Source organism: Scophthalmus maximus, chromosome 6 (assembly GCF_022379125.1).
Source record: "Scophthalmus maximus strain ysfricsl-2021 chromosome 6, ASM2237912v1, whole genome shotgun sequence".
NCBI classification, from domain to species: Eukaryota; Metazoa; Chordata; class Actinopteri; order Pleuronectiformes; family Scophthalmidae; genus Scophthalmus; species Scophthalmus maximus.
This window is the reverse complement of record NC_061520.1, coordinates 25,350,402-25,469,491: the sequence shown is the minus strand read 5'-3', so window position 1 is coordinate 25,469,491 and position 119,090 is coordinate 25,350,402. Positions and strand designations below refer to the sequence as shown.

Genomic DNA, 119,090 nt, shown 5'->3' with positions numbered 1-119,090 from the left:
CGCGCAGTATTTATGGCAGTGTGAAACCACATGCCCTTCTGATTCCTCCGTGTGACAGTTATCACATGACTGCCTATTAGGTGCAGTGTTTGATTCAGTTTGGCCTGTGTTAGTATGTTGTCCTCTTTGGTGCTGCTTTGACCCGTCCTCACCGTGCCCACTTCTCGCTGCACTGCATAGAGGTGTCGTCCTGTATTTACTGTATCCCAACTGTGCTGCCACTCTTTGATGATGTGTCCTTTGATTATTCCTTTTTGGCTCCGATTTGCTAATTGGGATGTTCATTATGTCCTCATATCCCAGTGCCTGTTTCGCTAACGTGTCTGCAATTTCATTGCCATCAATCCCTCTGTGAGCTGTTATCCACATAAACGTGACCACATTATTCATATGCTTTAATCTGTATAATGTTTCACAAATATCATTTACTATATCCTGCATACTGTGAGATGTAATTGACTGCAATGAAATTAATGATGAGCCGGAATCGGAGCATTTGTAAAGCTGGTATATTTTTTCACTCCACGCGATCCCTACTGTTTCCTGCCTATTACACTCCTCACACATACCACTTTCATGCTTTCCAATCAAATTAAGCCTACTATTTTATCCAGTGTGCCCAAATCTCATTCAGGAAATGATGTCCTCTTACTTTTTATTCCTACCTTTGTGTCTCATTACTTCGACCTCCTTTTGGATACTGTAGAACCATCTTCCTTTAGTTTCCCTGTTCCATCGTTCCTGCCACTTCTTTTTCATTTCTGCTTTCACTATGCTTTTAACCTCAGCCTTACTATAATTTACTACCATATTCACTTCTCTTTCTTTTGGTTGCACTTTTGGCATATTTATCTGCCAATTCATCTCCGTCGATACCTATATGAGCTGGAATCCAGATGAACTTTACTGTGACTCCTGCCTTGTTTATTCTGTACACAGTTTGGGCTATCTCCAGCATTATGTCCTGAATCTGATCCTATTACCACTTTGTTTGGTTTACAATTTTCTATCCATTCTAGGGCTAAAGGAATAGCCAACATTTCCCCTGTAAATACTGAAAGTTTATTATTAACTCTTTTATTTGACATGACATTCAAATCTGGGATAATGAATGCAATTCCAACTTTATTATTATCTGTTTTTGATGCATCAGTAAATATTTGAATAAATCCAGAATAATATTCCTCTAGGTACTTTTTAACCTGGTGTTTATCTATACTTTTTTCTTTCTTCCATTTTAACAGGTGCATGTCAACCACTAAATCCTCTGGTAACCAAGGTGGAACATTGGAGAACGGTACAGTGGGGCTCACCATTAATTCCCCTATCCCTATTTCCATAACTGCGTCTCCTATCGTCCACCCAAAGCTCTTGATCTGTCGTTTCTCCTTCTCTTGACATATCTGTTACACCTTCTGTGTATGGTTACTCCCCTTATGACCCTTTAAGTTTGCCCAGTAGTTTAACGCAATCTGATTCCTCCTGATTTCTAATGGCAGTTCATTCATCTCCACTTGCAAGGCTGATAGTGGGGTTGTTTTAATAGCTCCACAGCAGAGTCTCAAGGCCTGATATTGAATTGTATCTAACTTTTTTAATAATGTTTTTGATCCAGACTGGCAAACCATGCAGCGATACTGTATCACTGCCCTGACTAATCCAATATATACAGTTATTAAAGAAATCCTACTTGCCCCCCATTCTCTACCTCTCAGACATCTTACAATATTCACAATTCCTTTACATTTTTCAACAATTTTCTTTATATGAATTGTCCAAGTGAGATTCTTGTAAAACCATATACCTAGATATTTAAAACACTCAACTCTCTGTAAATCTTCGCCATAAAGTTTAATTTTAATCTGCTCCTGAATTCTTCTTTTTGTGAAATAAACCACTTTTGTCTTTGCCGCTGAAAACCTAAAACCCCATTCCAGGGCCCAATCCTCTACTTTCTCTATCTCCTCTTGCATTTTCCTAACCATATATTCTATATTCCTTCCCCTTTTCCACACAACTCCATCATCTGCAAATAACGCAACATCTATAGACCGATCAACCCTGCTAAACACCTCATTTATCATAATTGAAAACAGAATTAGACTAACTATACTCCCCTGGGGAGTTCCATTTTCCACTACGTATTTGCTACTAAACTCTTTCCCTATTTTAACTGTTATTAACTTATCTGTTAAAAAGTTTTCAATCCATTTATTCATTCTCCCTTTTATTCCCATTTTATAGAATTTGATCATCAATCCTTGTTTCCATAACATGCCATAACATTTTCAACATCAAAAAATATTGATATTATACTTTCTTTGTTAACTTGAGCTTTTCTAATTTCATTTTCTGAAACATAATGCTGGATCTACTGTACTTCTTCCCTTTCTAAATCTACTCTGATGATCTTTTATTAAATCCTTAGTCTCTAACTAATACCTTAATCTTTCATCTATCATTTTTTTCATAGCCTTTCCTACATGTGAAGTCAATGCAATCGGTCTGTAACTTTCTGGTAAACTCGGATCCTTACCTGGCTTACATATGGGGACAATAACTGATTCTTTCCATTGTTTTGGCCAACTTCCCTCTTCCCATATCCTATTATACAACTTTAATAATATATAATATATAATATATTTTTTACTCCACTGACTTAAATTATTTTACATACAATAATTTATTTGATCATTCCCTGGCGTTGTTTTCCCAGATTTCCTTATAGCATTATTTAGTTCTCTTATTGTAAACATTATATTTATAGTTCCTTCATCTTCCTTATCATCCTGCCTTGCTTCTATATTTTTTCTTACTGTTCTCTCCCTCTGTCTCTTTTCCTCATTATTTAAATTTTCAATACTATGTACCTTAACAAATGTCTTCACTAAAAACTCTGCTTCATCCTTATCTTCTATTACTATCTTTTCTCCATCTGTCATTATAGGATAACCATACTCTTTCCTCCTCTTTATCATCCCCCAAACTCGGTCTATTGGTGTTGTTCTTCCTAAGGAGTCACAGTACTTCCTCCAAAAACTCTTTTTAACTCTCCTTATTGTTTTCCTAACTGCTGCCTGCTTTCTTTTGTATTCAATTAAATTTAGAAAATGATGGGGGGTTTTTTCAAGATTTTAAATGCCTTATTTCGATCTTTAATTGCATTAGTGCATTCTTGTGTCCACCATGGAACTATCTCATTTCTTTTATTCCCACTTCTTTTTGGTAGTGATTCTTTTGCTGCTCGTAGGATAATACTGCTTATTTCTTCATTAAGATCATCAGCTGTCTGGTTTATACTAATATCCTTCAGTTTCCCTTCAGTTAATACTCAATTTGCTTCTACAAATTTCCATCTTCCTTCTTTCTCATTCCCATCTCCCTTTCTACTCCAATACCTATGAATATTGGATAGTGATCACTCGCTATAGGTACTTCCCTTGAGTACTTCCCAACTACATTCCCCTACCAGAGACTGTGATACCAATGTGAGATCTATTGCTGATTCTGTACCCTTCCCATAATTAACCCTTGTGCTTGACCCATCATTTAAACACACCAATTCCTTTTCATCTATTATATCTTCTAAAATTTCTCCATTGAAATCGTCTTTTTCACCCTATACTGTGCTATTCGCTTTAAAATCCCCACACCAGATAATTTTACCTCTCCACTGTTCCAATACTGAGTCTAGTTTTATCCTTTCTCTAACTTCTTGCATGGATTGTAAAAGTTAATTATTTCCATACTTTTTTTGTTTGTTCCATATTTCAATAACTATTACTTCTAATTCTTGTATTGTATCTAGCCGTCTATAGTTTATACCTTCTTTTACAAATATTGCACACCCTCCACCATTTCCATTATTTCTATCTTGGTTGGTTTGAGCCATGTCTCCTGAATGCATATGATATCTGTTTTTTTTCATCCGCTATAACCTGCTGTGTGGTTGCCTCCACAGTTACGGCATTTAACTGTATCATTTCTCCCACATTCTCCATATGCATGTTCTCCTCCACATCTTCCGCATCTCTGTTTCCCCTTACATACATTAGCAGTATGTCCATATCGCTGACATTTATAGCATCTTAGCAGACGGGGAACATACTCTCTTACATTGAAACACATGTATCCTATCATCCCTTTTCCTGGAAGCACCTCTTCCTTGAAGTGTATCAGCACCCATCAGTCGGTTTTCTCTCCGTTCTTGAAAGCCTGCATGTGTCTAATTACTGTTCCTCCTCTCAGCACTTTCTTTAGATCGTCTAGATTCTCTCCAATGGGGATTCCTGAATCAACTCCCTTAGTTCCTCTCTTCTCACCAATTATTCCTTTTCCCAGTATTTCTGTTTTACACACAAAATTCAATTTCATTACTTCATTTTTTCTGCTCAGCATTTTTGCATTTCATCAACAAGTTTCCATCACGCAGTACTTTCCCCATTTCAGTTTCCCCGATCGCCTTTTTAAATCCCGTTGTCAGAGTGATTGGACTCACTGACGTTATCTCATTACCTGCTTTAAATTTAAGAAGTATTTTAAATTCTTCCATCGTAATCCTTTTCCCGGCGTATCTCCCTTCCTCCTCCTCTTCTAATGGTCTTCTTTTGTTATCCGTTCTCCCTCCTCCGCCTTTTCAACTTGCACTCTTTTCCCATTGCGACTGCGCATCTTCGTCCTCCGACACTTCATTCATATTTTCCATTCTGATCCAGACACAAATCAGATTATGCCACAAACCACAAAATCCAACCTTCGCGCCAACGTTCTCTGTCTCGCTCTCCACTCCTCTTCCGGGGTCCGCCCCCAGAGACACCGTTCTCAACAATGTAGGTTAATGAGGGAGGCGGGGAAACGGGGGAAGGACTGTCAACAGACGAGCGTTTCCGGTGTACCTTCAAAATAAAACCAGTGTAATGCCAAAAAGTGATCGACCGCCAGAAACTGATTTCCGTCATTTTTGGCAGGTAATATGCTGTGTTTTATGGGTTGTATGACTCATTTAAAGGTAATTCAAAAGGTGAAAATTGGGCCGCATTGGGTTATAATCTAAGACAGAGCAGGTGAAATCATGCAGTTGTAAGGATAATTGCAAGCATTTCTTTATTTTATAACATTACCCATTACCACATATCGTCATGTTAAGGAGTCACAGTAAAAAGTTAATCTGGATTCCAGCTCATATAGGCGTGGACAGAAATGAACTGGCGGATAAATGTGCAAAAAAGTGCAACAAAAAAAGAAGAAGTAAATATGGTAGTAAATTATAGTGAGGTCGAAGTTAAAAGGGTAGTGAAAGCAGAAATGAAAAAAAAAGTGACAGGAGCAATGGAACAGGAAAACTAAAGTAAGATGGTTCTACAGTATCCAAAAGGAGGTGGGAGGGATGAGAGAAATAAGTAGGAATAAAAAGGAAGAGGACATCATTTCCTGAATGAGATTTGGGCATACTGGATAAAATAGTAGGCTTAATTTGATTGGAAAGCATGAAACTTGTATGTGTGAAGAGTGTAATAGGCAGGAAACAGTAGAACATTTCATTATTTATTGTTCAAAATATCAGCAGCAAAGGCAGATTTAAGTTCTCCGGCTTCCTCCCACAGTCCAAACACATGCAGAATGGGGTCAGGTTCATTGGAGACTCTAAATTGACCGTAGGTGTGAATTAGGAGTGAATGGTTGTCCGTCTCTGTATGTGGCCCTGTGATAGGCTGGCGACCTGTCCAGGGTGAACCCCGCCTCTCGCCCAATGTCAGCTGGGATTGGCACCGAACCCCCCAAAAAACGTTATTTCCGGTCCATTCTAGGCTCAATTTTGCTGCTTCGTTGACGTCGGGTCGCAGAGTTCAGACGTAGCCTTCCACTTTTCTTTTATTTCAACACCTTTCGCATATATCGCAAAAGTACATGTGTCCCTCACAGGGCTCCGTAGAAAACTATTATTGCTATTAAAAATCTATTCACAGCTGCTAGAATTTACTTACCATATGTATGAATCTCTAATGCATCTGTGTGAAGCACATTTGCACGAATCTTCAATGGTAAATGGTCTATATTTATATATTCAATTCAATTCAATTTTATTTATATAGCTCCAAATCATCACATACATTATCGCAAGGAGGCACTTGGTGACTGTGGAGGAGGAAAAAACTCTCTTTCAACAGGAAGAAATCTCAAACAGAACCAGACTCGGTTGTGGGCGGAACGACTGGTTCAGATTTCTCTCCCACTGTGATGTCACAATCGGACTCTTTTGGGGTAACCCCGCCTGCAATCTGACGAATCTCCACTTTTCCGATGAAAGGGCGTGACAATTCCTACACATTTTAAAAGTGGTTGACCAATCACAACAGACGGGGCCAGCGGACCAATCAGAGCAGGCTGGGGTTTATCGGGAGGCGAAGCTAAAGGCCTATTTAGACAGAGGGTGAAAATGGGGAGCTGCAGGAATGCGCAGTATGAGAACACTGATGCCTTTTCTGAACATTAGAGCATATAAACCTTTTCAAGTGGTTACACAAATTAACAGTATGAACCTGAATATGAGAATAATAGGTCACCTTTAAGCTCTATGAGCTCTAACTATAATCTTTATCAAAGAGGAAGGTTTTAGAGATGTGGTCTGCCTCCCTGGTTCCACAGGAGAGGAGCCTGGTGGCTGAAGGCTCTGCCCCCTGTTCTACTCCTACAGACTCTTGGAACCACAAGTAGTCCTGAGTTTACAGAGACAAGTGATCTACTCGGATGATATGAAACTATGAGCTCTGCAGAGACGCTTACACTGGAGAAATGTGATCTCAGATGGTGTGCTGAAGTAGAAGACGACGTGATGACACAGTCTTCAACCGCAGTCTTTACTTTTTGGTTTAGAGATGAAGTTTATTTGATCAATAATGATGGTTTTTGATTTAGTAAAGGCCTGTCCACTTTCAAAGTTGTGAGTTTTGTGGTTTGTCAGTTTAACAAACTGTCAGCTTAAATGAACCCAGCAACTATTCACACTCGCTATTTCACATACTCTACCACAATCCCTGGGACAAGCCAGCGGAACCAGGACATCAAATGAATCAATGTCGCATTGGCATCTGTGGCCAGCTATTTAGCCATAGAAGCCGCAATATAATTAGGTATTTTCTGGTATATATATATATATATATATATATATATATATATATATATATATATATATATATATATATATATATATATGTGGAATATATATTCAGGTATATAATTAAGTATTTGCTGCCTCTCACCATGTTAAGCTAACATATCCTATACTACACCCTAGTGGTCAGAATGTTTACATACAGACATTTAATACACACAAAATTATAACTCACCACAGCTCCTTCTATCCGACCGCATAATTGTGATAATATAATTTGTCAAAAAGAGCCAAAAAATGAATGTACATTTAATGTTTAGTCACTGGCCAATATTGGGATCTGATATTTACCACCAGTCCTGAATTACATGCTTTCATTAACATGCATAGCATAACTTTGAGACAGGTAGGAAACCTGTCTTGGTTTTTAGTTAAACTGATCGGACTGCACTTCTTGTATTCGGAAATGTTTCATTAATAGAGAAGTTCCTTCGGGGGTATGTCCAATTGTGTCTCTCTTGGAGCAGTGGAAGATATTCCCTCACCCACCGCTTCCAGAACAGATCTGAAAGATACTGAACCTGTTTCCATTTCAGTTCAAATTTGTATTAAGGAATAGTTGACTTTCTCTCTGAGACATGCCAGGAAAAAAAAGGTGAAGTATGCATGAAGAAATGGACATTTGATCTGAGTGCGGAGTGAGATGTATATTATTTTGTTTGGGGTGTTTTCTTTCATCTCCTGTACACAGAATGGACTTTGGTATATGAATGAGGACTTCTATAATTGTATAGGAATCTCCTGGACATAAAGGACCCAAAATCCTCGATTACACCATGAAACCTCCCGTTTTCTTTGTTTTATGTTCTCTTCTCTTTTGTCTGTTTAACATGATGTTAAGCATTAAGACTATGTTGTCCCTTGGTCTGTCTGTCTGTTCTGTTTACTTTTAAAAAACAATAAAAAATAAAGTCAAATAAATAAACAATCAAAACTACCAAAATAAGACATGTAAGAGGGGTTTTTTTTTCTTTTCGGTTGGAATATTTTTTTTTTTACATTTTTGGGGGGGCTGTAATATGTGATACACATTGATTGTATCACTTCAATCTAATCTGCTACAACATAACCAACAATGAATTTCTCATACAAGTAGTGTGTGTGAAAGATGGGTATCTCAATCCTCTATTAAACACATCAGTGAGACACACTCTTACTACTTGACATATTCCTTGGATTACAATGAACAGGAGCACTGTAGTTAATCCCGAGTAAACCCCACACACCCAACACCGCTGAAATTAATCCTTTTTAGAGCAACAATTTCCTAAAATTAGTGCAAATAAATAAATACAAATGAAAGCATGCATTTAGGAACAGGACACGACTCGAACCGTGAATGGATTCTGGCCAACGCTGTGTGAAATTGCTTATGTTATTAAAAAAACACCTTGTATTGATGTGAGCAGGCACTTTGACTTTCCCCAGCAATGCTGGTTCAGGTGTCACTCAAATGCTGTTGAGAATACCATCCACCCAGAGGCCTGACGTACAAACGCCGTCTCATAAATATGTTCAACAAGGTTCTATGCACAATTGCTGCAGTGTCTTTATTAGTTCACATTTCAATACACAAAAATTTCAGTTAAATCTTAACAAATGCAGTTTCAAATGTTAACTTGATAGAGGGAGAACAGAGAATCACCCTATTGAGCATGGGAACAAGTGGAAAAGAGACGTCTGTTCAAAGCACATCGGAAATTATGCTTAGTCATAAGAATACTGCCAGGCCCTAAGAGCAGAAATCCAGAATATTCAGAGACGAGGAGAGTGGAGATTTCATCAGCTCCAGGGTTCAACATGGAATGTCTTCAAGGAGAAACCCCTCAGATCAAAATGAGGAGCAAAGAGTTTGGATGATTTCCTATGTGATGTCCTTCTGTCTGGGCGGTCTGTGGATGTTCCTGACCACACATTTCACCATCCACTCAATGCCTTCATTTACTCCATCCCTGCGTGAGAACAAGAGTTGAGTTAGTTGTGTAGCCAGATTTGAAAATTTTTCTGAACAGTTCCGTTAAAAAGGGAAATAACCAAGAGATCAACGTGGCAGAGCATTAGAACAGCAAGGCGTCCAGTTATCCATTGGTGTGGAACATCAGTACGTGCAGGAAAGAGACCGGTGATGGCAGGTCCAAAGACTGAGAAGGTGCAGCTGGTCACATGAACCTCAACACCAGAACAATTGTCTACTGTTTGAGAAAGATATTACCATCCAGTTACTGGCTGAAATCTAAGGGACAAGCACCGTGCCCAACCCAGAATTTATTGTAGTAAATGTGTCCATTGACCATTCTCAGGAACACTTTCCATTGGCTTTTAGTAGCTTGTTTGAGCAAGGACAGTGACAGTGACAAGAAAAACAAATTGAACCCCTTCAAATGACGAGCATTTGTGATCTGATCTTAATCTAAATGACAAAAATGAACAAAACACAATCTGTTTGAACAAATAACACAAATCATTGCATTGTTCTTGTCCATATGGAGAACATAATTCAAACATGCACACTGAAGGTTGGAAAAAGTATCTGAACCCCCGGACTAATGCCCTCAGCAAAAGCTAATTGGAGTCAGTAGTTAGCAAAGTCGAGTCCAATGAATGAAACAAATGTGGAGGTGTGGGTTAGACCTACTTTGATATATGAAAAACACTCAAAAAATTTGTGCTTGCTATTCAAAAGAAGCATCTGCTGATGTGAACCATGCCTCCCAAAAAGGAGATCTCCGAAGAGCTACGATCAAGAGTGGTTGAGTTGCATAAAGCTAGCAAGGGTCACAGTGTCATCTCAAAGACTTACGATATCCATCAGTCCAAAGTTATACAAATTGTTTTTAAATGGAGACGATTTGTTGCTGTGGCTAGTTTCCCCAGAAATGAGCAACCAGCCACGATGACTCCAAAGGCACCGAAATCCTACGGGACTGAATCACAACGCAGCTTCCGCTGTTTCGTTTCGGTTCCTGAGATATGTAATATCTCTGAAATAGTTGTCCTGCTTACAGGCAACATAAACATCACCACACTTGCCCAGTTAACATTACACTTAAATCTGGTGGCAACATACAGCACAAAACATTAGCCTACAGTAAGCTAGTAGCCACCCCGACACGAGTCCACAAGACAACTCAATGCCTAAAGCTGAATGGTCAACAGTGTAGCTGTATTTCCTGCTAAAGGATTCCAACACCAGGACCTGCAGCAAATTTTTTTAAAAAGAATTGCGTGTAAAGCGGGACACATCAAACATAATGAAGCACCTGGCGAAGATACATTTGGAAGCAGAGAGATCGATAATTAGAAAGCCTTTATTGTCATTGTATAATTCCTCACACAACGAGATTGGGAGCGCTGCAACTGCTGGTGGTCTATGGCGTTTATTTAGTCTCAAAATTTGCACAGAACAGTATCCGCGAGCGTGCACAACTGCGGTTCCGCTAGCACAGGGCTGAGATGAGCGTGAACTCGCCCTACTCTACACGCTTGAAATTGTTCAACACCCCCAAACATCGTACGCTAGTGAAGTTGAATTTTGAGACATTACATTCATTTAGCTGACGCATTTGGTCCAAATTGACTTACAATAACCGGTTTCAGTCATATTAGAGGTAGGCAGGTGTATACTTTCTACAGTATTTGTATACTGTATAGTTAAAGCTTAACGGTTGAAATGTTAAATTTCAAGCTCCAATTTGTCTTAGCGATTAAAATAAATAAATAAGTAAATAATAATTGAAATTCTTATCATTGACTGTTGTTTTGTGATTTTTTTGCGGAAAAAACTATCATTTCTGGCACAGTTTAATTTAGCGCCAGAATCAGAAAAAAACCCTAACAATACCCCAACATTGAAGAGGCAGGGTGTCCATTGCAGGATACCACATAGAAAGCGGCTGCTCTCCCAAAAAAAACCCCATTGCTGCGTGCCTGAAGTTTGACAAACAGCACCGTGACACTCTAGAACGCTAATTGGAAAATAATTTGTGGACTGATGAAACTTAACTGGAATTTTCAGGATGAAAATACACATCTATGACAGATTAGGGAGCATCGTGATTTGGGGCCTGGGCAACCTGCCATCATCTTGGGGAAAATGAATGCCCAATTATATCATAGATTAAAATCTTACCCTGTGAGGGCCGTACAAGGCTGTACTAAACAGTCTCTCTTGCCGATCTTGGAGGCACAGTCACTGAAGGCTGTTTTAATGTCCGGTACTGACATACAGTTCTGAGAACAGAGGAGACACCAGACGTGACAATAAACAGAAAGCAAAAATCATCCATCACAATCAACCAATCAATCAATCAATGAATCAGAATCTCTTTTTAGAGCTGACAAAGTTCACTGGTCGCAGCTTCTCAGATGTGACATATTTTTCTTTGTTTGGATAAAAGAACATATCTGATGTGTTAACTCTGGTTTTTAGAAAAATATAAAGTATCAACAGGGATTAATAGAGAAAATAACTGGAAGAATGATTGCTCATGGTAAAAAAAAAAAACTTTTCCCCCAAAGGATGACTCGGGTCACTTCGATCCTAGGACAGAAGCTAATGCTACTGATGATTATTTTCATGATTGATTAATACGTGTATAAATCAGTCTCTAGAATAGATGGGAATAGTCAACGATTTGGATCACCAACCCAAAGGGGATGTGATCACACTGCTTGTCTTACCAACAGTCCGAAACCATAATGATAATCAGTTTACAATACAGAATCCACACAACTGAGAAGCTGGAACCAGAGAATGATCAATTTTCACTATATGGGTCAAACTAGTTCACAACTAGAGTTGCCACACAAAAAATGATCTTCATCTTTAACCTGAACATGATCTTATTATAAAACCATCATAAAGTACCGGAACATCCTGCTTGTTGGCCAGCACGAGCAGAGGAACACCTTCCAACGTCTCACTGCTGATCATTTTTTCTGGAGGACACAGGAAAAGTTCAATAATTCATTCAACAAATCAGCAAAGAACTTGTATCAAAAAAAATAAAGTTTTAGTGTGTCTATTACTTTCATTTCGCCATACTTGTAACACACTACACTGTAGGACAGTGCGTTACTTACCGAAGGCCTCCTTTGATTCCGACAGGCGCTCCTCATCAGTTGAATCGATCACATAGATGACTCCATGGGACTCAGCGTAGTACTACAGACAACAACAACAGAGGCAAACAGGATGTGAGAACAACATAACAGCTGGCTGACCTTCATCATACATTTTTGGTGGGAATACAGAGGTACATCAAAGTATTAATATAAATATAAAATCTGAGCATCCAAGATTAAAGAGATGAGATGAAAGGTGGAAAAATTGAAGAACCCAAAGACATAATGTGACTGGATTGTGTAATAACGTTATATGTACCTGTATACAAGTGCTAACATAAATCTGAAGCTTGATGTGGGTTTGGTCAGTTAAACACAGTATTTGAAAACATATTTACTTAAACTAAAATAATTGTGTGCGTGTCAGTATGCCGCTGCGGAGGTATTGGTTGGTTAAATTTTTTTTTAACTCACCTTGTCCCACAGAGACTGGAGCTCATCCTGACCTCCCAGATCCCAGAACATCAGACGTGCGTTGCCCACGTTGATTGTACCAACTGCGGAGGATGGGGAGACATTACTGAGGAATCAAATGGCAACTCTAAAACTAAAAGACGAGCAGCATCAGGTGATCACAGCGTAGGAGTGAAGATGTGGAATAAAAAAAAACTACTGTCTTCAGTATTAGGATTTTCTAAATAACGGATTACTGATGCAAATTGTCAATCACAGCCCTTTGCCATGGACTATAACACACCAAAGGTCAAAGACTGATTGAGGCTGCCGTTAAAAACCCCCGAATTGGAACACTGCTACTCTGATTCTTGAAGAGAGGGGAGCGGATTGTCAGTTTCGTCTCCTCGCGACAAACACGACTGAACACACACAGCGGAGCAGTTCACTTACTGTTCAGGCCGACCGTCGTCGTGATCTTTGATAAATTCATCCCCTTGTAGTTCTTGCTGAACTTCGTCTTGGTCTGTTCCAGAAAGGTCTGCAGAGAGAAAACAGTTGAACGCGTCAAGGCTGGACGTGTTTGTTCTGCACGTTCCGTATCAGGGCACAGGCTACGACAGTCATTATTAGACACGCAGACGAATGAGGTTATTTGCTGAAGCTGCACATATAATCTACTGAATTGAAACACATGGCAAAAGACTGTCAGGACCTGAATGAAAAAGATGATGGTAAGGATGGTACTAGAGCTGCAACAGTTAATCGATTCGTAAATTAATCGCCAAATATTTTGATATGGTATTTATTTTATGAAAAAAAGGTCAAGATTCTCTGATTTCATCTTCTAAAATGTGAATATGTTCTGGTTTCTTTTCCCCTCTGTGACAGAAAACTGAATATGTTTGCCGTGTGTGAACAAAACAAAACATCTTCTTGGAGTTCGACATTTTTCACCAATTTATGGACCAAACAACTGATCGATTAATCCGGAAAACAAGCGTCAGTTGCAGCCCTGGATGGTACCCAGCAGGTCCCGGGCCTGATAATCTGCAGCCCTGGATGGTACCCAGCAGGTCCCGGGCCTGATAATCTGCAGCCCTGGATGGTACCCAGTTGGTCCCGGGCCTGATAATCTGCAGCCCTGGATGGTACCCAGCCTGATAATCTGCAGCCCTGGGTGGTACCCAGCAGGTCCCGGGCTTGATAATCTGCAGCCCTGGATGGTACCCAGCAGGTCCCGGGGCTGATAATCTGCAGCCCTGGATGGTACCCAGCAGGTCCCGGGCCTGATAATCTGCAGCCCTGGATGGTACCCAGTTGGTCCCGGGCCTGATAATCTGCAGCCCTGGATGGTACCCAGCCTGATAATCTGCAGCCCTGGGTGGTACCCAGCAGGTCCCGGGCCTGATAATCTGCAGCCCTGGATGGTACCCAGCAGGTCCCGGCCCTGATAATCTGCAGCCCTGGATGGTACCCAGCAGGTCCCGGGCCTGATAATCTGCAGCCCTGGATGGTACCCAGCAGGTCCCGGGCCTGATAATCTGCAGCCCTGGATGGTACCCAGCAGGTCCCGGGCCTGATAATCTGCAGCCCTGGATGGTACCCAGTTGGTCCCGGGCCTGATAATCTGCAGCCCTGGATGGTACCCGGCCTGATAATCTGCAGCCCTGGGTGGTACCCAGCAGGTCCCGGGCCTGATAATCTGCAGCCCTGGATGGTACCCAGCAGGTCCCGGGCCTGATAATCTGCAGCCCTGGATGGTACCCAGCAGGTCCCGGCCCTGATAATCTGCAGCCCTGGATGGTACCCAGCAGGTCCCGGGCCTGATAATATGCACCTTTGTTTCTTTTCTTCTCCTCAGAACCTTTGAGATCAGAGTTGGTGAATCTTCCAAACGGATCAAGGCATCATGAACAGCCTATCAGGCGCATGACTGCTTCATCAACGTGATGACTCTTATTCTTTTTTGAAAGTCAGGTTGTGAAAGGCCACACGCCTGGCCAGAAGCTTTGGTAAGGGCAACGTGTCACTTTTAAACATTTAGATCCCTCTGAAATAACCAGGTGGACCTCTGGAGTTTCCACATCGAATCTGTACTTCTGGTGTAATCCCTGTTGACAACATCCGAACAGACACAAGTCACAGGCGAGTGGCTAATTCTAATTCAGGTCGGAATGCGACTCACCGTCTTCCCGGCGTTGTCCAGTCCCAGGATCAACACGCAGTACTCGTCCTTTTGGAACATGTACTTGTATAATCCAGATAGTAAAGTATACATCTTGGGGGGGGGGTGTAAACAAACAAGTAGTTAGCGCTGCGGGTGTTAGCTCGCGGTGTTAGCCTAGCCTGCATACGAGGCCCAGCACGGAGCGCGCGGCCTCGACGGACTCATTCTAACGCGGCCGCAGACGATGCGGGATGGAACGGAGGGAGGCCGACGGCCGCAGACACTCGAACCACGGTGACAGACGACGAATTCGCAGCTTTCTTCATTACTCCACAGACACACGCACACGCGAAGCGCCGACGCTACGTGTCACCTGACCCGGAAATGGAAGGGCCGCGAATGAGGTGCGTCTGGGAAATGAAGTGAACGGCGGCTCATTAAAGCGTTCACTGTGAAACGCGCTGTGCACTTGGAAAAACTCGATTTCCCACAATCCCTTTCGGTATCTACTTCACGGATCGTCGTAAGAAAACGCCGAGCCAAAAGGGTCCGATTTTGGGGGTTTGACAATTCACTTTTCATTTTCCCCCTATAAGAATTAAGCTATTCAAAGATAAGGAGATCCTTGCATGATCACCTCAAACCCCAAACCATTACCATAGATTTTTTTCTTTTGAAAATATCACATTAAGTGTAGTTCTAATCAACAGAAAACAGGATTTTTAAATCAATAACATCAGCATCATTGCTAAATATTATATACACAAATCCCGATATTCCAAAAACACCCCCATTAAGGACTGTGTTCAAAAATTCAAATTTCTTTACCAAAAAAAAGAATCAATTGCACAGAAAAAAATATCATATTATTATATTAATCTCAACATACTTATTTTAGCCCCCTGTGTAGTATTTTATTATTTGCTGTTTTTATTCATTGTCTTCTGTTGTTAAATTGTTGTTATTATTACCATTACTGTTGTTGTTTTTAAGTTATATGGTAACTTAATAGCTGAATTGCTTAGGTTAAAAAGTTCTTTCAAGCCATCGCACATTCCTGTAGGAGGTAGTTGACTTGGCGGGCAAGCAAGTATTTCAAAAATAAAAGCCAAGCGGATAGAATGATAACAGAAGAACACAGTTCAGTCAGAGTGATAGATAAGTAGGTTTAATGTTTAAAAATGTTCATGTTAAGTTATGTGTTGTCATCCATAATATGGTTTGTGGTAATGTATTTTTTTTGGTGTGCGCTTGTATTACACGCTATACAGCCAGTGGCCTGTACTATGAAGGGAGTTCAACTCTTTCATGAGAAAGAGGCGGGGACATCGTCAGGACCACGACATTTTAGTTCAACTTTAGAGAAGAAACGCTGACACGTGTAGGTGAATTTGCTTTAAGTGACATGTAAAAGTGACATTCTAGAAAGTGAAATGAAGATAATTTGATCAAAGAACTTAAATAAAAAAGCCTTAAAAATATAATGTGAACCTTTCATAGTTCACATTTACTAATGTTCCATTCACTAGAAGATAGAATCATTTTTTTAAACCCGTTTTCACTGTAAATAATGCTTGCCTCAGGACAAGCCGGTGATAAAAGTTCACCGGGTTTGACATTTCACAAATTGTATGCGTTGAAATGTTGAATGCTGATTCAGTGAGTGGGATACACATGAATAACATCTGTGAGACATTGTGTGTGACGGCTAGACAAGTCTAGTCTGACATATATGAAAATACAGTGTCTTTACGTTATAGAAGACGAAGAACTTCCATTGTCTAAAAACATTTTCCACAATCACCTGTCACTCCACAGGCACAACTGATGGAATCGAGTGGCGATTACTAAGTTGACTATAATAAACTTCTTTGACGGCATCATTTGCACTCCACCACTGTGGCCTGTTGCCAGGGTGTGGCACTTTGTGATGTAAGTCGTCCTCTGCACACATCTGTAGAATGTCTTTGGATCGTCTGATCTGTCATATAGTCCATCACCTCTGCGTGTACAGAAGCTGCTGACAGGATACACAACTGTGATGTTCTGGAAGCAGCTGTTATGCGGTTTTGCTGTGTTGGTGAATTGCTCCGGTGTTTGTTGTGGGCTTTGAGAAGAAGAAGCAACGGCTGTGGAGGGAGATACAGCGAGCGAGGTTTCCTGTATTGTCCAGTCTAAGAAAAAAAATACATTGCACTATAAAAAACACTGCAGGACAAGTTTTAAAGTGGCAAGCAATTGAGATACACGAATTTGTACGGAATACAGTCACCCGTCACATCTCACAAGAGGCAACGGTAAACCAACGATTTCTGCAAAAAACAGCTGCGACTTCTTCACATAGGATGAAGACTACAGGAAAATACAGTGTCATGCCAATTTGGCAGAAAAACTTCAGGATTCGGCTTCCATTATAAATACTATAAACATTGCATTGTCTCTTTGTACAAATTCGTGAATCATTAAATTGATGATTGGGGTGTCATGATCCTGGAGCTTGTGGTGAACTGTCTGAGCTTGTTGAAAGACTGTGTTTTCCTTGTGGACATTATTGTTTAGTTATGCTTTGATTTACCAATTGGCTACTTGCACAACCATGTCCGGGTTCTACTTACTCCGGGTGCTGCTCAACTGCTTCCGGTCTGGTTCGACAATGGCACCGTTTGGTTAGCTGATCGGTAACGAAGTGTCTGCTGCAGACCTTCATGTGAGAGGCGACTTATTCCCGACGTATGTTTACCAACCGACGTCTTCTTAGGTCAGGATGGGTCGGAAACAAAGTGAACATCCTGTTCTTCGGTCTCTTGTTGTCTGCCGTTTTACTGCTTGTGTTTCCTGCTTCTGTTATTGTATGTGTTTCACCTGCTGCAATTATCTCCACTCGACTTGTGTGTTTATAGTCTCTGCGCTTCCTTTTGTCTTTGTTGGATCAGCTGTTCGGTTTGTAATTTGTCATGTCTTCTACCTCTGTTTGCTCCATGTGCTCCCAGTGATGTTTTCTGGTTTTTGCTTTTTTGATCCTGGTGTTCAATCCAATCAGTTGGATTTTAATTTTATTAAATTCACCATTCATTATGCATTAGGGTTTCGCCCACCACAATCGTAACATTGGGTTTCAAAAAGAAGGCTGATTAGAAGTTCAGACCTGCTTCAAGAAAGTTGAAGTTGTTTTCAAATAGGCTAAAGAAAGAGACCTACAGAAAATGTTTCACTTTGGAAAGTGTGTTTAAAGGCATTAACTTTGATTACAATTAACCCCTGACAGTGTTTGTAAGTCATCTATACAGTACTTGGTTTGATTTTTTTTAAAGCCATCACCGCCTCTCAAAATGTGATTTACAGTATCGGAGCCTTACCTCCACTGAGTTCATGTTTTAGATGTGATGTCAATGGATATTTGCCCTGTTCACAGAACTGTCCAGAGAAGTCATCCATGTCCAGTGTCCAGACAGCAGCTCCCCCCAGCTGCCTGCTCTTCAGATATTCCACCTGTAAGACATGTTGATTGACACATGTGGACAGCAGTCCGCTCATGAGTGTTGAAACCAGTCCAATCCAGACGTGTGGATACTTGATGTCAGATAAAGATTTAGTTACAAACAAGTGTGAAAATGGGGAAAGGAAGGGAAAGACTTGGAGCAAAGGGCTGCAAGTCAGAACTAAACCTGCAACTGCTGCAGAGGACTCTTCACTTTTTTCTACATGTGCTGTGTTATTTCCCATCAAAGTATTGTTAAATGTTGCTGTGTGTGTACATATGCTTGCAAACTTGTTTCAAATCGCTCCTAAATGTACGTATAAAGAATTTTGAATGGAACAGTATAGAAGGACTTGTTAACCCAACCCAACCCAACCAGTTGAGGCACCTGAGTCTGGTTTGTTGGATGTTTCCTCCTGTTAAAAGGGAGGTTTTCTTTTTCTCTCCATTGTCACATGCTCATTGTGGGAATTATCTATAATATGTGATAGTCAAATATTTTGAGATAATCTATATTGTGATTTGGTGCTATACAAATAAAACTGCACTGAATTTAAATAAGACATCAGTATGTTTCCAAATCAGACTGATATACTGTACCTTGGCATCATAGCTCTGCTGGTTATCGAAGCCCACCCACTGATTACCTTTGACAGCGTAGGGAACTTTCTGACTGTCAATCCACTGCACTGCGGTGCCTTTCAGGAAAGAGCAGGTCTGGTAAAGAAACACCAACATACGAATGTGTGAGCAACTATAATTATTTTGTTTACTGTTGTTTATATTGTCTTAATTAAAAGAAAACCCAATATACAGTATGATGAAACAGGAGTACTTGTAATATTTGGTGTACTGTATATAGTCACAGCTGGAACTGCAGCTCATGTGACAACAGTCCTCCCGTGCACCGTTTGCAGACATCACATGAGCTAGACAGCCTCAATGGACAGAAGTGAGAAACCGGTGAAGCGTTGGGCAGTTTTCACCACCCTCTGCATTGCTTTCCGGTCTGAGACAGAGCAATTGCCATACCAAACTGTGATGCAGTTGGTAAGGATGCTCTCGGTGGTGCAGCTGTAAAAGTTCACCAGAATCTGAGGAGACAGATGGACATTCTTTAGTCTCCTCAGGAAGAAGAGGCACTGGTGAGCCTTCTTGACCAGGGTTGAGGTGTTGAGGGACCGAGAGGTCCCCAGAGATGTAGCTGACGACACGCTCAACCTCCATCCTGTTATTACAGAGGGGGGTATGTGTGCCACCATTAGTCCTCCTGCGATCCACAATGAGCTCCTTGGTCGATACTGTTGCCGACGCACCACACCGCTAGCTTCTGGACCTGCTCCTTGTAGGCAGACCAATATTTGTCGCTGATGAAGCCAACCACCGTAGTGTTGTTTGCAAACTTGATAATGGTATTAAAACATACAGGTGCAGGTGTGAAGAGGAGTAAAGGAGAGGACTGTGGAACACCGGTGTTCAGAGTTAGGATGGAGGAGGTGTGGTTGTCTAACCTAACAAACTGGGGTCTGTTGGTTCGGAAGTCCAGTATCCAATTGCAGAGGGACTTGTTGATGCCCAGGGGTCTCATCTCATCTCATCTTCAACCGCTTATTTGGGGTCGGGTTGCGGGGGCAGCAGCTTCAGTAGGGGGCCCCAAACTTCCCTTCCCGGGCCACATTAACCAGCTCTGACTGGGGGATCCCGAGGCGTTCCTAGGCCAGTGTGGAGGTATAGTCTCTCAACCTAGTCCTGGGTCTACCCCAGTACTTCTCAAATGGTGGGGCGAGGTGTCAGGGGGGCGCGAGCGGCAGGGGGGACTAGTGTCTTTATTCATGCTTGAACAATAAACAAGCCTCCAGTCACTAGGTGGCAGCAGTGCTGAAACGAATCAACAGGCTGCCTGTTCAACCCAGTAGTAGACCTACACAGAAACACGGGTGTACAGAGCTGACGGAGGAGGAGAGATGGAGAAGTTTGTGACAGGAGTGAAAAGAAAAACAGAGGAGGCGTCAGAGGGGGGGAAAAACAATGATGGTAACCGGCATAAACTGAATAAAAGCAGGAAATACGATGAAGCCTATACAGCCCTTGGGTTTACCGTGAATACGGTTATACGATACGATCACAAAATCGATCATCGACCTTCGGCCTAGGGTGCTCTGGTACCATGTACACTTATGAGCATCCTTATGTTCGAACATGGTGTTCGTTATAGACAAACCATGGCTAGCACAGAAGTCTAATAACAACAACCACTTGGGTTCCGATCAGGGAGGCCGGTCTTCCCAATCACGCCTCTCCAGGTGTCTCCATCATTGCCCACCTGGGCATTGAAGTCTCCCGGCAGAGCAACGGAATCCCTACTGGGGTCCTATGCAGGACTCCATTCAGGGTCTCCAAGAAGGCCGAATACTCTGAACTGCTGTTTGGTGCATATGCACAAACAACAGTCAGAGTTTTCCCCCCCCCACCACCCGAAGGCGCAGTGAGGCGATCCCTTTGGCCACCGGTGTACACTCCAACACAGCGGCGCTCAGCCGGGGGTTTGTGAGTGAACCTTCAGATCGACCACTTTTTCTAATTTCTCCCACTGACAGTAGACAGCCTCAGCAACACGTCGCCTCTCGCACTGCTTCTTTTAATTAGTGACCCCGCTGCTGTGACACCAAATAACGCTGTTTTCCGGGCGTCCACCTTCCTACAGGGGTGTCCACCTCCCTACAGGCGAGTCTATGTCAGTGTCTGAGAACTGAGGTTATTTTTTTCTCACCTGTCGGAACGAAAGAACAATTGGATGCCAGGGTCATTAATATACGAATCAGCATTCATGAGGTGATTTGCATAGACTATTTATGGTTAAAATGGGCGTATACAGGGCGGGATATGAAGCAGATTCACGTATGTACACTTGTAGGTGGTCTGTGATTTATAAAGGGAGAATTGCGCACAGGTGTGCATATACACGGTTTTATAAGTCTGAGTATTTTACGGCCTACGCCATTTTTGGCGTACACTTTTGGTAAGGATCCTACGCACTGTTTTATAAATGAGATCCCAGGTCACTGTGTTTGGAGGGGGATTTTGGTGTTGAATGCTGAACTGAAGTCGTTGAAAGGGCGGAGTGTAAAGCGGTGGAGATGGCCTCCTCCATACTCCTGTTCTGGCAGTATGCAAATTGGAGGGGGTCTAATGTGGGTGGTAGACAGGTTTTTGAGGTGAATCCCCCCCTTCGTGACAACTCTGGGGGGGGGGGGGGTGAATTTTTTTATAACTCGCCCATTTATATTATATTACTGTTTGAAATTCTGCATAATTAGGGGCGTGGTCTATTTGATTGACAGTCGTGGCTCGCTCGCTTGGCTGCCGGGGCTGGAGGGAGGAGTCCTGCCCTGCCAACATGGCGACGGCTGAGCCGCTGCGAACCCGCCCACTTTGGGCTTCAAAACCGGCCTGCAGAAACCAATGGGTGACGTCATGGACGCTACGTCCATGTTTATATACAGTCTATTGTCCTGACCTGTCAGCTGCACAGAACAGGCCCTGAGCATACGTCCAGGGATGCCATCAGGGCCAGCAGCCTTATGTTCATTAATCCTCGTCAGTGCCGCAAACACGTCGGTGGAGGAAAGTGTGAGGGGCTGGTGGTCTGCAGGGAGAACAGCCTTAATGGTCTCAATCTCTAGTTTCAAGTCTTGAATGATGTTCATTTTGTACCTTGTGGTCTCACTTAGAGCAGCTAGTACTGTCCAATCGGTGCATGGTTGCAGGTGGACATGCAGTGGACGAGCTCTCAGTAATGCCTACCCCTACTCCTATGTCTGGTTCCAAAAAGCCCAAATGGTGCTGGTCAAAATGCTAAAGCAGACGCTTCAAAACGGCAGTACACAAACCAATGGGTGATGCTGTAGGTTGCCCAAGGACACAGACAGGAGGAAGCAGGATCGAACCACCAACCTTCACATTGCACTGATATGTTCAATATCAACATCTTCTCGACTATACAAATCTTGATCAAAAACATGTCCTCATGAAATTAATAAAAAGCATAATCTGCTCACAATTATGTTCCCTTTAAGGCATATTTACACTACTGAAAATGTGTTCAATCTAAATGTCATCAAGACATTGAGTTGTTCTAGGAGTGCTATCAGTAGCAGTGGTAGCAATAAAGCGCATAGTGGTGATATACATTGCTTTTACATTACAATCATTTTTGCTGAAGCTCATTTTCCAAAGTGATTTACAATCATCAATTTTTTACCCATATCAGACGTAGGCAGGTAGCATTAAAGGCGTTGCCTATACCATCAGTTTGATTTTGATATTATTAACAAGATTTCTCTGCTAAATGTAGCTGTGTATATGTCCTCTTGTTACCTCATAGTAAGACCAGATGCCACTCTGTTGGGTGTAGGGCCCTGGGGCAGCAGGGCCACTGAATGGAACTCCCAGGCCTGTGACAGCGCTGGAAAGTGTGAAAGAACGAGAGTGGGTGGGAAAACCCAGCAACAGCTTCCGTGCTGGGGCTCCTCGCTCCAACCAGTACTGCATTACATAATCCTGACAGGAAAGAAAGAAGAGTTGTAAATTAATTGAATAATTTATGCCAATTCAAGTAGCTTACTTGGAGAATTGTTATACTAGATTCCATGATAGCAAAGCTAAGATTTGGAGCTTTTCATATGATCAAGTCACAACATTGACTTAAGCTGTACATGTTCTCAACTCACTGGAAGTTATTAGACCATGTCATCCAAAAGTCTGTCTCTCTCTCACAAAATGTGCAGTTCACCTCAGCTCATAGGAGCTTTTGAGCCTTTGGTCTCATCTTGTCTTGTTTACAGCAAGTCAGTTCAGACAGTTCATAAATACAAAAGAAGCAACTCAGGAATACAAAATCATGAAAATTCTCAAGACAGCAATAATTTCTTTCTGCATTAAAAGTGACATGAAATGGTAGACTAACATTGTCCTTCAGGGACTCTCTGGCCTGCAGACCAACTAGACATTATTGTGAGATCAGGATTTATTATTTGCGAGCAATGCATGGTACCAACAAAGGAGATGAACCAGTTGGGAGTATCATCATCATCATCTCTACCATCTAACATCAGATGCCATGACAAAGAGAAAATGTTCAAGCCATAGAGGCATCAGAGAGGTAACTGTTAATTTAGTATGGCCCTGACAGGATAATATCAAAATTGAAATGGCCACTTGATAGGAAAAAGGTTCCCCACCCTACTCCTTATTTCACATGTATAAAAAGTTAAATGGGTATACACTCTCTGAGCACTTTATTAGGAACACAATACTAATACTGTGTAGGTACGCTTTTTGCTCTCAAACGGCCTCAGTTCTTCATGTCATTGATTCCACCACTGTTGGAAACTTTCCTCCGAGATTTCTGCTCCATGTTGACATTACTGTATCACATCATTTCTGTAAATTTGTCAGCTGTACATTCATGCTGTCAATGTCCTGTTCTACCAAATCCCAAAGGTTCTACTAGATTCACATGTGGTGACTGGAAGGCCACTGATGTTCACTGAACAGTTTGAGTTTGACTTTCACTTTCTTCTTCTAATGATTACTGGAAGATGGTAAACTGTGGCCATGAAGGGATAAACGTGATCAAAAACAATACTTAGACTATGGCACACAATCACACCACCACCAGCAGCCTGGACCATTGACACAAGGCATGTTGGCTCCAGATTTTAAGTCAACCATCTGCAGTCTCAGCAAGAATCTAGATTCATTGGACCAGGCTACATTTTCTAGTCTTCAGTTGTTGAGCGTTTGTGAACCTGACGCTGTCTTCTGCTGTTGTAGAGCCTCCACCTTAAGGTTGAATGTGTTGAGATGTCTCTGAGATGTTTCTCTGCTGAACACAATTGTAAAGAATGGTAATCTGAGTTACTGTGGCAGCTAGCTCTATCCCAATTAAGGGACTGCATCCTTCGGAGGACGTGGTCTATGTAGACAGCAAAGGTCGAACCGAACCAAAATGAGATTGTCTACTCTACGGAGGATTGCCTATTTGCGTCACCATTAGTTCCGCCCTTGCACCTAACTACCCAAAATAATGAATTAAAATGAGTTCAACTTTTAATACCCACAAAAGTAAATTGCAGCTATCAAATGAATGCAATAGTAATATTAAAAAACACATATATAACAATAAAACACTGACAGGGACCAATTTACTGCATAATGAGTACTCTTACTTTTCATATTTTAGGTATATTGTTCTGATAATACATCTATACTCTTACTTTTGAATGCAGGACTTTTACTTATAGTGGAGGGTTTCACAGTTTGGTACAAGTACTTTTTTTTTTTTTAAATTACTGAATACTTTTTCCACCAGTGAAACGGTTAAGCTAGCTCACTAATGTCACGTAACTTAATGCATAAATATTTTAACAAAGAATTGAAGTTTTAAGGCATCGTTGTTTGTTTTTTACATGTGAACCCTTAGCTATTTGATTGAGATGAAGCCTGATACTTACACTTAAAAGTGTACTCTTTGGACATTTTGGACATCTCTTCGAAATCAGATTTTTCACCAGCACGCAAAGAAACTTGGTATAGGTTGGCTCGGGAAGGATCCATCCATTGGAGCCTTAGTTGCTCGAGGATGGAAGGACGTATTACATTGGCCAAGTATGAAGGAGCCTTGGATATGGGACAGCCACTGTGAAATAATTGGTCTTCAAATGCAACCTCCAAAGGATGCAGCCCCTGAGTTGGGACATCTTGTGTCTCCCTTGACCTCTCTAATCAACACAAAACTCCTGATATGCGCGAAACTTTAAACAATGTTGGTACAGTCCTTGACTCTCAGATGAGCTTCTCTGGAAACACAGAGTATGTTCTTAACAAATGCTCACGGCGACGATAACTTCTTAGAGGACTCAGCGGCCTAGGGCTAAGACAGCAGATATTGTAACTTGTGTACAAAGCTCTTGTTGAGAGTGTTTTAACCTTTCATCTCTCTGCCTGGTACGGTCACCTAAGCTGCAGACACAAAAACAAACTTTCCAGCGTTGTCTCAACGGTAAGCAAAAAACTGTCGTTAGCGAACCCCAAATGCTCCTGACCCAATTGTGAACTGAAAGGACAAGGAAGAAAGCAAGGAGTATCCTGGCAGAGAGCTCCCATCCTCTCTTCAGTCAGTTTGAGCCTTTGAGCTCCGGGAGTCGCTATGGAATATTTTTTTTTAAGTCCTTAATTCCAAGTGCAAAAAGTATTCTCAACTCCACAGTGTCACCTAATCCAAATGATAAGAACCCTTGTGTACGTGGCTGTCTCATTAACTGCTCATTGTTTCACGTTGTTTTTATGTTGTCCCTTGTTTTTATGAACCTTGTCTGTCATTGCTGCTTGTTGTTTTCTATGATTGTCTGTCTTTGTGCTGTGGCTTGTTCACAGGTGAGCAGAAATACTCACACAACCGGTCGGACACCAACAATCACGTCAAAGTGAAAGTCAATGAGATCCCAATGATGTTTGATATGAATATTCATTGAAGCTCCTGACCTTTATCTGCAGTGTTTAATGCAAATACTGCTTCCACATGATTTCCTAATTGGTAATTACATGACAAAATGGGTAAAAGTGTTCTAAAAAAATGTAAATTAGTGTATACCACGGTGCCAGTTAAAATATGAGTATACTTTATGGAAATTATATTTATTTATAAAATCAGACATTTTCAAGTCCTACAAACATGGGCTGTAATAGCAAGAATCATTTTAAAGGTGATAATCATTTTGACATGAACTATGAGCAAAACACTACATAGGATGGCTAACCTATACCCCCTACTAGCAATATGAATCCTGATTAGACACACTTTTATTAACAATAATAGGTGATTTAATCATTAGAACCAATATACTACGTAATGGTTCAATTACATTTGAAAGCAATTCTCCTACTGTTTGGATATCACCCAAAATGCTTTAAGTTGATACAGGTCAATCAAAAACAATGATATTTAGTGTAAATATTTGCATATTACTGTACGTAAAAAAAGTCTAATTACTATGTTAGCATTGTTTTCAGTGTAGAGTGGACTGTGGTGGGTTGTCACTCCATCTGGAACAGTATGGAGGTCAAACGCTTTAACACTGATGAAGTCCAAGTACCTAAACACACAGATATAAGACAGATAGGTCTGATGTAAGTATAATGTTATCATCTAATGCCAAAAAGTGTTCAAGGTGGAGAGGAGAGTTTTTCTTACTTTGACATATCAGCGATTTGATATCCCGCATCAATGACATCCGAATGTGCTGCCACAGCTGCAGAGAGAATGAGTTGTGTGTTCCTGCTTCCTTTACTTTCAGCTTCATAGGCCTCTGAAAGCTCCTAGAAATCAATGGAAATGTATTTACAGTTTAGTCAGTGGCTGGAAATGTACCTTAGAACAATAATGCATGTTACATTTGAATGACCGCAAACCAATTTGGATTTCATAGCTTCGTCCAGGCCGCTATCGGTATTTAGTTCAGTCCAGTGCTGTGGGTGTGTGTGTGTGTCAGTTGAGTTACAAATTAATTATTCCTTTAGTTTGGACACGCACAAACTCAGCATATTTTATATTTCTGGAAGCTCACTGAATCACTGAAATTAGTACACACCACTGGCTGCAAAAAAAAGGAGAATGCATTAGAGAAGAGTCTAAATTATGTACTAGATTATGAGTTATCTTATATTTTCCCTCTGGGATTAATCAGTGGGAAATTATCCCACAGATTCAATGTTAAACAAATAAAATTCCTTTGTAAGTGCACTGCCTTTTTCATATCTAAATTAGAGTTCAAATTAGCAGTATTGCATAATCACAGATTTTCCACAGGGGTTTAGCAATCTGTTTGGCATACAATACTAGACCACTACTACACAAATACACACAAGTAGTACTGTTATGTATACTAGTAGTGACAGTCCAACATAGTCGAGCACCAAGTGATCGATCCAATATACCACAAGAGGCAAAATCAAGCACGTTATTCACATATTGCATATAAGAAAGAAGAAGCCAAGAGGATGGGGATGGGATGAGGCAAAATTATTTTGATGTTTTTATTCAAATTCTTCAACAGTCTTTTGCCAGGAAGGCTGCTCCAGACCAGGGGGGCATGATGGGAAAAGACACTGCAGGACTACAGACTTCTCTTTTACTGTGGGGACAAACAGGAGCCGTGTATTCTGAGTGTGAGAAGCTTATGGGATGGAATATAAAGTGTTGAGGAGATGAGACAGACGTGAAGGTACCAGCTCATTAAAGATTTTGTATACCATCAGAAGCGCCTTAAAGTTGAACCATTCAACTTTTAGTATGAGCATGTACATATAATACAAACCTTTCAGAGCCTTGATTCATATCATTAGTAACACCGGTGTTTAGTGTCTGACAGAACTTAAAGGGACGGTTAGACAACTGTTCCTGGACTCTCTCACTCTCTTTTCTCCCGACTGCCCCCCCCCCCCCATATTTTTGTTATTAATGTTATGAGGACAGCGAAAATATTGCTTCAAATTTGATAAAAATCCGACGTTAAAGATGTCAAGTGTGAGTCCCAGCAACATGGACATTGGCACGAAAGTTTTTGGTATGAATTGTGATGATTGGTTTAGGTTAGGCAATGGTACATGGGATGATTATTACGGCACATACCCTGGCCCAACAACTACAGGAGTCAAACCAGCAACCTGCAGCCCTAGGCATATGCAGAAAATGCTATGAAGACATGGCCATAATCCTCAGCCTGATGTATCAGGTGCAAAAAAATATCGCCTTTCGTGTATGGTGAGGGGAATTTGAACCTGTATCTCAAGTATCTTTGGCCTCCTGATCCAAACACTGACGTCAATATTGCTTTGGGAAACAAAATTCTATTCCACATTACACTAAGGAACTTATGAAAAAGACGACGCTACAGAAATATTTATCAGTTCATACATCTGGTACATTTAGTTAGACAGACTCGCAAAAACAAACATTGAGAAAAACAGCATTTATGTCACCCTAATGTCTAAGCACTATGTTTCATCAAATCGAAAAACTGAAAATTGCTCCTAACCCCACGACCTGTAATGCCAGACAAATTGATTGTATTTGCTCATCGCAGGAGACATAACGACCAAATTATATTTATTTAACAACAGCGGAAGGATATCAAAAGTCCTCAAACATTCATAAATTTGTGACTTTAGGATTAAGAATGATATTTAAGTGTTTTTCAAATGGACAGGGGAGACAGCCCTACCTTACAGAGCAGCGTGAACCTCTGTTTGTCCTCTGAAGGACTTCCATCAGCACCAAGATGCTCCCAGGCCAGATCCAACCCGTCAAATCCATGAGTCCTCAGGAATTTGATTGTGGACTGGATGAATGTGTTACGGTTGGCAGGAGTGGACACCATGATGGAGAACCTGCAGCAGACGATGAGACAGTACAGTATGTATTGTATGTTGATAGCTGCCATAATGAACTTAAGTATGTTGAAAGGCCACTGAAACATTTGGACTGAAAACTGACAACAAGTGATACTTTATAATATTTAAAAAGTATAATATAACTAAATTGGAACCACTGATGGGCTGCAACTAATAATAACGTAATCACTGATTATTACATAAATTTGAGTGATTTACTAATATGTAATCTAGAGAGTAATGTAACAATAACATACATAACTAGTCCTAACCTTACATTGACGACAGGAAAGAGAATAACTGCAAATTTTCAAACGAAGGAAACTAACACAAGCTTAAAAAAAAAATAATTACCAGATAATTGAACGAAATATGAATGGATTTTTCAAAACTTTGTTAATATTTTGTTGATTAATTACATTCATTGAATAATTGCTCCTTCAGAATTGCATAGGTGCCAGATATTGTGCACTTTCAAAGACTTCATAGAATATGACATAACAGTCTTAATGTATTTCATTTACATTTGAATACTTAACTACATGGTCTGTACTGTCAAATACTCATAATTCACAGCCAAATGATCAACTTGAAATGAAACAGTAAAATAAAATAGTTCCTCTGCAGCCTCTGCGCCAGTTGGAGACGTTAAGGAGTCAACAAAAGGTGATTGACTCACTGAGATCCGTCGCTCTCCTCTCTGACTGACAGTAAAGTCTTCAGTTTGGAGTTTCTGTTCAGGTGCACACAGAAATTGACCGCCTTGATTGAGTAGATTTTCAATTTCAAAACCATAATGAACATTTTAGTTTTTCCTCGACATAATTCCCATTGGCCAGACATTACCTGTTCTTGAGCTCAGTGAATGGTCTGTAGAGGCTTTTCTCGTTCCACTCATACTCTGCGATCTCATTGGCGTGGTCGAGGATTGCAAAGGCGTAAACCAGGTGAGTGCACAGGAAGGGATCCACATTTACGTGCAGGAATTTCCCCGCACCAGTTCTGTACTGTGACCAGTTGGTGAAATAACACACCAGTTTGGTTGTAGTTGCTGGATCAGGGTGGTGGGAAAATTATTATTTGCATGCAGTCTAATTAAACATTGATTCCCACCCCATTTTTAAATGAATGCTTACCAATCTGAATGAAGAGGTGCAGAGCTACTGCAAGATATAACAAATTCACATGTCAATACAGTCCAATGAGCTCCTGTATTGCAAACGATAGCATATATGATTAGACACCAATCAGGAAAACATTCTCACCAATTCTACTTGTTTTTCCTGCGTTCATCTCTGCTGCTGCTCTCTTCCCACTGGGAGACCATGTTGTGGCACCGCGCGCTGAGGAACAGAGGAGGAGAAGAAAATGTTCACACAGTGTAATATCACTCTAGTCTTACATCTCCTGTTACTATGAGTAACATGATACTGTATTGAAGTGCTAAATGCCTTTACCTAACATTTACCTTTTCCTCTGGATAGTGATGATAGGTATATTGTATGGTGAGTTATAAAAGAAAGGGTGTGATGGTAGTCATAGGACAAAAAACAATTGGCACTTAGGATAAAATTTGATAATTTTCTTCCATTTACAGGGAGGACTGGATCTGGGGTGACCCACTTCCAGATTTTTTTTTTACCCCAAGCATTTTTAACACGAAACCTATGTTTGAAACTCAACACTGAACCATCCCTGCGTCCTTAAATATCCCCCGATGTCATGACGATATGTTGTTGCTGAAAGTGCTTGACAGACACAGACTGACATGACAAAGGACATGTTACACTGAAAGTGTTACTCTCTTACCTCAGGGATGACGTTTGGAGATGAGCTGCAAAGACAGTTGAGTTGAAGATTCTTGGAAAGAGCTTGGTGTTTCATCCCACTGCTACTCTCAGTGTTTTGTTGGGTGACAGAAACCCAGGACCGGGCCACACACAGGCCTTCAACACATATAGGCCTGGATGACCTCTCATTTTATTCTTAATTCTTTATTCAGACAAAATCAGGGTCAATGCCGGTCTTAAACACCTATAGGAAAAACATTATGACCATGTAGTTACTTTGGTTGGCATAAATTTGGCCTCCAGCTGTACTGTGAGGAACCTTGGAGTTACCTTTGACCAGGAAACGTCCTTTGACTCGCACATAAAACAAGTCTCTAGGACAGGCTTCTTTCACCTGCTCAATATCAAGAATATTAGAAACATCCTATCTCAAAAGGATGCTGAAAAACTAGCCCATGCATTTGTCACCTCTAGACTGGACTACTGTAATTCATTACTGCTAGGATGTTCCATTAAGACTGTAAAAAGCCTCCAGTTAATCAAAAATGCAGAAGCACGAGTTCTGACAGGAACTAGAAAAAGAGATCATATTTCTCCAGTGTTAGAATCTCTGCATTGGCTTCCTGTAAAATTCAGAATAGAATTCAAAATACTGCTCCTAACCTACAAAGCCCTTAATAATCAGGCTCCATCATATCTTACAGAGCTCATAGTTTCATATGATCCCAATAGATCACTTGTCTCTGTAAACTCAGGACTACTTGTGGTTCCCAGAGTCTGTAAGAGTAGAATGTGAGGCAGAGCCTTCAGCCACCAGGCTCCTCTCCTCTGGAACCAGGGAGGCTGACGACATCTCAACAGGGTTCTACATTTAGAGTTAGACTTAAAAGCGTCCTCTTTGATAAAGATTATAGTTAGAGGTACTCAGGTGTTTATTGAACCATATGTTAGTTATGCTGCTATAGGCCTAGACTGCTGGGGGAACTCCCATCATGCATCTCTCTCTCTCTCTCTCTGTGCCCCCATGTATTTACATTACATGTCACTTTGTGTTTTCTCTCTCTCCTAGTGCTGGAATCTCTGACTCCAGAGCTGCAGGATCCAAATCCGACACTAATATTATTATCATAATTATTTTTAATATCCTGCTATTTATTATCAGCATTTCATTTATTATTATAATTATTTATAACAACAACAGCAACAACAATAATAACAATGCCATTGCATCTGTAGTGTCAGCAGTGCCGGTTCTGACCTCCCTGGGGCCCGAAGCTAAAATTCTGCTAAGGGCCCCTCCTACCACAGTTACACTTGACACCCCAGTGCTCCCACTACAATCCTTCTTCCTTTACAACGGTTTGCTCCTTCTGTCTTGCATCTGCCAAAAGAATGAGGTACAAACAGACAATATTTACTGACGATCAAGCATCTCCTCTGACATCTTATCTTTTGTAGATAACAATATTTATCATGTGTTGTCAGCTCCATCAGGCCCATTTAAACTGGCTCCCCCAGATATCCTTAAAATACATTTCAAATGTAAAACACTATTCATACTATGGATTGTCTGAACAATTGATGGGGGGCTGTGACTCAGGATGTAGAGTCGTGCATCGATCCCAGCTTCAGCCAGTGCGCAAGACACTTAACCCCACATTGCCTCTGATGACTCTTCCGACAGTGTATGCATATGTTTGAATGTGACAGAAAAAAGTGTGGTTAATAGCAGCGCTGTATGAATGTGTGTGCATGGTTTAATGTGACTTTCCTTTAAAGTGCTTTGAGTGGTCTATATGACTAGCAAAGTGCTATATAAATACAGTCCATTTACCATGGTTATTATTTACTGAGAGCTGTGCATCCACATTGCCCTGCACTATGCCCTGCTAATCCACATTTTGAATTCAATGTTTGATCATGATCAAGGGAACTACCCTTGTCACAAAGAACACACACAGTCCGGACTCAGGATCAGCACTTTATTCTCAGACACACACTTAATGCCGGCCTTACACCTGACGACTTTCAAGCGATTTCACTGTCGTAGACAAATTTCCATTGTCTGTATGAAATCATGAGAGTTTTGCCCGAGTTGAGGTGCGCTCACGTCATTTCCATTGTGTGGTGTGAGCTGGTGATCTGAGCTGTTTTAAGTCGGTCTTTTTCTCCTCTTGACGTTCCGATAAAGTCCACCGTGTTTGATATTATCGCAAGTTTTTAGCCTCCGCCCACGCAGATGGTGACGTGAACATTGTCTACAACCAATAGGTGAGCTCATCACAGAACCAGACAGGAAGCAGAAAAGCGCCTAGTCGTCGGGGAATACATGCTGCAACATCGCATGGAGACTCCGGTGAAGCCTCGAACGCCGCGGTTTCGAGACTACCCGGGTGCGTGAACGGGGCCAGAGCAGCCAGGTAGTTTCGAAAACCGCGGCGTTCGAGGCTTCACCGGAGTCTCCGTGCGATGTTGCAGCATGTATTCCCGTCGTCTCCACATTCTGCGCCGTCTTCTCTTTTTCTTGTTGGCTTATATTTTCTGTACAGACCATTGCACGCACACACTCGGACACAAAATGGCTAAAAGCTGCTGTTGGCTAGACTGCAGCTAAAATATCATTGACAAATGACACATTGTCTTTAGATGTGAGAGGGTGTCAGACTGAAGTCTTCTCAAAGTCGTCTAGTGTATATAACTCAAACTCAAACTCAAATGTCCCTTACTTCCCCGTGGCCGGCTGCTCTGGTGCTCCGTCCTTCAGAACCAAAGTCAAACTCGAAATGTTTCTGCTCCTGATATGCAACTCACCGCAGCTGAGCCAATCGGCCCACCTGCTCCACATCGCCTCGCTCTCCTGCAGCTGAGGTCAGAACACACGTTTACCTGACTGCTGTCGCCGCCGTTCGCTCTCATTCTCTTCTCATGAAAGATAGTTACGATTCACCCTCTCACAATGTTCACTAACTTGCTTTGACACGAGGGGGAGGTGGGGCCTTGCTTATTTTGCTGGGCCCTACGCAGCATGCGTAGTGAGCGTAAGTCCGGGATTCTCCTTTCCCCTTTGTCCTGTACTTCCCTGGCACTTTAATTCGTAAGTTTAGGTTTGTTAGCTTTTCACTTTTTTAGTATATACACTGTAAATTATTATAATTATTATTATGATATTAGTAGTAGTATTAGTAGAGTATTTTATTCATAGTTTTAGTATTAATATCTTTATCAGTTTCCTACATGTTGAGTCCAGCCTGACAAAAGCTGGTTTAAAACAAAAAAGGTCATAGTAAGTGCAGCCGGATTCTCATTTTCCTTTCCTAACTCTCTCCCTCAAATCCTTCCTTGATCTTATGAGGTTTTCCATCAATAGGGAGACAAGATTTATTTGGTTTTCCACCACGCTGAACCGGTCTACCATTAGACTACAATGTGATCGCTGTAAATATAAAATTACTGTCCTTTGTAAGGGAGCGTGCCTTGAAAATAAACGGCATGTGGTGTGTGTCAGTGACCCCTGTCACATCAATAATTAATTCTGATAATAAAATCCGACACTTAACATAATTGTGTTTCATGTTCCTTTCTCTCTCAAAAATAGGTGATTTCTCACAGTTTACCGGGGCGTTATAAGTACAAACAGAAACCATTCAGTTCCCAGTAGGTGACTAATGACCATTTCATGTCAGAGCCTGGATTACATCCAACAAACATTGACATTTTTCTTCTAAACGAGTAATGATATCCACAGTATTTTAGTAATTTTTCCTACTCAGTTTTTTGGTTTAAGGTGACACTAAACAATACATCTGAGAGGATTGTTTTTTATAGACACATTGTTTTAGAAAAATGCCTGTTCAAAACATTGTTTTCAGGTGACCTGATAGTTCAGTGGCTAAGGCCCACCCCACATTGTTAGCAGCTCTTTGCTACTCAATTTCCCCACATTTCTGTCGGTCTACACCAACACTATCAAATAAAGGCATAAATTGCCACAAAATAATATTATCAAATACATATATATTAATAAACAAAAATAAGAATGAAAATAAAACCTGTTTTGACATCCGTACAAAAACTAAGACACCAAACTGAGCCCTACAGCTAAACAGTGTTCTATGAAGAAACTGGAAGATTCAAATTAACAAGTAGATTGAAATAATGAGCCAGCACCCAACAATTTGTTAGTACTTCAATGCTTTTGAAATTTTACATATTATATTTCACAAAAAATACATTGTGTCTTTACACTAATGATATACTTATTGAGGTAATTGATTGTAAACACAGTAGATATAAGATAACTTTTACACTTTGTTTGATAGATGTTTAATAGGATTTACATCAGGTGCAATACATAGGGTCTGCACTCATGGCCAGATGCAGCACTTGCAGCTGTCACCAAAGACAGTTCCAGCCGCACAGTTCCTTTTATGGGTGATGCCACCAGTGCACATGTAGAAGCCGCTCTTTTCTTCTGGGTCGGCATAAAGGCCATCAGGTTTGCCGTTGCAGAAGCCGGGTCCCGGGGCATGGGTGGTGGTGGTGGTGGTGGTGGTTTGGGTAGTGGTGGTAGCACCAGGTTTGGGAGTAGTGGTAGGGGGCAGTGGGGGCAACTCTGGATGAGAAAGGGTATATGTATATTAATTGATTGTGAATGTAATGAGTAATCAAAACAGCATTGTGAATTGTCGAGAGAGGGTGAGTCATTCCCTTCGGCTTATAGAAAGAATGAATATTTCCCTCTTGGGAGTTACCAACAGAATACCATATTTTTTAATTAGGTATTCTATTTTTTAGTACAGAATATGACGCATCATACTTTTATAGGCAGTAATAATAGCCTCATCTGGTATCTGTAATAAAAATTTATGTACAAACGACTTTTGCAAGAATAAAAACATTTATAATCACGTGATAAGTGATAACTTTAAAGGAAATATCTTCTGTAGGTATGTAAACATACTGTAAACCCACCAATATTAAGAAGTTTGTTAAGGTGAGCCAGCAGAGGGTGATTTCCTTGTCCGCAGAATCGTCCAGCAAAGTCATCCAAATCCAGGGCCCAGACAAAGGCCCCTCCAAACTTCTGCTCCTGCAGGTACTGGACCTATTGGGTCAAAAATAACCAGAAAATGGTGAAATGACCTTGTTTATACTGTAAATGTGTACATATATATAGAGAGAGTTGATATTCCACCTACCTTGATCTCATAGCTCTCCTTGGTGTCAAATCCAACCCACTCATTGTTCTTGGTGGCATAGGGGACTTTTTGGTCATCAATCCACTGAATAGTGGAGTCCTTGAGGAAACTACAGATCTGGACAATACGGTGAGCCATTAATGCAATTTAATGCCAATGTAACTGATATATACTGTACATCCTAATGACTTTACTCTGACCCCCTCAAATGTTACCTCATAGTAGGACCAGAATCCACCTTCACGTGTAAATGGACCAGCTGAGGCAGGGCCACTAGCTGGGGCTCCAACACCAGTGTTTGCTGATGTCAGACGGAAGGTGCGACCATACGAAGCGAATCCCATCCTCAGCTTCTGCAATGGGGTGCCATTGTCTCTCCAGTACTTCATGGCATAATCCTACAAAGGTGAGGTGGGAAGGTGCAATGAAGCTTTTAAAAATGGTCTCCCTCAAGTACTTTTTAATCAGTCCCCAATGTCTACTTACTGTGTTGAAGTAGATCAGCTCACCAAAATCCTCGGAGCCACGGAACAGAGGGCTGTTGTGTCCAGTGAACTGCTCCCAGGTTCCATGGAAGTCATAGGTCATTACATTGATGAAGTCCAGTTCCCTGGGGATAGGGAAAAAGAGAAAGTATTTTTAAAAACCTTTGAAAAACTCCCACTTTTTTTTCAAGAGTTATTCCAGGGCGCAGACTCACTTTGCAATCTCAGCAATCTCATATCCAGCATCAATGGTTCCTTTTCCAGCAGCCACTGCAGCAGTTAACATGAGCTGACGATTGCCAGTGGCCTTGGCCTCAGCTGCATAGGCTACAACAAGTTCCTGCAAATACAAGGAAAAGAAGTGAGCACACGATGATACAAACCATGTAACACTTGTTGTGCTTTGGAACTGTAAACTGATGCAATAGAGATCTGTACCCACTCTGCAAAGAAGGGTGAACTTCTGTTTGTCCTCTGGAGGACTTCCTCGAGCACCAGGGTACTCCCAGTCCAGATCCAGACCATCAAATCCATGAGTCCTCAGGAATTTGATTGAGGACTGGATGAATGTCTGACGGTTGGCCGGATTTGACACCATGATGGAGAACCTGCAGGGAATATTGAGTTTAGTTTTCAAACTAGGCAAGATTCTGAAACCTAGTAGGTAAAGTAAACTAAAATTCTTTAGTAGCCCTTAGCTTTTGGGTAAGAACTGACTACAGAAAACAGCATGCAGGTATAACATTGATTTGGGTTAGGTTAATTGGTTAGTTGATTTTGTTATTATGCATTATGTCATTTGTGTCAGCATGATGGCAGCCATACCATATTATGTGGTAAGCTATTTATTGCTATCTAAGCAGGCAGTAAATATAAAAGAATTATTTGAAGTGGCTAGGTGCTAGCAATCTGACTTTACTAGCTGTAAAAAACACAATTTAAGATATTTTGCTTCTCACAGTAAAACTTTAAACATAAGAACATTTTGTCAATATAGTTAACATTGACAACATAGTTCCCAGCACCCTGTATGTGAATATAGCAAGCAATCCATTGTTTTTAAGGTTTAAAATGTTACTCACTGTCTTGAACCAAAGTTCCAACCGCCAACAGCCAGCAAAGTCTTCAGATGAGGATTCCTGGAAACAATAATGATTGTAGATTATATTCCCATCACACATCAAGTAAGTTATTGCTTGCAACAAGTTATATGAACAAGGTTTCATCAAGGCTCAAGTGAAAAAGTGTGCATTTGTATTTTACATTTGGAAACAGTCTTAGGCTTGAATATCTCCCTTTAGCAAATATTACTCTGCTGAAGTATTCTTCTGAACATACAAACTTTTCCAAGTCCACGAGTACTATGACATTGACAAGGGTTCAACATTTCTGGCCACTTACTTGATCTTCAGAGCATTGAAAGACTTGTAGAGGATGTCATCATTCCACTCATAGGTAACCAGTTCATTTTTAGAGTTGATGATGGAGAATGCATAGATCAGGGTGGTGCAAATGAAGGGGTCCACATCTTGTGGCAAATACTTGCCTTGACCAGGTCTGTACTGGGACCAGTTGGTGAAGTAGCACACCATCTGCGTGGCAGATGCTGTGTTGGAGTAGAGCAACATTTAAACCTTGATTCCAGTAATGTTATACAAGTGAAAAAATCATATAAAATAAGGTGCCAGTTGATAAAAGCAAGTTGACCAATAGGACTTACCCAGTTGGCATGCCACAAGACATAAGCCTGAAGAATAAAGAAGGGTTTGAAAAATAAAAACACAGATTCTGAAATAATATTGGTCTGTTAATGAAGACTCTATATATATATGCTGTACACAGCATGACATGAAGATGGGTACCTGCAAGAATTGTGAGCTTGGTCATCTTGATCTTGATCTTGACTTTCACTGGGTTTCTAGATAAAACACAGAAGATAAAAACAAACTGGGGTCAAGCAACATAAGATGGCTACCATTATAAACGCAATTATTGTTAAATGACCACTTAGAAGGATTGTTTTCCCTTGTGAACGCACCTTGAGACCAGAAGAGAGACCAAAGCAACAGTAGGTTACTGTGGGCTTTTATACAGCTGTTTGTGCACTGATAAAGTAGGAGGTGTTGCAGCCTCTGATAAATTGGGGCAATAAATACAATGACTATAAGAACACCTTTTGATAAGATCCTGCAAAGTTTGAAACATATGTAGACAATAATTTACTCAGTGCAGCACCCTGTGACATGATTGCAATTTAGGTCAGTGGACATATCACACATTATCATTTAGTTAATCAACCAAAGTGACCTTAGAGAACTGTGGATCATAGTCCTGATCCTTTGAAGTTTGCGTTACTGTGTTATTGTTAAAAGTAAATTGACTAGAAATTAAGAAGTGTAACTTTTAAATTGATTAATTGAAAAATTAAAGAAAATTGTTTAAAAGTATTCTGTAAAGGACTAGTGGATATGTGAAAAACTACAAAAATGAAAATTAGGGGGAATTTGTTTTCACACCATTTCGTTGTTGTAAATGTTTCATTAATATTGAGTTAAAAAGTGAATCTTGGGGTATCTTGCTGTAACAACTCTGAAAACATTTTGAAGATGATTTTGGTATTTTGGCACCATTTTGGTCACCATTAGGTTAACTTTGGAGAAACAGAGGCATTCTGGGGGACAGAAAGGGAAATGGCTTTCAACAATGTTTCTTCACCAGAACTAAACCAGGAACATTGGGCCTCTTGCAAGAACATGTTTGTATTCAGCAAAAACTCTTCTTATCTTCAGAAAAAATTGTAAATCACGTGTGTAGACAAGATGAATGTCACCTGTGGGTATTTGAGCGACCGTGTATGCGGATCGCAAATTAGCATATTCAACGCCCCAAAAATACCATTTACAGTCTGGCTTCCTGCCCCATGTCAGGAGAATTGATTCATGAAAACAGCATTAAAGAGTGAAAAGAAGTTTACGAGATCGGAGATTGAAGTTCTGTTTTCAAACATCTAAAAATGAAAGTCTCAATTTTAGCAGGGTCAGCAGGAGTTAGGTGATGGACTAAAGCAGATCTGTTAATGCTGAGTCACCTGTGAGTCGCACCGTCACTGAAATTAAGATTAAATGAATCAATATGAAAATGGTTTAAAAATAAAACTCGCCACAGCAAGAAGATCGATGACTGCAAGGAGCACTAGCTGAGGTCTCCTTCACTGATATGGACGAAACAGTACGTGCCATTACTGGCAATGTTGAACAGGCATGTTTTAGCTGGTGCTGGATCAGTACACCAGCTGTAATAAGGCACATCACGTGCCTTCACAACACCAACTTTACAGCACGACGCTTGTTATATAAACGCTCCTGTCTTGTCTCCGGGTTGACTAGAGATATCACAAGCTAATTTGAGAGAATTTTAGGTAAATTATGTGGAAATAGTTTGCATGGTGACAATAAACTTGTTAAGCCAACAACTCTGTACGCCCACTTTTCATAATAATAATTCCTACGATTACAATAGGTCCTCTTCTGACAATGCTTGTCAAAGGCTCGGGCCCTAATTAATGAGCAAGTAAGTTTGAATATATAAATGTTCTTCTTTTGTTATATTTTCTTATAAATATATGATTTTCTAAGTCAAATAAGTGCTGTATTTCAAGTCAAGTAAACTTTATTTAATAGTTATGAAATAAACACTTTCCCACCGAAGTAATTTCTGATAACTTGTCTTGAATCACGACATGATAATACTCAATACAAATATACCAATATGCATCATGATATAACTTGACACAGCAGGAGGCTCTCCTATTATAGTCATAACAGCTTTGATTACTTTATCTCTGTCCTTTGTTGATCACTGGCCATGACCATTGACCATCATGATGTTCCACAGCCGGCTACTTGTCTTTATGCTACACAATAATCCATGGCTAACACTGAGATAAATTTGAAGTGGCTGGTGAACCTTGGGACACACAGGGTGGAGTGATGCGGTTCCAAAATGAGTGTGGGCATCTCAAACTATCAATACACTCCAAACATAACATTTCACATTAAATTGACACAGGGGCGATCATTAAAATAACAATATGGTCTCTATGTTTCATATGTTGTGACTGGTTATACCATCAGAATGAAAATAGAAATTCAGATTACAGTTACAGTCTTATGGACCACTCAAAGCACTTTACACTACATTTCACATTCACCCATTCACACAAACATTCATACAACACTTCTATCCACAGTGCTTTTTCTTGCCCAAGGACACTTCGGCACACAGACTGGAGGAGCTAGGGATCGAACCACGACCTTTGGGTTAGTAGACGACCCTCTGTAATTTTCGAGTCACAGCTGCCCTTTAGGGATGGTGACACAGACCTCCTCCTCTGTTGAGGGATGGTTTCTCTATTTTTACATAGATGGTTTGAAAGATGAGTGAAGGAAGCCATCCATCAAGTAAACACCCAAAACAAAGTAAAACACACTTTATAATAAAATGCAATTATATGCAACACCAGCACTAATTACAGCCGGAAAACTGACCACAAAAACTGAACACAAAACAAGACTTTGGATCCTAATTTGTCATTACCTGCATTACGGACGGATACTTTGACAGCTATACGAGTCAGCACATATAGAATAGATGGATACTAAATAAAAAGTGAGCACCTGAGTAATTGAGTATAAAAACAAATGCAAATGTTCACTGACTGGTTTGATTCGGATGACAATGATATAATCATATGAAATGGCCGCCACCAGATCTCAACCTAACTGATTCTGCAGCAGTGGGTTAGACAGCGGGCTGCACGGTGGTGTAGTGGTTATAGGATTTTCGCCTCACAGCAAAAAGGTTCTGGCTTCAAATCCCGGTTCAAACCAACCAGGGCCTTTCTGTGTGAAGTTTGCATGTTCTCCGGCTTCCTCCCACAGCAGAATGGGGTTAGGTAAATTGAAGACTCTATATTGCCTGTAGGTGTGAATGTGAGAGTGAATGGTTGTCCGTCTCTTTATGTGGCCCTGCGATAGGCTGGCAACCTGTCCAGGGTGAACCCCGCCTCTCGCCCAATGTCAGCTGGGATTGGCTCCAGCCCCTCCCCCCTGCGACCCTTTAGTGGATTAAGCGGTAGACGATGGATGGATGCATGGGTTAGACAGCTGTTCTACTCCAGTAGATTTCCACACATTTGAAGACTGTATGACAAGGAGCTCCAAAGCTGCTCTGGGGACAGAACATTGAAGTGTTTTTAGAGTTCCATGTGGACTGTTTTTTATACCTATAGTTATGATTTAAAGGTGTTTTCCGACCAAATTGTTCATAACATGCTGAAAGGCATAAGGAATATGGTGAAGGGTAATTTTGAATATAAAGAAACATCCTGGGACCTGATCGCCCATGATATATATGTCTCCAACTTCTTTGTCACCAACATCATGTGGTGGTACACATACACTGAGGTGTTGGTTCTGACACACCCCTATCACTTGCCTGAATATATATGCAGAAATGATTGGGCAGAAATAAAAACCAAGCTGAGAACAGGCACAAAAACTCCCACTGTCACTGATATTGCACTATTATATTGTGCCTGGCGTTATCCTGAATCCAGTCACATGCTACCTTACTGCACAGGCTGTATCATGGTGAAAGGAGTTTCCAGTTTCAGATTCTGTCTAATGTTAATTTTTAATGGCTGATGAAATGCAAATAATGCAAATTGCTGTGTACAATCATGTTTCAAACTGCACTTTACATTTAAAATATGTTTCATACTCTTAACCCCAGGTTCACAAAACTAAGCAGCAAGGAAAACCACTAGTATGTGCTTATAGTTTGTGGAAGGTGAATCAAAAATCCTTACATTGCAACCAATAACTTCCATTGCCGTATTTTACACCCAACAAAAGAATCACAAATTTAGCTTCATGTTTAAGTAAAAAATTTATCAAATTACTGTTGTGGTAAAAAAGTGGTTCTAAATCAAGAAGCAGGTTATAAAGTAGAACAATTGTTTTTGACTTACGGTCTCCAATCCAAGATAACCGTCACTTTTAGACATGAGTATGTTCAAGGAGAGAAAAGTTTAAATGATCAGACTAATCTCATCTGTGATTGGGTCATACCCTTTAAAAACAAAATAATCACCAAAGGGTAATATAAATCAGTAGTAACACCTCAGTGTTAGAAGGATATATGTTCTAACAAGAAAATGTGGATCAAAGTTTTATCAAACATGAAAAGGGGTGTTGATGTACCAATGTAAACAGTTATTATAAATTGCTGAAATCATTATGTTCATCAAAAATTATTTACAAAGTCAATTATTGAATATTCTGTGCTTGCCGTCTTTCTTGCGTCTTCTTTCCCACCTTGCCCAGGCATATAGCAATGTTTATAGCTGCTTTATGGTAACACAACCACTGTCCATAAGTGGAAGAGCATTGAACCACTGGCAGGAGTTGATTGTTCGTCAAAACAAGCAACTCTGTGCTATGATAGGTCAGCTGCGTCATCTTCTCATCTCTGCTTGCCTATGTTTGTGTGACACTGACATATATTACCAAAAATAAGAATATTCATTCCCATATCCCATTTAAGAATCCCATATTATCATAATTATTTTATTTAATTTAAATAATGATTATTAGCACATCAATGAGATACTTTAATGTTGCAGCTGTCCGTGTACGATAACTCAGTCAATTTTTATCCAATTTTGATCAAACATGGCAGGTTAGTTTGAGAATGGTTCACAATTGTTTGCCTATTGGTAAAACTCCAATCATCATACATTTAATTGATACATTCAGTACTTGGTTGGGAATAGGGCTACAAAATATAGGACACATAGGGGTTGTAAGTAAATGGACTGTATTTATAATGAGCTTTTCTGGTCTTATTGACCACACAAAGCACTTTACAGCACAAGTCACATTCACCCATTCACACACATTCATGCAGCGCTGCTGTTTACTGCAAAAACAACCAGGCATATATCCTGTCACTGGTAGAGGCACTATTTTAGGAAACGGTCTATATGTTGTTTTTTTTTACCACATACGACATGGATCGTTGTATGAGTTGGAGGACTTGTTGTCTTGACAATCTCATTTTACCAGGGCATAATTAATGTATTTTTTATTTCATCTTGCCAACATATCTCTGATAATACGTATTTATAATGCACATATGGAATTTAAGACTGTATATAGTACAGGTGTAACATCTTTTTGAGATCATTTCTTACATTTAGTAAAAAGTACAACAATGGCCTACATAAAAAAAGTTCCTGCAAATGAAGAAAAGACACTTTTGAATGTGTGTGCATGTGTATATTATAAATACAATATGTCTGTTCTCTGTGGCTGGCTCCAAAGTACATGACATACCTTGCAGGGCCTACTGAATTTCTTCTTGTCCTCTGGGGGACTTCCTCGAGTACCAGGGTACTCCCAATCCAGATCCAGACCATCAAATCCATGAGTCCTCAGGAATTTGATTGAAGACTGGATGAATGTCTGACGGTTGGCTGAAGTAGAGACCATGATGGAGAACCTGGGGAATAGTTATTTCATTTTTGTTTAATGTTAACTATTACTAAATCCCTGATAGTTAAACATACCATAACTTTTCAAATAGTGCCCCAGGGCCTTACTCAGCCTTTAAGTGTAAGCCTCATCCACTCTATTGAGGGGTGGTAATTCCACATCTCTTTTTTTTTTCCCAGCCCTTATTTTTTCTGGTCCCATCCTAGCTTTTATTGAGTCTTGGCTATTATTTGAGTACCAGTACCATGTATGTTATCTCATGTCGTCTCATCGTTCCTTTCTGATGTAAACTATGCATTTATTTCATATTTAACCTTTGAGGTGTTTTGAAGAAGTACAAATTCAATAAACCAAGCAGAAATACTCACTGACTTGAGCCAAAATTCCATCCACCTACAGCCAGTAATGTCTTCAGAGCAGGGTTTCTTTAAAAAATAGATGTGGTTTTATTTTACATAATAGAGAATATTTAAGTTAAAAAATTCTTGTTTAAATTTCACAATACAATTTTAGTCATGTAGACAATTTGATGACAGATTATTTCATACAAAGAAGGGCAAGGCCATACTTGCTCTTCAGGCCGTTGAAGGTCTTGTACAGGGTATCATCATTCCATTCATAACTAATCAACTAATTTTTGTTGTTGATGATGGAGAAAGCATAAATCAGATGGGTGCAGAGGAAGGGATCTACATTCTGGGGCATGTATTTTCCAGTCCCAAGTCTGTACTGGGACCAGTTGGTGAAGTAGCACACCATCTGAGAGGCAGCTGCTGGAGATCAGTGAAGGAAAATCTGTGGTCAGCAATGTATGCAATTCCTATTATTTTCAGGCACTTGACTGACCATGTAAGTTTTATTCAAGCGTACCCGTAACCCTAACCCTTACCCAGCTGGCACAACACCAGGCACAAACCTAAAGAGAGAAATAAAAAAACATAGATTATTATTTACATTTTTGAATGAACAGAATAAATATTAATTTCTATCATTGTTTAATTTATCACATCATCATCATGATCAAGAGTTTACTTGCTAGAATAGTGGGCTTGGTCATCTTGTTTGCAAAACGCACAACTTCAACTTCTTTTTTCTAAGACTTTCAAACAACAGACTTGTCAAGGGAAAAGTAAAGACAAAAAAACGAATATGACCACATATCCATTGACATTATTATAACATTTCTAAAGTACAGTAAAACTGTAAACTGTGAAATTATTTAAGAATATCTACATGGAGGATTTAGTTTGGCGCTGATAAGGATTAGAAGTTGAGGCAATTAGAAGTTGCCTCCCAACTTGACATCATCTCGGAGGAAGTGACAGTTGGACATCCATCATACTTTTTACCTCCTGATGTAATTGAGGCTCATCTATGTTTGGGGCACAGTGCTGGAGACATTGCGAAGTTCTTCAGAGTGAGTGAAAGAACAATTTGCCGGAGGATGGCCCGGTATGGGATAACCTTTTTTAATCACATTATGTGTAGTCTGTTTGGAATACATTTACTCCAGAGTGCGGCAGGAATTACCTGCTGTAGGTCTAACAGCATTTGACTGTATGATTTGAAGATGATGATGAAGATGAAGTGATGATGTGAGGTTGCAGGGTGACTTCTTAGAGATTGTTAAGCTCTGCCGAGCTAAACTAAATCCACCATGAGTCTTCCCAAATGAAACTGGAAATGGGTTGGGTATTCGTAAGTTTTTTCTGACACCAGTGCTAAATCGATACTTTTAAAACAGTACCGGTGCCTCAATGGTGCCAGAAACCACTCCTTTTTCTTTTAAAAAAACCTCAAAATGATGGTCGACAATAACAGATTTTCTATTTTTAAGTCAAATTGGAACTTGAAATTTAACATTAACTGTTCACAGTTTAATTTGTACCTAACTTAGATATACAAATATAATTAAGTGCAAAACTCTCAAATGAAACAATTTTTTCATTTAAGTGCTAAATGTCTACTGTCTACAATCAAGCAACTCTTGGAAATCAAAGCATGGAAATGAACTGCTACTGTACGTGCAGACTTACCTTGGGCTCTGAGAAGAAACTGATGTGTATGAGTTTTCCAGCTTCTTATATGCATTAACAGTTGTGAAGTAGGGGGATATCAGTCCTTAAATGTCTTCATTGTGAGGAGAGCAAGGAGAAGATAAGATAAGTAACATCAAACCTCAACTGACAGATGGCAATAAGCTTCAATGTATAGATATGAGTTTAGAATTGCTCTGACTCAGGCTGCTCTGTGCTGCGCACACAAGCTTTCAGAAAAGAACCAAGAACCATTTAAAAAGGGAGATTTTACTGGATATATGTTTCTACATGTTGTTTGTTGCTTGTTTGTGATTCATGTTTAAGTCACTTGCCAGTGTCATTGAACATGTCACATGAAGGACACCCAACAATGTCCTTGAGCTGTCAAAGGACAAAATTGCCTCACACTAAATTGTTTCAAATGATCGATTGTTAGCATCAAGTGAGATCGACTGATGCCAACCTTTTTCTCTGAACCTGCTGGATGACTTGTATTTTACAAGACTGAAGACTGAAGCTGTACTTCATCTGTCATATATACATTAGAGCTAACTAGAAGTGAACTAAAAGTTCTGTTTATTACACGAGAGACATGGGATAATACATATGGACAAGTATATTGCAGTCAGTAGGGTTAGGGTTAGGAAGGTAAGGAAATAAGAATGTGAGAGTAAGGACACTGGGTGAGACTTTTGTAATGAATATTATAGGAATAATTCAGCATTGTGGTACATACAATGTTGTGATTTTGTAAAAGGGGAATCTCGTGTCTTGGGTCAAGTACAGAGCTACACAGCTAGTCTGGCTCTATGCAAAAAAAAAACTGTTAATCTGTACAATTTGGAAATGTTCAGGAACAACAATGTATCAATCACTCCAGTGTGTCCTCCTATATAGACAACGATGGAAGTTGTTTTGTCCCTATACCCTTGGATAGGACCCATACTGTAGGAGCATAAAGGCCTACTGGTTCCATGGTAACAATGATAAGGTTATACAACTGTCACAATTTGGTTTCGATGAGGCACAAAAACGTCTTGGTTTTGTTCAGGAAAAGACTGTGGCTTTGGTTAATATACGTTTTTTTTTAATGACAATCAACACGTTGTTAAGGATGTGCAGCAGTCATGGATAAAAGAATGTGACAGTGATCAGTCACACAGAAAACAAAAAGCGCTCTCGTGTGTGGAAAGCCTGTATTTGTTGATCCATCCCCTCCTGATTACTCCTAATGCAGACTTTGCCACTCCAAGTACGTCACCTGGCTCCCTCATTTGTGTCCGTCATAAATACTAGAGGTAGTAGAGGTCACCTAACATAAAACTTAACTATGGGTCATGATAAGCTGCTGCACAGACGATCTATGGGGTCCTGTTTTGCAGGAATGGATCGTGCCAAACCTGGTAACCTCACTGTGAAAACAACTTCACAAAGCTTCACACATTAGCAGGAAGGAGACCATACGTGTAACTCCCCCTTTATCCATGATTGGACATTTTTATATTTCTCTTTCGGTACAGCTCAAACACATCAGATACACTATGATATAAGTCAACTTCAGAAGCACTGAGAGGGATGCTGTTGTGATTTATTCATCTTTTTTCTTTTTACTTTGGACTGACTGCTCCCACCCACTTCCAGTCTTTTTGCTAAACATATACTTTGCACACAGAAATGAGATTCCTCTCTATGAAAGGCATATCCCACATTTTACAAAATGTGGGATATGCCTTCTACTGGCAACTCTTCTTCTCAGGGCAGTCATGGAAGCATGGAGTCATTTGACTAGACATTACTCTCTCTTAGGGAATGCTCTGGATATATTAGCACACCGTTCATAAAATTGCTGTATGAAAGGTTTTGCGCTCACATCTTGATTACTTTATCTCTCTTCTGTAGTCACGCAAGTGAATATGAAGGTAAATAACTTAAGAATTAAGAAGTTTTGTTGTTATTATTGCCGATAACACATTGGAACACAAATGAATGATTAATCTTACAATTGATAAAATGGTTATGTTGCTTGGCTGTGATAATGTAATCTGTCTGTGACGTGGGTTTGTATTTTTCAAAAGTGTTTCATAATGAGCAGCCAACAAAGCTCCAAAGTCAGAAGGCACCTTGTCTTATCACTGGAGAAGCAGTTCCTGCCTCATAAACACAAGTTTGAACTCCTTCTGAGTGGTCAGTAAGACTAGAAAAGCACTACATAAATATAGTCCATTTTGATGTTGAAAGTAGATGGTTTGGATCAAGATTCAAGATTCCTTTATTGGTCATTTCTATGCTCCACATAAAAACGAAATTGTGTTTCACACATCCTACAGTAGAAGACTTTATAAATTAGAAGAAAAGTTATAAGCTCATAAATAAAAACACCTAATAAACAAAAATTAGACTAAAATTGAATGAAATAAGGTCGTTAACAAAAGCACTTAATAAATAAATAAAGATTATGCTAGAATAGAATAAAAAAGTGACAGTCTCTTATGTGCAGTCCACTATTTCTGTTTAAGCAATCTGATTGCTGTGGGAATAAAGCTGTTTAACAGCCCACGCACACAGCACACGGTGTGGATGTCCTGCAGACACGGCAGTGAGGGACCAATGATTTTTTTCACTATCCTGTTCAGTTTGTGTCTCTCCTCTGCTGTGCTGTAACCAAACCAGGCAGAGATGCAGTAGGTGAGAGTGCCCTCAATGGTGCCTCTGTAGAGCATGGTCATGGCCGGGATGGGGAGGTCCACCCTCTTCAGCCTGTGGAGGGACTGAAGGCGCTGTTGGGCCCGCTTGATGACAGCTGTGGTGATGTCTTTTGAGGTCAGCTCATCCGTCAGATGGGTCCCCAGGAACTTGGTGCTGTAAACCCCTCTCCACCTTGGAACCGCTGATGGTCAGTGGGAGATGGTGGGGTTGACCAGTCCTCCTTAACTCAATTACCATCTCCTTGGTCTTATTGGTGTTGAGGGGTTTTATGCACCAGGCTGTCAGCTGCTCCACCTCTGTTCTGCAGGCCAACTCATCGTTGTTGGCGATGAGGCTGACAGCTGTGGTGTCGTTGGTGAACTTTATTATATGCTTGGTGTTGAAACTAGCGGAGCAGTCACGCGTCAGCAGCGTAAACAGTAATGGGCTCAGTACACATCCTTGTGGTGATCCGGTGCTCACTCTGGTTGTTTTTGACTGTCTGACGTCTCTCCGTCAAAATGTCCATGATCCATCTGCACATGCCAGGATCCACGCCCAGCAGCAACAACTTTTCAATGAGCAGTTGTGGCAATATTGTGTTAAAAGCCGAGCTGAAGTCTATTAGCAGGATCCTGGCATAAGCGTTCGTATTTTCCGGGTGAGTCAGAGTGACGTGGAGCAGGGCGGGGACGGTATCCTCCATGGACCGGTTCGCCCTGTAAGTGAATTGCAATGGGTCCAGATTAGTTAGGAGACAGGACTTGAAATGCTTATCTGCTCAATATTTAAATCACATTTACCTTTAATATATATGTTTATATATATACAACTTTGGTTTCCAGAGAAATCGGCCGTAAAAGAGTTAGCCATATATATACTGTTAGTCTCATCACTATATATCTCACTCAGGAGTCGTGCGGCATTGCAGTGCTCAGCACCTTCTGCCTGGGAGAAGTGTAACTTCAGCGTATCTTCTTGATCAAGTATTCTGTCGATGCAGTCAGCTGTCACTAACCAGCGAGTAAGACGTGGTTAAAGCAATTTCAGGGGACACCATTGTTCATGGTCTCATAGATAGCTCTATAGTCGCTTTGGCGCTTGGCTGAATAGGGCGAACCACTTGTAGGTCTCTCTGATCATGTGATCAAGATTGCTGGGGTAAAGCTGCTTCTAAGTCAGGGGCAATGGCTCACGCAGCGAATAAGTTGTAAACTTGGCTACCTCTGTTTAAGCAGAGTGTAAACTGAATGTTGTTGACCAACCATTATACTTGCTCCGTCAGTAACATTCCCCGCCATATTCTTGATTTTTAGCCCACAGGCTTCCAGAAAGTTAATAATAGCTTCCACAATCCGTTTCTGGTTGTCATTGATGTTCTGGCCAGCTCATGTCATTGACACAGCAAAAGTCTTGAGACTAGGCAAGCTACGACACTGATGTTTTTTACTTGCCCCGTGAGTCTTCAGGTCCTTGTAAATGGGGCCCGGTTGTCTGGTGTTGCAAAATTTGCAATGTGCCTTGGAATCATCTATAACTGGTATTATCCATTATTTCGGGTCAGGGTGTCACGGCTCCCCTTTCCTGTGTTTTTCGGTGTGTATCTGTCTTGTGGTTATGTATGGGTGTGAGCGTGGGTGGGTGCTTGTGTGTGTATTTCCTCCCCGTAATCAGCAGCTCATCACTGTCACCTCATCCTCATCAGACATTGGCAGCATGAAGACGTGGTCCGAAGCATCAGGATATGTGCACAGCAGCCATCATTCCCCAGCTTGCCTCTGCTCAATATTCTGCACGATATCAAATCAACCTGTTCCTGCTTTTACCCCTCAATCCGTGTCTGCCTGCTTGTTCTGAAACGTACCACCGACCACAACACAGGGTGCTTTTCCCATTCTTTGCTGTTTGTTTTCTTATATTTCCCCTTGGCTTCTTGGTCTTACTTCTACCGACATAATCTGACCAAAAACACGTGCCACTGCTTTCAGCGCATGCGCTATGACATGATGTTGAAGGTTGCAAAAAGATTGTGTGTATCCGATTCACACAAGCTTTTGCAGTGTCAAAGTAAACTGCAGGTGGTCCAGTGTGGTAGTAAAGGTTAGTCATATCTTCCTCACCAGATTGAATAAAAAAATGATGTCAGAGTTGTGCTGCTTGACTGGATGTAGAGAAAATACTTTAGTTGAATATATTGTAATTTTGAATATGATGAAAAAGCCGCCCAACTCATGGAAAACCATCCCGAATTCTGTCCACCTGCCCAAGCCCATTTTTCCCTGCACAATGCAATTCAAAACCGCCCAATCATGCGTAAAACCGCCCATCCTGGCAACACTTTGTGAATGCTGATGTTGGTCTGGACTGTTGGATGTGTTTTATAAGCTGATAAATACCAGTTTTAATCCCACTGCCCCCAACAACTGATAAAAGTTAATCCTTGTGTTTCAAGTTTGGCGTGTACAAGGTCTACACTAGTATCCACCATGGACTGTATATAAAAATGGATGATGAATCTGCAGAAACTGTGTGATGCTATCATGTCAATATGGACCAAAATCTCTGAGGAATGTTTCCAACACCTTGTTGAAAGTATGACACGAAGAATTAAGGTAGTTCTGAAGGCAAAAGGGGGTCCAACCTTTTACTAGCAAAGTGTACCTAATAAAGTGGCCGGTGAGTGTATGTACACGCGTGTGTGTGTGTGTGTTTGTGTGTGTGTGTGTAACATATATGCTGTCCCCATCCCTTAATCACCCAGCTCTTATTAGCCAACTGCCACTGAAGAGCAGACTATAAAAAAAGGTAACTGGCACTTCTGCATCCTCTGACTCTCTGATGTCGAAGGCACCAACCACTACCTGGTTGCCTCACTTCCGTCCACCTAACTCCCGCAAATCTGCAGAAATTTCCCTGCTTGGGTACAATAAAGTATCTATCTATCTATCTATTTATTTATTTATTCCTGGCAAGTGTGAATCATTTTTTGAAGTCAAACTGCAAATTTCAGAAGTTCTTGAAAGGATCAAGGTTCCATTAATTCCTTCATAAAAGAAAATATGTTACAGTGCTTGTGTCACCAAGATTGATTAGAAGAATCTACAATCATAATGTCTTTACCATTTATCTCCAAGAGGGGGATCTGTTCTTAGTAATATTAATAATAATAATAACAATAATACATTGTAAGTATACAGTGCTTTTCATAATATTCAAAGACAATTTTGCTTGAATTTCTTTTTTTTCAACCAACATTAACATCTCCAGTATGCCATATGATGGGTTGTAATGGTAATGCTGAGATTAAGTACTAAGAAAATAACACCCAATTTCCAAAAATGGCATAAAGGACCAAATAGATTTTGGGGCTTTAAGACATTCCTCAATCCATTTTACTCTAAATGTATTAGTCAAATCAAAGTTTGTAGTTCAAATCTGCCTTAATTTTTGGAACCCCAAAATATCCTTTTTTCATGTAAGGGGTTTAATTTTTCTAAGTGTATGTTATTGATTTCCTATGAACTTGAATCTTGGACATAGCATTATAATGCAGGATACATTCAGCTTTTGTTTAAAGAACTCTCCCAAAAAAAAGGTTTACATTGAAGTCAAATATTCTTAAAATCTTTTGTTTGTTTGAGTCTAGGAAGAAAGTGTAACATCCATTTAATTTTGTTTCATGTCACATTTCCTGTTTTTATTTTTTCATTGTAACAACATTTCCAATAATTTCAATTCCTGATTTCCAGTCACTTGAAATCATCAGCTCATGAAAGACAAAGTTCTCTTTAGTTTGTTTAGGAAAGTAAATGACTCAACTACAAAGATAAATATTTCGATGAGATCTTTTCCTCATTGGTTTACTGTTCCTGTTAACATCCAGCACCATGAGCTTCAGCAATGGAGGCTGACACTTTGAAAGGTGAAAAGATTTTATTGAGACAGAATTTGATGTCTTATAGATTCATGGACTCTAGCTTGCGGTTCATGTTTCTGTGGCTCAGGGCCAGTTGCAGCACTTGCAGGAGTCCCAGTAGATGAGACCGGACTGACAGTGGTGCAGGTATGTGTTTCCCTGGAAGCACTGGAAGTAGGTGGTCTTATCAGCAGAGTTCTCATAAAGGCCATTGGGGAGGCCCCGGCAGAAGTTAGCCACGGGGTCCCTGGTAGTGGTGGGGGCTGGAGTTGTGGTGGGCTTTGGGGGGAAGCCTGCAGTCAGACGTTGGGAAAGAAATGTTACAAACAGAAAAAACAGAGGCAATATCAGCCTAAGTTAGGAAATACATGAATTGATTCATCAATCTGTTAAACACGAGATTCAAAGGCATCTCAATGAACAGAGATGGGTTTCTGAGCAAGCTCAGCTGCCGTATTTACCCATAGAAATTCTGAGATGGTTGACAAGGGGATACGCCCCCTCTGAACAGAACGATCCACCAAAGTCATCCATGTCCAGGGTCCACACATGAGCACCTCCCAGGTTGTAGGCAGTCATCCACTGGACCTACAGCATGACCACATCAGTAACAAAGATGAGTAGAACAACAGACCTGGAACTACGATTTTGACTGTTATTTCTTGGACAAAAGATCATGAATGCAGGAATGTTAACAGAAAATTGAATCACGTCACTGAAGTGAGAAATGACAATATTATGACGGCAGGTAATAAAGGCACTCCTGCTAACCTTGGAAGAAAAGCTGCGTAGGTCATCATAGCCCAACCAGGAAGAGCCAGAGACAGCATATGGAACTTCCTGCTCAGAGATCCATTCCACTGTAGCACCGGAGATGAAGTTACAGATCTGTTGACATAAAAACACAGAGTTAGACACAACCATTTAAAGGAAAAGTCCACCTTTCTTTTTAGCTATAATTTTTGATAATTAAGTCTTTTCAGGGGCAATTTTTTCTTGTTGACATGAATGACAATGAGACTGACACTGAGACACAGTTGAATTTCACTGAAGAAAGGTGTAGGTACAGAAAACAAGCAGTGGTGTGAGCTCTTCAGTATTTTTGGGGCAGAGACGATGCAGACAAGCCAGAAGCAGGAACCTATGGAGCTAAGACAGTAACAGTGAACTGAGGTGTTGAAAATAAAAATTGGCATTGAAATAACAAGTTTTGGGATTGAAAAATAAATCAAAAACATAAAAAAAATTCACAATCATACAATTTTATTTCATTTAGATTTTTTATGCATTATGATGGGATTGTCAATTTCAATCTGTACATTTTATTTATGTCTGTCTTTTTTTTTACGTTGTTGGGATTTTTACAATGTCACTGGTTTTCAGTTTCAACTCTCACTGTTTTGGCGTGGAGAGGAGGAGCTTGAGGGGAGGTACAAGGAGGGCGCGATTCATTTGCTGATAAACCACACTGATCAATTTGATCCGCTAAGGATAGCATGCTATCTCGGAGTCACCGATATTTTCCATAAAGTCTAACGGCTTGGACTGAATCTGAGAGATAGCCACGCCCCCTGAAATTATCTGTAAATTCCGCCCTCCTTCTCCCTCCCCTCAAGCCCGTCCTCTCCTCGCCAAAACAATGACAGAGAGTTGAAACTGAAAACCGGTGAAAAAAGACAGACATCAAGAAAAAATGTAAAGAGTGAAATAAATGGATAAAAATATCAAAATCAAACGAACTAGTATGATTGTGAGATTACATTCTTTTAATGTTTGTGTTTTATTTTTCAGTTGAACATTTTTTCAGTGCCAAAACTTGTTGTTTCAATGCCAATTTTTATTTTCAATACCACAGTTCACTGTCACTGTTCTAGCGCCATAGTTACCACAATACTTTTGGAATTGCGGATGTTTCTTTGATTGCAGTCATGCACCAATATGGCTTTACTGTTTCAGTAATGACTGAATCTGCACTACACAGATATAGTAGCCATTACTGGGAGATTATCGAATGTCAGTACAAACACTGTGCATGTGCAGTACCTCGTAGAAGGCCCAAAAGCCGGGAGTGCGAGTGTAGGGGCCGGCAGCTGCAGGGCCATCGGCTGGTGCTCCCAGGCTGGTAGCAGCGGTGCTAAGATGGTACGTTCGCCCAAAGGTGGGGAAACCCAACAGCAACTTCTCAGCTGGTGCTCCCAGCAGCAACCAGTGGGATACAGAGGAGTTCTGACGAAAAGGACAAATTAGATATACTGTAGTTCAACTCCATTTAATGATGTTTATTTTAACAATGAATAAGATACCTTGATGTAATGTAAAAGAGTTCTATCAATATAACTGTGAATTAACAGCTGACTTCAGCACATTATTTATAGGTGTACTAGCTGGTGTGGTGACTAAACCAGAGCTAAAAGGAGAGTGAGTATTTCACTTTCATGGATAAGCGTGACTTCATACGAATGCTAATAAAAACTTTGAGTTTGATATGTATCAGACAACTATCAGTTAACAAAAATCTGATCTCAAAATTTTTAATCTAAAGGCTCACTGTCAAAAGTTTTGAGATCTTCTGCTCCCGAATGTTCACAAATCAGTTAATGCAATTTTTTCGTGTGAAAATGTTTCTTAAAACAATAATCAGTATAAACATCTCATCTGTGAGATACAGTTTTTTTTGTGTGCACTTTGAACTATGTGTCAACAAATACACAGTCAAACTAATACATAGACTACAGTCAAAGAGGGTGTGTAGTTTGTGTGTGTCTTACGATATTGTGATGAATATGTGAGCCAGAGTCCACAGAGCTGATGAACAACGGGCTGTTGTGTCCGGTCGCTGCCTCCCAGTGTCCGTGGTAGTCATAGGTCATGACATTGATGAAGTCTAAATGACTGTTGGTTTTGAGAGGGTTATTTTAGGTCAATAAAAAATGTCACCGTTGGTGAAAGATATAGTATAAAATATTTACAAACTGCAACTCAATCTTACTCTAAACAGTAAGGAGGAGGAATATTGGTTGAGACTTGTTCAGTGATCTTTGAGTGAATACTGGTCTCATGTTTATATCTTTTCATATTTTCTTCCAAGGTGTCCTCGAGCAACATACTGACATCCATATCTGTCATTCACAGTAAGTAGAGCTGGTTTATTTAAAATTATTGGTTTCAAAAGTTTGCGTCTTATGTGTTCTACACCTAATCCCAAAACTATACCTTCTCTGAATACCTTACTTTTGAACTGAGTCCAGTGAAGTCAAACTTACGGTACAATCTTGCTGACTTCATACGCTCCGTCAATGGTGGGACGTAATGCAGCAACGTTGGCTGACAGCATCAGCTTAGTCTTCCTGTTGTCTTTGGCATCAGCTTCAAATGCCTTGGCCAGCTCCTGGAGTCGCAATGAACAAAACGTCTCAAATCCTTCTCAGATTTTTGAATGTACATCACCTACTATAACATTGAGTGGGTTTAGATGAAGTCTTGGAAGACACATAACACAAAATGTACAACTAAGTGGGTTTATTTGTGTTATGTAACATGAGATTGACTGGCTCAAGGTGGGATGGGTGGCTGACTAGAATACAGTCTATAGTAATGGTAGCACCTCAGTGAATCCATACGTTTGAGGTAAATGTTCACATTAATATGCTAACATGCTGATGTTAGGTAGATATGTGTACCATGTTCACCATGTTTAGTGTGTTAGCCTGCTTACACACCGCTTGGGACCTTGAATGTTTGTCCAAAATGCTAGCCGTAGGATTGGCCACAGATAACAATCACTGGTGCAGGTTACAAATAAACACACAAAAATCGTAGTGAAAGAACAGAAAAACGCAGGCCATACTAACCATGACCAGCTGGGTGAACCGCTCCTTGTCCTCCTGCGGGCTGCCATTGTGTCCTGGATATTCCCAGGCCAGGTTTAGCCCATCAAAATTATTGGTGCGCAGGAAGCTGATCGCAGATTTGATGAAGACTGCACGACTCTCGGGTTTGGTGACCATGGCGATGAATCTGGTGGGATGGAGAAAACAAAAAAAAATGTGGCATCCATTCTGGTAACATAGTAGCAGAGGATGGTTTCGGTCATCTGAGCTGAATAAGTGTCAACTTCATTGAGTATGTATGTGGGAGACTGGCATCGTATTTGAACTTACGGGCTTATTCCATTGTTTGTTCCTCCGACTGACAGCAGAGTCTTCAGTGCAGGATTGCTAAAAACAGAGAGCGACACCATCACATCAACATAGTTTTTGGTCAAACCTACGCTGATGACATGATCATATTTCAATTTCTGGGGATGTCAACTTTACTTTTTGGCCTAGAAAAGCTATCAGGGTCAGGCATGCAGTATATACAATAATTGACAGGTGGTTAAATGTGTGTAGAAACACTATGTCTACCCTTTGAGTGCGAATGATGTGTGGTGAGATGGCTATTAAGCTGCGAGGCCTGGTTCCCTGTATAACTATAGTGTCTCGCTTAATTTCAGATTTGGCAGACGGAGCCTAGCACAGCGCATCAGAGCTGCGATGCGTTTCCTTCCAGTTAGACGAGACAACGGATGTTGCCAATCTTACTAACTTCAGTGTCTATGTAAGGTATGTGACTACAGGGAGTCAGTCTGACAGTTTAGGAATGTAAAAGCTGAAGCTGCTTGCCACCAAAGTCGAGGCTGGGGATATCTACGCCTTTCCAACTTTGGAGACCGACCATTAGCTGGGTTTAATCTGAGCCTTCACTTCAAGTGACAGTGGCTCAGCACCTCTTATCCATGGTTGACCAGTTGACTGAGTAATTCCCAGTCGAGGCCAGGCCAGAGATTATATTGGGACCTGAAACCAGGATTCCAGGCTTCAGCTCAGGAGAAATCTTTGAATATTTGTCTAGTTTTTCTTGAAAATACAAAGACTGTACAGTAAAACATTTGAAATACTGAATACTACCCATAAATATTTCGCACTTTACCCTTCAAGAAACCATGTCAGCTGAATGTGTCTGTCAACACCGTCTGGCTGACTTCAGTCAGAGTAAACTCACACATTCTTCAGGCTTTGTAGTCTCCCATACTGCTGCTCATCATTCCACTCGACGGCGCTGATCTGGTTGAAGCTGTTGATGGTGGCCAGAGAATAGATGACGTGGGTGCACAGGAAGGGGTCAATGTTGTCTGTGGTGAATTTGGCACTGCTGGGTCTGTACTGGGCCCAGTTGGTCACATGGCACACCAGCATATTGGATGAAACTGAATGAAGGTAGAGGCAGAGGCAGCAGTTACACTTTTGACTCTGCCTGCGTTTGTTCCGAAAGTCAACACCTGTCACACGAACCAAAACGCTTACCCATGTGCAGAGTGAGCAGAACACCCAGTGCTGAAAAACAGAGAGAAAATATGACGGAGAAAGAAGAAATACTGGTACTGTACAACAGATAATTTACTACTTCAGTTGTGGAATAAGATTCCCCTGAGCTCTGCCAGATCTCACCTAAACTTAAATTAGTAATTGCAATCATTCTGAATTATAATGACTGTTTCATATCTAATTCATTAGTTCCTAGCTTATTTTAATTTGATACAATAGCTATAGCAGTAGGACAGAGACACAGCTAATTATTTTCATTGGATTGATGGATTTGATTGATTGAAAATCTGTATATGACAATAAATTCTTTCAGGTGAATTAAACTTATTTTGTGTTAATGAATAAATGAATCAGTGAAAGAATGACTGGTATTTACCGGTGAGGAGTCTCGCCATTGTGCTCTTCTTGAAGATAATAAAAGAGTCACATAAGATCAGATAATATGCAAGATGAAAAACAACAGATACTGCTGAAACAAAGTTTAAGTTGTAAGTCTGACATAATAGAACATTTAAGACATAGATTTAGTCTGATGCCTTTTGACAATTCACTGATTATTTCAAAGTACAATGATCAATTTCTTTCTTCCCATGTTTAACATTAACATTTTAAACATTTCATGTTTTAACATGCAACAACCTACAGCTAAATGCTAGTATGGTATCTATGGTATCTAGACATGGTGATGGTCTCATTACCTTTCTTCAGGAGGCACAGCTGCAGAGTCCAGACCTTGATGGAGTTGGGTCAGATTTATATTTGATCTATTTATGACTAATAGCCGGTGGCAAAGTGCAGCAGATAAGAACTCAGCATGGTGGGAGTCTGGCTGACTTGCATAATGAACTCACTTTCAGGGGAAGTATTGTAACAATTCCAAAAAGTTACAATCGGGTTAGTTTCTAAGCTACAGCTAACTGCAGTGATAACTGCAATCAGTGCCCATCTGCACAAATGAATAATTGGAAATAATGAAAAATTTACAAAAGGGATGATAGATGGAGACAAAGTCAGCTCACAGTTTCATATGCCAAAGGTTATGATGCCTATGACTCATAACCCTCCTATTGTGTTCTGGTCAAATTTGACTTGACAAGTTTACACTCTGAAAAATGTATTTTATGTAATCTGACAAGGGTCCGTGGCATTGTCGACGCAGGCTATCTGAACAGAAAATGCATGTTTTTTTAATTTAACTTTTGTTACTGGTAAAAAACTAAAACAAAAAACGGGTGTGTGCTAACAATTACTGTATATGTTTACTGAGTTCAAAGCAAATGTCCATTCATCTCATGGGCACACTTCATCTCCCCGGCCCCCACGTGCATGTGTGTTTGAACACCCACAAACACACATATACAGTACACTGACACACACACTCACACACTTACAGGTTTACTTGGAGAGGATGTGTCTGAACCCTGCAACCTAACTACTGGGGTCCCTCAGGGCTCTGTTCTGGGCCCCATCTTCTTCTCCTTGTACGCCAGGTCATTAGGCTCCGTTATTCACTCACATGGCTGACATTTCTCAGGAGAGTCGTCGCACCACCTGAAGCTCAATCTGGACAAGACTGAGATGCTTTTCGTTCCAGGGGAGGCGTCTCCAATCAACAACCTCTCCATCACCATTGAGAACTCTGTGGTGACTCCAGCTCAAACTGCAAGGAACCTGGGTGTGCCACTAGAAGACCAGCTGTCTTTCTTTGCTAACACCGCAGTGACGACCCGCTCCTGCAGATTCATCATCCACAACATTAGTGGGATATGTCTGTTCCTCACCAAGAAGGCGACGTAGGTATTGGTGCAGGCTCTTGTTTTCTCAGGCCAACACTACTGCAACTCCCTCCTAGCTGGGCTGGCGACATGTGCCATCCGACCTCTGAAGCTCATCCAGAATGCAGCGGCCTAGTTGGTCGTCAACCTACCCAAGTTCTCCCACATTACACTGCATGAATCCGATTCAAGGCACTGGTATTCGCCTACCGTGCTGCGAGCGACTCAGGCCCTTCCTACATCCAGAACATGGTCAAAGAAAGAGGATGTTGTTGTTGATGTCGCAAGGTGGAAATAGAGAGTTTTTAGGCTTTTTTTCCCGAGTGGCAAGTTTCACATACACTGCTTCAGGTCATGTTCCACGAGGATCAAGACACTCTTGTGAACTTTGTGGACTTTTATCTTGTATTATTTCAGTAATTGCCCTTCCTTGTGTGTATTGGGTTTATGTAAATGTACTTTCTTGTGATCCCTTGTGTTGTGTGCATCTTGAGTTTAGCTGTGCCCTCTTGTGTGTATACAATCTTTGTGCCTCCCTTTGTTCTAGTTGGACCGCCTGTGTATCCCTGTGTATATCTGTGTATATATGTGTAGCCATGCCATGCCATATTTCACCTCAGTGTGAGTTGTACACATTCCAAATGTTGAAGTTTTGGATTTTGTTTATTTTTCCCAGTAAAAGACTGGGGGTCAGTTTTTTGTTGCTTTTTATTAAATCCCCTTTTTCCCCATACCTGCATTCTGGGTCCTGCTTAACCCCACAGTGACACTCCAGACGCCATGTTCGGTTACATTCTTTTCCTGGGGAGTCATTTGGGGGTTTTCGAGACTGCATCCTTTCCAGAGACTAACAAAAAATGATACAATACTGACTTGGACATCAAAAGTTAGATTTTGTCATATTACTGTTAATAAAGTCAATTTCTTTGCTTATTTTTCCATTGCTTTTCTTGTTTGTTTTTTTTAGATATGTCTTACAACCATCCACAATTGGTTTATTCAATTTATTTGTTTAAGTTGTGAGTCCTTTTTCTTTTGTGCATCCCATAGACAGAACATTGTGCATATAAACAACATATGGAATTATTATTAGTATGGAATTACTCTTAAATTTGCCATTAAATTTGCAATATTCTTGGTCCTCAGATAATAAATGCTAATAATTTGGTGATATCCTAACCTTTTATTTTCCTTTAGTGCTACTCAAGTGTTTAATTGTGCACACGAAATCTCAAAAATCTGATGACCTTATTGCACTGATGCTCTGCACATGATGGACCCTTTTCTATTTAGGTAGCATATGATGCTTTCTCTCACGCCACCACCCATAACGAAATGACAGTGTCACCCACTGTGATTATGTTCATCAATTAATAGTAATATTAAGTAATACATTGTTTTTGTAGTAAATGCACATATTTCCTAAATACAATTCCAGTGTGTTTATTTGAAATCATATCTACAAGTAGCATCCCTAACACAAATATGAAAATGACCAAAAACCCAACAATAGCTAATGGTTTTCAACCCATCACCCTTATGACAGACTTGCTGATACCATTTTGGTGGGTAAAGAAATCCGTCAGTCCACCAGTAAACCTTGACATCAGCGAGAACGTTCTGTGACTGAGCACTCAGACATGGTGAAATGAGATTATGGCTCTTCACTGAATACAAAAGGCATCGAGAAAAAACACTTTGTACAGAGTAACGCATAAAAGCACAAAACCTGGACAACATTGAACAGTTCTTTTTCCAACTCGTGGACTATAGTGCAAACATGAAGCAACTGCGTTATGCTCAACATATTTGGTCCGATTTTGTTTTGACCGCCGACAAAAGTATTTCATCACTAGAGCTACAAGCTACAACTTACACGGAATCCATATTTAGAGCATTATGGGACACTACAGCAAAGGTGTATGAGTATTGAAGACAGCAGGAATTGAAAAGCTTGTAGGCACAGAGAAGCACAACTGACCAGACCGGATTTGCCTACTCCCATATCTTTACTGATACTGTTTGGAACTATGTGACTGATCAAGAAAAAACCTATGGACATTCAAGAAATTTACTGTCTGCTGCTCAACAGTCTACAAAGTTTTTCAGTTTTTACATTTGTCATGATTTCTTTCCAGTGTAAACAGATGATGATACGTTATATTTCCTAATGTTTCCTAATACATTGTATTTGCACACAAATGACAGTTAACTCATTGTCTAAGAGTAACATTTGGTGTAAATTCTGAAGTACAAGATGAAAACGGTTAATTTTCTGACAAAATAAAGCACAACGTCATACAATCAAGTAGTCTTGCATTCAACCACTTACAGAGTGAATAAAAACATTACTGAGTAACACAAAAACATTCTAGTTGTCCAGACCATTCAAATTTTAAATAGGATACCATACAAAAATAAATAAGTATTAATAAAAATAATAATAATAAGTGGAAAAAGAAGAAATGAAACAAGAAACTATTATTTGGATCTCCTCTCGAGAGTTAAAGGACTATTTTGGTATCTTTCACTTTACTAAATGACTTATATAAATCAACAGCCCTTGATACTTTGGATTCTGGTCAAAGAATCAGGTAAAATGAATAAGAAAAGAGTTGGCTTGTTTTTTTGTGTTCTACAATTAAGTCACATGGCGACAACTGATCTATTTCTATATATATACATATCGATAGCTGAGAAAACTGCATGTGTTGAGGAAAAACTATGTGATGCAGTGGAAAGATAGAAATTAGACCTGGTGTTCGACATTATTATTATTATTTTTAAATTCTAATCCAGTGTTGCCAGGCTGGGAGGGATGAAATCTCATGGTGTAGCTTGTTAAGATTTGGGAACGACTAAGGTCAAATGATGTCTCAACCCTGATGAAAAACACAAGCGCATATGACAAATTAATTCTTCCACCATCATGAATGTCACAGTCCTACATTTTAATGCACCATATAATTAATCACTTCATTCACTGGTATTGTTTTTTGGCAGCGGGTGTGAACCTGCAACAGAGAACTGAATATTATACACACAGAACAGAAGTCAAACTAGACTGTCGGGCTGTTGTTTGTGTTTTGTTGTGCAGTTACAGAAAACCCATATCAGCTTTTCCCCCCGAGTCCTGGACTCTGAGTATTAAACTGTGACAGCAAACCGTTTACACAATCCTGAGACCAGATTCTTCCTGTAAACTGAAGTAAACCAGACATGTTACATAAGCGCTAATAGACGCTGACAGGTTTACAATGCAGATGAAATCTAACACTATTAACTGCTCTCTCAAGATAACATTGTTGACCAACTCTCGTTTCTTCCACTGACTTCCTGCTGCCCCGAACATCGAACCAACACATCAGCATAAAGCAGCCGCGATGAACCCAATAAACACTGAGGAGAAGCGTTTTCACACTGTTGCCCGAACTGTTAGAAACTATGCAGGCACGACAAATGTAGACACACAATGAATGACTCTTTCATCCATCAAATTTCACTTCTCCCAGAGTGAAACATCCATATAAAAAGTAAACATTCCCGTGGACCACTTCTGTAGATTGCTATAATTACAGCTGAGGCAAAAACACAAACAAGCATACAGACATTATCAAGAGCACATACAGTATTCAACAATAAAAAGTTCTTCATGACTTCAGCGAAAGTCTCTTAGTCTGTGTTCACACTCCAGACCAGCAGGGACCACGGGTGATGCTGGGGAGACGCTCAAACGGTGCAGTTTGATGTGATCAAGAGTGACAGTGTAGAACAGAAACTGTAGGTTTGAATGTTTGGTGAAAGGACCTTCACACAAGGACAAGAGGTGTTTTTACTGAAGACGTCTTCAAGTAGTAGTAGTCGAAAGTCATGATGACGCAGTAACCGGGAAATGTCACCCCCAGGGAGTCCAACGTGATGTGTACGTGCTGCTTTTGAGTGAACAGAAACAGGCGATTTCTGACCTCCTAGTTCACATTCTTTCCTCTGTCAAAAGTCCTACATGTGGGAAATGAGCTCAAACGCTGACTAAAGTGGAAATACAAGCTACGGTTGGTGGGAAAAAATTGAATTTTCTATACAGTTTACCACCATGTTGGTTATGAGTATCCTGGAATACATTAAAATCCTATAATACTACTCAACTAGACTGTTCTGGGGAGAAAGAGCTGTGCTCGGGGTGGATGAATGTATAAAGAAATCTGCAACGATATGTAGAAAAAGGTTGGGAAAGCCAGGGCTGTCTCACAGGGATCACCATCTACATGAAAAATCGATCTCGGTGTGCTCAGACAGACCTCCATCCCATGTCAGTGATGTAGCATGTAAGTGATGTAACTGTACACAGGCTATACACAGCATGGATTGGACGGATCATTTACACCTGAAGTCTGTGTCCCGCCAGCTACAGAGTACGGAGAGCGCAACCATGACGACCAATCACACAGGGCTGCCCTGCTCCCCCTGCCTGCATGAACCCATCCAGACATTTAAAAAAAAACAACAACACCAAAAAAACAGGCCGTCTTTGTTTTTATCCCAAAAAAATGAATTCCCCGTTCTTCTAATCCCCTGTAGTGCTACAACCTTCCTCACCAGAATAAAAACACAGGCTGGGACACAGGGTGATTTTAGTGTTAAGCCATTTCAAAGTAGAAAGTCCAAAGAATGTCTGAGAAGATCACAGGCCCGACAGAGATAGAAGAGTGAGGAAAACCAAGCCGGTGAGGAGGTGCAGGGGGCGAGCGGACAGTGTGCAGGAGGCCCCGTTCTGCACCATCATACCAGTTCCTGAGAGAGAGAGAGAGGAAGATAGAGATTTGGTAACATCTTTATTTTATAAGGCGTAGTGCTGCTGAATATGACATAAATATTCCCTGTGCTGATAGTCTGCATCTCATAGTGTTACGGTACACTGCTAAGGAATTAGCAATAATAAATAATAAAATTATTGTTTGTGTTTTCTATCTCTCCTAGTGTATCCCTGACCCCAGAGCTGCAGGACCCAAACCCGTCATTATTATTGTTATTATTATTATTGTTATTATTATTAATATCATCACTAATAATAACAACAACATAATTGTATTTTTTAATTATAAGTATCAGTCTGGTAGAGATTACAGCGGCGGTTGTACAACTGTCCTCTCTCTCTCTCTTCTCTCCTACTGTCTCTCCTCCCACCCTCTTTCTGCCCACTTCTCCTCTCTTCCTCATTTCTCTCCTCACCCCAACCGGTCGAGACAGAAGCTCCGCCCACAACTGAGTCCGGTTCTGTCAGAGATTTCTTCCTGTTAAAAGGGAGTTTTTTCTCTCCACCATCGCCAAGTGCTTTGCTCATTGTGGGATTTGTTGGGTTTTCCCTGTAATATTGTAATATTGACCTCACTATGTAAAGTGCCTTGAGACAATGTATGTTGTGATATGGCGCTATACAAATAAAATTGAATTGAATTGAATTGAAAAGTTGGTTCTCATAGTTCTGGTCTTGGATGTTTAGGTGCAGGTGTATGGCTTCTCTGAAAGTGCAAGGCTTGTGATGGAGGCAGTAATGGAGTACCTCATATTACTGTAAGTTGATGATGATTAAGGGGCTTGTAAAGGGATGTTCACAAAGTATTCCAAAGTTTGTAGTTTTTAATCGACCTGTGTAAACTTGTGAAATTAACCTACATGAGAAATTCAAGATTGCTATCCACGTATGTACATGTGCAGAAAAGATTTGTGTATGATCAAAAGCTGTGGATAAATGATGAGGTGAGGTTACACAAGTCAAACAGGGGAAAAACAGAAAGTCCACATATGTAAACCATTAAAAGTCAAGGTGAGGACATTTTTTAGGGGGTTAGGGTGTGTGTGGTTGTGTGTGTGTGTGTGTGTGTGTGTGTGTGTGTGTGATAATCAGAAACGTAGTAAAGTTGAGATAAGATGATAAACGGTAACTTTTATGTAACAATAATAAATAGGAAATCTTTCTACTGGTCTTAATGTCCATCCGGTCATAATATTTTGGCTCATCAACATTTTGCCTTCGTGTTTAAGTGTGTTTTACATAAGTCTCCCATAAGGTTAAATTGGTTTTTAACCTTTGTCCCACGTCACAACCCTGAATATCCAACCAGATAAGACAATATTAACTTCTGTCCTATTGTTGTTCAAGATGTTGACTGACATGTTTATGATCAACCTAATAGATATAACGTTGCCCATATCTCTAAGATAAAATCTGAAGAATAAAGACTTCATTCTCTGAGGGTTTACTTTTTGTTCAGGCACCACATACAACTGGACCCAATCCCAGCTGACATGAGCCCTGGACAGGGCATCAGTTGACCCAATTTGAAAGCAAAATTCTATGCATTTTTCATACTTGCATGATTATTGGGTAGTATCTTGATGGTTGAATGCACTTATTGTAAGCGGCACAAAAGTGTCAACTGAATGTAATGTCATCTTTTGGACTGTGGGAGGAAGCCAGAGACTTTTTTTAAAATCCCGGTATGACCATTATGGGTCCACAGTGTGAAATCCCCAAATCTCAGAATTTTCTGACCAGCATTAGAACACACACTCACACGCCTGACTCAGTCCGGCTGTGTTTTGTGTGTACTCTGACTAGTTCTATGTAAAACCACTGAGGCATCAGTATAGGTCAGCCTGTCCTGAGGGGAATGGAGTGATCCAGAGGTGTTTTATGATGGGACAGTGGCTGTTGCTCCATTTACTGAGCTGTCCACATGACCCCTAAAGGTCAATAAACTTCAGCTCTGAAAGTTGTTTTTCCCACTCTCTGTATATTTTGTCATTATAACATACAACGCAAAGCTCTGGCGCGTGCTTTTTCAGTGTCTCACCTGAGTCTCGGGACACGATGATCTCGTGTGCCGGCCCGTCGCCACCGTCTCCCCAGGACCGAATCTCTAACACAACGTAACCGTTGTCTTTGGGCAGTGGCAGGCTCACTGACGACTTCCCCTTGTCAAGAACTTTCAGTGAATTCTGGCCCTCGTGTTTGTACAGGACCTGACGCACAAAAACATACCAACATCACAATAATGTTATAAGCAAATGAGAAAATATTATACTGACGATATAAAATGATGCTGAATAGGGTTTTTAGTTGTCTGTATACTGCAACGCCATTGTTTATGTTGAAGAGTTCAAAGGACTCATTTTACAGAGCACTTATCATCGTCAGTATGATCTTTGATTTTTGTTCTGCAGCATTTTTATTGCTTCTCATATCTTTCATGCAGAGGAGATTACAAGTGTTTTGATGTGAACGATCAAAAGCAAAAAATCGGACTGCAACACGCAAATTATGATCAGGACATAATATGTATATGTAAGTGCATTCTTTCATGTCACTCACCTTGTAGCCCAGCACAGCTGACTCGTTGTGCATGGCCTTCACGTGGTCCCACCGCATTATGACCAATGAGCCATCTGTCCGCCATGACACGTTGCCCGGGGGACGGTTAGGAGCTGAACACAGACATGTTTCAAAAAGTTATTTTAAAATGAATAACAGTCAGAACAATAAGATGAACTAATGCAGAGAGAATTTCGCCCCAAACAGACAATGACATGACAAAAAAAAATAAACATGTCATATTTAAATGTATGATAATATTGTTTCATTTACGGATTATCTTTATTACAGATGATAAAACAAATTGCAGAGACTATAGAAACTTGCAGATGGTACTTGTTGGGCCAAGACTGGAACCTCTTCCTGTAACAAGATGGTGAACTCCCAACATCTACACTCAAAAGACTGACTGACTATTTCCACGTAACGTGTAACACTACGACTAAGTGTATTGACATGTGGGCCGGTATTTTGACGTCTCCGCGATGACATGGCTCCAGGCTGAGGACCGTCGCTCTGAAACACAGATCATTTCTAAACCTCCTGTTAAAATACATTCAGAGCCACGGGCAAAGGAAGTGCTACATAACTTCTCTCCTTCCTGAGCAATGGAGAAGACCCGCCGGCTGGTGCAGCTGACAGGAATAATCCATTTCTGCCGGGAGGAGGGGTGGAGAAGGGGACTCCATGTGTCATTTAACCGAGCCGTATTACTCATGGGATCACGAGGACCTGTCCCGCCTGAGGGGACAACAGCCATTTCTGTGTGCGTTGGAGTCTGTGGCTGTGCACTGTAGGTTAGACAATGATTCTGTCCAGGGTTGGGGTCCGCCAGGACTGGAGCTACTCTGGGTGACGGTACCACAGTGTGTTTCCATAGTGACCAAATTATCTCGCATAATCATCACTTATGCAAAGACGGTTCACTTGAGTTCATTTGACAGCATCACACCAGCCTCAAAGTCGAATTTGTTTGAGCCACTCAAAAACAGTTTGGGTGTGAAAGAAACCCAATAGTGCACAAAGCGGATTTTGCGCCTCACGTTACTCGCGCGGGTTCGGCAACAGGATCGTTTGTGTTTGCTCGCACGAGTAACGCGAGCAAACACAAACGATGTGTGAATATCGATATATCTCACGGCTGTGGACATCAGAGATGGTCGGGAGAATCTCAATGCTGACTGGCTTATACAACATCATGTCACTCGAGATCATATATCCACTTATCAACTATATCAACTCACCTGGCGCAGTCGTCTATTTGCGTAACCTTGCGAAAAATGTGCTTCACGTGTGGTATGAAAGCATCATAACAGTCTTATTAAACTGATGTGAATTGCAGATAGGTGTTATCTTACACTCACAGATGTTCTATAAAAACAGTAAACAATGAGAGAAACCAAACCAGGACTTCTTTTTGGGTCCTAACTTCTTGAATACTTGTACTTGTAGATTTCTCTGTAGCTGTATTTCATGATGAACCTTTCCACGTGTGTGTGCGAATGCTACGGACGTACGTGGCTTCCTGGTGGTGACGGTGGTGCGTGGCGACGGTGGCCCGGTACCAGCGCTGTTGTATGCCAGCACTGCGACGTGGTATCGAGTGCTCGGTCGAAGTCCGGAAACCCTCGCTGTCGTTTCCAATCCCGCTGTCCTCACCCGGTCGGCCGCCGCTTCCCGCTCATGCTGCCGCCAGTATCGGATCTGAGTGCCACATGTAACACAGAACACGTTTACTGTACTAACCTGAAATACTTACACGGACAGTTTATTTCACATTCATGAATGTCTTTGTACACCATTTGTAAATATATCAAAATAAGTGTCTGTCTTATGACATCACCATCCATCTTCACAAATGAGGCAAAAATGAAGTGATTATCACAGTTGTACCAGCATGTGATGGACCTTTCGTCCCCCACAGCACCAATGCATTGATACATTTGTTGGAGATGAAAAAAGTCAAAACTGATACAGTGAGCTTGAAACTGAGGCAGCTTGCAAGAGTGAGAACAGCTCATAAAATGGTTTTCGTGTGGACTGTGTACAAATAAATAAATACACCACGACCATGTAATTGAGTGTTTTTCTTATGCCTGACGTAACTTAAAGAAAAACTCATATGTGTCCAAAGCTAATGGAGGTAAATTTGGTGCATAACTAATTTGTAGTTGTAGAAAAGAGTCACACGTGTATTAGTAAATTTGTAGTCTCCTCCTAGTGCTTAAGGATTTGCAAATTTGTAAAATTTTTTCATGGACAAAATTTGCACATCTGAAAAAATCCGCATGTGAACTCATACAATGAGGGTTGCACACCTGTAGAATATTTTCTCACAAATATATATATTTTTTCTTGGATATTTTTCAGTACAAATACAAGTCAAGAGGTTCACCTGCTTGAATCTGCTGCTACGAGTCACCTATGCAGTCTTTTCGCTCACAAAGACACAAGTGACTTTTGCACCACATATCTCGCTAAGAGTGGAGCAGAACTGATTTGTGCACTTGTAGCATTAGCGGGCGGGCGCTGGGCGCAGCACAGAACCATTTTGACCAATCAAAGGAGCTTGTTTGAGAAGGGTCCGGTGGGCCGAACATCATTGGTTCATTTGGGCGCCTGGCACACGCACAGAGAAAAAAAAAAACTCCCCCTCAAGTCCATGCTCCCACGGTCCAATGGTCCCGACACAGCAGAGTTGCTGGGAGCTGATGCTCCTCTGCGGAGTCGGGACCATCGGACCATTTATAAAAGCGGCCCTAATAATAATCAGGTTCAAATGCTGATGATATGTTAAAGATGATCCCTTCGAGACCTGCACGCCTCCGGGATTCAGAGGCACGTAGGTGAGTTGTGTGTTCGTCCAGTGGTTCACCTCGTATCCTCTCAGGATGCCGTTGGCGCTGAGCTGCTGAACGGGCTCCCATGAAACCTGGACGTCGAAGGCGGTGAGTGCCGTGGCGTTGATGTTGGACGGCCCCACTGTCGGCTCTGTGGGGAAACAGTCGGAGGCCGAAAGGTCAGAAGATGCAACATACAGTGACAGGGACTGTCGAGGCTGTGGCGCCCTCTGGTGGTTACGTAATATACTGCGGTTAGAACAGCATAACAACAATAACAAACTATATCACTTCCAAAAATAAAACCATAATGGCTGTTCAATATATTGAATTACTGATTTGATATCTTCCTGAAAAGTAACAATTGTCGGATGACTGGTAAAACACTTTAATAAAAGCTACTTTTAGCTTATGTCAGATGATGATTTGTTGTATATGTTAAATCAGTCAGTTATATGAGCAGGTAGTTTTGTAAAGCAAATGTCTACAGAAGTGTAGCAGTAGACACAAAATGCAGTCGCAGTAAGAATCTGAATAAGAATGGGGAGTGGTACGGGGGTCGTGGGCTCACCTTCCTCTGCAGAGTGCACCACTGCGATCTGGCTGAACGGACCTTCTCCTCTGCGGTTATAGGCTTTGATCTTCACCTCGAAGGGGCTGTACGGTGTCAGGCTCTCGTTGTAGTAAACGTAGCGGGAGGACTCCACGTGAGGGACGCGCGCCACCGTCCACAGCGTCGCGTCCTTCCTCCTAAACGCCAGGATGTAGCCGAAGCTGTCGCCGTTCTGGTACTCCCTGGCCATGGGCTGGGGGGAGTCAGGAGAAAACAGAGAGGTGAATCTCTAGACACTGTGATCACATGAACATTTTAAGGGTAGAATCTCATTTTTACATTCTCCGCATCCCAACTGGGGGCGGGACGTTTAAAAGTCATTGTTATGTACTTGTGGGTGTACTGAAAAATGCAAAACGCTATAATGTTGAGTTATGGGAAATGTAGGATGGATGTTTTGATCTATATTAGGGTCTTAAAGTCAGGACACCTTTCATCTGTCTCTTACAATACCACCATCTAGGTGGAAGTGCCATTCTAATCACTGTAGTTTCACTTTAACTGGATAAGCTATAAACCATAGCTTTATAAAATTCAAGATGATAATCAGAGAAAAGCCTGGAAATCATGTGTTCAGTCTGGAATCAGCACAACACAGAAATGGAAAAAAGAAACAAACACAATCAGAACTACAATTAATGGTTAGAGAGGAAAGTAGATTAAACATTGGGGAGTTCTGAGAGTGAAGAGCTCAGGAGATAGAGAGGGTCGTCCACAAACCAGGGGGTCGATGGTTCGATCCTCGGCTCCCACAGGTGTCAAGCTGAAGCTCTGTGTGAATGTGTGTGTGTGAATGGGTGAGTGTAACTTGTACTGTAAAGCACTTTGGGTGGTTGATAAGACTAGAAAAGCTCTCTATAAAATATAAATACAGTCCATCTACCTAATTTATTTTGCTGTGATGCATGTACATGTGCAATGTAGAGCGCACACACACAGACACACTACTCATCCTCCACTCACCGTCCAGGTAACGATGAGTTCATTGCGGTCTCCTCCGCCTCCCGCGAGTCCACTGGGGGCCACTGTGGGAGCTGAGGGCCGGATAAACAAACACAAACTCATACACAAAGTACATAAATGTCATACCTGTGATCACTCACCTATTCACGATCATAATCAATATTCTGCATCTCAAGGTTGGGGTGACAATTCATACAAGATCCGTACCAAAAGATTGAACTATAAGAAGTAAAAATATTTCTCTAGGAAATGGACAGAACTTCTGGCATGCCGGATAGAAGGCTAATATTTTAATATTTTATGTAAAGGCGGTGTTTTCACAGTTTGTGGGCTGGTAGGCTCCACAGATACACAAATGTACGTGCACAAACACTGATTTTTGCATAATATGTCATGACCTCCTGCCAGAGACAGGTTTCCATCAGTTTCCAAAGAGCCTTTGGGGCCAACTGGAGGTGACCTGTGGCCACTCACCTGCTTGCTGTGTGCGAATGGTCTGCGAGGGCACGCTGGGCTCGCCGCTGCCCAGGATGTTGCTGGCAATGATCTGGAACTCATAATCCATCCAGGGTATCAGTCCCATCACACGAGCCGACTCTGCGTTCCCCTCAATGTTCACTGGGTCTGGTAAACAGAGTTGAGACATGTGAATCATCGATGTGAAATTCTAATCGAATGCAATACCAAAAGAAAGAAAAAAATACCCGTCTAAAAGAGACGTTGGTGTAGAGTACTTATTTCTTATTGAGTCATTGGTTAATCGTTGTTTAAGTCTTTCTCGCACACACGCACACGCACACACACACACACACACACACACACACACACACACACCAGAGGGTCAATTGTTCGATCCCGGGCTCCACCAGTCCACATGCCGACTTCTAATTACCTCACCCCAAAACCAAGTCTTAACCCTTAAACAGCTCTTTGAAAAAGTCAGGACCTACATAACGTCTGTATTCAAGATGGTCCTCTCAAAGATATAGGTACACACACACACACACACCTGTCCTCATTTTCTTCCACTGCGACGACAGTGAGGATCGGCCCATGATGATGTATTTGCCAATGGGACTGTGATTGTCGTAACCACGACTCCACCGGAGCTCCACCGACGTCTCGGCAACATTCTTCACTAGTAAACCTCCGGGAGGTCCCGGGGGTCCTGGAGGAGAGTTCATTCAATAAGTCACATTTCATGTTGATGGAGACATTGGAATGTTTTGGGCTACATTCATCTGACTTCAGCTGTATTTACATTTGTTTTTATATTGAAATGCTGATACTTTAACAACAGACTGCCCCAACATTGTCACATTACTGCATACAGTACATTGTCATTATATACTATAAATAACAGTCACTTTATTATAGCCACTAACTATTGAAGTGCTTTTCTTTTGCCTGACCACATTTCACCATCATAAACTTGTTCATTCTCATGTGCCATGTCATATATTGGTTTTCTGATTCTAAAACTCTAATCCACACATCATTTCTATAAAGTACTGTTTAACCAGAGGAACGCGTATGCGCGTATGTTGCCAGTCACATAAATTACAAATTTCCAACATTACACTGGAACGATAAAAGCAGATTTCCGAGTTCTGAGCTCCGAGTTCAGGGGTTTGTGTGTCTGTGTATGGAGCTGGGCAGAGTTCTGGAGTTCCTGCTTCCTGTCTTTCTAAAAATCAAGCCCCACTCATCAGCACGGATATAAGCCTGGTTCAGATCCTCCCCGACGTGGTATTCTCCTCCGTCTCATTCTTTGATGATTGAACGTTTTGCTATTTCTGCTTTGCTCTAAACCTCTCTCGCTCCGTTTTCAGTGCTTCCTGGTTTCACTGAACACCTCCGGCCCCCTGCCTCACTTCCTCCAGCTCCAGCTCCAGCTCCCCGACCACGTGGAAACTAACACCAGACTCTCCCGGCTGGACGCGGACCACCTCCACTCCCCGGACTCTCGTGCTCACTGGATCACAGGACCTTGCCAGCCGAGGCACGCCAGACCTAAGGCTCCCGTCAGCTACGACTCTTGACCACATGCACTCTCTGTGCAGTAAACAAACCATTTGCTTGCAACTTGTCTGAGTCTCCACGGTTTGTGTCTGAACTTTACGGTCCTGACATTTTTCTGGCTCACGTCATTGTGACGCATCTCCTCTCTTTTCACGTTTGCTTCTTTCTTATAATCTTTTGTCCTTGTTATTTACAGGGTTTTTCTGCACAACTGAAGTGGAAAGGTTTTTATTTTCCTCCCTGTTTTTTTGCAACGACAAAAGAGAACTTTTGGTCATCTTACCTCGTACCACTAGTTTAGCCGAGGCTGAGGCGCTGTCCACCACGGTCTGAGCCATGCACGTGTAAACCCCCGCTTGACTCAGCTGTGTGTTCACAATCAACAGATCACCGATGTTTTCCTTCTGAAAGAGAGCAGACGGAGGATCGAGTTAAACACCAAGTCAGGACTACCGCTGACGAGCAAAAGAGAGATGTCTGCTTTTCACTCGTCACTATCCCTTCCCATTTTGTCTTGCTGTTCAGGAACACGCTCAGTTATCTAAGAAAGTTTGTAACTTTGGTGTCAGTGTAATGGGAAATTCAAACCTGGCACCGGATTTCGAGCAAATAAGTACAGGTGAACCCATATTTTATGATTCCTCTGAGTCCCTCAAACAGATTGGTGAGACACACTGTCGCACTGGGTCACATGTTCCTTCATCACCATGACCACACACACTGTAGTTTATCACTTGAGCACCAACTGTAGATTAATCCGCCACTGAAAATAGTCCCCAACAAATGCTCTGTTTCCCATGCAGTTTTAGGAAATTACATAAGATGTTTTTCAAATTATATAATAGACTTGTTGGTTTGGGCAGTTTCATCTTTTACTGTGATTTCTTGATAAGATATAGAATATCATCAGCCCTTGGCAGCTTCCTTTATCCAGCACGAATGGTGATTCAATTGATTAGTTTCTTTCTTTTGAACAGAACAAAAGTTTACCAAATTTGAAAAGTAATTACGTAGATATGTCAGAGTAAACACAAATTTGGGCGGACAAAGAAAAGGGTCAATGGAAACCACCCTTTTTTGACCTAGAATCCCCCAAATCCCCACGTGTTGTTATCATGTTCTTGAAGTCACAAAGAAATGTTTCATCAAAGAAGCAGCAAGGTTTTCAATCTATTCTTCTTCAAAAAAAAAATCATTAACAACACCCCAAGGCTGATGAGGACTCCACTCGAGGTCGACCACGTTCTTGTTTCCTGTTTGATGTTTGGAAACCTGGATGGAGCCAATGAGCAGAAGCCTGAGCCAAAATGACCCATGTTGAAAATATCACCACATCCCCAATGACAGGACTCACCCCCTCCACCCGGTGGTACGGCCCGCCGGAGTCCTCCACATCCAGCAGGACCCCGTTGAGGGCCCAGGTGAAGGTCAGGTCCATGGTGGGGTCATGGGATGCGTGACACTGCAGCGTCACATTCTCCCCCTGGTTGATGTCGGCATTGGAAGGAGCCAGCGTGATCTTAGTGGCATCTGCAAGAACCGAACAGGTTGAAGGTGAAAGAAAACGACGGACTATCTCAGGATACAAAAATAATCAATGATCAATATGTTGTATTTTTTTGTTTAATCTATAGAATCAGAAAAATGTAAGGATTTAATGATTAGAAAGCTATTGTTTTTACATTTCTTTTTGTATATTAATGTCTATATTAAAAGACACAACATGTTTATTTATCCAGCCTAGAGATGGCAAGTTGTTTCCCACTGCTTCCAGTCTTTTCGTGAAGCTGACCACCTCTTGCTCCATATTCAAATCATAGAGATAAGACCTGTATTGATCTCACTCTTGGCAAATGTCAAATTATTCTCTTATAACAGTAAGACATATATGGGAAAATTTAGGGGGATTTGAACGGTTCCTTTACAGGCACTAGTTTACAATGATGTTTGGGTCTCGTAGCTGTCAAAACTTCCTCCGTGTGTGTGTGTGTGTGTGTGTGTGTGTGTGTGTTATACCTCTGACAGACACATGCCCGGTGCTGTTGGCTTTGCCCAAGTAGTTTTCAGCGAAACAGGTGTACTTCCCTTCATCTGCTCTGCTGATGTTGTGGATCCACAAGATTCCATCTGACGTCACTGTGACTCTGAGAGGAAGAAAAAAACACACACAGTCAGTGAAGAGCGCCCACAGCTGCTGCACACTCAGTGCATGCTCGGGGACGGATACGGTGACTCTCAGGTAAGGCAATCCAATACAACGTCACAAACTGGGGCTTTAAGTATAATCTGTGTCCTTAAACATGAATATTACGCATCAAAAAGACAGTATGTGAGGATTGTTTCGTATTGCTCTAGTGTTGCTGTTATCATGGCTGCCCTCGGAATGTCTTGCATGTTGTAACCTTGTGTAGTACAGAAGTGATACAGTGATGTTAGGTAGCACAATTTCAAGGTAAATATACCCCTTTGTGATTTTAACATTTGTACATTTATTAATTGTGAAACCTCAGAATTGGTAGGCATCGCACGAAATATGCTGACAGTGGCAGAATTAACAGGCAGCTGATGATGGGGCCGGTTACAGTCGTCCTCAGGACTCATAACAACAAAACTAGAAATTGTTCACCTAAATAGGATTTTTGAATGAACTGAACAACACGTTAATGAAGTATTTGCTTCAATAAACTTCATTAATGTTCTTGTGTAAAGTTGGACCTCAATACATAATTACAACACCATCAATACAATTTTACTATTACTATCAGTCCAATCAATGTCCGCATGCCATGCTGACGGCAATTCTGTCAGTGTGTGAATGATGTAGAAGAGAAAAGGCGCTGCATAAAGAAGCCCTGCATGAATATGTGTGTGAATGATGTTGGGGAAAGTGGTCTCACCTGACATAAAAAAAGTTGCGTATCTAATTTTCTTTGTTTTGTCATTTTGATACTGTATCTAACTCTCGGCATTATTGTTTTTATTTCATGCGTATATGTCGTGTTACTTATTCGTTATGAAAGGTTTTTCAAATGTGAAGTAAATAATTGCACTATGAATTAAAAAAACGCAGCTGGTGCAACACCTGCTGCTGTTGGTGAGCAGCTCCGTGCCACGGCTCCAGAACAGGCTGGGCTTCGGGGCAGCGCGGGGGCGACACTCGATCATCACCTGCCCTCCTCTGGCTGCTGGGATCAGCTTTCGCACTGGATTCGATCTGAAGTCTGGGGCCTGGACTGGGGGAACAGGAAGCGAGATGGAGGGATCAGAGTCTGAATCACAGCACAGAGTAGGCGATGATGGATGAATATGCCCAAATTATGCCCCTGCTTTTTTCATCTGTACATTGTTCCCTGGGAAATTGGTAAAAAAAAAAAAAAATTTAAAAAGGAAAAAAAAAGTTCCTCCCTCACATTATTAAATAAAGAGATAAAAAATTGTGGCTTCATCCCCTTTTTCCAGATTCCCCTGATTCAATGAGTTCTTTCTTGCCCCATGTCCAGTCCTTCCACAAAGTTTCGTTGAAATCCATTCAGTAGTTTTTGTACAATTCTGGTAACAAACAAACGAACCAACTAACAAACAGATGGAAAGGGACCAAAACTTTAAAAATAAAAACTGTCTTTATCGATTAAAACACATTTGAATTTAAAATGTATGTAGAGCTTGCTAAAACATAGTACATGTACCTTGTGTTTGGAGTACATGGAGAAATGAACACCTGTTACCTGAACGTGCTGCCAAAGAAGAAGAAAAACTTCCATACACTTCTAATATACAACTAATAAATAATTAATAGTTTTTATTGTGTATACCAGGATGCTTTTGTTGTAAATGGCACTGGATGGCACATACATAAAAACACATCTTGAATGCAAATAAAATAATTTCAAATGTACAGTATTAATCATTGTCCGATGAAAGATGGCGGTATTGAAGCGATCCTCCTACCCTGGACTCTGAGCTCGGCGGTGGAGTAGATGGTGCCGTGCTTGTTTTCAGCCACACACTGGTACATCCCAGAATCCTCCAGGGCCAGGTTACTGATTTTGAGACGAGCTCCATTCACCTCCACCCGGTCCTGGTGGGGGGGCACATTATGGTTGAGTCATAATTGTGTAGGCTGATAAAGAAAAGTTGACTCTCTCTCCGCGTCAAATTATTTCCACTACATTAACTTTTTTTGGACAAAACTAAGATGAGAGCATTTCCCATCAGTACATTTTGGTTTCCAACACTTTGCAGCAGTAAAACTCTACTAGAGCCTGACCGATACGGATTTTTGGGGGCCGATAAAGATATGAGGGAGTACAAGATTCCCGATACTGATACATCGGCCTATAAAAATAAATAAATAAATACATAAATAAATATACATATTTTTTTTTAAATCCGTCAATGATTCCTAAGATGTTGTTGTCAAACCTTTATGACAGAAATGTAATTGAGAGTTGATATTTTAGTTTAATCATGAACTTTATCATAAATAACTATAAATTGAAAAGATAAATTACAAATAAAACCAAATAAATGGAAATTGAATTAAGAAAAATGAACATTTATTTTACCTAAAATATAAAACATAAATGCGCATTTAAAGGCTCATATCTGTTGGCCGCTAATATCGGTCAGGCTCTAAACATATAGCAATATTTCTGCGAAAGGCTAATATCGTCCGATATTATCGGCCAAACGATATATCGGCCGGGCTCTAAACTCTACTATTCCTTATTCGTTAATGAAAAGTGTCAACATATCCCATCTGCTTTGCTAAGAAATGACGGAGAGCTCCTGTAGCTCTCCTACCTTTACAGTGTGACAGTGTGTAAGACCCGCGTGTGTTACCTGCGTGCTGAGTGGCAGTCCGTTGCGCAGCCAGCGTATGGAGGGTCGCGGTTTGCCAGCGGCGACACAGCTCCAGTGCAGCTCTGAGCTGATCTCCACCTCTGAGTCGCTCATCACCTGCAACCACTCAGGCTGAGCTGCAGGGGCCGAAGGAGGAGAAAAGAGACGCGCTTTAGGTGACGTAATGAAATGAAAACCTGTTCAAAAAAACAAGTTCTTAGCTTCAATATGAACGGAAGTTCACAGAACATCTTTTCCTCACCTTGCACGCTGATGCGTCCCTGGTATGTATCGCTTCCCTCTGAGTTGTAGGCTTCACACTCGTACACGCCCTCATCGTCGAAGGACAGCTCTGGCAGGACGAGGGTGGGACCCTCTGCGGAGGCACCTGCCTTGGACGGCATCAGTCCGTCCACCTTCCGCCAGCGCAGTTTTGGCACTGGACTGGGAAAAGCAGTGAGAGGATGGTTGAAAGTTGGAGGTAATGTTGGAGGAAAAGGGCGTGGCAGTTTAATAAAGACAGAGGCACAGAGACCAGAGGGGCAGAATCAAACGAGAGAAAAAGGTTTGTGAGACATAACAGAGCATAATCAAAGACAACTGGGATGAGGACAGACTAAAAGAAGAGCAGGGCAAAATAGCTTGCCTTCAAATATTTCGGAGTTGGAAGCTTACTTTCCGTAGGCGAAGCACTCTAGCGGGGTGGTGTGCCCTGCCAGGGCGTAGGTCTCTGCTGGGAAGCGCACTTTAATGTTGGGAGCTGACTTCCTGGGATTGGCTGAAAAAAGATAAGAATGTGAATATTATACCGTTCACATTGTATGGCAGAGGTGTCCGCCAGAGAGAGTGGACAGAAACCAGATAATCCTTTGTCCTCAAACTGTCAGTGGCCTTTGGCCTCCATGTCACATCTGTTGAGGCCTCTGTGCTTCTGGGAACATCCAAGCTCTTTTGCCCTCATCTGTGCCTTCATCATTTTCTATCTCAGAGGTCTATCGAGAGTTTATTCGAGCAGCTTGGTTTTGTCCCTGACATGGATACACAGGAGTGTGCCTTTTTAAACTGCCACAGGTGGAAGCCATGAGATGTCAAGACACATCTCAAGGATGAATAGAGCAAACAGGAAGTACCTGACCATAATGTGGAGTGACACGACTAGCGGCTAGTCTCAACCCCCCCCCCCAAACAAAGCCAGGTCAAGCGAGAGTGGAGGACGACATTTTCCTACATGCTCTGGAAGCAGTTGACCAATCACTACAAGGTGGGCCAGCTGACCAATCAGAGCAGACTGGGCTTCATTGGAAAGGGAGGGGCCTTAAAGAGACAGGAGCTAAAACCAAGTGTTTCAGACAGAGGCTGGGAAGAGGAGCTGCAGGAATGGACAGTATCATGAAACTGGGGGGTTTTCTGAGCTCGTTAAACTTGAAAAGTAATTGCCCAAATTAAAGTTATGAACCTGAATATGTGCATAATATGTCTCCTTTAAAGACATTTGCAAAAAGGTTTCCAACAACATGTTTTCACTTTATCATTATGGATTATTGAGCGTAGTCCGGTGGGCAAAAATTGTGATTTTATCAATTCAAAATGAAATTGATGGGATCTCAATAACTCCTGAAGCCACTCTACAAAAAAATTGTTTCCCTGAACTAATCTCAATATATTTTCATAAAATGTCTTCGATCTGTGTATGTTGTTTGTTTTTTTATACTCAGAAACATTACAACATTTGTTTTATTGTGGTAAAAAGGTTCAGTATAAGGTTATTTGTGATCTGTGCTACACACCGCCTGCATTCCTGCAGACCTCCAAGTGCAGCTGCATGCGGCTGTTGCGCTCATGTTGGTGTCAGTGGTGCGGTTGCCTCCGTACCGTCGGGCAGCACGGTGAGCTGGTTGGCTTTGCTGAAGGTGCTCTTGGTGCTGATGTCCATGTTGATGGTGGTGAAGCAGAAGTAGCTCCCCGTGTCGTTTGGCTCTGCTCTCGCCACATACAGGTTCCCCGTGACCTGCGACACGAACCAGCGGCCGTCGTCTTTCTTGATGAAGTTGGGAAATTCGTTGATGAGCCAGCGGTAGGACAGAGCTGCAGAGTAATGAGTGCAAATCCTGCTCGTCAGTAATGCAGTAATGCGGGAAGTTATGGCAACTGTATCCAATAAAAATCACTGTCAGCCGAGTCAGTTTAATGTAAATATTTAATTTCATGTGGATATTCTATTTCAAAGCACCTGTCTTCCAAACCTGGTTAATAATTCAGGTGCACAGGTGCCTGTGACCGCACCTGTACGCTGTCTGAGTTCTCAGTGATGTTAAAACCACTTTCGACGTGACACTTCTGTGGTATTTCAACATTTTTAGAACTATGAAAGGCGGTGTCTAAGATTGATCAGATTTCCCAGCCGCAGTATGGAACCCTGAAGCAGAGGGGGGTACCTGGGTAATGTGGAGGCGGCTGGCAGGCCACGAAACTTCCCATACCCTCATACGCTGTCTGAGGACTCCTGCTGTCTGGAGGGAAGTCATGGAGGTCTGGGGGAAGATACAAAGGTAGAAAAAAAATCATTATCACTTAAACACTGAAGTAGAAGCTATAATACACAGTTCGTTGTAACCAAAGGACATTTGTGCTCGCTCACAGCCAAATTTGAGGTTCGCCGCTCTGCTGATGATGGTTCCACAGCGGTTGATGGCCAGACACTGGTACGAGCCTGTGTCTCGGACAGACTCGGGACTGCTGATCACCAGGCTTCCGGCCACCAGGGTGTAGCGCAGGTCCAAACCAAGTGCCACGTCGCTGCCGTTCACGAGCCATCTACAGGACAGAATAACGAGACCATCACAAGCAGAGGACCAGAATCTGTTAGGCAAGAGAGATATATCTTTATATATCATGTAATTCGTTTTAATACCTCCTTTTTCAAGAATTTGTTTTTATTTTTCAACATTTAAGAGTTTGTGTGTGTGTGTGTGTGTGTGTGTGTGTGTGTGTGTGTGTGTGTGCGCGTCACTCACCTGTAGGAAGCAGCCGGACTGGCTCTGGCCTGACAGCTGAGCGTCACCTTGCCTTCACTCAGGCCCTCTGGGTAAATCAAACCGCTTGGTTGTTCCTCGAACACCGGCCCACTGTCATGCCCCGACACACACACATCACCACCTGGAAAAAGACATTTCACAACACACGACATTACACACCAAATCCTGTGCCAACAGTTTCCTAACGGTGAGGACCTACATTATGTCCTGGACAGTCCTATGGTGGACTCATTTACAGTACTTATCTTCACATGAGTCATAACTTTTATACATCTTGTCATCTCTTTGTTTCCACTGACTTTGTTCTTCCAGGTTTTCACTCCACGGTTCTGAATCTTTTAAAGCGTCTGGTAAAGCTTTAAATATTTCTCCTTGGTTTGTCCTGTTTTCTGCCACTTTGCTACGAATAAAAAAAAGAGCATTGGTTCTCTCCTTTTCTAATAAAAGTTTTTAAATGACCTTGGAAGAAGTGAGGGTTTAATATTCAGCACATCTTACCAACCTTTATGTTCCCAGGGATTTGGATGAGAAGACAAAACCATGTTTAAAAAATTCTATAAATTGTGAAAAGCTTCAGTGTCACCCAGAGTGGGAAAAGTCTGCATTATGAGCTGCAACAGTTAATCGATAAATCGAATACTAAATAATCTCCAACTATGTTGATAGTAGTTCAAGTAGTTTTTATGAAAAAAAGTCAAAATTTTCTGATTTCAGCTTCTTAAATGTGAATATGTTCTGGTTTCTTTGCTCCTCTTTGACAGTAAACTGAATATCTTTTGTGTGTGGACAAAACATAACATCATCTTGAGGTTTTCGGAAACACAATAGAGATTTTTCGGAATTTTACGACACTTTTCGGACCAAATGACCAATCAGATTAATCAAGAAAATAATCAACAGATGAATCGATTATGAAAATAATAGTTAGTTGCAGCCCCTACATGTGATAAGTGACGCAAAATGCAGGTCTTATGGAAGACAGACGCTGCAGTCTCTCTTTGAAGCCAGATTCGAGGAGAATTTCTGTCTGTAGGGGTAAAACTGACCACACGAGCCTGATCACAACACTGTCAGCCCAGCATGGACACTGCTGTAGGGAGCAAATAACAAGAAATGTATGATGCAAGCTCTGTTTGTTTGCTCTCAAGATTCATTTATAACCTGACACACATTCAGTGTGGGTGACAGGACAAAGGATGCATTTCAGTGGCATAAACAGGATGTGTCAGATATACTGAGTGACAAGGCATTTCAACCTATAGGTTGTATCTCTTTTAAGAGGTGGGAAACCCGGACGGCTCTATCCATCTCTCCTGCAAAGGCTCCTGTCCTGACGCACTGCCTGTGAGCCTGGATGTTGTAATGATGCGTCTCTACACCCAGATTCCTAACCCTTTGTCATCACACTCTGAAACTCCTCCCACAGTTCCCTTCAGCACGGGAGATAGAAAACACTCTCCTCATTTTCCTACATCATTTTCCCACACATGTACCTTTGATCTAGCTATCAAACTGAGCACATTATATAAATATATATTTTTTACATCCGTAGCAGAAACTTCAAAACAAAACATATACAAAAGAAAAACGTGAACTGGTGTGTGTGTTTCTGTCAACTGATTCAATGCAGTGATCCTCCCATAAGTATATAAATGAGAGGATCAGGAAAGGGAAATAATTATTGGAAGAATGGTTGTGTTTGAAATTATATTGACAACAACATTATGTTGCCTAGTATGAGGCAGCTACTAGGCTAAAGCAGATCATTACCGTACACATGTGTCTCTCTGTTTGAAAAAATATAGAATAAAGAAATTGCTCATTTTACTTACTTACTTATTAAGAATATACAAAAAACTGGCAGTATAAACTTAGTTCTAATATTAAGTATCAATACCAGCACTGATTCAATCTATCTTTCATATATTTCTATCAATCCTCTAACTTAATCTTAAAGGGATAGTTCAGTGATTTTGAAGTGGGGTTGTATGAGTTACTTATGCATAGTAAATATGTTACCTTATGGAGATGGTGATCAGCGATGTCATTTGACGGAGAAAATCCGTTCGATTGTACGCTAAAGGACGTATTTTATTCACTGCTTCAGTTTTCCGCCAGACAGCCGTTTAAGTTTGCACTTTTTTTTCAAGCGTACTTGGTATTACCTGGTATTACTGCGTCAACTCTCGCCGGCAGAGTATCAATCTGCAAATCAGCTGTTCGCCCTTCAGCGTACAATCGAACGGATTATTTTTTTTAGGTAAGCATTTAAAAATGTTGCGAAAAAGACGTTTTCTGGTAAATTCCCTCTGCAACAATGGGACTGAGACTTACGCTTCTTCCACTTATTAACATATTAACTGTGCATAAGTAACTCATACAACCCCACTTCAAAATCACTGAACTATCCCTTTAATACCCTCATGGACCTTTGTGTTCATGTGGAACTTACCAGCAGCTTCCTTTAGTGCCACCAAGCTGAAAACCAGCAGACACAGTAAGTTCTTCATCATCTGGGCCTGGCTTGACTGCAATAGAATCGGATCGGGAGCGGTTGGGATCAGCTGGGTTGCAGAGGAGGCAGCCAACCTGGTCCTGTGCAGAAAACAACGAGATAACTGTCAAGAAAAATTCTCATTGCTCTATAGAGGAGATTAATTCACTCCTCACTCCTCACCCATCTTAAAACAGTGGTTACATAACTGTTCCTGGTGTCTTCTCTCCTCTCTTGTGGCAGATGTTTAGCCCGAGACTGAGTCTGGTTCTGTTAGAAATGTCTTCCTGTGCTGCCCATTGTGGGAACTGTTGTGTTTCTCTGTAATATTGTGAGGTCTGGACCATGTGTAAAGAGCCTTGAGATAATGTATGTTGTGATTCGGCATTAGACAAATAAAATACAATTGTTCAATAAACATAATTACGGTTGACTCACAATTAACATTTTACCAACATAACACACTGGTACCTGTGCTGTCCGCCTTGTTTATGTAGCAGACCACTTTAACAACTTCATAATTAAATAACACATGTATGTAAATAATAATGTACTTGCATATGAGGCAATGACTTCATGTTTTATCATAGTTTTGAGGTTGTTATTTTCTAATTAATTCCTTGATCATGCATTTAAAAAACATCAAAGAATTTTTCACAAAATGTCATATCTAACATAAAATCCTCTTTTACATAGTGCAACGCTTCTTTTACAATCTTTAGTAGAGTACACACAGATGCACACACACACACACACACACACACACACACACACACACACCACCTCAGTTACGACTTGCTGTACGTCTGTTTAGTTGTTTTTTTTAAAATACATTAAACGGGAAAATGATTTTTTTAAGGACATTTAACTTTTTAACTTTCATGATATTATATTCACAATGCCTGAGATGACGGGACAGAACCCCGTGGACAGGGAGCCAAAATCAAACTTCCATCGCTCTTCAGAACGTTTTATTTAAATACATTTTTCTTTAAATTTCGATTAAAATTTTAATTTTAATAGTAGAATCTCTAAAAAAAAGTTCATTAAGTCTACAAAATAACTCATATGAGTGTTATCAAGTCACTCAGTATCTTGGACAAACTAATGTAATAGTGAAGATTTGAGTTGTATTATTATTCATTATTATTATTATTATTATTATTATTATTATTTATAAGTATTTGGTGTTTTTTTATGTACTGATATGGACCTGCTGTATGTGTCTGAAATAAAGATGAACCGAATCTGGTCACTTGCTCCAAAGTACGTTTTTGTCACGAAAACACCACCGGGAAGTGACACCGGAAATGACGCGATATAGACGCGCGAGAAGTGACGCCCGAAATGACGCGGTAAACACGCGCGAAACAGGAAGAAGAAGAAGAAAGAAGAGGAGAAGAGGAGAAGAAGAAGAAGAAGAACTGCTTGTTGCTTTCGCGATGGACGTGGGAAAGAAACAAGCGCTGCAGTTGGTCTGCGCGCTGATGTGCTCCGAAAGGCGGAAGAGGAAGAGGCCGAGGGTGTGGGTGAAGGAGTGGAGGGCCGCGCGTGGGCAGCAGGGACTGGGCGTGCTGCAGAGGGAGCTGGAGGTGAGTGGACCACCGGAGAGCTGACCCGCAGACACAGCATACTGTACGTATGAATACACATACTGACAGCGTGTCCTGGCAGACGCACGACGGAGCGGGCTTCAGGGAGCTGCTGCGGATGACGGCGGAGGAGTTCGACGTCCTGCTGGGGAAGGTGGAGCACCTCATCACGAAGCAGAACACGAAGATGCGACGAGCGTTGTCCCCGAGGGAGCGTCTGGCGCTGACCCTGCGCTTCTTGGCAACAGGTGACGACACGCGAGTCCCCATTGGCCAGAGGAACATCACTTTATATATATATATATATATATATATATATATATATATATATATATATATATATATATATATATATCATTTTATCACATCGATCAAATGAGAATTTAATATTCCCACGCAGGTGAAAGTCACTTTTCACGGCAGCAGTAAGAGTCGAGGCCACAAGGGAAACGGTAGACGATATTACAAAATATACAATAATAATAGAAGAGAAACCTTTTTTTAAACTGTATGAATCTATATGAATTTAAACGGAGTGCAAAATATTGTGACTTGTCCTTACGAAAGAAAGAAGGCGAAAGAAAACGTGCAGTCGTTTGCATTGAATGCAGTGATTGGATCTGAAGTCAAAAGAAAAAAGGAGTAATAAATAAATATGCATATGAATAGATATTGCACAGTTGTTGTGGAAAAGAGATACATATATGAATTACGGTGATGTAGTCATCGTTCATTTTGAACGTCTTTTGTCAGGGAGCTGGTGGAATTTAAAGGGACAGTTCAGTGATTTTGAAGTCGGGTTGTATGAGTTACTTATGCATAGTTAATATGTGACCTTATGGACATGGTGAGCAGTGATGTCATTTTACGGAGTTTGTAGGAGAAGTGGAAGTAGAGAAAGTCACAGTCCCACTTTTGCAGTAATACCAGGCCGAGGTACGCTTGAAAAAAAAGTGCAAACTTAAACGTCTGTCTGGCGAACAACTAAAGCAGTGAAAAAATACATCCTTTAGCGTACAATTGAACAGATTTTTTTTTTTTTAGGTTACGTTTTAAAATATGGCGAAAAAGACGTTTTCCGGTGGTCCCCGCTGCAACTGTGAGACTGAGACTTACGCTACTTCCACTTCTCCACCAAACTCCATAAAATGACATCGCTGATCACCATCTCCATCAGGTAACATATTAACTATGCATAAGTAACTCATACAACCCCACTTCAAAATCACTGAACTATCCCTTTAAAAGGGCACGAATGCACAAGGCAAGAAACAATTTACTTCTTGGAAATATTCCAAAAACTGTTCTCAGACAGAGAGGGGCATTATAATTTAAGGGGCACGTCAAATTTGAAACATCTTTATGTTCCAACAACTCTGAAAAGCATGTGCATATAAATATGTTGGGTGATTTTGTGGAACCGACTGGAGAAAGAAATCAAACAGAGTAAGAAATAAATAAAATAAAAATTATAAAACAATAATCTCGTGAGGTATAGAAAGGAGGAAGGGGAATGCAAAGCCAACTGATGGTGTTGTTATTTTTTTTCACAATCTTGGGTAGTGCAATTATTTATAAAGGAGAAATATAGGGTTTTAGTGTTAGGGTTGACAGTGATGGAGAGTTGGTTTTTGTAATTGAAGATTTGTATTAGTATGGTATAGGGCTTAATCCTACTCCTTTTCGAATATTTAACTATAGATTTATCTTGCTTATTTGTTATCCATTATTATTGGCCATCTTGTTTTTTATATTATTACATTTTTATTGATTTAAACCTTTTTTTAAATGTTTGAAATAATGTTTTTTCTATTCTATTCTCTATGTTGTAATTATTTCACTTCTCGTTCAGGTGAAACATTCAAGTCCCTCAGGTCCCAGTACAGGATCGGGACCAGCACCATCTCAAAGATCGTGATGGAGACGTGTGCTGCTCTGCACCAGACCATGAAGGACGACTTCCTGAAGGTAGGCTCTTTTTGAATCGCTATGAAAACGAAAAACCACACCAGATGTCCACAATAATACTAATAATAGAAATAATAATAATTTAAAGAAGTTTCAAAAAGTGCTTTCACAAAATCATACAAATTACAGACAATTCAAATCAGCATTTCAACAACAATATGGTTTTCATGTCACATATCTGTATAAAAACAGATATAAAAAGACAACATCACATGAAAGCAAGTCTGTATAAATGGGTTTTTAAAAGTGCATTAAAAGAAGCCTCAGACTCTGCCAGCCTTATCTCCTCAGGCAGGCTGTTCCAAAGTCGAGGCGCCCTTATGGAGAAAGCTCGGTTGCCCTTAGATTTGAGCCCTGACTTGGAACGACTAGTCAGGACCCACCTGAGGATCTAAGGCTGCCAGCCGGCTCGTACGGGTTCGGCATTCCGCTCATGTTGCTTGGAGCAAGACTAAGCTGAGCTTAAAGGAAAATTAATAAAAATCTTGCCGTCTGTTAAAACCAGTGAGAAGCCGAGCTGCTGAGTTTTGGACCAGTTGGAGGCGGGTTGGCACCAGAGAGGAGGGAGTTGCAGTAGTCTAATGAGGGTGTGTGCCAGTTTTTCCAGGTTGGTTTGTGAGAGCATTGGTTTGATTTTTGAGATTATTTTTAACTGGAGGAAACATGATTGAACAACTTTTTTTAATATGTGGGTCAAAGGTGAGGGCAGCGTGGGTGTAGACACCAAGGTTTCCGGCAACAGGCTTGATGTTTTGTGAGAGAGGGCAGAGGCTGGTTGGAGTAAGGTGAGTGGGGTTTGGTGGATGGAAGACAATGATTTCTGATTACAATGTAATTTTGATGATTCTAAATACTTTGTGACGATGTAATTGTAAACTGAAGTTCAATTTCCGTTCTTGTAGACACCGTCCACGCGGGAGGAATGGCAGACGGTAGCGCAGGACTTCGAAACAAAGTGGCAATTCCCGCATTGCCTCGGGGCGCTGGACGGAAAACGCATCAACATTCAACCACCGGGAAAATCAAGCAGTGGACACCGTAACGGCAGGTTGTCGGTGATCATGACAGCCGCTGTGGATGCCAATTACAAGTTCATTTACACAAGCGTGGGTGCCCAGGACGGGGTCCCGGACGCTGGACTGTTCGCTCACTCAGACCTGCGTAAAGCGATGGACCGAGGCCTGCTGAACTTTCCTCCACCTGAGCCTTTGCCCAACTCGGACATCGTTATGCCCTACATGTTTGTGGGCGATGAGGCGTATCCTTTAAGGTGTGACCTCATGAAGCCTTACCCAGGCAAGCAGACAGACCATGCTCAGAGGACACTAAACTACCGGCTCTGTAGGGCACGGAGAGCGGCGGAGAATGCATTTGGTGTTCTTGCCAACAGGCTAAGAGTTTTCAGGTCCACCATATGCCTGGAGCCGGACAAGGTGGTCAAGATAACAATGGCCTCTTTGTGCATCCACAACTTCCTCCGTGAGCGCGGGTCTGAGGCGTATGCACCTCCAGCCTTTGCAGACTGGGAGGGTGGTGACCACGTCCTGGTCGACGGAGCCTGGAGGGGTCAAGGGATGGGTGCGTTACAGCCGGTGGAGCACGTAGGAGAGAGCAACGCTACAGAAACAGCAGAAGTGCAACGAAGCCTTCTGCGGGATTATTTAGCCTCGCCTGCAGGTAGCACTCCTTGGCAGGAGCACCACATTTCTTAAGGATGTCACAGTACGAAAACACAAGTGACTTTTCTAATTCATGTGTTTACACATTTGTACTGCACTGCTGTGACTGTGTTTCGAAATGTTCTTCACAAATACACACTTGTATTATCAATATTGTGGTTCTGCTATAAAGTAGTGAAGTAGTTCAGTTTTGTATATTTTAGATACATGGGTGTGAGACATGTCAAGGACAAGCACTGAAAGAGCCATTTGCTAAACAAAGGTCATCCACGTCTGGCCCGTGCTCCCTTTGTTTTGGCCTGCCATGGCATTTGACATGCGTATTCTCTTCTCATGTTAAGTCTTGTAAAATCATAATCATAATGACTACGAAACGTACATTTTGAAGTCAAATTTCCACTCTTCATTAGAAAGGTGGACAATACAGCTGTTTCAAATTAATGTTCTAAAGCACTTTCAGTTGCATGTCTTTCCTTTTAAATATGTTTATGTTTCCAAAAAGAAGCATATGGATCATCACTGCAAATTAATAAAATTACTGTACGGTAGATTAAAGAGTAGTGTTTTTATTATTTAGAAATTTTATTTCTGAAAAAATATAATATATTTTAATTTAACATCAGCATTCATATTTGGCCCGTGGCTTTCCATCCAGATTCATTTTTGACCCTTCATAGGAAAGAATTTGGGCACAAAACAAAGGGGTTACCCCGGTGATAATGTGTGGTTGCCCTCTCGTTTGTGGAGTTTGTTATGCGATAGTTTAAAAGAAAATGTTAAGAAGAGCTGCTTTTGTAACTTTGGTTTCAAATGTTTAATAAGATGTAGGAAAGTACACAAAATAAGAGCAACAAACTAAACGTGCAAAGGTATAACACTGGGGGGGAAACACTCCATACAATATCTAAAAATAGATATAAACTCATTCCCACACCGCTCTTCACAAGCTTTATCTCCTGTTGTAGTTCTGCAGTGAATGCAAGAAGCTTGGAGGACGGGGTGTCATGTACTGACATGGTATTGGTGGCAGAGATGAGATTGACTGATGTGTGTGTGTGGTTCATGTGAGGAGGATCTACACTCCGTGTACCGGTTTGTCGTGCCCCAATTTCACGCCGATTTTCCTTCGATTTGAGGCAAGCTCCAGAATTTGTTGGCGAATGGAAAATCTGGCTTAAAATCGCCTAGTGAGCAATGCTTGAAGCTCACGTGGCATTTACCCACTGTATATCAAAATATTTAAAGAGATGCCACTGCATTTATTTCTATACAATATTTATTTGAAGTGGAGGTCAGTTGTCGAAGACAAATTCAAAAGTAGAACCTCTTGAACCTCTTTCCTCTTGGATTCCTGTCAAACTCATTTCCCTGTGGCTCAGATCATTTACTCCTGATGGCAGACTGAAGCTCTCAGTTGGTCCCTGTGGGGTCCATGTGAACCTGGCTCACACTGAGCTCGATCTGCTGTCCTCCCGGTGTCGGTTTCCTCAGTCTGTGTCGAGTAGGACGCAGAAACTGAGCTTGGGACAAGAAGAAGAGAAAGAAAAAGCTGTCTCTTCCAGAGGAGGCTGCCCCCAAAACCTGCAAATGGCTCGGGGGTTATTAATAGTCCCACAGAGGGAGGAGGAAGTGTCCTGTTTACCACTGACACCGAGAAACGGCAAACTCTGGATGTGTTCAAATCTAATGCTGTGTTTTTGGAAATGTGTGTTGAGAAATTGTTTCAAGATTGACAGCAAGGAAGTTGTATAATGAGCAGAAAGGTATGTTTGCATTCAGATCTGTGTCTGTGTGTGTGGTCAAATTGTCAAATTTGACGTTTCCTAAACCTGACATGGAAGTGACCCGGAAGTATTTGATTGGGAGCCATGATAAGAGCTGTTCAGATTCTCTAAATGCTTAGAAAAGCTGCTTCCTTTCCTATCTCCTAGCATAGGGTACACTTGAGCTTCCTATGAGAAAGGAAAGGAGAAATAGACACCCCACAATATATTGGGGTAGCAATATTTAATGTAGCACGCCATGCACAAACGTAAATGTTTAAATCGGAATTAGAAAAAGTAAAAGAGTATTAATATGACCCAGAAGGGATACGCGTCATCATGTAAGTTACCGTTGCCTATGAAGCATTTAAATCTGATGTCACACGTTGGTAATACACTCTGAAGAATGCTGGATGGAGACGCTGAGGTTTTTGTAGTTCATCTTCGGGAGTGTGTAGTTTCATCACGGCAGACGCACGTCAATAACATCTGCCGTCGCATAATGACGTAGTTTAGTGAAAGTTATCGACTTTTCCTAAGTCCTATGAATCCTCCCTTACACCTTTCCTTGACATCATGCTGTTTTCCATTGAGGTCAAGGAAAAGTATATAGGAAAAGACGATAGGAAGGACGATCCCCATCCACCGCTGATCCGTGTGGCGATGGCTCAGACTGAACCTGTCCAAAGTCTGGTTGTACTTCACCAAAATCGATGTAGCGACGCTCGTTGCCAGAAGTGTAACAAATGTTTTGCAAGTAAGGGCGGTACCACGAGCCATCTGTTGAAACATTAAGTGAATGTGAAAGTACACTCTTCTCCTCGTACTTCTCCTAATAATCTGCAACAAATTGTAAAAAGTCATCCAGATTGGTTTGTTATTTTGTCAGCATGATAATAAACAACTATCTTAACTTAACTGATATCCATAAAGGTTTGGCACAAGGATGGGCCACAAAAGGACCCATTTTCAAACTTCCCATCAGTCCCCCACTGCTTGCTGTGATCGTAATGCAGTTATATACAAGTGGCTCATGAATACTACCTGTTAGTTATTACAAAGCTGCAGTGATCAAATCAATATTTTATGATCATCAGACAAAACAAACAAAAATGTAGGTGATGACAACAGTGTCCTGGAAGGGACATGGGAGAAGAAAAGGGATGTACTTTTGCGAGATCGTGTTAACATTGGAATAGTGCCTTGACTAAAAAAACATCTTGTCTGCTTAATTCCAATTTAAGAGAAACACGCCCAGTAGCCCAGTATCTACCAGTAACAGGCTCTCTTAAAGACACTGGGAATGCTGGTATGGGTATGTGGCGGACCAGCTGTCCTCCTCTCCTTTGTCTGCCAGCTATCTATGGAACAGTTGAGCAGCCGGCAGTCCTCGATCCTACAGTCTCTCCGTTGCTCACAACGCGCAGATGGTCAGTCAGCACGACGCTCACTTTTGCCTTTTTGCACAGAGGACAGTGTTTATGAATACGTGTATATGTGTTGAATAGTACAATAAGGTACCAAAGGTACTGTAAGTCTCTCCTGTTGTTGTGTCGAAAAGCAGAAAAGAATCACTCGACCACTTTCGAAAAAGATTGACAAGCGCCCCCACTGGGAGGTTTCTCTTGGTGACAATACTTATATTCCACATCTCAAAAGGGAACAATGGTTCCTATTCCAAAAATCAAAATGTCAGAGAGATTGGAGATTGTGAGTGTGTGTTCCGAGGTTGAACTCCACTGGCTCACCATCCACGGATTTTAGAGAAGTAGTCCCTCTACACTTGGGTGCCCTTCAGTTCAAACTATTTATCCTTCAGCGTATAGGCAAAACAAACCTTTTTAGATTCTCTTAAGCTTCAGGTCCGCAAAAAACAACAGCATATTGTGTCAGCGGGCTGCATCAATGCTAACTCCACAATTAGAGGTTGAAACCTCGCCTCGCGCCAAGGCCCAGAAGTCTGTCCTTTACCATCCTCTGCACAGTGTCCTTTAGATCTTGTGTATTTGGCCCGAGTGACTTTAATCTTCTTTCTGTGCGCCAGGACCAGACGACAAGAGGGCTGCAGCCACAGTGACAGTAAAGCTTGGTATCCTGGTATTCTCCAAACTAACAAACTGGAGATTTCATGTTGAATGGTCGATTTGTGTTTTTCGTCTTCTTTGTTTCATGCCACTTTGAAAGTCAATGGCCTTCATCCTATAAGGACTTGACTGGGATCTCTCAGTCTGGTATTGTGCTGTTGGACGGCACCGAGCCAACGTTCTCTGGGTTCCACTAATGCATTATTGATGGGTCTGAGGTCAGCAGGGGGCTGTGTGTGAGTGCAGCGTTGCCTGAACTATGTCTGGCGTTTAGCACTGCTGACCTCTCTCTTCTAATGATCCCTTTTGGGAAAGTGACACAAACGAGAAGCATTCTGATGTCTTTTGAGTTACATTTTGGTGGGATAGAAATCCGTCTTGAACACCTCTCCAAACAATCCCAGCTGTGACTTGGTCCCAAGCCATCTAGCATCAAGACTGTTTCTAAGAACTGTGGTAGAGGTTTTCCTGTAACTTGAACTTACAACATAAAAAAGAGCGTCTAAGATCATAAAGATCAGTCCAGACTTATCAAATGTTCACCTCACAATACGCCATGTCACTGCTGCCACGTTATGCAAACTAGCCATACGCCGACTGACCACATGCGGGGAACTGCACAATTACCGTAGCGTTAATTGGATTGAATTAAAGTGAGTGATATACCGAAGCCTCCACTCAGCGCCTAACTGGAAGAGGCAGTGTGCGTGACGGGGAGCCATGATGAGCCAATATCTTGACACCCAGGCAAAGATTTAAACGTCTCCAGGCCGCCTGCTGCACTCTCGACCAGCTATTAGTCTGAATCCACTAACAAGAGGAGCCAGAGAGCAGGATGACTTCATTACACACTGTGCGTGTGTGTGTGTGTGTGTGTGTGTGTGTGTGTGTGTGTGTGTGTGTGTGTGTGTGTGTGATCATTAAGGAACAATAGTGGGTCTATGATCCCCTTTTGTCAATTCTATCCCTGCTCAACAGAGAACCCCTTACTTGACGCGCAGCCCACACAGCACTGATACACATGTACGTCGACGTGGATGACACTTCCACCGTGACATATTGCAGCACCACTCACAAAGCCCACACAGATCACAGTCACTTGACACGGCATGAGAGCAGAGCTAGGCTTTTGACGAGAAGAGGCTCTTTATTCATACAAGCCTAGTTGATGGAGAGTCGTCTTTGCTTGGTTCCATCACTGAGACACTTAGCACTGACTAGAAGTCCAAAAGCTTTGGACCCAAACCTTGGCTCGTCTCTGTTTTACATCGTTGTAAACTGAACATGCTCAGTTCAGCTCAGCTCAACTCAGTTTATTCACTCAGTTTAAATTACAAACACAATCACATGGAACATATTGGAGATATGTGAAACGGGACACCCTGATAAGCTACGTATATATCCGGAGCTTGAGAATATGGGGACCAAATACGAAACAGACAGCATTTAAAATGACAAGTGCACACAGAGTGTAAACCTTACTTAGCGTCGACACAGGCCGAGCCGTTTGGACGCTATGTTCAGCCTCAGGATGTTTTGTAAATTTGAATTTTAACGGAATGGGGTGAAGATCTTCGGGAAATAACTTTTTTTTGCTACGGATCCCCCAATGAGCTGTGTCCTAAATGATGAATGGACTGATTTCACTTGATAGGAAGACATTCACAACATTCAGGAATGGACACTGAGATGGTGACATCTGGCACTAGCACCTGGGTATAAACCTGAACCCACATGACCACATGCAGCAAACTCTGGGACTAACTCGGGTTTAAATTAAGCTACAGTGTGTAATATTAAGAAGAACTTACTCACATAAATTGAATATATTGTCCATAACTAGAGTATGTGTTAACATATTTATAATCAGGATGTTTTTTCGTCAACTCTGAATGAGTTAAATATAGCTACATGAGGTGGACCAGACCTCCGTGTGAGTCTCCCTGTTTGCTACGTCGTGTTGAATACGGTTGTTGTAACAAAACGGTCCAGAATACGTCGCATTCGCGTTGAATTTTCAGACGCTGACGGAAAAACCGGAGATGGAATCAGCGGTGCGCCACCATAAAGTGTCCCCTGTCGGTCACTCAGTTGGTTGCGGTTTGCAACTTTACCACCAGATGTCGCCCTATTCCAAACACGTTGATAAGAAAAGCCATGTTCATTTAACATCAGCAGTGTTAAAGGACTCATATGTTAGCGTATAAACATTATAATATAATGATTCTAGTTTCGTGAATGTGTGTATTTCTGTCGATCTCAGTCATCTCCGACAGTGACATGAATGCCTTTGGGTTTTGGATTATTGATTGGACAAAACAAGACACACAAAGACATTACTTTGGGAATCTGTGACCGACACTTTTCACTATTTGATGACACTTAACTGACGAACAACTAAACAATTTGTTGAGGAAATAATTAACAGATTAATTGAAAAAGAAAAATAATTGGTAGTTGCAGAAATACCTTGTTGGTCTTTATAGTTTTAATATATTCTGAAATACAAGCAGCTATTCAAATAATGGTATATAGTTCAGATAAATGAATAGCTGTGGGCATGGCTGGAACAAATGGAACAAAGCGTACACAAAATCACCTGAACTAAATGGCAATTGTTTTTCATCCTCATCATGCACTTATTAATTAGAATCGCTTCTTCTTAGCTAATCTCTTGTGTCTCTGTGTCAGCGACAGCTGGTGACAATATGTTTTCAAGTATCCCGCCCGCCCGTCCGTCCCTCTCTCTCTTGTCGTGTTCCTGTGATATCGAGGCATCTTTTTGGCCATAACTCAAGAACTAGAATTATGACAAATTTTAACATAATTGTCTAATGGGATGAAATGATTAAGTGATGAAATTTTCTATCCAAAAGGTCAAAGGTCAACTGTGCTGTGATTTGATGTTTAAAAGGTTCTGCAAAAACATTATTCTGGTCGTGTGTGTGTGCGTGTGTGTGTGTGTGTCCCAGACTGAGAAAGAGGCAGGAGATGAAGCTTTCAAGCAATCAGCAAATTAAATATTCATCAAATCTAAAAAGCTGAGTGGACCAACACAAGTATCTTATCATAAGGACACTCCACACGGACAGTGGGATTTTTTAAGGAGGTTATCAATGTTAGTATATATAGTTTGTGATTCCTTAGCCAGAAGAAAGTGAACCCGAGTGCATCCAATTTGAGTATTATGAATTAACTGCTAACTACCTAAATTTCCTGTCACTGTTTTTAACTGTAACCGGACTTCTTACTCTAATTTTTCTACACAAACACACAAAAGTTGAGCCAGAAGCAGAGATAACACAACTGTCTCATATGACCACATTTATATGGCTAATTTTATATCATAATATAGTTTTTCATTCATGTTGCCCAGCCCTATTAAATCATTAAACCAAACGCCTTCCCTCATTTTACTTGAGTAGAACCCAGGTCAGCATGTATTCAGTCATTAGGAGAGGACTCCAACTACCAGCATGACTCACCGTATTAATAACTGCCGTGAACGGTGAATGGACAAACTAGTATCTCTGTCCCATCTTTCTGTTTGATCATGTATCATAGTGGCCATTTTACTTGCATAATGAAACAAAGCCCAGTGGCCATCTCCCATCCTCCAGTATGTATAAAGGAACAGCTGTGGAATTTGACTCGTAGATGTGGCTGTAGATCAGCTATCAGAGCGATCTGTCCGAGGAGAACAGAGAATTCTCCTTCCTGCCAGGCCCCTATCTCCACGTCCATCTGACCCTTCGGAGCGGCTCAGAGGTGAAGGCTGTCGGGACAGGGTGCGAGGCCCTCGTCCTTCTGAGACGCAGAGACTGACCTCTCCGGCCTCGCCCCCACATTAGGGCACAAAGAGCCGTTGAAGCAAAGCTCGGCACACTGACATGAGTCTTCTGGAGGAGATTTACTGTTCCACACATATGAAGCATATAGGTGGATTCATTCAACGAGTGGATCGACCGCAGCGTCGATACAGAGACATGGACGGAGGAGCAGACTGTATGAATGTGAGGCCGAGGGACTTAAAGGCAGATAAGCTCATGAGCACTGATGCAGAAGATGAACCACACTGTGGTTTCTCATATTTCTTTTTAAGCCTGTTGTCTTTAAATCGCAAGTTAAAGGGGCAGTGAAACTCGCTTCTCCCTTTGTTGCTGTTGTGATTTTACGGCTCTGGTCGGCCGCGACATCAGGTATAGGAGACAGACGCACCGACCACGAGGCCAAAATGCCACGTGGCCGCGTCACCCGTGAGCATGCGATCGAACAGCCCGGCAGCAGAGATGTTCCCTTCTGAGCTTCCTGAGCGAGCGTCTTTTAAAAAAAGGGGGTGAGAGGAGTGGTTTGCTTTTGTTTTACAGAATTTGTGCTGTATATTGTAGCTCATCTTCGTCATCATCTCAAGACAGCAAGTTTCCAAACCTCATAAAAAGCTCAATTACAGTATAAATGCTAAATGGACTGTAATTGTATAGCGCTGGTGTTATTGACCACTTTACAGCACAAGTCGCATTCACCCATGCATAGAGTGCTGCCGTTTACTGGGCTTTTTCTGTCACATACGCGTTCATACTAGATATGGATTTTTGGGGGGCAAAGCCAATATCGATATTAGGGAGTACAAGATTTCCGATACATCAGCCAATATATATGCAGTATGTATATGATATGTTTAGGTTCTATATATTTGGTTGTATTTGTGTTTTTCTTATTTTATTTATAGTTATTTATAATAAAGTTTATGGTTAAAATTAAATATCAAGTCACAATTACATTTCTTTGTCATAAAGGTTTGATAACTAAATCTTAGGAATCATTGACAAATGAAAATATACATATGTCCGCCGATGTATCGGTATCGGAAAATTTGTACTCCTAATATCGATATTGGCATCCGTCTTCCTAAAATATCGTTATCAAACCTTTGTGACAAAGAAATTTAATTGAGGCTTGATATTTTAGTTTAACCATAAAATGTATATTATTATTCATATAATATTATTATTATAAATAACTATAAATACAAAGAAAGCACAAATACAACCAAACATATAGAACTTGAATTAAAAAAATGAACACAGTTTATTTTACGTAAGATGTAGACATAAATGCTACAACCGCCCGGCCAGACAAAGATGATCAATGACTGTGCCAAAATATCCCGCATGTGTTTGTACCAGAGTCCCGCCCTTACAACCTCCCAACCAATCGCCAAAGTAAGTCTCAGCTGTCAATTGTGACGTCTCAGCCTGTTTTCATAGCATCAAATAATTAATTAAAACCAAACTTATAAGAAACATGAACATTTAAACACCAATTAATGTGATAAGAACTACCTAAAGATTTTTTTGGGGGTCCATGCTAGCAAGGAAGAGGTGGTCATAAGACATATACCGCAGCCAGCCACCAGGGGGCGATCAAGACGTAATGGCTTCTGATAATGTAGACACAGTATCGCCGTTACATAGTTCGTCCACCAGATGGCACTGCTAAGTTTATTTTATCAATGTAAAATGTCCTGCTCAGTGCATATCACGGGAAAAAACTTGGTCATAAATAAATGTTGAGAATTTTGATCAAAATGTTTCAGTCATGTGTTTGTTTACAAAGCAAACATGAGCCAATATGAGATATTTTAATTTTTTATTTAATTACCCCCTGACCACTCTATCCCCTGGATGAACGCACATTTTTTGTACATATTCAGGATTTGTATGGCCGCTTATGAGCTAAGCTTTTGTCGGAACAAAAATTCAAGAAAATGTGAAAACGTCAACATGCAAGAAACGCTGGATTGTAATATTTATAATGACTAAAATGCATTATGGCACAAATTCAACAGACATATTGAGGACAGGGTGTGACTGTATATGATCTTCACTCCCACAGCATCACTGCCAAGACTAAATGTTGTCATCCGGTCCTTTAACTCAGAACTATAGACAGACTCAAGTGAGGTCTGACGTGGTGGGCAGCAGGTACAACAACAGTATAACCACAGCTATCATTATATCAAAGCATTATCTCTGTACAGATATGTATTCACGATCATGTCAACACACGTGTGCTGCCACGTGTTGTTAACGTACACTTCATAAGAGAACAATCTCTAAAAAAAAAAACTGTTCAAAACCAGAGTTGGCGTATTGGATTCAGAAGTGCTTGGTGAAATAAATCCTCAGCAGATTTGTTGTGGTCCCGCATGCGCCCACACAAATGAACCCCAGCATACAGAAACCCCGTGATGGGAAATTCAGTTAACAGGCTACAAATGACTCCAACACACCCTGGAACTCTCCCAGCATTAAAACATGTCTCCCCTAAAAAAACAACACCCGTCCCCCTTGCGTGACGCCTAAAACCAAAGGCGTTTGCCTTTGACACCACATACATAAGATAACCATAAAAATAAAATGTGTTCGGCCTATAATAAGCAAGCACCGCAGTACCTGATTTCATAAAATATCTGTCCATTCAACACTGATGGGGTTTTTCATTTTTACACAAACATAAGTTGAAAAACCATCACGGTGGAAATGTAACGAATATGAATGCAGGTTATCATCTATCCAGCTCGCGGGGCTCCAAATAGACAGATTGCGAATGAAGTTTGGTGCCACGTTAATTGTGCCCGATGCACACTCATGTTATTGCGTCAAAAAATAGACTATAATACGCGCGGATCCCCGTTCAGACAGAGTCCGCTCAGTGCGCCGACAGCACCCTTCGGACGACAGCCCGAAATCAGCCGCATCTGCGGGGTGCGGGCGAACAAAGAGCCGGTCGGAGGAAGAGGTTCGCTCAGACTAAAGGGTTTGTTTACCTCGCTCAGATGCGGATCTGCTCCGCGGCGCTGTGGCGACGGGGATGATGCGCAGGATGCGGAGGGGTGCTGATGCTGATGCTGATGCTGCTCGGCGCGTCGGCGCGATGGTGACAGAGACTGCTCTCAGTCTCACACACACCTCTCACTGTCCGGCTGTCCTCTCCTGCTGCTGGGACATTTCGGTCGAGGCGCACTCATGGACGGGCCAGCCTCTCTCTCTCTCTCTCTCTCTCTCTCTCTCTCTCTCTCTAGATCTTCTGCTCTCCTTTCACCAGTGTCAGCGAAAGAGCACAATCGGTGTAGTGGCCCCGTACTTCCGGTTTTTTATTACAAAAGTAAATGCGTAACAAATACAATTTTCCTCTTACAGCAGTTTGATTAAGTATTTTATGTAGTATTTTTAAGGCCACATTAATCAGTTTTACATCTTTTCATTCATATCAACATATATTTTCGAATGGAACATGCACAGAGAATTATCAGCCAAGTTTGTTTTTTTTCTAAACGCCCAAACGTACAAGAAAGACTTTCGGCCTCAGTTGGTGAAGAAAGTTGAAAATGTTATACTCATCGTTCCCGTGGGAAGGACTGATTTACTGCCGCTAAATTGTACGAACTGAACCTTTAAGACAAGTGGTGCAGACCAAACAAGAGCTTAAAGGAGAGCCTACATGTGCTGGGCGGTCAGAGACACAACTCCAGTGGTATATCTGTGGAAGGGACTGCTGCCCAGCATCTGCTTTTAGGTCTAAAAAAAGAAGAAAAAGAAAAAGTTATCTTATGCTAATAAACCATAAATCTTTTCTTTTTGTTCCACAGGTGTACTGCATCAAAACGGTTGCTTTCGGGATCAATGTCAGTGGACCACTTTTATAATTTCATATTCTTGGATACATTTTTATTAATATGAAATATGTAGACTGTCAATAAAGAAGCACTACCTTGGAAAAAAACAACGTTTTTCAATCATCACTCAATGATTTTCAAATATCATCTGTGATAGCTCTTTTGTTCTCTTTTCTCTTTTTCTAAATGAATCCATGGATGGCCATGGATACTCTCAATCAACCTGCTGATTGAGAGTATAGGTGCATTTTTTCCTGTGAGATCTGGATTATGTCTTCGGCACAGTGGTCGAGCGAAAGTCTTTTATTTTGAAAGCCACATTGTCCGGTGTTCCGGTCGTTCCGCGTCTCAGGTCGGCCAGCTTGACGCAGCATCTCCGTAGCGGCGGCGGTTCCCGTCTCCTTTTGTTGTGGGCGCTCGCCCGACGGGAAGTGAAGCGGGGGGCGGCAGGTGCTGCCTCCCCGCCTCCCTCCCTCCTCAGCCCCGCTCCCTGGGGAGCAGTGAAAGACCCCCCCCCCCCCCCCCCCCCCCTCCAATTAAGCACTGCCTGTTGACAGCTTGGGATGATGTCACACCTCATTCGTCCCTACTTTTGATTTCATGTCCTTTTACCTTATATTTGGCTATTTGCAAACAAAAAGGTGGGGGGGGGGGGGGGGGGGGGGGGGCATTCTAAAACTAATTTGAAAAAGAAAAGACTTAATTAATGAAGTCATGTAATGAATAGCCTTCATGAAGAATGCAGTTAAAATGAAAATCCAATTTATAAGGTCTTGAGATATTACAGAGTTTTAACACTTGGATAAAATGTGGATATATTGCGATCAGATATCAGATTAACAGGTTTAAATGCAGAATTTTTCATTTTAAACTTGTTGAAAGGTGTGTGTGTGTGTGTGTGTGCGTGTAGTAATTAATAGTAGAAGCAGGAATATGCAATAACACAATCGTTATTGACACATTGACATTGTTGTGTTGAGAATCTGACATGCCTCTATGGAAACATATCAGCGATAAACCTGATAACATACTATAGTGTAACAGCAGTAAAATGAATATAGTGTGTGTGTGTCGTGACAGTGACGGACTAGTGTGTGAGCGATGAGCACTGCTCCGGCTTTGTATTATTTCATACTTCCAGCCACAGCGCCATTAGAGCCGAACCGGCAACCGTCGACGTGTCATCAGTTAGACAGGCGGGGTAATCTCGTGACAACACGCACAGCAGCAGACGGCATGCAGAGCGCCCATGATCAGGTCCCGGCTAATTGGTACCATCTCAAGTCGCGTCGTTCAGGAAGACTGATCTGTCCTTAATTATAGGCAACGATGACTCAAGCTCTCGTTCTGGTTGGTGAATGATGAGCTTCCCTGCTCCGCCGATGTTGCTCTGAAACTAAACAGTTCGGTGATGGAGTTGAAAAAGTGGAAGAAAGCAAATAATAAAATGCAGATTTGTTTAATAATCATTTAGTGTAGTGTAGGTCATGGTGTATTCAGTCAACAGAGGCCGCCAGTGGATCTGTCCAGCATGAGGCTGCATTACAACAAGACTTAGGAAATGAAATTACATAAAGCTGGAAATTAGAACCTCACAAACTGAACAGACATCATTAAAACTGAAGGACTTGGTGTTTGTTTGGAGCGCACAGGCCGTTTTTCCGAGAGTCCCGATGAGACAGTGAAAGGAGACCATGACACTTAAATAGGGATTACGGAGAACTTACAGAGAAACGTACTTCCAGTTCCAGGGTCGCGAACCCTGTAGAGTAACTCTGAAAAGACTTTAGGGCTTTCCTTTGATCTTTTTGTGATACAGTATCTTTAAATTTTTCTAATTTTCTGGCGGCATCATGGTGGTAAAGTTGCGAACCACAACCAACTGAGCACCCGACAGGGGACACTTTATGGTGGCGCACATTCAACGCGAATGCGACGTATTCTGGACCGTTTAGTTCAACAACCGTATTGAACACGACGTAGCAAACATGGAGACTCACACGGAGGTCGGGTCCACCTCATGGAACTATACTTAACTCATTCAGAGTTGAAGAAAAAACATCAAACACATAGTCATGGACAATATATCCAATTTCTATGAATAAGTTAACTCTTGTTATATAAGGAATAAGGAACTCTTGTTTTTATCGTAGGACTTGTGATTTCATGTTCTGTTTTATTCTCCTCATTTCTTGTAATTCCCCGTTTCTTAGTTTTTGAATTCGGTATTTCCTGTTTTACTTTGTAATTCATTTCCTTGTGCCTTTAACGTACTGTCATAGTCCTGTTTCCAGACCTCGTGAGTGTCTACACCCGTCCCAAATATTTTCCGTCCCTGTACAATAATCATCATTTTTGGTTCTTAGATTTTCTTTATGTGGCTAGCTCATTTTGTATTTTGTCTTTTTCCTACATTGGTTGTATTTTATCAAATACACTTTTGGTTCCTGCATCTTGTGCCCGGGTCCTGCTTTACAAAACCCCTGACACAGTCATGCCACTGTTTGCTGGAAGGGAAGTCATTAATAACCTATGTTGCTATCCATAGGCTACACAGTGAATCATGGGGCTTACAGTATTATATGACCAAAAATAAAGTTTTATAGCAAATGTGACGCCACACATCATCACAATGGGAAAAATATTTACATATAACAATCAAATGGCAAATGGTTATCATTTGTTTTCCCACATTTTCTGCCCCTGACAATAAAGCAGGATTAATGACAAGCATTGGAAGGGTGCTGCATGTATGTGTTTAAGCCTATATAATATACGTACACTATATATATCCTATACTAGTCCTGCCGCAGATATCAAAGATCTTTAACTTAGTAGTTTGTGCTGTTGCTTCATTGTAGATCTGTGTGCAGCGCTCTTCGCCCGCATGCTCTCTCTCACTTCCTCTGTCTCTCTCTCTTTTTCTCACACACACATACACAAACACATTTCAGGATTCAGCAAAAACTTGGTAGATATCGATTTCATTGTGCATGATCATGTGACAAGTGTTCGGTCCTCAGCAGGAAGGACTTTAGTTAAACATCGGCCTTGCTCTGTAAGTGAGTACTCATGGGTCTTTTTACACAACTCAAAGCTTTTTGTATAAAGGTTTGGGAAAGGTCCAAGGACCCAACCATCGACCCTGGCCTCATGTTCATACAGTTAGAGATCCTACTTATTGTATACTGTCCACCACCTCGCTCTATATGATCAATGCATGAACCTTTTAATTTATGAACTGTGAATAAATGTGAGGAAAGAATTCTCCCTCCTCACTGCCTCTCCTTTAAATATTTGGTCACCCCAGACAGACAAAGCAGTTCCCTTCATTATGCCTGGCTATGTTTTAGTCTACCCCCCGCCCCCCCCCACCCTACCACCAGACCAATGTCTGCCCTCTGTGGACCCTGCCCTCCCATTTATTCTCATTTGGGCTCTGCATGCACACAAATCATCCACCAACTGTCACATGTCATCTTCCCCAGGCTGGTCGCAGTGTGTGTGTGTGTGTGTGTGTGTGTGGGCGCTGGTGCCAGATTCATCAAATGAGGTTTACAAAGAGCGATGTGCAGCAAGAGCAAATGAATTGAGTGTGTTGCCTAATGAAATACCACCGTGCACTGCCCAGAACTACAACAGACTGCTGTGGCCCGACATTTGTCCAACCACAACACTGAATATTACGAGGGAGTTTTAGGGCAACATCTTTAGGGGAAAAAATAAAAGTGAGACTTCGAGAATAATAATCGTAATATCATGAGGATAAAGTCGGAATATTATAAGAATAAAGTCGTAATATTACAAGAATAAGTTGTAATATTATGAGAATAAGTTGTAACATTATAAGAATAAAGTCTAATTTTACAAGAATAAAGTTGTGATTTTACTAGAAATCTTTTTATCTTATTTTATATTATATTATGGAAATAAACAGTAACCCAGGCAACAGGCATGAACCTATTCTCCAGACCACACAGAGTAACCTGAGGCCGATATCTGCATGGTGACCATGTGAGGACGTTTGGGAATTTTCAGAACATTAGATTCCATAACAGAATCATGGATCATTAATTTATCAGACTGTAGCATAATATCTGAAAGGTCTCGGCTGATTTAATCTTAGATAATATACAGATGTACAATCACATTCACAGTTAGCCCACTTAGTTGAAGCTTGTTAACTTCCTTTGCCTGTATGTTCGAGTGAATGACATACACTTCAAAATATGACACTTTTAATCTCATAGCAATGTGCACTAATCTTAAATTGCATTTTATCTGAATGTTCAGTTCACTCATCTTAAACTGCATTTCATCTGTGGATTTTTTTTCAGTTATCAGTATGCTATGTTATAGAAAAACTATAGGATTGTTGGGTACTCACTACTCTTTTGATGGCAATAAATAAGAACAATGATCTTTTCCATATGGAAGCAACAAAACCAGGACCACCTGCCTGGAAATGTCCACCCTTTTCACACCACTACAACCAAACCAAGTCCAAAAAAAAATGTCACTCTGCGTCTAGCTTTTCTTGTCATCTGTTAATTTATTCTCACATGAACTATCACCATCATTGGCACCTTGTATTGATTAACCCGGACCACCGTTGTTCATGTTCTACAGTATATTGTACTCTCTGGAGGTGAACGACAGACTGCCCTGAATCTTCTCTCCCCTAAGGCTGCATCCATATGTCGCTCGGAGCAACAGAATCAATACTGCCGGTGTTCATGACGACTAAAAGCCTGCTGAGAAACCCGAGAGGCTCTAGTCCTCCGAAGACAGATTCAACTATAACCCAGACCGGTTTTCACGGTGGAATATCGGTGTTGGCGGAGATTTAGCCTCGGGTTTGTGCCACTCTTGTTATAATCATTTTCACATTTGAAGCTTTTATAGTAAATAGACTTTTTATGTAGCACTTTTCTCGTCTTATTGACCACTCAAAACATTACACAGCACAAGCTATTTACCAACGCTTTTTCTGTCACATTCATCCTCTGATGGAAGAGCCGTCAGGGTCAAGGGCACTTTGGCACGCTGACTGGGGGAAGCAGGGATCGAACCACTCACCAACTGGTTTGCGGACTCCGTGGTCTGTGGTCAAAAAACTCAACAATGTACATTTTGAATACATTTCAAGATGTCGTAGTTTTTTTTTCTTCCATATTCCCAGTCAACTTTGGAACAAGTCAAATAACCACAAATCAGGCCTAAAGTGCATGTGGTGGCTTTTGGGCACTTTGCTGCTGTATCCAGTAAACAAGTTATGATCTGTTTAGGACTCGATATTTATTGTAATTCTAATGTCATCCATAAGGGTGTTGAGTAAGGAGCAACTGGGCTTGGTTGAAGGTGATACGTCTTCGGGAATCTACAACCAAGAGGCTTCTTCAGTTCCAACTACGTTGGGGTGAAACCCAGGTATTTAACCTGTGTGGATTGTGGGCTCTGTTTGTTGATGCTCCAGACTGTTTCAACGACGGTCAATGAAACTGTTGTTTTGGGGGGAAATGAAAGGATGGGAGATAGATGGTTTCTCAGACCTCTTCCTCTTTTTTTTTCCATTTTGACATTGATGGCTTCCTTCATACCTATGTCAAAACATGAGTCTTCTCAGTCCAAAGGAGTGTACCTTGTCCTTTAAGTGTAGGAATACTGTGTTGAGCCATAAGTTTGTATAATGGTTTTAGGTTTGTGGTTTTCTGTTTGAACCAGAATTTGAACTAAAAAAACCTTCTTGCTGTTACTACTGCACCACCGTGCCGTCCCATTTACAATTTGTCATTGAAATAAAGTCTGTGCAATATTTTCAACTGAATAAATCCATGTCTAAAATAAGTTGAGGAGATGTGAATTGCAGAGAAGCAACAGAAAATTTTAATCACTAACCCTAACCCATCCGACCTCTGCAGCTCACTCAGAATGCAGCAGTCCATCTGGTCTTCGACCTACCAAAATTCTCCCACCGCTCCTCCGCACCCCGCACTGGCTTCCGGTGGTGGTTCTAATCCGATTCAAGACACTGGTACTCACCTATTGGCTGCGAATGGCTCAGGCCCTTCCTATATCCTGAACATGGTCAAACCTCACACCCCAGCCAGTCCACTCCCCTCCGCTACTCCCTAACTGCGAGAGGTGGGCTGCCCACGCTCATCTACATCCCGTCTGTTTTCTGTCCTGGTTCCTCAATGGTGGACCGAGCTCCCCCTTGACATCAGGACGGCAGAATCCATTCAATGCTTCTGCCGCAGACTGAAAACTCACCTGTCTTGCACCTTACTCCTTGAATTTTAAAAATAAATTTAAAAAAAAATCTTTACTGTGTTTTATGGTTACTATGGACCCCCCTGTGAGTCTGAAACAAAGATGACTTGAATTGAATAATAATCATTTTAAAATTAGCACCCTGTTTTTGCCTATTTGATAATGTTTATGTACTCGCTACTGATAATGAATGAAGATATTGTCCTTTAAGCACTTCAACTGTACAAGTATGATGCTGTTGTGTTAAGTATTAACTTTATATCTCACACAACTGAGCTGAACCAAAAGAAAACATCTATTCACAGCAGCTAGAAATTTTGGTGTCTGAAGGAAAAATTTGCTTTTGTTGCATGTGCTGAGTGTTTACGCATTTTGCAAACAAAAAGTGTCCGTTTGGACAGTGTTTGTTTCAGCCTGTGTTAACTGTTTTACAAATGTGATGTCAAAGTGGACTTTAGTGTTGGAACAATCGAGAAAATCTATAGTAGTTCTCATTAGTACTGAGTACATATGTAGTCTACATTTATAGAAGCCTCTTTCATGTGTTCACAGAAGGAACAAACTGAAATCAGGTTAACTGGAGGAGAAAGCCTGCAACCTTTTCACAGGCAGATGAGTTGGTCCAAGTAAAAATATATGAAAACCCCTTATGGAGGGTTGAGGGGTCAATCAGTTGTGACCCTGGTGGCAGCTCAATGTTAACCCTTTATGTGGAAGGTAATATCATATGATATCACTTGTTTTGATTACCTGGTTCAGAATAAATTAATGTAGTTTTCATGTTTGTCTTGTGTACAGTTCAGGGGAAACTATTGAGTTGGCAACGGAATCAACCACCTATAAAGCGTCTCTTCCCTAAATACTTAAATACATAGAATATAATTTTTAAGGACGAAACAAAGTAAAGTCAATTTAAATAGGATATGATCATAAACCTGAACATTGATGCTGTGAAATTATTTCTCATTCATATAATACTCCTCATGTTCTCTTTGAGGCTTTAATGGTGATATGAGTGCAATATAGCCAAAAGCAAAATAGTCAATAGCACAAATCATTCTAGGAAATCCTTGAGAAAAAAACAAAAGTTCTGTATGTCGACCTTCTACTATGCATATTAAAAATATGCTAGACGAAGTGAACTATCTATCTATCTATCTATCTCTATTTCTTTATTGTACAGCTTGCTTCAGTTTATTGATCTTCTCTTGTACTTACAGTGCTCGTTTTTTGAATTTAATTTGTCTAATCCTCCCTTACTTTTCTATTCTTTATTGACTATGTTTGTAATGCACCAGTCACCAAAGCAAATTCCTTGTACGTGAGAACTTACTTGGCAATAAACACGATTCTGATTCTGACGATCTACCTTCTTTTTCCGTCCTTTCATGTATCCGCCCGCTTCAGCAGTGTCCGGGTGTCTACTACCAAGCGCTCCCGGAACCGCTCCTTCCGCCCACTTGCTCCCAGCCGATTGGCTGAGCCGGCGAAGACGTGCAGTTTGAATCTGTTGTCGGTGCTTGCCACAGTCGCTCCGGTTTCCAGGGTTTTATTCAACATTTAAGCAGGGAATATTGTTCGACTACACAGCAGGTAGGTTTACAAGCACCTTGAATCATTAGGGACGTTTTTACAAAAACAAAAGAGCGAGTTTTTATGACACGATTTTTAGCTCATGAAAGTGAACCTGCCGTAAAGTGAACCAGGGGGGTTAAGCTAGCTGTTGTTAGCGTGTAGCCGTTATATCCTGGGAAACGACAGTATTATATTACAATATTAACGTTATTAACTCGGTCACATAAAAGACTGCAAGTTGAATGTTCCACTTGAATTCACTCCGAATCCTCCGGAGTCTTCTCTCTCAAAAGTTGCATTTCAATGATCGAAGAAAGAAAGAAAAAAGGATAGAATTTTAATCATTTCCATGTCTGCATAAGTCTGAAGGAAAAGAAAAGAGAGTTTGGAAAAATATTTGTGTTTCGAGACTGAAGTCTACACAGACGCGGGTCCAAATATTTTAGAATATTAACAGTCAGTGATAAATGTCGCCATAGCAACACCCTCTCTGTACCTGCCACTGTCACTACTGTCTCTACACGGGACTCTGACCGGCGGAAGGAAAAGTAGTTCCTGTCAACCGAACCTTAGTTACGTTGTACTGTTGTTTCCACTGTTCATGATAAAATACACATTTACCCCAAATTACTGAGTTTAAATATCAATCTTTTAATCTTAGCATTAAAATATGAGTAATATCAGTCCTAGAAAAGGTGTCAATATTTCAATATCAATCCGCTCAAAACATCACAATCAACTTTCTGGAGAAAACTTATAATAACTTATACAGTAATATTCTATCAAATAACTTATGATGTTCATTTATATAATCACATCTACTTAATAAACATCTAGCTATTTGTACTCGGATGTCAAATATGGTCTGAAAAATCTACAGAGAAGAAGGAAATTTTGAAATGGACAATGTGTCTGAACCCTGTCATATATATGGCAATACTACATCAGTGCTGGATGAGTACAGTGCAAAATGTAGCACAAAAAAATGAATGGTTTCGTTTACACATATTTAAGTCATTTGAAATACTATGCTAGTTCTCTCAATAGCACCAATAAGAGTTTTGTCTTGACACATTTACATTTGTGAATTAAAAAATGACCTACGTCGGGTAAGAAATGACGTTTTCTTATCCACATGTATGATTCCAAATGAGATTTCCTTTCTGGTCAAATGTGAAACAGAAGACATGTTTTGGTTTTGTTGGATAGATTAAATGTATAATTCTAAAATACAATAACAAAGAGTCTTGATCACTTCCCAGTTTATGCTTTCAAAGTGATTATTCCAAAGGTGTTCCCTATGAAAAGATATGAGGCGGGACACCATACGTTTAAAAAAACAAAACATCAGAGTTATTGCAGTTTTTTATCATTAATCCTTTAGGATAATGCAATGGAAAAATATTCAATTAAATTTATCATTTTGCAACAGAGATCGTTAAAAGAAATAAGAGATGCTGTTTTAATGTGAGTAACATAAATTACCAGTCACATATCAGTATATGGAGGCCGAGCACCTTTGACATCAAATAACAATCAAGTGGTTATTGGGAACTGATGCCTAGAACATCAGGGTCCCAGTGTTGTGGCTGGAATGACCTTTGATCTCCCCATGGAGGACTGAGCTCTCCATTGGGTGGGAGGTTACGTGAGCACAACATTTAGATGAGACAATCCAGTTTGAAGGCTCCACGTTTTAAGTTTTACCAGCAAAAGAGAAGAATTAATGGAATGTACAATGTCCGTCTCCAGTGTTTTCATTGATGAAGCATGTGATGTCCTCGGTCTTTCACAGTCGGACCTTGGCTGCAGTCTTTTCCTCTCTTGTGATCCTGACCTGTGTCGGAGGCGATGCGTCGTGACTCATCTGTCAACCGCCGCAAGGGCAAAACCCCTACGCGGCGCCCAGCGGTGTCTGCCCCAGTGACCCCTGGTTCGACGCGCCGGTCCCCAGGACGGAGCGGTGGTTCGGGTGAGGTTAACTGATGCAGTGGGGCTGACGTTTGAACTGATCATAATGTCCGAGTCACAGAAATGAGTCACTGCTGATGAGTAAGAGAAGCTTCTCCTGAGTGAACACATTCTGGGACTGAGGCGATGGTGAATACAGAAATTGTGTCATTTCAGAGATGGATAAAGATTCTGCAATTCAGAGCCAATAGGGGAAACCCTGTCCCCTTCACAATGTTTAGACAAACCTGCCCACACTCCAGTAGTTAAAACTTGACCACCTGGCCCAACAAAAAAACCCCAAAACGAGTGTCTGTTTTTCCAGTGCTGAATCCTGGGACTCCCAAGAAGAGACGGTACCGACCAGGAACCAAGGCCTTAATGGAAATCCGCAAATTCCAGAAGAGCACGGATCTTCTGCTCAGGAAGGGACCCTTCTGTCGCCTGGTGAGTCGCTTCAGGCTCAAACCTTGGGAAGAACATGAACATGTGTCAAATGAAAATCTACTGGGCAAAGAAAACTGAACCTTTTAGAAGAAGAAAAAACAAATCGAGAAATACAGAAATACAGAAATGGTAAAAACAGATGGAGTAGATGCTCGGAGTATTAAAAGTCTGGAATTGATTAATAATAATAATAATAATAATAATAATAATACATTGGTGCTGATTTATCAGTAGGGATGCACCAAAATTAAAAATGTTTCAAAAATTTAAGTGTTGACAAGTTTTTCACTATTGCATAAATTCAATAACCTCCATGTGCATTTTACTCATTACAAACATTACTCAGTCTTTTCACTTATTCTGCATTTTTTTTATTGCTATTTCCGTCCGAACAATTGCAGTGGCCAAACAAGCCTCTTGGATGAAGGTGAAACGTCTTCAAGTGATTACAACCAAGTCCAGTTGCTCCTGATTCAACACCCTCATGGATATTTTTTACCAACATTTGCCTTCTTGCATACAGGCCCTCCGGAAAAGTTCAGGACAATGTTGGTACTTCAGTGCATGTCTGAAAGCAGCTTGTGTGGTTTTTCGCAGATGACATGAAAATCCATCTCCCCAGTCGTAGAGTTTGGGAATGTACCCAGATAAAAGAAAAAGCATCTTCTTTTTTGTTTCAGGTTCGTGAAATTTGCCAAACTTTTACCACAGAGGCTCTCCGGTGGCAGCTGTACGCTCTGCTTGCCCTGCAGGAGGTAAGCAACAGTCATCTTGTCTTCACAATCAGTTGTAAAAAGACAAGGCTGTGGATTTTTATATACATCTGGAGAACACGGAAACTGTAATGACTATTACAAGACATTCTTGTTACAGAAAACTGCGCGTTCATTCATTACAACCAACAGATATTCATTTTTTTAATGAAGAGAGTACCAGCATAATTACATATTTGACAGAGCGTTGCATCGTGGGTTGTATGTAGCATTTTATGTTGCTAGGCTAGCGAGTAGGGATGGGTAACGCAACCCAGTATCAAACGGGCCCTGGGGCAAAATTTTTCTGACAGAAGACTCTCATTTTGTGTGATCTAACTGCAGCAGTTTTCCTTTCCCCTGCTCCTCATCCTCACCCTCTCAGGCCGCAGAGGCATTCCTCGTCATGTTGTTCTCGGACTCAAACCTGTGTGCCATCCACGCCAAGCGGGTAACCTTGTTCCCCCGTGACATTCAGCTGGCAAGGAGGATCCGCGGCGTGGACACTCTGTAAAGACGGCGTCAACAACCGGAACCAGACTCTCGTTTAGTTCAGTACAAACTTTATTTGGGGGGGGTTTTAAAAGTTTGCTGCTGGTGTGCTGTGTTTCATCAGGGTTCAGTTCCTAGGACTTCTAAAAAAAATAAGTTTCAAAAAAGTATGAAACTAATCCTCTCGAGAAGCTGTTTTTTATATACCTTGTAAAATAATTTTATTACTCTTTATTTTTTTTAAATTAAGTACCCTAAAGCTTTATTTTGTTCCAATATGTAAATCAGGGTTTGAGAGAAATGTGTTTTGTTTTTTAGTTTTTTCATCCATGTGTCCAGTTGCCAATCAGATCTGTTCTGAGCTCTGAGCTCCCTGGGACAACCCGGTCCCATTCATTAGATCAATCTGGCAAAGTTTGAATGAGGCATTAACATGACTATAGTTAAGGGTGAACTTGTTTTGATTCCTGTTTCCTCAGGCTTTTGAGACTCCATTCTTTTATTTTCTTGTACTTCTCTTCATTTTGTTCATGTACAGCAGCTTATTAACACTGGTTGTTTTAAATGTGTTGGATGAATAAACTTGAATTCAAAGTATTTAATTTTAAGGTTTTTTTCAATTTCTCCCCTTCTCAGAGTAATACTTTCTCCTGTGATATGTAAGATCCAAGAAGATTTATTTTTAAGGAATCATAATGGAGGATAAAAAATATATTTTTTGACGTCGCTCTACTCGTGCGAGTTTCTGATTTGGTCGCTGGAACATTTGTTCTAATTCGTGAAATAACGAAAAGAAATTTGGTGATCATTGATCGCTGCTTTGGCACACAATTGACATTAATCTTCCCGTGTCTGGAAAGCTCTCTACTGAGAAACTCATCGGTTATGAACGGAGGGACGTTTGACCGGACTACCTTGGTGGCTGGTTGGGATAATGGTACTACCTGTACAAAGTTCTCGACGCTGATTCCTGTCTCGACCCATCGGTTCACAATTTCCACCGGATCCGGGAAGGTGACCGCGGCGCTGTTCATCCGACACGGCCCATTTAGAGCTGCTGTGCCTGGCCTTTTCCCCCACAGCCCGACTGATGTCTTCCACGTTGCTGTGGAACGTGGCAGTGAGCTTTATACCATGTTTAAGGGTGAGGGATTTGAATTCCCCGCTGGCCATGGCGAGACAACATTAAGAGAATTTAAAAAACAAACACGAAAACCCCACCAAATCTAAACCAATGTGAACTGTAACCAGCAAGCTATATGAAATGAATGCTTATTAACAATTAACGAATTTGATAAAAGATCATTCGCTCCGTCCCCCGCTCACACATTTCACTCCCAGCATAGCCTACACTCCGAGCGATATGCTCAGATCAGCTCAGGTGCTTAGTCTTAGGCTCAGTTATGCTGCAATCGGCCGAGACTGCTTGGGGAGCTCCCATCATGAACTAACTGTAAGCTTTATCAAAGAGGAAAGTTTTAAGTCTAACCTTAAGAGTGTTTCTGCCTCCTGGACACAAACTGGGACATGGTTCCACAGCAGAGGAGCTCTGCCTCCCATCGAGTTTATCGCCTTCTATTCTATCTCCGATTAGATAATTGCTTGACAGTAACAGACTCTGACTCAGAAATTGACAAACTAGAATGAAAACACCATTTTATCAGTATCTGTAAAATCATGGGTATCAAATCAGTTTCGTCTTACTGCAGTCTGCCAGTTATCACATCTGCTGTGCGGTCAGTGAAACGACACGCAAATACTACACCTGACAAAGCAGGTGGGACATGATGATTAGTCTGGTACCCATCAATAATTAATATCCACATACAGGGCAGAGCACTCTGGAGCAATGTGTGTGACCGTGTCGGTCGGAGCCCCTCACACACGCAACACAGACAGAGACACACGGACCTGCACCGGGTTATACATTTGGTGAAAGTGAAAGTCTACTTCTGCTGGTCCAAGTCAGAGACAACAGCTGCAGCCAGTGGGAGGATGACTGAGGAGAGGGTGAATGAGTTCCACCCCACTGTGACCAGGTTCATAGTGTAAGACCTACAACTCTTTACAACAGTACAGTCCAACAGTCTGTCTGTATATACTGAGTTACTTTTTTCCCTCTGACAGGCTTAATGTTAGTCCCGTCACTCAACACACAACATCATGTACTTTAGATATTTGTTCAAAATAGTGCTGTTCCGTGTTGTACTGAGTACAGTCCCGGAAAAAACAAACATTTGTCCAGTCTACTCCTCACTGCTTCAGAGTCAGAAATGATGATAAAATCTAACACTGCTTATAATATGGCCAAAGAATGGGAACTGTCAAGAAAATAATAGGTGTTTTATTGTGGTGCCGAAAGGCGCGGTGAACATTTTTGGTGCATCTAAATTATGTGCTGGTGCAACCAATGTAAAAAGTTTGTCTGGAGCCCTGACATACAAGCAGTACATATTTTGAATGCCTGATGTCTTGCTCTAGAGGCACCCTCTGTAATTCTCACCGCTCAGGCACTGCTTCCAAAGACAAATGCCACTTAACCTAATTGTGAAGCAATGCCAAAAAAATACTTTGGATAATGGAAGGCTCAAGAGCCAAAGTGGATTACATTGGTATCTGACCAAAAGTAAATTCTGAATGGGCACAATATTATGTCGTTACTGTCAGAGGTGGAGATGAGAAGCAAAATTCTCAGATACCAGTTGGCTATGAAAGAATACATCTGCGTGATGATGGAAAGAAAACAAAGCGTGTGGCCACTCTGGGATAAGTGATGGGGTTAGAGCATGTCGGTAAGGTAGCAGGTGGCCCGGCATGGGTAGCACCAGGATTTTTCCATCTCTGTTGCTTAGAAGTTGCTGTATGACAGCATGGTGTTGCTGCTACAGCAAGCTACCCCCGTGGCGCCGCCCATGGGGCCTGGTTATGGAGAGTTTTGTGAGTAAGGAGAAGGACCTCCATTTGGAGCGGCTGTGGGGCAGGGAGCCAGTGAAGTCTCTGAAGGACAGGGATGATGTGGTCATGGGAGCAGGTGTGGGTGAGCAGCAGGGCTGGACTGGGACCAAATACTGGCATTTTGGCCCAGATGGCCCATCGTCAGCTGGACACCCATTACACCATCCTTGCAATCCCCTAAAATATGTGCCCCGAATGCACTATTCCCCCAACCACTAGAAAGCTGAGAAGTAAGTGCCATGTACAAGTGTACCAGTGTTCTCACTCACTCTTAACTAACTCTTGGGGCCTGTGCTATGAAGCAAGTTCAACATGCTAACTTATCATCGGCCGTCCTGCTAACTGGTTATCAAGTGTCTCAGCTAACTCTTGGTTTGAGCGTGTTGATGTGGAAGAGGCGGAGTCGCTAATTCAATCAATCAATATATTTTTTAATTGTATAGCCCCCAATCACAACATACATCCTCCCAAGGCACTTTGCATAGTGAGGTCGTGACCTCACAATGTTACAGAGAAAACTCAACAGTTTTCCACAATGAGCAGCACTTGAGCAGGTGACTGTGGAGGAGAAAAACTCTTTGAACAGGAAGAAATTCTGTAACCGCTGCTTTAATCTCTACCAGACTGATAATTATAATTAAAAAGATAATACTGACACTTAAAGATGCAGTTGTAATTAGTCTAGGCCTAGACTAATAACTAAGAGATGGTTCAGTAAACACCAGAGCAGCTCTAACTATAATCTTTATCATAGAGGAAGGTTTTAGAGATGTGGTCTGCCTCCCTGGTTCCAGAGGAGAGGAGCCTGGTGGCTGAAGGCTCGGCCTCCCATTCTACTCTTACAGACTCTGGGAACAACAAGTAGTCCTGAGTTTACAGAGACAAGTGATCTATTGGGATCATATGAAACTATGAACTCTGTAAGATATGATGGAGCCTGATTTTTAAGGGATTTGTAGGTGAGGAGCAGGATTTTGAATTCTATTCTGAATTTTACAGGAAGCCAATGAAGAGATGCTGGAGAAATATCTCTTTTTCTAGTTTCCTGTTAGAACTCGTGCTGCAGCGTTTTGGATTAACTGCAGGCTTTTCACAGACAGTAATGATTTACAAGTGACAAATGCATGGACTGGTTTTTCATCATCCTTTTGCGATAGGATGTTTCTAATGTTCTTGATATTTCGCAGGACATATCCTGGTCAAAGATAACTCCAAGGTTCCTCACAGTAGAGCTGGAAGCCAAGATTATACCATCCAATATGGTAGGTCGAGGGTTGAGCAATAGGTCTGATTGGAAAATTGCTGCTACCCCTCTGCCTCGGCCTGTGCTTCGAGGAACATGATTTTTCCTGTAAGTTGGGGGTGTTGATTCATTTTAACTAACATATTCTTCTGGCTGTAGCCAGGTTTCAGTCATATAGAATGAATCAATGTGATGATCAGTTATCAGATCATTCATTAACAAAGATTTAGATGGGAGTGACCTAATATTTAATAATCCACATTTAATTTCGTTCTAATTTTTGGTTCAGTAACTGGATTTGTACTCATTTTTATAAGGTTGGAATGTGTCAAAGGGTCAGTCTTTGGAAATTGAGAGAATTTTGATTATTTGGGGAAACAGGGAAGGTACTTTGAATAACGACCTGCCCACTGACTGGAGTGCATATTGATTTCCTGTGTGGACCGACAGAGATGGACACCTCAGTCTTTTTTGTTTCTAGTGAAATGGGCCAGCAGGGTAGCCTCACTCTGATTAATACATCAATGTGGCAACTAAATATTCTGAGATTAGATTGTGACAGAGTTTCTGCCACAAAACTAACAAGGTGCACACCCCAGACACTTCCCAGGACTTGGGCGTGCACCCACACCAACCGCCTTCACATCTTATATTGGATAGGTCTCTGGGGGCCAGCCCCATTAAACCCCATTATCTGGATAGAGAGAGGATGAGGGACAGAGTCATTGATTGGTCTGAGTGGGCACATCTTGTACTGTAGCACACAGAAATGGATGGAGTGTGTCAGAGAGACAACTCTATTGGGATGAAAAGCAATGATTAAGTATTGTCACATTTCTGGATGGCTTTAAAACAGCTGTTCACCTGCCACCTAATTATGAGAGTCTTTACTGTAATGGTCTGCCGTGATATTTTGAACTCTCAAAAGACTCTTGGTTGTTTGTTTATTCTTTGACCTATCCTTGTGTGTCTGTTTAACGTTACCTTTTGTTATCCCTGGTGCGCGTTTTATCTGAGTTCATTTTGAATTTCATTTCCTGTTCTTCTGCCTCTTGTTTTCTCGTCACTTTACATTTCCCTGTGCCTGATCCTAATCTCACCTGTGTCTAATCTGCCTATATAGTCTCTGTGATTCCCTTTGTCCTTGTCAGTCCGCCTGTTATGTTCAGGTCAGTTTCGGCTCAGTTCACGTTTGTTCCTGCCTTGATCCCTGTGGTTTGGTATTTTGTTCCTGTTTTTGCCATGTATTCTTCTTTTGGATTAGTTTCCCTTATAAGACTGTAAATCTGTTATTTTTTTTCTTACTTTTTACTAAACCACCTTTTGCCCCCTCCTGGATTTGGGTCCTGCCCCATTAATCCATGACATATAATAAATGAATAACATAGATGGGACCAGATACCACCTACACATGAGTGTATGTAATGAAATAAATGACGTAAATGAGAGAAATTCAATTCAGTTCTATTTGTATAGGGCCAAATCACAACATACATTATCTCAAGGCACTTTACATACTAAGGTCGAGACCTCATATATTATATGTTTTTTATTGGAAAGGAGTATCAAGAGGAGTCTCCCCTCTACCATTCACATGGTTCTCTGATTCACATCAGACAACCAGAGAGACCACAAGCACCATGAAGTCATTTGTTAGCTCTAACAGCTCTAACAGCTCTGTTAGCTCTAATCCAACACTTACAGAAGAAGTATGCATATAATACAACTTTTGGCCTAACCTGAGTTCATTCATTCATCGTCTACCGCTTTATCCATTTAAGGATCGCGGGGGGTCGCTGGAGCCAATCCCAGCTAACATTGGGCGAGAGGCAGGGTACACCCTGGACAGGTCGCCAGCCTATCGCAGGGCCACATACAGACACGGACAACCATTCACTCTCACATTCACACCTACGGTCAATTTAGAGTCTCCAATGAACCTAACCCCATTCTGCATGTCTTCTGGACTGTGGGAGGAAGCCGGAGAACCCACGCATACACGGGGAGAACATGCAAACTCCACACAGAAAAGGCCCTGGTTGGTTTGAACCGGGATTCGAACTCATAACCTTCTTGCTGTGAGGTGAAGGTGCTGACCACTACACCATCGTGCAGCCCTAACCTGAGTTGCCCCATATTATTTATGTACCATTTTGTGTGATTAATGCTGTAGGTTTGTCAACTCAAGTTGACACTGATGTATTGATTTGCACAATACTATGTCAATGAGCCGATTGGCTGCCTACCTCAAAGACAAATCTTCTTATTTAAAACATTTTTGGTAAATGATTGTTGTTAATTTCTTATCCTTCTGGTATCACGAAACACAATTTTGGTTGTTTACAGTATCATACCATCTCTTTTAACGTATGTATTCGTAGAAATGGGTAATCTACCACAGCTCTATGGTGCTGGAAAAGCTTGTAAAAGGACATTGAAAGTCATGAATTTGACCGTGGAAAATGTGTATGAACCCTGTTTGAAGAGTACGGTCCCTAAAGCGGGACATAGCTTGTGTGTCCTCGGTCCTTTCAACAAAAATACTCGAAGGCTAGATTCACAAGTGGAATCTCAAAAACAATACACCTGAGGTTCACTAGAAGAAATAACTGGAGTAGCACAGAGTTGACAAAGGAGGGGGGCAGAGCCGTGACAAAATCTTTATTAGAAATTAAAGAGGTAAACCAATAGTTTGTGCCATAATCAATCACATCTCCTGTCTGGTATGTCTGAATCCATTCACTAATTTGCCAAAAGGCAGTTCCTAACTGGCTACTAAACCTGTTAGCCTCTTGACCCCTGTACAGGATACCTCCCCTGGGAGGGGTGCACCGTCAAGATCCCTTCTTTCAATTAACAC

General features: G+C 41.3%; 7 protein-coding genes and 1 pseudogene across 9 annotated transcripts; 2 read left to right on the top strand and 6 right to left on the bottom strand.

Annotated features, from left to right (window-relative positions):
* Positions 1 to 8,695: 8,695 nt before the first annotated feature.
* arfrp1 (ADP-ribosylation factor related protein 1) lies at positions 8,696 to 15,261 on the bottom strand. Its single transcript, XM_035632382.2, has 7 exons — positions 14,877 to 15,261; positions 13,142 to 13,229; positions 12,710 to 12,792; positions 12,254 to 12,335; positions 12,039 to 12,109; positions 11,301 to 11,401; positions 8,696 to 9,123 (listed from the first exon to the last, which is right to left on the bottom strand). The coding sequence occupies exons 1-7, from the start codon at positions 14,967 to 14,969 to the stop codon at positions 9,036 to 9,038; spliced, it is 606 nt and encodes a 201-aa protein (XP_035488275.1). The 5' UTR covers positions 14,970 to 15,261; the 3' UTR covers positions 8,696 to 9,035.
* A 2,204-nt stretch (positions 15,262 to 17,465) lies between these two features.
* On the bottom strand, positions 17,466 to 30,252 carry LOC118308969 (acidic mammalian chitinase-like). Its single transcript, XM_047332572.1, has 12 exons — positions 30,246 to 30,252; positions 30,054 to 30,131; positions 29,925 to 29,951; positions 29,635 to 29,839; positions 29,468 to 29,521; positions 28,620 to 28,785; positions 26,591 to 26,715; positions 26,366 to 26,492; positions 22,714 to 22,896; positions 18,937 to 19,053; positions 18,215 to 18,347; positions 17,466 to 17,500 (listed from the first exon to the last, which is right to left on the bottom strand). The coding sequence occupies exons 1-12, from the start codon at positions 30,250 to 30,252 to the stop codon at positions 17,466 to 17,468; spliced, it is 1,257 nt and encodes a 418-aa protein (XP_047188528.1).
* Positions 30,253 to 34,751: 4,499 nt separating this feature from the next.
* LOC118310029 (acidic mammalian chitinase) lies at positions 34,752 to 38,360 on the bottom strand. Its single transcript, XM_035632770.2, has 12 exons — positions 38,300 to 38,360; positions 38,124 to 38,179; positions 37,982 to 38,008; positions 37,663 to 37,867; positions 37,344 to 37,400; positions 36,704 to 36,869; positions 36,477 to 36,601; positions 36,263 to 36,386; positions 35,992 to 36,174; positions 35,777 to 35,893; positions 35,550 to 35,682; positions 34,752 to 35,190 (listed from the first exon to the last, which is right to left on the bottom strand). Exons 2-12 carry the CDS (start codon positions 38,146 to 38,148, stop codon positions 34,943 to 34,945), a joined length of 1,410 nt encoding a protein of 469 aa, XP_035488663.1. The 5' UTR covers positions 38,149 to 38,179; positions 38,300 to 38,360; the 3' UTR covers positions 34,752 to 34,942.
* A 4,225-nt stretch (positions 38,361 to 42,585) lies between these two features.
* On the bottom strand, positions 42,586 to 45,989 carry LOC118308968 (annotated as a pseudogene).
* Positions 45,990 to 52,459: 6,470 nt separating this feature from the next.
* On the bottom strand, positions 52,460 to 58,608 carry chia.1 (chitinase, acidic.1). Of its 2 annotated transcripts, none has more exons than XM_035632760.2 (12): positions 58,522 to 58,608; positions 58,200 to 58,227; positions 57,803 to 57,832; positions 57,501 to 57,705; positions 56,618 to 56,674; positions 56,309 to 56,474; positions 55,721 to 55,845; positions 55,226 to 55,349; positions 54,501 to 54,683; positions 53,229 to 53,345; positions 52,919 to 53,045; positions 52,460 to 52,750 (listed from the first exon to the last, which is right to left on the bottom strand). In XM_035632760.2, exons 2-12 carry the CDS (start codon positions 58,216 to 58,218, stop codon positions 52,542 to 52,544), a joined length of 1,362 nt encoding a protein of 453 aa, XP_035488653.2. In that variant the 5' UTR covers positions 58,219 to 58,227; positions 58,522 to 58,608; the 3' UTR covers positions 52,460 to 52,541. The 2 variants fall into 2 exon arrangements, with proteins under 2 accessions (XP_035488653.2, XP_035488654.2); XM_035632761.2 differs by having other exon boundaries at positions 58,200 to 58,224; positions 58,522 to 58,597.
* A 2,417-nt stretch (positions 58,609 to 61,025) lies between these two features.
* On the bottom strand, positions 61,026 to 99,964 carry cntn2 (contactin 2). Of its 2 annotated transcripts, none has more exons than XM_035632066.2 (23): positions 99,695 to 99,964; positions 83,738 to 83,880; positions 81,265 to 81,406; positions 80,889 to 81,064; positions 80,686 to 80,781; positions 80,123 to 80,335; positions 78,926 to 79,028; positions 78,513 to 78,694; positions 78,251 to 78,387; positions 77,357 to 77,486; positions 76,491 to 76,641; positions 75,425 to 75,552; positions 74,763 to 74,938; positions 73,692 to 73,812; positions 72,396 to 72,554; positions 71,861 to 72,010; positions 71,387 to 71,457; positions 70,382 to 70,616; positions 69,846 to 69,961; positions 68,488 to 68,674; positions 66,971 to 67,083; positions 66,453 to 66,621; positions 61,026 to 64,389 (listed from the first exon to the last, which is right to left on the bottom strand). In XM_035632066.2, exons 2-23 carry the CDS (start codon positions 83,796 to 83,798, stop codon positions 64,280 to 64,282), a joined length of 3,126 nt encoding a protein of 1,041 aa, XP_035487959.2. In that variant the 5' UTR covers positions 83,799 to 83,880; positions 99,695 to 99,964; the 3' UTR covers positions 61,026 to 64,279. The 2 variants fall into 2 exon arrangements, with proteins under 2 accessions (XP_035487959.2, XP_047188795.1); XM_047332839.1 differs by lacking the exon at positions 99,695 to 99,964 and adding an exon at positions 85,435 to 85,562.
* LOC118309676 (protein ALP1-like) lies at positions 85,130 to 89,566 on the top strand. Its single transcript, XM_035632067.2, has 4 exons — positions 85,130 to 85,371; positions 85,454 to 85,619; positions 87,224 to 87,339; positions 88,242 to 89,566. The coding sequence occupies exons 1-4, from the start codon at positions 85,222 to 85,224 to the stop codon at positions 89,049 to 89,051; spliced, it is 1,242 nt and encodes a 413-aa protein (XP_035487960.2). The 5' UTR covers positions 85,130 to 85,221; the 3' UTR covers positions 89,052 to 89,566.
* An 8,294-nt stretch (positions 99,965 to 108,258) lies between the features above and the next one.
* On the top strand, positions 108,259 to 112,629 carry LOC118309951 (histone H3.3). The gene is made up of 5 exons (XM_035632634.2): positions 108,259 to 108,409; positions 110,187 to 110,363; positions 110,667 to 110,788; positions 111,469 to 111,543; positions 111,926 to 112,629. Exons 2-5 carry the CDS (start codon positions 110,243 to 110,245, stop codon positions 112,052 to 112,054), a joined length of 447 nt encoding a protein of 148 aa, XP_035488527.1. The 5' UTR covers positions 108,259 to 108,409; positions 110,187 to 110,242; the 3' UTR covers positions 112,055 to 112,629.
* Positions 112,630 to 119,090: the final 6,461 nt, after the last annotated feature.

Excerpts from the sequence above, each read along its gene's own strand:
- LOC118310029 (XM_035632770.2), bottom strand. The coding sequence starts at position 38,148 with ATGACCAAGCTCACAATTCTTGCAG. Across the intron at positions 37,401-37,662 it reads TTCAATGCTCTGAAGATCAA|GAATCCTCATCTGAAGACTT; the intron begins GTAAGTGGCCAG and ends TATTGTTTCCAG. Across the intron at positions 35,683-35,776 it reads AGGAGAGCTATGAGATCAAG|GTCCAGTACCTGCAGGAGCA; the intron begins GTAGGTGGAATA and ends TTGACCCAATAG.
- chia.1 (XM_035632760.2), bottom strand. Across the intron at positions 54,684-55,225 it reads CACATATTCATCACAATATC|AACTCCTCTGTATCCCACTG; the intron begins GTAAGACACACA and ends CCTTTTCGTCAG. Across the intron at positions 53,346-54,500 it reads GCTTTTGGGCCTTCTACGAG|ATCTGTAACTTCATCTCCGG; the intron begins GTACTGCACATG and ends TTATGTCAACAG.
- arfrp1 (XM_035632382.2), bottom strand. The coding sequence starts at position 14,969 with ATGTATACTTTACTATCTGGATTATACAAGTACATGTTCCAAAAGGAC. Across the intron at positions 12,793-13,141 it reads GACGACGGTCGGCCTGAACA|TTGGTACAATCAACGTGGGC; the intron begins GTAAGTGAACTG and ends CATCCTCCGCAG. Across the intron at positions 12,336-12,709 it reads TCCAGTCTCTGTGGGACAAG|TACTACGCTGAGTCCCATGG; the intron begins GTGAGTTAAAAA and ends TGTTGTCTGTAG.
- LOC118309676 (XM_035632067.2), top strand. The coding sequence starts at position 85,222 with ATGGACGTGGGAAAGAAACAAGCGCTGCAGTTGGTCTGCGCGCTGATG. Across the intron at positions 85,372-85,453 it reads TGCTGCAGAGGGAGCTGGAG|ACGCACGACGGAGCGGGCTT; the intron begins GTGAGTGGACCA and ends GTGTCCTGGCAG. Across the intron at positions 87,340-88,241 it reads TGAAGGACGACTTCCTGAAG|ACACCGTCCACGCGGGAGGA; the intron begins GTAGGCTCTTTT and ends CCGTTCTTGTAG.
- LOC118308969 (XM_047332572.1), bottom strand. Across the intron at positions 29,522-29,634 it reads TTCACTGAGCTCAAGAACAG|AAACTCCAAACTGAAGACTT; the intron begins GTAATGTCTGGC and ends GCACCTGAACAG. Across the intron at positions 18,348-18,936 it reads AGCAGAGCTATGATGCCAAG|GTGGAATATCTGAAGAGCAG; the intron begins GTACAGTATATC and ends CATGTCTTACAG.
- LOC118309951 (XM_035632634.2), top strand. The coding sequence starts at position 110,243 with ATGCGTCGTGACTCATCTGTCAACCGCCGCAAGGGCAAAACCCCTACG. Across the intron at positions 110,364-110,666 it reads AGGACGGAGCGGTGGTTCGG|TGCTGAATCCTGGGACTCCC; the intron begins GTGAGGTTAACT and ends CTGTTTTTCCAG. Across the intron at positions 110,789-111,468 it reads AGGGACCCTTCTGTCGCCTG|GTTCGTGAAATTTGCCAAAC; the intron begins GTGAGTCGCTTC and ends TTTTTGTTTCAG.
- cntn2 (XM_035632066.2), bottom strand. The coding sequence starts at position 83,798 with ATGATGAAGAACTTACTGTGTCTGCTGGTTTTCAGCTTGGTGGCACTA. Across the intron at positions 78,695-78,925 it reads GAGTGCTTCGCCTACGGAAA|TCCAGTGCCAAAACTGCGCT; the intron begins GTAAGCTTCCAA and ends TGCTTTTCCCAG. Across the intron at positions 64,390-66,452 it reads CATCGTGTCCCGAGACTCAG|GAACTGGTATGATGGTGCAG; the intron begins GTGAGACACTGA and ends TCTCTCTCTCAG.